The sequence below is a fragment of the Panulirus ornatus genome, chromosome 29, assembly GCF_036320965.1.
Source record: "Panulirus ornatus isolate Po-2019 chromosome 29, ASM3632096v1, whole genome shotgun sequence".
In the NCBI taxonomy this organism is placed as follows: Eukaryota; Metazoa; Arthropoda; class Malacostraca; order Decapoda; family Palinuridae; genus Panulirus; species Panulirus ornatus.
The window spans coordinates 16849612-16972111 of NC_092252.1; the positions used below are offsets into that span (position 1 = coordinate 16849612).

The 122500-nt window shown below is 41.3% G+C and overlaps 3 protein-coding genes across 8 annotated transcripts; 2 read left to right on the forward strand and 1 right to left on the reverse strand.

Annotated features, from left to right (window-relative positions):
* Positions 1-9427: 9427 nt before the first annotated feature.
* DNAlig4 (DNA ligase 4) lies at positions 9428-42365 on the forward strand. 3 transcript variants are annotated; one of them, XM_071679318.1, is made up of 19 exons: positions 9428-9557; positions 10844-11012; positions 11637-11794; positions 17735-17889; positions 19342-19517; positions 19787-19995; positions 20278-20435; positions 21418-21506; positions 21699-21805; positions 23603-23729; positions 24782-24905; positions 26036-26217; positions 29843-29980; positions 30459-30599; positions 32163-32280; positions 39373-39644; positions 40292-40393; positions 40933-41030; positions 42196-42365. In XM_071679318.1, exons 2-19 carry the CDS (start codon positions 10845-10847, stop codon positions 42329-42331), a joined length of 2658 nt encoding a protein of 885 aa, XP_071535419.1. In that variant the 5' UTR covers positions 9428-9557; position 10844; the 3' UTR covers positions 42332-42365. The 3 variants fall into 3 exon arrangements, with proteins under 3 accessions (XP_071535419.1, XP_071535420.1, XP_071535421.1); XM_071679319.1 differs by having other exon boundaries at positions 9555-9685; XM_071679320.1 differs by lacking the exon at positions 9428-9557 and adding an exon at positions 9584-9627.
* Positions 42366-43758: 1393 nt separating this feature from the next.
* LOC139758160 (carbohydrate sulfotransferase 5-like) lies at positions 43759-60310 on the reverse strand. 3 transcript variants are annotated; one of them, XM_071679322.1, is made up of 5 exons: positions 60245-60310; positions 49155-50081; positions 47870-48548; positions 45425-45529; positions 43759-44930 (listed from the first exon to the last, which is right to left on the reverse strand). In XM_071679322.1, exons 2-5 carry the CDS (start codon positions 49885-49887, stop codon positions 44672-44674), a joined length of 1776 nt encoding a protein of 591 aa, XP_071535423.1. In that variant the 5' UTR covers positions 49888-50081; positions 60245-60310; the 3' UTR covers positions 43759-44671. The 3 variants fall into 3 exon arrangements, with proteins under 3 accessions (XP_071535423.1, XP_071535424.1, XP_071535422.1); XM_071679323.1 differs by having other exon boundaries at positions 49155-49888; positions 60205-60300; XM_071679321.1 differs by having other exon boundaries at positions 60205-60300.
* On the forward strand, positions 49748-86522 carry LOC139758158 (protein argonaute-1-like). 2 transcript variants are annotated; one of them, XM_071679317.1, is made up of 16 exons: positions 49748-49903; positions 65069-65570; positions 66590-66716; positions 68441-68575; positions 69411-69606; positions 70421-70572; positions 72595-72852; positions 74317-74502; positions 74996-75183; positions 77058-77239; positions 77752-77921; positions 78453-78643; positions 80718-80927; positions 81462-81579; positions 83391-83563; positions 84722-86522. In XM_071679317.1, exons 2-16 carry the CDS (start codon positions 65197-65199, stop codon positions 84852-84854), a joined length of 2793 nt encoding a protein of 930 aa, XP_071535418.1. In that variant the 5' UTR covers positions 49748-49903; positions 65069-65196; the 3' UTR covers positions 84855-86522. The 2 variants fall into 2 exon arrangements, with proteins under 2 accessions (XP_071535418.1, XP_071535417.1); XM_071679316.1 differs by lacking the exon at positions 49748-49903 and adding an exon at positions 62092-62206.
* Positions 86523-122500: the final 35978 nt, after the last annotated feature.

The following is a 122500-nucleotide window of genomic DNA, read 5'->3' on the forward strand; positions in this document are numbered from 1 at the left end:
CCTGGGGGTATGTGGTTTCCTCCCCACTATCACAGCTATTACTTCTTTCATCACATGATCAGATGTGAGCACGAACATGATCGCTGTAACCTTAGCTTGGTAGTCAACTGGATGTCATAATGTTCCCAGAGGTGACTCGAGCACTTGATGGCGTCTCCTTCGCCAGCTGGTCCTGTGTGATTACATTCTCACAAATCTCTCTCTCTCTCTCTCTCCTCTCTCTCTCTCTCTCTCTCTCTCTCTCTCTCTCTCTCTCTCTCTCTCTCTCTCTCTCTCTCTCTCCTCGTCCGCCGGGTGAACTCAAGTGTTCTCAGGCAATTTTGTCGTAGTCAAAACCGAATGTTACCGAAACCTATCAGTCACCCGCAGGAAGGATATGCGATATTGCCTCTCGTGCCGTCCTTGTGGTGCCTCCATTACTTTCAATCATCTCTCTTGGTTCGCCTCATTTTTCGTAGGAATTATAGTAAAGTAATCAAGCACTATTCTTTTTTTTCTTCTGTTGTTAATTTCCGAAATGACTATCGTCCCTTAATATTTCCCCGAGACTATATTTTCTCGTTTGATCGAAGGGAGTCAAACGAGCGTTCCAATAATGTCTTGGAATCACGTAAGAGATATTCATATTGATCAAAACCCCCGTACAACCCCAGCGCGAATAACTCAGAGAGATCCAGGCATTAGATCTGGTCATTTTTCACGGGCAATCGGCTCCTGGTGGACGTCTTAGGGGTAAAGGTGATTATTTTGGCGTTTACACTCGACTGGAAAATGTATATTGTGCTTCAACGATGTCAGTCATGGCCATCAGTCACTCTCTCGCAGCCCCGTGACTGAACGCTGTTGAAGACTAAGTCTTTGTGGTCATTTGTAAGTCAGTTTTATTTCATAGTAGTATGAGTATTACCATCAACATCGTCATCATTCCAGTTTTCATAATTTGTCATAATTGACGGTAATATCCTCTCTCTCTCTCTCTCTCTCTCTCTCTCTCTCTCTCTCTCTCTCTCTCTCTCTCTCTCTCTCTCTCTCTCTCTCGGCTCATTTATTCACCTCACATCCTGCCGGCAGTGCGGCCAACTCTGGCCCTCCACACGGGAGACGTGAGGAGGCCAACATAAGACCCAGATTTCTTCCGCCATTATCACTGGCAAAATTAACCTTCCCAGGAATGACCCATGAATGCGAATACACACAAGCTATATATATATATATATATATATATATATATATATATATATATATATATATATATATATATATATATACATAAAGAGTCCACGGGTAAATGAAGCACAATAAGTTCCCAAGTGCACTTTCATGTAATAATCATAACCGTATTTTAGTAAATGTAAATGAGATAGGTGCTAATTAAGAGGAAATGGAACGTGTTGTAAATAGTTATAAGATAAAGAATGTGTGGTCGTGAACAACAATGAGATGGGTAGAAAACTGAAGTGTGAATCAACGCGAAAAAAAAAATAAGGTACAATAATATTGCTGTATGAGAGACAACTGAAATTATAAAGTTAAAAAAGAAAAACAAGAAGAGGATTAAGTACAAGTAACACTGGGAGACAGAGGACGTAAATGTAAGTATAACTTACATGAGTGAAAAAAAAAAGAAGTATGTGAACATAGTTTGCCGTCTGAGGACAGCCAAATGGATTTAAATGTGGCGTTTACGTTTGGGAAAAATATGTGAGAGTAATAGATGCAAGTATATGGTGTCAGGAAGGATCACTCGACTCCACATAACTCAGGCCGGAAAAAAAGAGAGAGAGAGAGGTGGAGCAAGTTTATTCGTGCGCGGAAAATATACCTGAATGCAAATTACTCCCGCAAGAAAAGATGTTTGGAGATAAAATAATTCGTGTGAGAAAAGACGGCCAACGAACGGGCGACCACAGCTCAGCGTGGGGACGATTTACGAAGGGTCCGAGGGAAACTCGAACGCCACCTCGGCTGCACCTTCCATGCGTCTGACCCGTGGAAAAATTTTCTTCTCCAGCGGAACAGAACGCATTGGGGAACCTTTCGTCTTGTGGAGTGGAAACCTGGAGAGGAAAAGAGGGAAGGTAAGTGATGGAAAGGGGTAGGAGGAGGTGGGACGCCGTAGAATGGGATAAGCGGAATGCTAGATAACTTTTACTCTCGTCTAGAGCCTTTTCACCGCCGTGTTTGGTGCCGACCCAGAAGAACGCACCTTGCGAGGGGCTATGAGACAAGACGTCAGTCGAACTCATAAGACGATGACAGTTCGAGACAGTTACTTGGTTGCTACTAGTGTCCGAGAAATTGGGGGGCAGAATTAGCCTTAGCAAACGAGATGGATAGGGAAGCGAAACTTGCCAGTAATTCTTATGATGAAGCAAAAGAACGTATCCGTCTTTAGAGTGTGATTAATCCCTTCATCTGCAGTGGAAACGGACATATCATAATGTAAGGCTCTGCCTTGTAGATACAGACATCCTCAAATACTGCTCATTCGGATCTTGCATGGCTAATGGGATCATGTTTACTACTGTACGAACGGTGAGGAAATGTCTTCTTAAATACTTCTTTTAGTGAAGACGCAAAGCCGGCTATAATTATTACCTTTTTTTGTTATAGAAACTGCTCAAGAAGTTCTGTAAACTGAATGGGTTGACCCGTATTTACCGCCAATGTATAGGAGTTGCTCTGTAAATGTCACTGGAAATACGGTCGTAAAGCCTGGGCGGTATGTTGTCGTCGTCAGCTGTTCTCGTTGCTAAGGACGAGTTCGAGATGGTGCCAGTAATATGTTGATGTGGTATTTATGGCTAACGATCATTTAGATGTAGATGTAAAACGTCCTCTGCTGTCGATGTTACAAAAGCGTCCAATAGAATTTTACAGTTGCTGTTCCCCACATAGCATGGGTAGAGAGGACGGGCTTTAAGCTACAGTGTGCATAAACTCAATGATTTATATATTCTTATAATCATTCTAACCCTTCTGGTCCCTCGAAAGGACAAAATAGATGTGTATATATATGCCTGCCTAACTGCCTCAGGTATGTACCCTCGGATCAATGAAATACTAACATGTTTCTATTAAATGAAAAACTTTGTCTGCAGGATCATATTACTTTGCTCCATCGAATAAAACTCCCTTTATATTGTCGCCAGCTGTTTCATGTTATTAAATAACATGTTATTAAATAACATGAATTTGTCCTCGGTCTCAAAATAAACTTACTCTTGTGCAACAGCTGTACTCAGTTTTAAGAGAGTTGGACTAATATTAGCAATTCAACTTGATATCCAAATAACAAATACAAAGTTCTGTACGATGTGTTAGCCCATAACATTATTACTTTGAGCTTTTAATGATTATCTTGGGTGTTCATAATTCGCTCGACTCCCTTCCCTTTGACCAAACCCCTACTATGTGACCCTGCCGTATTAAGCAAGCGTAAACCATCCCAGTGACCCGAACGTAGTGGGGGAAAACGAGTAACGCAATGCGAATCGCTTCTAGGAAGGACACTTTGACCTAGAGTAAACCAAGTATCGAAGACACAGCAATTCGCTTGTAATTTCACGGTTCTAAAAGCAATTTATTACTCTCTCTCTCTCTCTCTCTCTCTCTCTCTCTCTCTCTCTCTCTCTCTCTCTCTCTCTCTCTCTCTCTGAGCGCCGTGCGATAAGTCCGATCACATTGCAAAATCTCCCTTGTCAGATAATAGGCTATTGATTGTCATTAGTGTGTTATTTCAGTTGAAAAATCATTTTTAGAAATGTTTTACCGTAGAAAAATATTAGGTTCGTCATAACTGTGTGGGCGTCTGTGGCAATGTAAAAGCAAATCAGCTGACAGCAAACGTCAGCTGTCTGATGTACAATAATAATAACGATTGTTCGGGAGAGATTATCCATGTATGCCTTCTGAATTTAAAATCTCTATTCATTATATGTTTTTCCCTAAAGCAGTGAAACTTTTATAGACAGCTGTCCTGTATCAAAGTCCAAAATAAGAAAAGGAAAGGATTCAGACAGCTTTTTGCCAATCCACAATGGATACACATGAGGTCACTTCGTGCAATGTACCCGAGTTCTCCAAATAATTCCTTTGTAAGCAGCAATGTCACTGCGCTTTCAAATATCAGTTTCTTTCAGTTCCTCTTCTTCCCTCGCTCCTACACACAGTATTCTGCCTCAAGTACAGAGATATTAAGTGAATGAATCAGAAAGTAAAAAGGTATAGATCCAGATAGGTGGAGATAAAACTGACTTGTTTTTCTTAACCATGAAAAATAAGTTACAGCTTTAGGAACTTTTAAAGTATTTGGGAGGGATTTTAAGAGTGAGGTGATCTATAAATGGCCATAAATATAAAAGGAAAATAGGGGGTGTAATAGAACCTCTAGCTCATCCGAGGTGCTCAGTTGACCTGCCGGACTCCGCCTGCATGTGGTTGCACCACGAGTGAAAGGTCACCATCGGCAAATCTGTATCATGTCAGTGCACGAAAAGGAGGACAGTCTGGTCGAAAAGCTTTTTGCTCCGGACACATCCATCATTTCCCTGCTTCTGGATTGAGCGCAACCTTAAAGCTGCGGGAGCCTTGGAAGAGGGGTCATTGGTGTATATATATATATATATATATATATATATATATATATATATATATATATATATATATATATATATATCGGAAGAAATTACAATTAAGAGCGTGATCAACTAAATTCCTTTCTTGCCGCGGGGAAATGGAACACGATAAAGTTCCAAAGTGTACTTTCGTGTAATGATCACATCATCGGGGGAGATACAAGAAAGAAATATAACAGTTGATATACAACAAAGAGACGCAGCTAGGACGCTATTGAGTAAACGAGAGACTAAACGAATGGAGGTCAGGTGCGTTCAAGTCTGGCAACATGCTTATCGTGACAAGAAAGGGAACAATTTGCAAATTTTATCAACAATAAAGCTATCCAATTTGTATACTTCATCGATATTAATGTTACAATTCTTTGTGTATATAATAACAGAAGATTCATTGATATTTATCTTGGTACAAGAGTTGATAACTGAGATGGTATTACTTCAGTTAGTATGATGATGTTAACTTTTAACATGATTAAACAAAGATATTTGATTCTTGTCATGTTCTTAGACTACATTTATGTTGCCTAAGTCTAACAGAAAGATCCTTACCAGTCTGCCCAATATAAAACTTATCACAATTTTTACATGGTACTCCATAAACGCACCCCGCGGAACTATGTGCGCCTGTTGGGAAATAATCGGTATAGACCCCGTTGCTCACAATTGTGAGACGAAGGGTATTCGAGTACTTAGCATTCGAATAGTTGTTTCCTATTAGCCAGGCCCATAGCCTAGCGGTTAGCATGCCTGCCTCTTGCACAGGGGTCCCAGGTTCGTTCCTGGCTGTTGGAGGTTTGTATGTGATATATATATATATATATATGATTTCTTTCTTTCGCCAAGAGTAGATGCCTCCAAGAGCAACAATTTCAAGTTAACATTGACTCCGATTTAATTTTAAGCGATGGAATTTAAATTGCCTGTCAAGAGAGTATATTTAAAGAGCGATTCGAAATGGATGGATTTAAATGAGATTTAAAAGTTAAAGTTTAGAATGAGGCATCTAAATTTAAAGCATTAAATTACAGCTCAGGTGACGGACTTTGAAGAGCTGGGATTTAAACGAAGGATATTAACTGAAATGGTTTGATGTACTGAGTTTGATATACAGTAAATGTTTGCATGAATGAATGTGAAATGTTCAGATACAGTATATTAAATGAGAGGTTCCATAACCAACTGAGATTACCCAATTTATATTAAACAGTCCAGTTTGTATGACTATATCAAAGCTAATAAGTAAGCTACTGATGAGTGACTGTCTCTTTTAGAATTGGGACTTCGGCGCAATCTTAAAATTCTTATCCCAAGTCTGAAAAGAAGTACATATAATAGTAAAAAGCAAAATATTTTCATGTTTTTCATAAAGAATATGTAAAGAAATGAATTGGGAAGAGAAATGAAGGCTCCATATGGGAAAAAAAAAAAAAAGATAGATTCAGCGATGTAACAGGATTTGAATGGCTATCAACAGCTAAAGATCACCAAACATGGAACCGTTGCACGTCAAGCATATATAATACAAAAAGCACCCGGGTATGGCAGATGTTCTTGACTGACATTTTCAATTTCCTGGCCTCTGGTTTGGACTGCCATGTTTGGCTGCTTCGTCTCAATCCACGGGCCCAAGAGTTTCCTGAAGTTCGTTGATGTTGTTGTCCTACAGAATATCACTGCAGCTTCATACAGCCACATTTACGGAGAAAAAGTAGTTCGAGACCAAATCTAAAAGACGTAGTTTACAGGGCCAACAATAAGGAGTGAATTTTGAGGACACATCTCACAGGTTTAAACAGATTATTATTAGCACTAGCCTAACTAGCACTAACTTAGGAAACAGGATTGAACTAGCCCAGGAAAATCTTCGGCACTTCGGCGTCACCATTACGCCTGTAGTATGGTGCCCTCCCGCCGTCACCAGGAGCCAAGCTTCGTCGTCGCTCCTAACATGGCTTCCTAACTCCCAACGCCACCTCAGTACCCATTCTTAGCTGGATCAGGCCCATGGATCCGACAGAATCGGTTCACCTGACTGCTAAGTAATGTACGTTATCCTTAACTCCCTTGCATAGCGTACCCTACTTGTAGACCCCAGAGACAGTGAGTTTCGATATATCAACCAGAGGTCATAACATCAAATCACGCGAGAAACTTGTTAGAACAGATGTAGGGAATTATCTGCAGCTCATAAGAATACTGGACGAGTGGAGGGAAGAGAGTTATAGAACTGTGAATGCAGCAACATGCAGGAGTTAGATAAGATGTAGAAGAACTTCAGGACTTGAGTCCTCGCAAATGCAGAATCCCCTCTCAATACATTACAGATAACCAATTGCAAGCACTACCACAACACTTACGAGGTTCATCATGTTCACCGACCTCTTGGCCGAATCCTCCGACGTAACAAAGTCTGGGCTGGAAAGTGTCGACGTAAAACGTTCGTCACACACGATATCGACTCCACTGGACCAACTGAATTCGCAAGACTGCGATGTTCTTCCTGAGCATCTAAAGGTCGGAATGGTGGAATTAGAAAGATGCTAAGAGCTTGGAATCATCCTCCAAGCAGCTACCGGGCATTCCCTCTACACATGGCAATGAGTGTCATCCTTGTGATGATTACTGGGAATAAATTCAGCCTAGCTCTCCCAGACTGCTACCTTCTTTCCCATCTGTAAGGTTTTCACCCTCAGCCGTCTTGGCTCGAAACGCTTCTCCAACTTCGACTTGGTTCATGCCTTCACCTCATTCCTGTGGAACATGAAGACATTCCTAAAAAAGTTTGTCCGAATTCCGTTTCAACTATAAAACACAGCCTAGACGTTTCATCATTTCGTCAGCCAGGCACTTTGCCATGTTTCTGGATGTTGTGCTTACCTGGACTACTTTTCACTAGCAGCTATAACGAAGAACAACACTTGCTTCACCTTCATCCGGTTTCGAGAAACAGAGGTTCAAGCAACCCCGACAGGTGTGCTTCACTTCGTGTAGAAGTCCGTGGCTACATAAGTATACATCCTCCATGGTACAGCTCAAGAGGACCCTCCGACGCCATTGGTTAGGTATTTTCTATACTTTGCTCAAAATACGTCTTATGAAGGGCACTAATCTTTTATGGTGTGACGCATGCCACACCTGTAATTGTGTTAAAGTGTACTAAATACACTTTTCACCCTAACGTTACCCCTAGAAGGACTGGAGACCTCAAATTGGAAGCCCACCTGTTCTTCAACGCATCTGTCTTTCGGTCATTCGTGTCACCATCCACTGTCTACTACCATTACTGTAAACTGTTGTTTACCAACCATAGAAATTCTCATCGTGCTCAGTAGCTCTTGATAATCCCTAAGAATGCTTCACAGACATCTCTTTTCAGGCGCTGACTGGTTAGCCAAAGAAAATGGTCTCCTTCTTTAGCCTTCTCATTTCCCTTTTGGCTGTGGCAACTTGAGAACTGGACTGGTAACACTTCGTCACAGGGGCTTCTTTTTTCATGCATTACTCTCAAGTGTGACCATAAGGACGACGATCGAGACTGTCCACATTTCCATGATGGAACAAGAGTGCTCAAATTCATACTGGTTCTACTACTAAGTGATCCAGTGAGCTTGTTGTACTCCTCCAGCTTCTTTAGGCTCCTCACTCAATACAGTACTGCATGGTCACTGTGAAAAGTGAACTTAGTATTATTGCAGGTAGTGAAATTCTAGTACTACCAATCTCTAAATTTTAATGAAGTTGGGACAATTTACCTCTGGCTATCCTACTCCTGCAGTACGCACGCATGCTTCGGTGGCGTCTGTGTCCAGGATATACAGCAAGCTGGTGCCCGGGGGGACATGTCAGAATATTAGTTATTACACGTCAGGGTGTGCAGTGCTCCTGCGGTGATAGCAAATCGTTTGACGAACCTAGGATCATAAGTGCGGCAGCCCAGGGAACTCCTGGACTCGTCCACACTGGTCTTTTGAGATTTGATAACCACTTCGAGGGTGCTCTCCACATGATCAAGACAGCTTAATCACTCATAGAACAGACAGGACTTCCTGGAGTAGAGAATTAGGAGCACATAAAGGAAGTTGATGTTTTTACCATTCTTCATCTACTAGGACTTCCTCACAAAGACGATGATAAACAGATAGGTAGATGAATGTTTCATGGAATCCCAAGATGTGAAAAGAATGCGTCATTCAAATGCAAGAGCTTGAGAGGATGCTAATATTCTTGGCTATTAAACCATATAACAGCATTATTACATCTATCTCTGATTCTAATTATGGAAAGACTGTTCAAATGTAAATCTAACGACGCTCGACAACATATTACATTATCTTCTCTCCGTGGTGTAAGATTGCATGGTTATTGCCTATTGATTGCATATAAAACTAGAAATCATAAACACGTTAAGCATATAACTGCAAAAATTGTTTTTTAAACCAGGTCCACTTAGCTAGATGAAATTCGTTCAATATATTTCTTGATTTTTTTATTAAAGGGACAGGTTTTAGAAACTGTCGTATTTAGGAGGGATTTATTTGTGGCTATTTGTGAGTGCAAAGTAAGATAATGTTAGGGCCTAGTAAGAAATGTGGAAGCGTTTAAATTAGGTTCAACCCAGGCACTTCATTGTGCTCTTGTTGATTGGTTATATAGGCTTAAGCCTACATATCCCATCGATCCTGAGAGTCATTAAGACCATCAGTGTCATTTCAACCACAACTTAAGCATCTTAATCAGATCTTGAAGATAACTCTAAGGCCATACACGCTTTCTGTACGTGCATGTCCTTAACTCTATGACAGTATGTCTGTGTACGTTAACTTTGTGACTTCATGTACGACGGTCCTCAGGTCTCAACCAAAACAAACAATGCATCGGTTCAAGTTGTGTCAAGTTTGACATTAAAAAAATCTTATCAGCGTAAGGACGAAGTAGTCTCTTTTGTCAGTGTTTTGAATATCTAGTGAGCAGTTAGACAACTCTACTTCTGGTAATTGTAAAGATTGCTCTCGATTAGAGTTGCCTACTTGCATATAGGAAAATTCTGTGTAAGACCTCTAATGTTCTGTATAAGTTGGGGAACTCATACATTGAGGGGAAAAAAGACCAAAGAAAGAGATACCAAAAAGAGTAACCACAATCTAGAGACAAAATGTGTCTCGAAAACAGAAATAGTTAATGACAACGAACACAGCGGTAAAATAATGTTTGGAAAAGACTAACATAATCGTAAGCAAATAAGTTTGATCAGGATTAACGTACTTGATCGTACCAAAAACTATATCTTAAATACATGTCTTTAAATACTGTCGAGTGAACGAAAATCATACAGTAGAACTCCAGTTCAAGGCCACATCGAAACTAACTCTGGGATATCATTGACTTTGTATCGAAATTTTAATATAGAGTGTAGAGAAAATATAACAAGACTGGCGGAACGTGATTAGCATAGCTAATCTTAATTCCCCAGAATAGATAAGTTGTTAGTAGGGAGGGTTATGAAGATCTGGGAATATCCGGGGTTGAAATATAACTTGAATATTTCCTCCTGAAGATAACAGAATTAATCAACATCCAGTTTAGCAGCGCTCTGTAGCTAGCTTTGTATACTGTGTAATTTTGTTGTACTGTGATAGTGTACTATTTAGAAAACATGACAAAACCTGTGAAGTATGATTGGGAATGTTATATTGTATTCTGTACTTAAGGTGATAGTGGTGAGGGTTATGAATATCAGGAAAATTATATGATCAAGTAATGTAAAAGTAAGTTAAACACTTGTAAAGAATCAAAACTCTCCTAGGTTCCTATGTCAGCTGAGATTTGTAAGAGAAATATCTCAGCAGCAACATTTACAAGCTACACTTGTTTTGACAAGTCCAGGGTATTTATCTTTATATTAGTTATAGAAAAAACATTTCACATACATTCTCTTTTATGTTCTTTATGCCTAACTTTTTGTAAGATCAGAATATTCGGTACCTTGGGCAGTGCCTTTTGCCATTATCGTACTGTGCAAAGAATTTTTATGATAATGCTGTTGAACTGACATTCATACATTTTTTACAATGAAAGTTGTCATGGTGGGTTTTCAGTGTTTGTTTTTCTCATAAGGTTTCTATCACTTGTACATCAAATTTGTTTTAGACATATATGCATAAGAGAATTCTGTTGATAGGATGCTAAGATTAAATTTCTTTTCACAGAATGTCAGGGTCCACTTTCATAGCATCCATCATACCATGGTCTCAGGTTTGCCGAATGCTTGACAAGGTTCAGTCTGCTGTTAGAGCCTCGAAGAAGGAAATGCTTCTCAAGTTTATCAAACAGTTCCGAGAGCTTCTTAAAAAGAAACTGGAGCAAAATCCAAGTGCTGTAAGTTTATTTCCCATTTCAGAAATAAATGGGTTGAAAACGGAAAGTACTGCATCACATCACCCAAGGAAAGTTTTCTCTCTTTTTCAGCGGGTAACCTCCTTCTTTTATATAGGCTTCAGTCCAGTTGTGAAGATACTGTCTTTTCAGCTTTCAGAAAGCCAGTGTGAAAAAAGATTTCTTTAGATTCACTTTTGCCCTTTTTCTGTTTTTGCTTTGTGATGAGGCGAGAGGACATGAGTACTGTATACATCATGATAATGCCTATCTTTTGTTTAGTTTCAGCCTTTGGTAGATGGAAGCTGACTTCTAACACATTTAAGTTTACACATTCATCTTGGAGATTAGTCAAGGTTTCTAATTAGTGAAGTGAGGTGAAATTTTGGCATTTACCACACTGAAATTGTTGATTTTTAGAGTTTTACAGTGAAATCTGCAATCCAGCAGTTGCTCTATGATGAGTCTGAAGCTACTGTCATTTTCTTGACCAAATAACATTACTCTGTTCTGAAAGAAAAAATATAGTTTTGAGTTTATTTTGCAATACCCAATATTTCCGATTTGTTGCTTGTATTGTAGATTGAAAAGGTGCCTTTAAATTTACTTGTCATATTATACCAACAGCCTGACAGCTTCTTTCCTGTGCTACGGATACTGCTGCCAGCCCTGGATCGGGCAAGAGGGGCCTATGGTGTTAAAGAACGCAAATTAGCTGAATTGTACATACGCATACTGGGTCTGAAGAAGGAAGGCAATGATGCTCAGAAACTTTTACATTTCCGGTACTGATGAGAGCAGCATTTTCAGTAGAGAAACTAGATTGTTTTATTTGTAAGAAATATACTCACAGAATATTAGTTTTTCTGATTCCACCCTTTTCATGGAAGGGGCTGGAGATAGTTGTTACTCATATGCATCCTTTGGTATTAATGTGTGTACTGTACATATCCCTTGGGATAGGGGAGAAAGAATACTTCCCACGCATTCCTCACGTGTCGTAAAAGGCGACTGAAGGGGACGGGAGTGGGGGGCTGGAAACCCTCCCCTCCTTGTATTTTGACTTTCTAAAAGGGGAAACAGAAGAAGGAGTCACACGGGGAGTGCTCATCCTCCTCGAAAGGCTCAGATTGGGGTGTCTAAATGTGTGTGCATGTAACCAAGATGAGAAAATAGGAGAGGTAGGTAGTATGTTTGAGGAAAGGAACCTGGATGTTTTGGCTCTGAGTGAAACGAAGCTCAAGGGTAAAGGGGAAGAGTGGTTTGGGAATGTCTTGGGAGTAAAGTCAGGGGTTAGTGAGAGGACAAGAGCAAGGGAAGGAGTAGCACTACTCATGAAACAGGTGTGGTGGGAGTATGTGATAGAGTGTAAGAAAGTAAACTCTAGATTGATATGGGTGAAACTGAAAGTGGATGGAGAGAGATGGGTGATTATTGGTGCATATGCACCTGGGCATGAGAAGAAAGATCATGAGAGGCAAGTGTTTTGGGAGCAGCTGAGTGAGTGTGTTAGTAGTTTTGGTGCATGAGACCAGGTTATAGTGGTGGGTGATTTGAATGCAAAGGTGAGTGATGTGGCAGTTGAGGGAATAATTGGTGTACATGGGGTGTTCAGTGTTGTAAATGGAAATGGTGAAGAGCTTGTAGATTTATGTGCTGAAAAAGGACTGGTGATTGGGAATACCTGGTTTAAAAAGAGAGATATACATAAGTATACGTATGTAAGTAGTAGAGATGGCCAGAGAGCGTTATTGGATTACATGTTAATTGATAGGTGCGGGAAAGAGAAACTTTTGGATGTTAATGTTCTGAGAGGTGCAACTGGAGGGATGTCTGATCATTATCTTGTGGTGGCAAAGGTGAAGATTTGTAGAGGTTTTCAGAAAAGAAGAGAGAATGTTGGGGTGAAAAGAGTGGTGAGAGTAAGTGAGCTTGGGAAGGAGACTTGTGTGAGGAAGTACCAGGAGAGACTGAGTACAGAATGGAAAAAGGTGAGAACAAAGGACGTAAGGGGAGTGGGGGAGGATTGGGACGTGTTTAGGGAAGCAGTGATGGCTTGCAGAAAAGATTCTTGTGGCATGAGAAGCGTGGGAGGTGGGCACATTAGAAAGGTTAGTGAGTGGTGGGATGAAGAAAAAAGATTATCAGTGAAAGAGAAGAGAGAGGCATTTGGACGATTTTTGCAGGGAAATAATGCAAATGACGGGGAGATGTATAAAAGAAAGAGGCAGGAGGTCAAGAGAAAGATGCAAGAGGTGAAAAAGAGGGTAAATGTGAGTTGGGGTGAGAGAGTATCATTAAGTTTTAGGGAGGATAAAAAGATGTTTTGGAAGGAGGTAAATAAAGTGCATATGACAAGGGAGCAAATGGGAACTTCAGTGAAGGGGGCTAATGGGGAGGTGATAACAAGTAGTGGTGATGTGGGAAGGAGATGGAGTGAGTATTTTGAAGGTTTGTTGAATGTGTTTGATGATAGAGTGGCAGATATAGGATGTTTTGGTCAAGGTGTTGTGCAAAGTGAGAGGGTTAGGGAAAATGATTTGGTAAACAGGTAAGAGGTAGTAAAAGCTTTGCAGAAGATGAAAGCCAGCAAGGCAGCAGGTTTGGATGGTATTGCAGTGGAATTTATTAAAAAAGGGGGTGAATGTATTGTTGACTGGTTGGTAAGGTTATTTAATGTATGTATGACTCATGGTGAGGTGCCTGAGGATTGGTGGAATGCTTGCATAGTGGCATTGTACAAAGGCAAAGGGGATAAAAGTGAATGCTCAAATTACAGAGGTATAAGTTTGTTGAGTATTCCTGGGAAATTATATGGAAGGGTATTGATTGAGAGGGTGAAGGCATGTACAGAGCATCAGATTGGGGAAGAGCAGGGTGGTTTCAGAAGTGGTAGGGGATGTGTGGATCAGGTGTTTGCTTTGAAGAATGTATGTGAGAAATACTTAGAAAAGCAAATGGATTTGTATGTAGCATTTGTGGATCTGGAGAAGGCATATGATAGAGTTAATAGAGATGCTCTGTGGAAGGTATTAAGATTATATGGTGTGGGAGGCAAGTTGTTAGAAGAAGTGAAAAGTTTTTATCGAGGATGTAAGGCATATGTACGTGTAGGAAGAGAGGAAAGTGATTGGTTCTCAGTGAATGTAGGTTTGCAGCAGGGGTGTGTGATGTCTCCATGGTTGTTTAATGTGTTTATGGATGGGGTTGTTAGGGAGGTGAATGCAAGAGTTTTGGAAAGAGGGGCAAGTATGCAGTCTGTTGTGGATGAGAGAGCTTGGGAAGTGAGTCAGTTGTTGTTCGCTGATTCGTGTGAGAAACTGCAGAAGCTGGTGACTGAGTTTGGTAAAGTGTGTGAAAGAAGAAAGTTAAGAGTAAATGTGAATAAGAGCAAGGTTATTAGGTATAGTAGGCTTGAGGGACAAGCCAATTGGTAGGTAAGTTTGAATGGAGAAAAACTGGAGGAAGTGAAGTGTTTTAGGTATCTGGGAGTGGATTTGGCAGTGGATGGAGCCATGGAAGTGGAAGTGAATCATAGGGTGGGGGAGGGGGCGAAAGTTCTGGGAGCGTTGAAGAATATGTGGAAGTCGAGAACATTATCTTGGAAAGCAAAAATGGGTATGTTTGAAGGAATAGTGGTTCCAACAATGTTATATGGTTGCGAGGTGTGGGCTATAGATAGAATTGTGCGCAGGAGGGTGGATGTGCTGGAAATGAGATGTTTGAGGACAATAAGTGGTGTGAGGTGGTTTGATCGAGTAAGTAATAATGGGGTAAGAGAGATGTGTGGTAATAAAAAGAGTGTGGTTGAGGGAGCAGAAGAAGGTGTTTTGAAATGGTTTGGTTGCATGGAGAGAATGAGTGAGGAAAGATTGACCAAGAGGATAAATGTGTGGAGGGAACGAGAAGTGGGAGACCATATTGGAGGTGGAAAGATGGAGTGAAATAGATTTTGAGTGATCGGGGCCTGAACATGCAGGAGGGTGAAAGGCGTGCAAGGAATAGAGTGAATTGGAACGATGTGTTATACCGGGGTCGACGTGCTGTCAATGGATTGAACCAGGGTATGTGAAGCGTCTGGGGTAAACCATGGAAAGTTCCCTAGATGTGGAAAGGGAGCTGTGGTTTCGGTGCATTATTACATGACAGCTAGAGACTGAGTGAACGAATGTGGCCTTTGTTGTCTTTTCCTAGAGCTACCTCATGCACATGAGGGGCGGAGGGGGTTGTTATTTCAAGTGTTGCAGGGTGGCGATGGGAATGAATAAAGGCAGACTATGAATTATGTGCATGTGTATATATGTATGTCTGTGTGTATATATATATGTATACATTGAGATGTATAGGTATGTATATTTGCATGTGTGGAAGTGTATGTATATGCATGTGTATGTGGGTGGGTTAGGCCATTCTTTCGTCTGTTTCCTTGTGCTACCTCGCTAATGCGGGAGACAGCGACAAAGCAAAATAAAAGAAATAATAAAAAAAATACTGTACATACTTACTTGAGGACTTGAGTCGCAAAAACATTGCTAGAGTTTGAACAGGATTAGTGAGATTTTATATTATATTCATCATCTCTTGTTTAAAGATGGAGCTGAAATGCTTATCAACACATGAATATACCTATACATCCTAGGTTTTCGGCATATAGAGAGATTGAGTGAGGGAAGGTTGACAAAGAGGATATATGTGTCAGAAGTAGAGGGAATAAGAAAAACAAGGAGACCAAAGTGGAGATGGAAAGAGAGAGTGAAAGACATTTTAGGCAGTCAGGGCCTAAGATGCAGGAGGGTGAAAGGCTTGACAGGATAAAGTGAATTAAAATGATGTGGTATATTTATTGGGCTGAACTAGGAAATGTGAAATGTCCAGAGTAAACCATGTAAAAGATCTGTGGGGCCTGGATGTGGATAGGGAACTGTGGTTTCAGTGCATTGCACATGACAGCTCAAGAATGGTTGTGAGCGGATGTGGCCTTACTTCATCTGTTCTTGGTGCTACCTTGCTAATGGAGGAAATTGCAGTCAAGTATGAAAGAAAGATCACAGGTTAAAGTCTCCCTTCATTATCTGTGGTAAATTATGTTGGCTTTTGATTAACACTTGGTGACCACTAATTTTATCGATCCTTGGTTCAGGTTTAAAGGAAAAGAACTGTGCATCTTCACCTTTATTTGCACACATATTAAGAATCTAAGCCTCAAATCATAACCTTTACAAGTTGTGTTTGATTTATATAAGCTTAAGAGTACCTATGTTATTGATTATATGAAGATTAGAGTTGAATGATACATTCATGCATGTGTCATAAGGCAAGTCCATTGTTTTTGTTCCTGTTCACTTGTGTTGCAGAACTGTATTGGAATTTGAAGAAATTGGGTGATGTTATCCATCTCATTGATCACAGATAGAGCTAAATCACACCTCCATGCATCCTTCCATTTGTATCTTACAATGATTTTGTAATTGGTTTTTCTAAATTATATATTCCTCACACTTGTTGAGGTTATTGATTTCATCAGCCATGACCTCATGTTTAGAGATATAGTTACATTATATATCCATAGATCCTAGCCTTTATCATCTAATTACTGGTTTTCCTATATTGTGCTGAATTGAGAAACAAATCTTCCATCAATGTGTCTTTTTCATCTCCTGAACTTCATCGTCCAATTTAGTTCTGACTTTGTTTTTTATTCTGATGAGTCTTTCTAAGATCACTCATTTTATTGTTTTTCAGCTGAGGACTAAAATTTACAACTTAATGAATAGAAATCCTTCTTTTTTAAAGAAGCTGAGATGGCATAGTTACAGCTCTAGTGAAAGCCTTTGGTGGAGTAGACAAAGAAGCCTTGTATAAGGTTTTATATATGGGGGTAACTAGAATACTATTAAATCTTTGAGGAACTTTTCCAAGAAGAGTAGGCCAATTGTGTGAGAAGGGAAGGTGGTGTGTGTGTGTTTCTGGTTAAGGTGGGTCTGCATCATAGATGTGTGATATCACCATGGTTGTTTAATCTCTTTATGGATCAGGTGGTGATGAAGGTGAATGCAAGGGGTCATAGAGCAAGAGACGAATCAGTTGCTGTTTGCAGATGACTCGTTTTTGGAAGCAGACTCTTGTGAGAAACTCATACATTTTCATTATTTTCAGCATTTGAATGGTACCATCAGTTGTTATTGATGGTACTCAGACTCAGTTATCTGTTGATAACTGAGTCTTAGAGTAAGATCCTCACTTGGTTCTTTTCTCTGTTCCTTCTTTTGGAAATGAAATTAGAAGAGGAAGATCTCCAGCTTGTGCCCCTCTTAGTTGCCATCTGTGATTTGCAGGGGATATGTAGGCCTCAGACCACAGAAATTGAATAACAGCTCACTACCTTTCTTTGGTACAAGTCGACTTTGGTGCAGCCATATTTACAGCATAACTGTAATTGAGTAACTGAATGTAAAGGTCTCATTCCCATGCATCAGCAACTGTTATGTTTTATGTTTGTATTGTCAGTGCCATCAGCAAAGTAACCAATTCTGGAAACAAAGAGCAGATACATTGCAGATACTTTTTCAGTTTCCCTATGATATTCAAGAGTGGATGTATGCAAATAAAGCCTCTTCATTTGTTTATGATGCTGATTAGCTAAAGCATGAAAAGCCATTAAGCATTAAAAGAATTCCTGTTGTCTAAGGTAATATACCTGCCATAACATATATTTCTTTATACAGTAAGCCCAAATCAACATCAGGGGGTGATGGAGATTTTGCTGAGGTGGCATACTATGTGCTAAAGAATCGCTGTCCTGACAAAGGGGAAATGTCACTACATGATGTTGACACACAGCTTACATCAATTGCTGAGAATTATGCTGCAAAGAAGCATGGTATGTGTGTTGTTCATTTTTTTTTTTTTTTTTTTTTTTTATACTTTGTCGCTGTCTCCCGCGTTTGCGAGGTAGCGCAAGGAAGCAGACGAAAGAAATGGCCCAACCCCCCCCCCCATACACATGTACATACACACGTCCACACACGCAAATATACATACCTACACAGCTTTCCATGGTTTACCCCAGACGCTTCACATGCCTTGCTTCAATCCACTGACAGCACGTCAACCCCTGTATACCACATGACTCCAATTCACTCTATTTCTTGCCCTCCTTTCACCCTCCTGCATGTTCAGGCCCCGATCACACAAAATCTTTTTCACTCCATCTTTCCACCTCCAATTTGGTCTCCCTCTTCTCCTCGTTCCCTCCACCTCCGACACATATATCCTCTTGGTCAATCTCTCCTCACTCATTCTCTCCATGTGCCCAAACCATTTCAAAACACCCTCTTCTGCTCTCTCAACCACGCTCTTTTTATTTCCACACATCTCTCTTACCCTTACGTTACTTACTCGATCAAACCACCTCACACCACACATTGTCCTCAAACATCTCATTTCCAGCACATCCATCCTCCTGCGCACATCTCTATCCATAGCCCACGCCTCGCAACCATACAACATTGTTGGAACCACTATTCCCTCAAACATACCCATTTTTGCTTTCCGAGATAATGTTCTCGACTTCCACACATTTTTCAAGGCTCCCAAATTTTTCGCCCCCTCCCCCACCCTATGATCCACTTCCGCTTCCATGGTTCCATCCGCTGACAGATCCACTCCCAGATATCTAAAACACTTCACTTCCTCCAGTTTTTCTCCATTCAAACTCACCTCCCAATTGACTTGACCCTCACCCCTACTGTACCTAATAACCTTGCTCTTATTCACATTTACTCTCAACTTTCTTCTTCCACACACTTTACCAAACTCAGTCACCAGCTTCTGCAGTTTCTCACATGAATCAGCCACCAGCGCTGTATCATCAGCGAACAACAACTGACTCACTTCCCAAGCTCTCTCATCCCCAACAGACTTCATACATGTGTTGTTCATGTATTTTGTTTTATGCAGATAGCCCTACTGACAGTACTAAAGTCAATGATGACATGAGTTATCTAGTCTCGAAGCCCCTGTAAAGCTAGAAATTGGATGGTGCCCTGTGAATTGTCATTAGAAATAAAGAAAATTGAGTAGATTGATAACAAAAAGACTTTCTTTTATCTCTTTCCTAATCCTTTTTCTGATTTTTTGTTGATCACTGCCTTTAGAATTTGAACAAGACTATGGTATCAAGATGAGTGTATGCAAAATTTACTTATGACAGCAGAGTTATGCCTAAGATTCAAAATGAATCTCTTTGATCAAACTGAAAAATTACATTTGACATAAATGAGTTGTTTGTTTGTTCTTTGCCCATGTCATATTGATTTCCATAATTCCGTAGAGGATGTTGAACGTTCGTTGCTAACTATGCTGCGCAACATGACAGCAACTGAGCAGAAGTGGTTGATACGAGTTTTATTGAAAGATATGCGCCTTGGCATTGGTCAGAGTGCCATTTTCAATGCATGGCATCCAGATGCTAAAGATTATTATGATGTTAACAACAACCTTGAGAAGGTAATTGGTGAGACCAGTTATTTTCTATTTTCATTTGAAGGAATTGTTATCCTGATTGCTCATTTATGATGTAACAGAAAATGGTTTACCTGTCAGTATCCCACAAGCTTTAAGTATCTTTCCTGTTGTATTTGCTCAGACATAAATGTACATGTCTTTATATATTTTCATGAAATAGATAATAGTAAGGAGAAGCATTTCTCTTTAGGGTTGTATTTTGTATTTTAGGAATTTTATTAATGATTTTTACCAAATTCGCTTTCACACAGGTTTGCAAAACTCTACGAGATCCTAGCGTGCGTCTCCATGAGATTGAAGTATCATTGTTTTCTGCATTCCGTCCCATGTTGGCAGAAAGAGCAGTGCTAGAGAAAGTAGAGGCACAAATGGAACACAAGCTTTTTTATGCAGAGACAAAATTTGATGGAGAAAGGTCCCAAATCCATAAAAAAGGAAATGTTTACAAGTACTTTTCACGGTAAGTATTAGATATGAGTAATAAATGTATTCATACAACCATATCTTAAGAATTCTTGTAATGTGGAGATTTAGGTGGTATTTTGCTCTGGAAAATATATTCATACAAAGATGAAATAGCTTGTAAGTATGTTTTGAAAAGAGAGGTATTATTAGTTAGCATTGTCTTGCTCTGAGTAAGGTAGAAATTTGCAAAGAACACTGTGTTTTGTAGACAGTTTTTCATTTCATATCTTTTTTTACCCATTTGTGCATATATTAAGTAATGTTTATCTTATTTCAGAAATGGTTTTGATTTCACTAGTAATTTTGGTGGTGATAAAGATTCTGGTCTTTTCACGCCACATCTTCACCCTCTGTTCCCTCCTCATGTAAAAGAAGCCATACTGGATGGAGAAATGGTTGGCTGGAGCAAAACACATAATGCAATTGTCAGCAAAGGTAATACTGCCACTTTCGTGTATACTGATTTCTCCAACATATGGAAGGTTTCTTACCTTTTGATGGGGATAGTAACTAATATGCTGTATGGCAACTCATGGTGGTGGTGGGTGCCAGTGTCCATCTTTTGAACACCCATATGTCATCCTGACAATTTGCATAGCATTTTAAAAAGTAGAAATCCCAACTAGTACCATCTAAAGTCTATGAAAGAATGAGAAACTATATGTATACCCACAGTGAAAGGGTTAATGTAATCCATATTGCTAAGACTCACTTTTTAAGTCCACAAAAAACAGCTTGAAAAACTTTCTTTCTTTTTTCATATAATATTTACATTCCTGGGCAGGGATTGAATTAATCTCAAGTAGAGACAATTAGTATGTTTGATTGCTTTGTTTGAATGAGTCCATACTCCACTCTCTCCTCATTTTTAGGTTATAACTATCATATCTATCCCTGGGGATAGGGGAGAAAGAATGCTTCCCACGTATTCCCTGCGTGTCGTAGAAGGCGACTAAAAGGGGAGGGAGCGGGGGGCTGGAAATCCTCCCCTCTCAATTTTTTTTAATTTTCCAAAAGAAGGAACATAGAAGGGGGCCAGGTGAGGATATTCCCTCAGTGGCCCAGTTCTCTGTTCTTAACGCTACCTCGCTAACGCGGGAAATGGCGAATAGTTTGAAAAAAAAAGAAAAAAAAAAAACTATCATATCTGTTCATCTCATTAATATGAGTTTTACTCAAAGTATAGGGACTTAAAGAACTTATGAAGTGATATTTCCATACTTTGGAATTCAATGTCAGAGAACTCAAAAGATGGCTGAGATCTTGGGAAGCGTTCTAGATTATAGCATTGCTGTGTGATGTAGGTAGAAATTAAGAATTCATTTTGATATTTTTTTCCTAGAATTATAAAAAGTAATGTTATTACATCTTATCATTGAAGTATGACTGCAGAGAATAATCCTGTGTAATTCTTCAGGTGAGCATATGGATGTGAAGAATTTGAAGGAAGGTGGTGACTGGCATGTCTGCTTTTGTGTCTTTGACATAATCTATCTGAATGGAAAGGTAATCTGTTTAACTTTATGCTTAGAATCACCAACTTTTTGATCAAGTTATTAACTTTTGATTATATTCTGGCATTATTAAAAGTTATTGCATTGTCCATACCATGACAGTAGTTCTTTAACGTCAGCTGTCACACTTATGATTTATATTCTTATATACACCACAGTGAAATATATTTCTTCCTTTTTATAGGTGTTGACTAACCTGCCTTTGTCTCAACGCTTGGAGAAGCTCGAAACAGTACTCAAGCCTCAGGAAGGCCGAGTTATGTTTTCTCCAAAAGCTCAAGTCAAATCCAAGTGAGGGTCATCCATATTGTTGAGAAATTTTGTTTGTGGCCAATATACGGCATCCATTACTTGTAGTTAGGTAGAAGCGAAAATTTAGGATCATGCAAAGGCCAAAAGAAATGTGGGAAAATATTGTTTGTAGGTTAGTGTGGACTTTGGGAATATGCTGCTAGGTAAATGTAGTCAAAGAAAGAATCAACAACTGATGAACTTTACTGTATGATGATTGAGGGAAGGTACATATTCCAGGATGTCATGTTGAGGGTAAAGTAAGAGTGGCTTATATGCATGCTCAGGTTTTGTTGTTCACTTCAAGAAAAATTAGATTTGATGATTTAATTGTTTATAGAGGATGGGTAAATGCTCTGTTTAGAAAATCTGTGAGTCAGAGGGAAATGAAGTGGTAAGGCAAGCATTGAATTCCATAGATAAGAAGTAAGAGGAATGAAGGAATTAGTCAAAGATAAACTTTATCAAAATGAAACTTTTTACAGAGTAGGGAGAGGAAGAATATCCTTTTGTGAGATTGGGGATGGTAGATTTGTATCTTTGGCTAAGAGTCTATGGAAATAGATATAGAAGAGAGAAAATAGAGACATCTTTGATAATTTGGTTGGTATCAATACTGTCCATGGTTAAGTTTTAGAGCTTGTGTGAATGATGGCCGGCCTGCTTTCTTTTGTGTATATTTTATATAATGATTGTAAGGTTTGGCTTGCTTAGGTGGAGTGTTATCAGATTGGGTAAGTGGTCAGATTCGAGTTTTTGTTGTGTGCCTCATGTGTCCTTTGCTTTTGTACAGAATGTGATGTCTAGTGCAGTTGGCTGCTGGAGGTGGTGAGTTGGGAATCTGGTTGGCTGGTTGCATAGGCTGAGGCTGTTGAAAGAGTTTACTTTGTTTATAATTAGTTTGATTCTGTGATCTTGATTGTGAGTTGCACTATGCTGTTAGAGTACCTTGATTCTTGTATCTTTTGGTCATACAGTAGTCCCCTACCAATTGCTGGGTTTCATTCCTGGAGGACCCCTTGGTTGCCAAAACTGCAGTTGACAAGGTACTTGAGCTATGAGTAATTGTAGTTTAAGGGGAGTGGTTCTTGAGTGACAAGGTATATACCTTAAGTCCTATGATGAACACCTAATGGTCGAAAATAAACATGTTATACTTTAAAAAGAAATTACATTGCTCTTTATGGTTCTCACTACTGAGTCTTCAGTCAACACTAGAGTGCTTCACTTGAGACACTACACTTCCGCCCAATGCAAGGGGATCAAGTGAGTCAACTTTTTGCTTTAAACACATGACTTTCCTTGACTTCTTTAGGGTAGCATCATTATTCATATGACTAGCTTTATACTAAGAGGCCATACTGTACTATATTTATTTTCAATTAGCAGCAAAACAGTTGAAGTTACAGGTATTAGAAGTGTTTATTTAGACCACTTATGGAGTTTCTCATGTGGCAAGAGACTGTAACAAAGAACAAAGAAGACAAAGCATGGGCAACATTGTAGTAATATCCTAAGTCAGTAAGAAAGAACAAAGAAGACAGAGCATGAGCAACATTGTAGTAATATCCCAAAGTCATTGCTGTGTGCATCTTTTTGCCACCACCATCCTGGATCCCATGAGGCTTTGGGTGCTTGACACTCTGTTGCCAAAGTTGATAAGACCATGGTATGCAAGGGTCCTTAGTAAATGGAAATGTCTAGGAAAACTTATGCATACCATGCTGGATTGAATATGGGGAACTGTTTATTGTACTCAGTAGAGACTGAATATTAATGTATATTTTGGATTTTCAGAGAGGATGTGGTAAAGATTTTGAATAAAGCCATAGACAACAGGGAGGAGGGTGTTGTTCTCAAAGACCCAGACTCAGTATATCGTCCTGCTGCACGTAAAGCTGGGTGGATTAAAGTCAAGCCTGAGGTAAATTTATTAATTTCAGAGAGGATATGGTAATGATTTTGAATAAAGCCATAGACAACAGGGAGGAGGGTGTTGTGCTCAAAGACCCAGACTCGATATTTTGTCCTGCTGCGCATAAAGCTGGGTGATTAAAGTCAAGCCTGAGGTAAATTGATTCAAAGATTAACATTCTGTAAATCAACGTTTATTTTTATCCGTCTCTGAGAAATGAGATGGATCCTTGTATTGCCTTTGAAAATATGTAGGGGGACAATATTTTTTGCTTTTACCATAGTTGAAAATATGATTGAAATACCCAAGACAGGTAATGTAATTATCTCTAGGGATAGGGGAGAAAGAATACTTCCCATGTATTCCCTGCATGTCGTAGAAGGCGACTAAAAGGGAAGGGAGCGGGGGGCTGGAAATCCTCCCCTCTCATTTTTTTTTCAATTTTCCAAAAGAAGGAACTGAGAAGGGGGCCAGGTGAGGATATTCCCTCAAAGGCCCAGTCCTCTGTTCTTAACGCTACCTTGCTAATGCGGGATATGGCGAATAGTATGAAAGAAAAGAAAGAAAGAAAGGTAATGTAATGTGCTTTTCTCCAAAAGATTTTGTATAATGTAAAGTTGAAGTTTATATAGCTATTACAGGATAAGTTACTTAAAAATCTTTGATACTGATATTGATAATTCTTGGTACTGAAATGGTTCAGAATTGCAGTTAAGTGTAGAAATTATTTAGGTTCTTTGAGAAAATTAATATAGAAATAAGGAACAACAGTAGTGACTTCTTGATAAGATCTAAGTGCTAGAATGAAATACTAAGATGATTTAACCTCTTGTAAGAATAAAAGTGGGGATGAAAGTCAGAATTAGATGAAAGAACTTGTAAAGAAAAAGAATATTATGGCATGAATACTGAAGCAGGAATGACTTGATTAGACAGACCTGTATGTTGACTATTATTGTAGTAAAGATTACCAGACAATGACTTCAGAGCACATATTAGATAAACTTATCTTTCATGTCATAACTGATGACTTAAAAACCAAGTTGATAATATCATTACAGTATGTTGACTCCCTCGTGCCTGAGCTTGATCTGCTGATCATTGGGGCTTACTTTGGAAAGGGTCGACACCAAGGTGTGCTCTCTCATTTTTTGCTTGGTGTTGCTGTCCCTAGTGTGGAGCCAGGTTAGTTCAATTTTACAGTTACTGTAATTTCATTAAGTGTATTGCAACTGGAATATGTTTGGCATAATCATAACCTCTACTGTTTCCTTGAACCCTACACAATGAACATCGATTATTTTTCTTCTGAGTTGTTATTCCATATCTTCCAGGATCTGATTCAACCCATTCACTCAACTAGATTGGAATCAGATGCTTTCTGCATCATTAAGTTACTTGCTATCGCCTCTTGTCAGCCATTCCCTTTTTCTGTTCAACAAATATTGCTTCAGTCACTGATCTTGAAAGATTCAAGATATGTCTATGGCATCCCATTTCCTAAGGTCTGGACCTGTAGCATATAACTGGTTGCTTCCTCCACTAGTTTGTGTGATAGACCACTGAGAGACTGACTTATGATACCTCCTCTCCTTGCACAGTATAGCTATGGAATTACCTTTGTGCCTCTGTGTTTACCTTTCCCCATAACTTGCTCACCTTTAAAAGTCCAGTCTGCAAACTCCTGAGGTGCTGAGATTAATTCCAGTTATAGGAAATCTTTCTTTTTATGCACATGATTTTACCTTTTAGGTGACCATAATTAGGTCATGCTTATGCCTGTGCAATGTCAGCTTTTACAGAAAAGAAAAAATTATCAAATATTTCAGTCACAGCTTCCCATTTGTGAAGTGAATTGAGATTTGATCATCAAAAAGATAGAAGCTCTCCAGGAGGAATCAGCAGCAAGCTGTCAGTACATATCTGCTCTGACTTTTTTGATGCTAGAACATAAAGGCTAGAAGTTGTCAGGTGGGCACTAACAACACTGCCTCCACTTTTACTAGAAAGCCTTCTCGTGCCTCTTCTTGGCCAAAATTCAGTGCAAGAAGAGCCATTGTCCATAAAATCACTCACCACACTATCTGAGTATTAAACTGAGTAATTTGGTTTAATGATATAAACTGTGAAGCAGAGAAAGAAGCCTTATAGGAAATGAATATCTAAATAAAAGAAGCAGTTTTTGTCTTTTAGAAAATAAGGCCTGATCATCTTGTAATAACTGTGATCCATGCTCTTTTTATCTGATAAACAGTGTAAACTGCACCACATGAACCAAGAAAATGTTTTTTTATCCTAAAATTATATTCTTACAGGTGGTAAGCCATCTGAGTTCCACTCTGTCAGCCGTGTGGGATCTGGTTACACTCAGGCTGAGCTTGGAGAACTTTTGGATAAGCTTAATCCATATAAAGTTGGCCATCAACCTCGAAATGTTTTTGTGTCAAGGGAGAAACCTGAAGTGTGGTTTGACCCTCTCAAGTCATTTATTGTGCAGGTTAGATTTTACCAATTCCTTTTAATCTTAAGATATTAACTACCTTATATGCCAACACATAGATACAATATTGACTTTTTGTCTCGGTAGAAGCATTTAAAGAATATCAACGTTGATTTACTATTTGTATGTTAAGTACAACAATTAACATTACTTTATGTAGCAAGAATGGTAAAATTCAATTTTGAATAATGCACAGATTCTCCAAAAGAAGACATTTAAGTGTTTTAAGGAAAGTAATTGAAAACATTTGATGCATTGCCAGAAATGTCTCTTTGTCACACGTAGTGCTTGACAACACTTAACTCGTGTGACTCATTCTTTGTAACTCTAGATTTTCCTGTGGTGAGCACTTGGCAAGATGGTAGGAGCAATAGCTAGAAGCAGTAGGTAGGAACAATAGGTCATAGTAGTTGTTAGGAATATTAGGCAGGAACATTAGGGAGGTGTAAATAGTAGGAACACCAGGCAGGAGCGTCTTTGAACACTATGCTAGACTTGCCCTCTGCCAGTGGCCTGTTAAGAGTGAAGCACTTAAGTCTAAGAAGCGGCACTGGAGCTCACTAGTTATGGAGAGACTATCGCCATGGCCACCCCCGTAAGGGAAAAGGAGTCAGAGATATAGACAGATAGCCAGAAATGTGGAATGTCATGGAGGGTAGCATAATATGCTTGGTGTGCAAGTGAAAAAAGTATGGAATGTAAAGATAGCCTTGAACTTGTGATGACCTTGATGTTTAAGAAGATGAATTAGCTGAAGTTGGTATTCTGAAGGTGACATGGGCATAGATGAGTTATGTGTACAAGATGATTAATCACCCTGTTTATGTAAGCCCTACTGCTCATGGAAAGGATTTTTTTCCATACATATTCACCATTTCCTGCATTAGTAAGGTAGCATTCCAGAACATTTGGCTGAGCTTTAGAGGAAAACTCTTCACTTGGCCCCTTTCTCTGTCCCATCTTTTGGAAAAGAAAACTTGGGGGAGGGTATCCAGTCCCCTGCTTCTGTCCCTTTAAGTTGCCTTCTATGTTATGCAGGGAATACATGGGAAGTGCTCTTTCACCCTTATCCCCAGGAAAGGAAATGTGCACCATATTTTGACTATGAATCATTAATAGTATTATTTTCTTATGTTAGTTGTATGCCAACTTGTAGAGCTGGAGATTCCAGTTTTGTTAGGAAATTCCCACAGAATAGGCAAGCTTGTGTGCACTCACTTCACCCTATGTTAATGGGAATAGAATTAAAGATAATAGATAGAAGAATTGTTCCTAGGATAAGGGGAACAACACTACACACACACATCTACATGTAGAATGTAATAAAAAGGACAGGAGAAGGAAGCTGATAATCTTCCCATCCTTTGGTATCACTTTTAAAAGTATAAACAGAAGATAAAGTTAGGTGGAGATTTTTCTGAGAAGGTTCACTCATATGGTGAGGCAGTAGAAGGTGAGCTTTTATTGAAATATGAGAGAAGGATACTTAATTGAACTTTTCTGTGCATATTGTGCCAGCATCACATACAATCACTTTAAAATTTTTCCATGATGATTAAAGAACTTTGAAGATTTTGCTTATGAATTATGTTAAATAGATTCTTTAGTGAAAGTCTCCTTTGCCATACCTGGAGTGTTAGTATACCTTGTCATTTTGAAGCTTTTAGGGAAGAAGTGTGGACCAGTGGACCATATTCTGTTAAATTTCCTCCATACATCTGAAATTGTCTAACTTGAGCTTATCAGAGATTAAACAAATTTCCTTCACCCTGCATCAAAATTGTAATCACTTCACTAAAAGTACTGATGCCTTTCATTTACAGCCAGTCTGAGAAGGTAAGTTTTTAATCTTTTCTAGGCTTTCTTATGATTGTGGATGTGAACCAAAGAAATGCTTGCCATCACACTTGATGTATAATTTATTACTCTGCAAGATTACATTTTAGGCCCATAGGAGCATTAAATTCATTAGGTACTCACTGTATTTCCATGCCTTACTGAATTGTAACTATTAATTTCAAGAGCTACTCTCCTCAGATTACCCCACCTAGATTATAAGAATATCCACTCGAACATCAGAGCCCAGTATCAATGTTATTAATTTACTTATTATACTTGATCACCATTTCCCGCGTCAGCGAGACAGTGCCAGGAAACAGACGAAGAATGGCCCATCCACCCACATGCACATATATTCACATAAACGCCCATACATGCACATACATACACATATACATATCAGCATATACACATAGACATACACATACACTGACATATACATATATACACATGTACATATTCATACTTGCTTGCCTTCATCCATTCTTGTCACTACCCCATCCCACAGGAAACAGCATCACCACCCCCTGCTTCAGTGTGGTAGCGCCATCAAAACAGACAAAAAAAGCCACATTTGTTCACACTCAGACTCTAGCTGTCATGTGTAATACATTGAAACCACAGCTCCCTATCCACATCCAGGCCCTACAGACCTTTCCATGGTTTACCCCAGATGTTTCACATGCCCTGGTTCTGTCCATTAACAGCACATCAACCCTGATATACCACATCGTTCCAATTCACTCTATTCTTTTAACACCTCTCACCTTCCTGTATGTTCAGGCCCCAATCGCTCAAAACCTTTTTCACCACATTCTTCCACCTCCAGTTTGGTCTCCCGCTTATTGTTCCCTCCTTTTCTGACACATATATCCTCTTTGTCAACCTTTCCTCACTCATTCTCTCCTTATGTCCAAACCATTTCAACACACCCTCCTCTGCTTTCTCAACCTCTCTCTTTCTATTTCCACCCCATCCCAGAGGAAACAGCATCACCACCCTGTGCTTCAGCGTGGTAGCACCATTAAAACAGACAAAAAGCCACATTTGTTCACACTCAGTCTTTAGCTGTCATGTGTAATGCACTGAAACCACAACTCCCTATCCACATCCAGCCCCCACAGACCTTTCCATGGTTTACCCCAGATGTTTTACATCCCTGGTTCAGTCCATTAACAGCACATCAACCCTGATATACCACATCGTTCCAATTCACTCTATTCCTTGCACACCTCTCACCCTCCTGTATGTTCAGGCCCCAATTGCTCAGTCTTTTTCACTGCATCCTTCCACCTCCAATTTGGCCTCCCACTTCTTGTTCCCTCCACCTCTGACATATATCCTCTTTGTCAACCTTTCCTCTCTCATTCTCTCTGTATGTCCAGACCATTTCAACACACCCTCTTCTGCTTTCTCAACCACTCTCTGTTTCCACACATCTCTCTTACTCTTTCATTACTTAATCAAACCACCTCATACCACATGTTGTCCTCAAACATTTCATTTCCAACACATCCATCCTTCTCAATACAACCCTACCCATAGCCCATGCCTCACAACCATATGATATTGTTGGAACCACCATTCCCTCAAAGCTACCCATTTTTGCTCTCTGAGATAACGTTCTCTCCTTCCAAACATTCTTCACTGCTCCTAAAACCTTTGCCCCCTCACCTACCCTGTGACTCACCTCTTCCATGGTTCCACTCGCCACCAAGTCCACTCCCAGATATGCAAAGCACTTCTCCTCAAATGTATGATCAAATAAATCTATTTTGCACAGGTCAGGGCAGCTGAAATAGTAAAGAGTGATTTGTACCGAACAGGAGTGACATTAAGGTTCCCAAGAGTTGAGAAAGTACGCTATGATAAGCCATGGTACGACACCCTCACCACAAAAGAGTTAGATCAACTTGTACAGGTAAAACATAAAACATTACATTAATTTAGCGGTTTGAGTGAGTACTTTTGCTGAAACTTGAAAAAGAAAGTGTTTGCTAGCCCAGAAACTTAAGATGTCCATTAGGGTGATTGATTAGTCATGATGGGCAATGGCATTTTTTTTTTCCAGGCAGAGTTCATTGGGGTGATTGATTAGTCTTGACAGGTAGTGGCATTTTTTTCCAGGCAAATTCTGGATCATTTGAAAAATTTTAACAATCTTTTGGTTGTCTTAATGGTTCTGTTACTTTTGCCTTAAATGGAATGCACACAGCCTGAATTTATTCTTTGCATATATCTTGTGTGCTATGGTAAATAAGTTTTTCCATACTCCCCAAGTATTGCTTAACTTCTTTATTATTCTCAATGTCTTCAAAGTTGATTTTGAAAGCACAAGTGACAGATATGTTCACATTATCATCTTCAACAAATTTTAAAGAGCTTATCAATCTCTTTAGGAAGCTAGTGGCAAATTGGCCACAAAGCATTATATAGAAGCCAATAATGAGCCTTCAGCCAAGCGAAAGACCCCAACCAAAGCAGAGCAACCTTCACTGCCCCTACACTTCAGACCAGCAGATCTGTCAAAAGTGGTGAAGGTAAGATAGTACAATATCCATTTTTTGATAATATATGGCTTAATTTAGACTTTTTAGCCAGCTCACATATCAAGTAGTTCTCTAGTTAATCCTTCCAATTTAGTTAGCTATGTAGAGGAACCCACAATGAATAATGTCACTGTTACCTCGAATGCATGCTGAAAAATTATCTGGTTTGTCCTGGATAGCTGCATGAAGAATTCTCCTCAAAAACAATACTGTAATCATTTGCTAAACTGTTACTCCCCGCTTCCTACTCGTTCCATCATACTGACTATCACTTTATTGAACAACTGCTTGCTAATTTTTTGGCACTTGGTAGGGTAGTAGAGCTTAGGTTTATGGCAGCTTATTTATGAATGAGTTTGCCCACTTAATGGGTTGGTTTGTTACTTTCTCATTTAATATAGAAGAGTATAAGTTATCAGGGCATGTGAAGCATCTGGGGTAAATCATGGAAAGTTCTGTGGAAAGGGAGCTGTGGTTTCGGGCATTATTGCATGACAGCTAGAGACTGAGTGTGAACGAATGGAGCCTTTGTTGTCTTTTCCTAGCGCTACCTCGCACACACGAGGGGGGAGGGGGATGTTATTCCATGTGTGACAAGGTGGCGATGGGAATGAATAAAGGCAGACAGTGTGAATTGTGTACATGTGTATATATGTATGTGTCTGTGTGTATATATATATGTGTACATTGAGATGTATAGGTATGTATATTGCGTCTGTGGACGTGTATATATATACATGTGTAGGGGGGGGTGGGTTGGGCCATTTCTTTCGTCTGTTTCCTTGTGCTACCTCGCAAATGCGGGAGACAGCGACAAAGCAAAATAAAAATGATAATGATAATAAGTTATATCTGTGTTACAGTTTTTCTGAGATAGTATTAGTTACATTTCCTTACTTGTGAGCTGATGTCAACTTCTAGACCCACCATATTAGTTTTCAGAAGGATCACTTCATGCCTCTCCTGGTTGGTGAGATTGACTCTAGAAAACATGGTTTCTTGAGTGGGGGGAAATAGAATTCTTCACTACCTTTGTATTTCCTGTTTGTCATAGAAAGCAACTAAAGGGAGCATGAGTGGAGTGGGGTCTGAAATAGTCCATTTTGTGCATTTCAGTTTTTGAAAAATAGAACAGAAAAAGAAGCCAAACAAGGAGTGTTCATCCTCCTCAGAGGCTAAGACTGGGGGGTTTAAATATGAATGGATGTAACCAGAATCAGTACTTATTTCCTGGAGAGCTGTATCCAGTGCCAGTGCTTAGTGACTATTTTCTTAGTGATGTTGGAATAGTGTTTCAAGAAATTTCCTTCTCTTTATGGTACTTTATTCTATATCTAGTAACGTAAGGAAAAAGAAACTTCTTAATTATTGATATCAGACCTGTAAGTACAATTGTTTGGGAGAGTTCTTGAAAATTATCATTGGATTCTAAACAAAAATACATTGACATGAATTAGAAAGCTTTCATATGCTCCACTTTGTTTTGAATAGATAGAGAAGACTATAGAGTATTGATAATGGAATATATAATGATGAGATAGTTGTGCCTTTCAGAAAGATGAGATATTCTCTGGGCTTGAGATGTGTGTGATGGGGAATAGCGAGGACCACACAAAACAGGAACTTGAAACTCTGGTGGTGGAGCATGGAGGCTCCTTTACTCAGCACCCTGGTAAGCATTTACATAGGATATTCTAAGAATAAGTTTTTTCTCAAAAACTGATCCAACGAAGTTTAGTTGACACCGCATCTTCGTAGGGATGAAAAATAGTTGTTCAATATCAGAACTAAAACAGAAGGGTTGCTTTAAGAGAAAGAGGGCCATATTACAGTGAAAAGTCCCTGTTTGCATGGTACACTTTCACATGAAGGGCTGAGAACTGTTAGCATGACTTAGATTCTAACACATCACTCTTGCAAGAACACAGACTGAGCTAAGCCTCCTTTCTTCAAAGATTTTCGCTGAGTGGAGTCAAAGCAAAATGATATATGTTCCATATATATTGTAAACATGTTTCCAGATAATAATATCTTTGCTTTATGACATAATTATCATACAAAACTTAGCTAGCAAAATTATTTTAATGTACACTTTTGAAAGATTAGAGGCTTTGTTATGTAGGTGAACATTTTTGAAAGATTAGATGCCTTTTTATGTAGATGAATTATCCCTGGCAAGAGGGAAGACAGAAAACTACCCATATATCCTGTTTCTCATAGAAGGTGACTAAGAGGGGAAGGAGTAGGAGCTGGAAAACCTCCCTTTATGACTTTCCAAAAAAAAAAAGAACAAAGGAGCCAAGTGAGAATTTTTTTTTTTTTCATCTAAGGATGTCACCCATCCCTGGCACCACCTTGCTTATGTGGAAAATAGTAGATACATATTAGAATATTCAGTAATCTGATATTTATTGACTTTGTAGTACTATCTATCTGTATCTCTGATGCCTATTCCCATTGGAATTCCCTCAAAGGAGTGGCCATAACAAAAGGCTCTTGAAGTAAAGAACTCCAGTGCCGCTTTTTACCTTCTAGTGCCTCACCCTTAAAAAGCCACTGGCAGAGGGTAACTGTGGTGCAGTGTTTACAGAGGCTCTTACCTAATGTTCCTAGTGACTACTTATAGCTAATGCTCTTACCTACTACTTCTACCAAATGTTTCTACCTAATGCTCCTGCCTAAATGTCCCTATGTACTTCTATCAACTGCTCCTACCATTTTGCCGAAAGGCAGGGCAAGTATATAGTGCTCACCACAGGAAAATCTTGAGTTACATGGATTAAGCTGTGTGAGTTAAGTGTTGTCAAGTGTTACATATGACAAGGAGAGATTGTATGTTTGTAGACACAATGCCAATAGTCGACATGTTAGTGGGGCAGAAAGAAAAGACAGCTACGTGAGTCAAAGAAGTGCAACTCGACAACCACTAAAGTGCTGGCTCACTATTCAGATGTCACTAACCCTCCCAATACCCAGGTGGGCAGTACTGGTAATATATCTTCCTGGTCATTGTCTGCCTACCAACAGCTACCTGAAGAGTTTCTAGTACTTGTCACAGAATCTTATTGTAGCATTACAGCTTCAGTATTTTTCCATAGATTCAATTGTCAGTACATCAGCATCATTGCTGAGTATTCATTACAGAAGTTGTGTCATTGTAATAAACACACATTAGAATATGATGAACTTCCTTGAACTGCAAACAGTTCATGAGAACATCTTGGAAAGCGCTTACTCACAGGAGATTAAAACATTGTTTCATCCCTGTGAAATAGGGTGTATCTGTCTGGATATTATCTTCTTTAGGCACTGTTTTGTATGTAAAGTCAGCAGATTCTTACTCATGGAAATAATTCAACCATACAGTAACCCACTCAAATCTGTGACATTTTGGTGTGGTGGGTGAGGTAAGGCCAATTGGCCCCAACTTCTCATAACTTGTGTGCTCATGCTTAAGTTGTGCATATATGTTGACTATTGTTTTTAGCAGATTTCTCACCACATGAACTTTTCTTCTGGACCTTGAGGATATCAATTTTGTATTTCTTTTATGCATAGCTTGAATGGTCAATACTGTGCTTTGTTCATAATAAAGAACTCTTTGGTGTATAAGTGTGCAAGTACAGCAAGGCTTCTCAGTTAATCTTGTATTTAATGTGCTGATGCTGTGAACAGTACTGCTTTGCTCATGTTTCAGTTTTGCTTTTAAATGTCAATGTATGCATTTTAGATTTTTTTTTTTTTTTTTTTTTTTTTTTTTTTTTTTTTTGTATATCCAATGTGGGAAGTTTTAGTTTGACAAGCTGCAATGGTTTTTCTGGTTTGGCAGCAACCATAAGCCTCTTTTGTGGCTAGTGGTTAAGCCTACCAATTTTTATTTCATATTTTGCTTTTTTCATATTTTGTTTTTATCTTCTTTTGTCAATATTAACGAAAATTCTGTTTGTGGAGGTGCAGGTACAATCACCCACAGTTCTGGCTGGTGCAGTTAGCATTGCAAGTACTAATCTGGATTCAAAGCATCTCGAGCGTGGAGGGGTAAAGACGGGGGATAGGGCTATGGGGAGAGGAGCTGTGGTAGAAAAGTTAGGAAAGGAAGAGCCAGCAGTGTTTGATATATTATGATGACACAATGCTGTCATTTTTGTAAACAAATCATATTTGTAATTCATAAGGAAGGAGCAAGATAGAAAAATGTTAGTGAGCACATATTGTACTCTTCCTAACTTAGCTGAGATTTGTAGTATGAACATATCAATTAATAGCTATTGGTCTCTTCACTCTGTCCTGATCTTTCCTTCCAATCAAGATTAGCAGTTTGGATAAAAACAGTCAAAATCAAATTTCAAATTCTATTCCAGGTGGGAATAATGCTGGTAGTTGTGTGGCACCTCTCATACCCACCAACTGCCACCACTACCAATACTCCCACAGCAGTCTTCCATTCCCTTATGGCCTATATTATCTTGAGACAGAGCAGTTGATCATGTGTTCTTCATACAACCCTTTTCCCTCAACCACTTAGAGTGTGCTGTTCTAGCTTAAGCTACAGATATTTGAGCTTGAATATTTCAATGCTCAGCTTTCATTGTTTGCCAGTGGTAAAGAAAAGAAGTATAGGGCTATGAAGAAAAAATTATGAGAATTCAAAAGCAGTTATTGTTGGTAGATTTAGATCGACTACTCTGGCCTTATCAGAAATTTTAGTTTTTTAACTTGTTTGCTGGTAGTTAGACAAAGTATTTGGATGTTGTTGACTTTACTTTTAATTCACCTTAACTATATCAAGAATAAACCTTATTATGACCTACCATTAACCTTGAATATGGAGACTCTGCTTGACCCTGCTCTATAATGCAATGATATACCATGATTATTAGCTTAGCCATGATTATGGCTAAGATATGTTCGCATTGATGTGTGATGATGCACTTGCATGGGTAGGCCAAATACAGTATAATGGATTAGATGTCAACAGAGTAACTGGCCAAGCTTTCCACGATGTCTCCAAGGCATAGGGTAGATTCCTTTAACAAAGTTGAATTGTTATAATCTTACCACCTAATACCAACAAGGATAATTATGAATCAGCCATGACCACTCTGTTATTAATATCTGTCAAACAGTTTCACAGAGATTGATGACCTCGCAAAAATTTTTAATATCTTACTTTGTTGGATACTCAGGCCAATTGGAAAATTAATAAACACAAAGTTAGGGATGTTATTTGATAGAAGTAGTTGAGCGTTAATTATTATATAGGAGAGGGTGATGTTCTAATGGCAAATGGGATTTACTTTTCTTCAAGCTCTGATATTTTAGGAAATGCTGATTTCAAAATTTTACTTGTAGTTCCTTGAAAACTTGCCTTTCATAGGGTTAATCAGCTAGTTTCATGACTGCTATTTATTCAAAAGGAACACCTGAGTGGTTCAGTGTTAAAGCACAAATGAGCTCACCGCTACAATGAGAGAGAGACCCAAGCGGTCAACCATATCCTTTAATCTACTGAGCCCTACTGATGAGCTTGTAATTGACAGTATGGGAAGCTCATTAGTGGTATGAAGCTTTGCATAAGTTGTTGGACAAATGCAGAGGGTGCAACAGTGATGAAATAACTACTCCCTCTCCCTTGTGAATGATTCAGATCTATGAATCGATCCTCCCAGGGTTCACACCTACCAGAATGTTAGGATTGACAACACTGACAGTACCAGCCAGGACTGTAGGCAACTGTACATACAACAACATCCTGGAGTATTAAGGACCTTAACATAACCAGATTTTTTCATTCCTGTAATTCTATGTATTTTATAAATGAAAAGTGTATTGTTTATCTTGTGCATCAAATGAGCCGAACTAGGTGTGTTAGTCTAGGCCTTTAATCAATGTTTTGTGCTCTTTTTCTCTTACTGTGATCTGAATATGAATAATAAGAGCAATGCATAAAGAAAAACTTTTCCTTGAGAAAATCTTTACAAAATTTTCAAGATTTCTGACGTCTAGATTTTTGATATCGTATTGTATGAACATAGACTTTGATGGCCTTATATGTTCTGCATGCTATGCTCATAAGGGGATCGTAGTGAAAATTTTCCTAAGATTTTAGGGTGCTAGATAGAGGGGTTGAGATTTTTTTTCTCACCTTGAAATCCTCTGCATTTTTTTGCTAGTTTTTATGACACAAGTTGCTCTCAGGGTCATCTTACTACCCAGTTTTATCAGTAGGTGAGGCAAAGACTGACCTCAAGGCATAAGGTTCTCATTTCCTCAATTAGTGTGCTGATGATGCACAAGGATAATTGAGTTACTAGGTGTTTACCAAAGGGAAGTCCTTGCTATGTATCATTTGATTTATCCTTTGTAGAACCTTAGTTAGATTTTGGTTGTCAACAGTAAGGAGAACCCTATCAGTTTTAGGTGCACTACTCCATATTTTTTCAAGGTGAGACCACATTGTAAACCTGTGTCTTCAGTATAGCAAATAAAAAGACCTCAAGGCCTTGGGTTCCAATGCTCCTACTTGTGTATCAGTAATACACAAGGGAATCAAGTCAGAATGTCTACTCAGAGAGAATCCTTTCATTCCATCATGAGACTGTTCTTTCCAGAACCTTAATGAAACTTTAGTTGTATACATTCAAAAGAACCCTGTCTCACATTGTTGACCAAGGGTAACAAATCCATAACTATGATGTCTCAGGACATTTTTCAGTGTACCCTTGGTTACTCAATATCCTCTACAAACAAATCAAATGCTTCACTCTATGCTGAACCTGCTTTGTCTTCCAGTTTCTCAAAAGTGAATATAGAAAATCGATGAATCACACAAAGTAGAGCACTCAGGACAGTCACTGGCTGCGTAGTAACCACAAATACTCAACACTTACATAATGAAACTCATTTTTTTGCAACAGCACTAGACCCCTTTCATGCAAATCACCCTTATAACTAACCACCAGTCCCCAGGTAGAACAGAAATCTTACCTCTACCTCACACTTCAGCACCCTTTTCTCTCATGTCCCCCCACTGCCAGCAAACATTCACATGAAATGATGCATCAAGCACTGAGCAACTGCCCTCGCAACTCGGTCTTAAATACTATCCTGCCAGATACACCTATTGGAAACCACACCCCTCAAACAAAAAGTCACATTTTCCCATCTGTGCTTTGGACATCACCCACCCCTGTATTGCTATGAACACTCATTCAGCATATCCCAAGACCTAGAGGTTAATGGAGCATTTATCATGTGAAGGCATTTGGCACCCATATGCCACTCCTATATTCATGACCAGTGACAGAATATATCAGTCCATTTACACGTGGGTAAAGTGATTACGTAGGCTCTGATGGAGTGGTTAATGAGTTAATACAGTCCAAAAATTATATCCCTTGAAACATCATCCTTTGTGTCTTGTGTAATTACTTGAAGCATGTAAAGCAGTTTTTCTTTTCTTTTTGATCTTTTAGATTTTTTTGAGCCAAGACTGCAGTGGGTTTGCGGAGTAATTTTGAGTGGTGTCCAGCCAGCATAACCCCATCACTGTGCCTTGACATATTAGAGTCTTACAGCTTATTGTGCAATTGTTAGGCCTTTATGAACAAGCATCTTCCAAGCCAATAGATAATATGGTGATCAGAGAGAGTTATGTTCTGGCAGATGCACTATATTTGTAAGTGTAGAATGTTCTTTTTACTTTTCACAAATAAATGGATTCTTCAGTGCTCATAAGTCATTGCTTCCAGTAGAGATGTTGATACTTTAACAGCATTGTTTTGATAATGTAGACTACAATAATTAGGAATAACTTCCCCACAAAGTCATATAAAATTTTGAATTCATGAAGGTTCCCCAAAGATATGAATGTATGTGAAGGTTACAATATCAGTTGAATATTTTTTATATTCTTATTGTACTTTTAAGTATGTTATGTACATGTAAAGAGAATATTTAAGAATTTAAAGTGCTTATTGGACTTAAACCAGTTCAAACTACAACCAGCTTGCAATTCATTGTCTTAGTCTATTGCTATCATGAGACTTAAAACTGGAAACCTTAAGTGGTCAAAAATATACCAAACTGACCGAGATGTAAGGATGCTGGATTTTCAGTAAGTGCATGCAGTACATATTGCCATGCTTTAAACACATGAAGGACTGAACATATAATTAAAGTACAGTAAACTCTTGATTTAATGGACCCCAATTTAATGGATTTCAGATTTAACGGACCAGCCAAATAATAATTCTTTAATTAATAATAATTAAGAAAATTTTTTAAAAATCTAAAAATCTCAAACACCTCATCATGTGCATTTTATATCACCCTTGTTTTTGGTAGTGGGGGTATACTCGCTTTGTTTCATTCTGTCTACCTCAAGTTACTGTTTGGTCAGGTTGTATACAGAGATTTGTGACTTTATTTATTAGATAATTCTGCAATCCTTATAATTCAAAATGGCATCAAGTGATAGAAGAGTTTACAGAAAGCACATGAACTGTATATTGTATTACTGTATATTGTATTAAAAAATGGCCCATTGGTTACATTCTCAATTTAATGGACTTTCTACATTAATGGAGATCCCCTCCCCTGATTAGTTCATTAAATCAAGGGTTTACTGTATATGCAGTACTGTAATAATTCAGTTTTATGGTTATTTCAGAATATTTATTGTGTAGATTATGTTATTTGTATCAGGATTCTTAAATTCCGGTTGTCATGACTGCTTTCTTTATTTTCTTCTCCCAACATATAGGTCAGAACACTCATTGCATAGTAACAGATACCATTTCTGTCCGTGTGAAGAATTATGTTCTCTCATCAAAACACAATATTGTACGACCTTCATGGATTATATCATGTACCGAAAGTGGTTGTCTTCTGCCCTGGTGTCCATTGGATGTAATACACCTTCAAGACAAAGAACAGGAATACATGAGGGACTTATTTGATGAGTTTGGAGACAGCTACACTGAACCAACAGATGAAAAGAGTCTTAAAAGAATTATGGACAGTATGAAGAAAGAGGTCAGTATGGATTATTTTAGTGGTCAAGATTGTGTAGTTGGGACATATTCTTTATCAAACATATACCTTTACTGAACCCAACTTACTTATATCACTCATGTCCATCACCCCCTTTTGTTTTATTACTAATCCACATGATTGTAGATATTATTGTGACAGATGCTTTGTATTAATATGGATTTGCTATGTATGAATATGGATTCATGAAATCCCATCTTCCTTTAACATTATTTTCTAAATGTAAGAAAATTGGGAGGCAAAGGAGAATTTTTGCTTTTAAGGCTCAGTCATTTGTAACTGATTGCTGCCTTGCTAAGGTGGGAAAAGGCAAAGTGATATGGTGTAAAAAAAAAAGATAAAAAGATACCATGTGTATGTATCCAGTGCTAAGGAAATTATTGCTTACCAGTTACAATCATGATGATGCAAAAGCATGAATGGTAGCTGTCAAAGAAAATGATATATTTTCAGTATTAGTGGAATTATATTCTGCATAATGGGTATGAAGGTGGAATGTAAATCATTACTAATAAAAAGGCATATTGCTGTGTAATGCTGGACAGACTTACAGGATACAGATCGAATTTTTTGATTGTATTCTTAACAACAAAACATATATGTACATTGTTCAGCATGTTTATTTTCAGTCATGGTGCCCACTATCGGTTGAAAGAATGTGTGAATTGGATGAAAAGATATGTGACCCAGGTGATACTCGGGGTCTCTTCCGACGGATTAAGGCATATTTTGTGAGTATGATTTGTCTAATTTGTATAATGTATAACATTCACTTTAATCTTAGCTTTAGAGTGAAACTAATGAACATCTCTACTTATACATATTATCAAAATTCTACTTGCATGTTAAGTACCATATAGTTCATGCACTTTGATTTTAATTGGAGGGAGGGTATCATTTTTAGTTTTCTAAGGATGATTTGACATAGAACAAACTAAATGAATGTTTAGAGAGAGAATAAATTAGACACACATTTGTAAGAATGCATAAAGGTTTTTTCAGTAAGCCTTAAAACAGTAAACTGCATTTTGTTATATCTGTGTGTAAATTTGTTATATGGCTTTCGATTCATATGTGCCATTCAGTCAGATACCTCTTTATGTAATACTTCCTCCAGTCCACTTTATTTTTTCAATTAAGCAAATTCTAAGTTTTCAATGATATCTTGTATTACACATGATGATGAGCAAAAAATGATCCTGCCTTAGATTTAACTGACAGTATTAAACCTCATTATGTAAAAATAGAGATTCATTTCCATGTACTTCAGTGTGACAGTGAGGAGCAGAAGCTTGCAGCACTCACTCTACAACTCCATGGTGGCTTTGTGTGTGATTCCATGAGTAGTGCCACACACATTGTGACAGGGTGAGTTTTCCCCATGTGATTATCTTTGCCTGAATCAGCTTAACAACAGTATACCGTGCTTAGTTATTAAGCAGGGGCCCCTAGTATTCTAAAAGAATATCCCCATAAGTTTGTAATTAGGGGTAAGTAAAACATAATTTTCTAAGTAGAAGGGGTTGCAACTTTATGTAAAATTGTATATATATTCTATACACCATGCATGTTATGCTACTTCACTGCCAGATGTATGAGGTACACTAGTGGCCCTGTTTGGTATGCATAATGAAATGTGTGGTATTTTTAGAAGTGTTTTAGTTAGAAACAGTATGATTAGTAAGGGTTTTCATAAGAGATATCAGTAATTTTGTAAGAGGTTCACAACTTCACAAAAATTACATAATTAGAGGGTTATAGGGGAGAAAGAATACTTCCCATGTATTCCCTGCATGTCGTAGAAGGCGACTAGAAGGGGAGGGAGAAGGGGGCCAGGTGAGGATACTCCCTCAGAGGCCCAGTCCTCTGTTCTTAATGCTACCTTGCTAACGTGGGAAATGGCGAATAGTTTGAAAGAAGGGAAGAGGATTCAGATCTCTTATAGGTCTCCTTGACATTGTTGAACAGACTGACCTGTGCACATAAAAATCTTAGACTCTAGTGTTTGGTAACAATGCATGAAATGCCATTGCAAGCAGTAGCCATTAAACTGATCCTTGTTTTGTGACAAATCTCATAGCTGTGCTCTTGTCACTATATTATGAATTAAATCTTCCTGCTTCTATTTAAAATTAGAGCTGATGTTTGTTTCCACCAATTATCCATATATGTCACACGCGGCTTACCACCACAACATGGAATACTGTCACACATCTCAGTCACCCACAGGATTTCAGAGATTTTATAAACAGTATGTGTCATCTGGGTGGAAAGCCAGATGTTTTGAGCTCAGTCCCATTGTTAGTTTTGAAATAAAGAAATTTCAGGATAAGATTCTTAACATTTTTGGTGTAAAGAAAGTTATTTGGTCATTTATTCATGGTAATATAGAATGTTTGCATCAGTTTCATCACATTCAGAAAAGTTAACCTTGGTATTACAGTTACAGAGGAATATTCCCTGTATAAACTTGCTATTTCAAAGATTAATAAAGCAAACTTTGTAAGATACAATCTGTTGCTGTATTTTTCAGGATTGAAAGCAGTCAACGTCAAAGTGAGATGAATGGTCGACACTTGGTTACTACAGAGTGGATTTACGCATGCCTGAAGGCTGGAAAGAATTTAGAAGAAAGGTACTACATGCCAAAGATAATAGTTTTAAAGTAATAAACAACAGAACTCACAATGAGTTTCTGAGAAATGTTTTCTGTTATTATTACCTAACTTCCAAATCTGTCCAGTACACATTAATCTTAGGCACATATTTCTTTCAATTAGCTTAACAGGCTTTTTTGAACAGGAAACTTCTCAAAAGCCTCTTTTAGAAGAAACTCTGTGATGATTTACAAAACTAGTTATATGAGCAGAGCTAAGAATACAAATAGCATTTTAATGTGCATTTCTAGATGAAATGTTATCCCTGGGGATAGGGGAGAAAGAATATTTCCCATGTATTCCCTGCGTGTCATAAAAGACGACTAAAAGGGGAGGGAGCGGGGAGCTGGAAATCCTCCCCTCTCATTATCTTTTAATTTTCCAAAAGAAGGAACAAAGAAGGGGGCCAGGTGAGGATATTCCCTCAAAGGCCCAGTCCTCTGTTCTTAACGCTACCTCGCTAATGCAGGAAATGGTGAATAGTATGAAAGAAAGAAAAGATGAAATGTGGATAATTCTTTGCACTTTTGCTGCATAACCATTGCCTGCGTATGTTTAACTTAGAATAAGAGGAAACATACCCAAGTCACGGAGGCAAATTGTCTGGCAAATCATTACTCTTAGTTGAGCAGCAATTCAAATGTGTGTGAGGACACAGTGAGTGTGTCACTAATGGGTACCAGCATGTTGGCATCCTAGAATGAGATGGTACTATAATAATAAATGTGTCTTACACTTCAGATAAGATAATGTCCCTAAAACCATGCAGCTATATGGCTTATTGTATTAGTTGGAGTACTTTGAAGGCATTATTGTAATTCATTGTACCCTGAAAGCTTTCATCGTCTTTGCTAATTACTTTCCCATGCATAATGGGAATTTAGAAACTAATCCATCTTATCCTCTGGTTCTCTGGTTTAAGAAACCAACATTAGCTTAGATTTTTCAGTTTAGTGAAACTGAGTTTTGGTGATGGCTTAGATGATTACAGGTAGTACTTTCCAACTAGACTTTACTATTACATTGATTTAGAATATCCAATAAAGGTTAGAGGTTGCATTGATGCCAGATAGTTTTGAAGAAATTTAGGGATAAAACTTGAAAATTTGTGAAAAAAGTAATTATGATTTTATTAAGAAAAGAATAAGAAATCATAGTTTAGAAGCATTAGAATTAGACTACATAACTGTATCAAGAGATCCTGTCTAGGTCTGAATTGAAGGAAGTAAGGTAAGGTGAAAGATAGAAGCAAGTGAGGAAGGTTGGTATATGAATTAATAAGAATAGTGCAGATGACACATTGAAGCTATTAGCATAAAGAGAAGGAAGTTGGTTGGAAACAAAACATACTTTTATCTGTGGTTTCAAGCAGGGAAAGGATTGTTTCCTATATCTGCTCTCAACATCCACAATATATTTTAAGAGAAAAACAGAACTAATTCATTTGCATACAGTTTTATTCATTAATGTGGTTTACATACAGTATGATACTTATTATCTCCTAAGCCTGGTTTATTCATGGAAAAATAATGTTAGAGAGAAAATATAACAGTAATACAGCTTATTCAGGTAGGTAGGAGTTGGGAGGCAGTCAATGACCAGGGAGGTATATTACTAGTACTACCAGCCTGAATATCAGGAGGGTTAGTGATGGCTGTATAGTGAGCCAGCACTTCAATGTTTGTCAGGCTGCACTTTGACCCAGATAACTTTTCTCTGCCTCACCCAAACATGGACTACTGGCATTCTGTCCACAAACATTCAATTTCTCCTTGTCACAGATAACACTTAACATGTAAATCACACAGTTCATTCTATGTAACTCTAGATTTTCCTGTGGTAAGCACCTTGTGCTAGCCTTGCCTTTTGGCAAAATGGTAGGAGCAATAGATAAAAGTAGTTGGTTGGAGCATTAGGTAGAAACATCAGGTAGACATAGCTAGTAGAAACATTAGGCCGGAACATTAGTTAGAAGTAGTGGGTTAGAACATTAGGCAGGAACTTTAAGATAGACACATTAGGAAGTTGTAGTCAATAGGAACATTAGGTAGAAGCCTCTGCAAACACTATGCTAAGAGTTGCCCTTTGACAGTAGCCTTTTAAGGGTGAGGCACTAGATGCAAAGAAGCCGCACTAGAGTTCACTAGTTATGGAGACTGTTGCCGTGGCCACCCCCTTAAAGGAGTTTCAGGAGGGAACAGGCATCAGAGATATAGATAGATAGATAGACAGGGTACAGTTTATTATACAAAGTCTACATTTAACTTTCTATAAATCATTGTAATATTTCATATTTAAAAAAAGTTTGGCTAAAAAGAAGTTTGTAGTATCACTTTTTGTACTAAACGTATCTTAAGCAACCTTGTTATAAAAGAAAAACTTACTGGGTGGAGATGGTAAGTACAAAGGAACTGACAAGTTTTTGACAGTATTCAGATCATGGAAGAGGCCAAAACCAATGTCCTGGATGGTGGATGCACAAACTTGTTCTATGTCAGTTAACTGCTTCTGGGTGATAATCGTCCTCCAATTTTGTTTCATAAGATATGAATTCCTCTTAATACTGTATGGTGACCCGGAGGTATTACTTGTGATAGAAGTCTTGAGGAAGCTTCAGAGATATAAAAGTAGAATGAAATCTCATACTGTGTGTAATTAGAGAGGTACTGCACATTATTTAGTTTTGATACAAAAGTGATCAAAATGTATTGCAGAAGATGAACCATTATGCAGTTGATATATACTGAAATCAGAGCAGTATTGAAATTTATCCTCACAAGAATAATATTGTCAATGCCTCGTAGTGTAAGGAATCATTATTAATGAAACCATAGGAATAGTGAAAGAAAATTTGTGAGATCTGTGGCTTTTGGTGCATACATGGTTCCTATTGCCACAGCACCAATGCCCTACAACCCTACATCAGGGAGAGTACCTTGACTTGCAGTCAAGGCATATAGCCAAATACCCAACTTGGCCTGACCCTCAGTATTTTGGCAATCATGGACAATTTCTTTAAAAGGAAAAAGTAATACCAAATATAAACATTCTTCATTAAGATGGTGTGGAATGGTTGCATTATCATGACAGAACACTAAGTCTCACCTGATAGTGGATGATGGAAGGTCAGTATAACCCAGGTAAGAGAAGATGATGCGGGCCATACCCCAGGGATCACCGCACAGGTCCTCATACCTTACAGTCAGGTACCTGACAACAGACAGACATTATGGGGAAGTATAACTGTTACTTGTACAGTGATGATGAAACTGTTTTACCTCATTGACACTGCTGATGGCCTGTGTGGTTCACTAACTAACAAGGTCAATTATTCAATTAATTGTTTAATTTCCTCATTAACCATATTACTCTCAGTGATAACTTCCTGTCTGCCATGATGTCTTCTATCTCTTTTGCAGGTATCACTTTGGCAACTACTTTCTTGACCTGTATACATTTGATCTACATGCTAAGGCCTGGGCCTGCACATGAAGATGACTACTGCTTCCCATAGTTTCTTTGTGGAAATCAGCCACTTGAGAAATTATCATTCTGATAACTCCACATATTTCTTCCTTGTATAACAAAGCTGTGAAATTCTCTTCTGTCTATTGTCTTTCCATCTTAAAGAATCACAACTACAAACACTCATGGAGCTCAAGTTAACCTCTCTTTACATTCAATCTCCTCTGTTTATTTGTCATCATCATTCCACTCCCAGTTCCATGGGGTGGGTCCGGTACACACAGCATCAGCAGGGTCATTCATCCTGCCTTTTCATTTTCAGATTCTCCCATGTCTGATGTGTCAGAATGACAAATAAAAGCACTTCATACTTCATCACTGTACCTACAAAGCTGACTCCTTTGAAACCAAGATCTTCATTCATACTACTTTCATACACAAAATGCTATTTTATTCCATCCTCAATCGGTCCTCTAACTTCGCTTGAAATGCCTTTAACCCTAATCAAAGTTCTCACTTTATTTATCCAGACCTTTGAACCAATTACTGTAATAAAGTATATTTTCTTGACCAGTAAATCATCTGCCATATATCTTACATTACCATGCTATCTCAAAGGACTTTCATCCATGTGCCTTTCTGATGATTTATTCATACTTCATAACCTCATATGTTCATACTATACATTCTGCCAATACCAACAGTTTTACGTGTTATGAATCTCTATTCTGTGTGTGTGTGTGTGTGTGTAGAATTTCGCCAAGCTTAAGTGTGACATGGTCTCTCGTCAGTGACAGCCCGTTCCTGAATGTGCCAGTGGTAGGGTGTGTGTGTGTGTTCTTGAGGTGCCATTATTGGCACACGTTGCTTGTGTGTCCTTGGGATGCTATTACTAGAATAGGTCAAGTGTGTGTTTTGGGGGTCCCATTACTGGCATGTCAGGTGTATTTCTTCGGGGTGTCATTAGTGGCACAGGTTTAGTGTATGTCTTCCGGGTGACAGTACTGGAATAGGTTGGCTCGTGACTGAGCACATAGGCTCTTTTAAATGGATGATGTGTGTTGTGTTTGATATGCCTTAAATCAATCGGTTGCATTCCTTTACTCTATTTTGTGGGTATGACTTCCTGCAAGGAATAAACTAGATAGAACCTCAGCTTAACACACTACATAAGTACAAAAACTCAAACGAGAAAGTTTGTCGCAAGAATTTCCCATGACCGGGGAAGTGAATTATTTCATTTCCTGTAAATGTTAATGCCGAACACCACAGAAAATGAGGTGATGTCTCAGTTTACGTAAACAAAGAGAGCAGTTTCGAATCCATTTTACGAGTTAATGACTGATTACCGAGGAACATAATACACGTTTCGAACTTGTAACTTGACCATCGTTGTTGCCTTACTGTTCGCTAACTGCGTAACAGATGCATTTCATATTTCTAAGCCATGATCACTTATCCCTTGTCTGTATCGTCATGATAACAAACGGTAATGCTATGTTCATTTTACCCACATCTATATCTTCACGATACACAAATGACTGCACTTCAGTAGCTGTCCTGTTGATTTCTATTGACTGAAGCAGAGGTCAGTGATTCTGCCCTTTCTGTGCTTCGCCTTTACGACGAGCGAGATGCACCGATACAAAAATAATAAAGGTTGCTGGTGTCCATGAGCAGTTCCCTCGATTCCTATTCTGTTAAATTAAGCCCAAGATCGGTTATAATGTTTGCTGACGTTTGTCGTATCATGGTCTGACTTATTGTGTATGCATGGGCTTATGAGATTCTGTATATGTCTGTGTGTCTATAATCAAAAGATTATGAAATATACCGACCTCTTTGTGACAGCCATGTATGTTTCGAGAGCAAATTCTAAATTTTCTGTGTAGGATTTGATATTAGAACCTATGCCTATATGGAAACGAGGCATTTAATGAATCAAGGATTCTACAAAATTACTGGTGCGTGAGTTTTTTATGATGATGCGGTGTTAATTAGGGTGCTAGAGTTATCAATACTTATCATTAGGGGCCCAACTGTTGACTGACGGGTGGAGTATGACTCACAGAAGAAAATTCATACCTTTCTGGATAGAGTTTGTTGAGGTTTCTCCCGCTTTGCAAGTCTTGGCTGATCCTGGAGCAGCTCTTTTCAGGCGTGATGTCCCACTTCTCTTTCCAGGCCGAGATGAGCGACGCCCGGGGATCTCGCACCAAGTGAATCATTTTCACATTACTAGCAGGGTCTTCTAGCAGCGGCAGGAGCCAGGCTACCTGCATTCTAATCGTCTTCACCACACGGATCGGCTTGTTTCTGCAGGCACTATTCAGCAAATTGGATATGAAGCATTTTCTTTTGCAAGTCTTTATGTACTGGTTCCTTATCGTGAACCTAGATTTTCTCTTTAAAGCTTCAAGAATGAGGCCGTCTATATTACAAGTGAACAGTGCGCGTAATCCTTGCACAGCATTCTCTTCCGTCAATATCTTGCGTTTCTCAAGGTTATGCAGTGGCTCGAAGAAGTAGAACGATCCCGGCTGGGAACTAAGTAAGCTGCCAAGAAAGCTGGAGCCACTTCGTCCTATCGAACTCAGGAGAAGAACATTGGACGGAGGAGCTTTTCTGCTGATATTACCTTGATCCGGAAGGCTGATTCTCTCCTTCAGGATCTCAAGAGTTTCTTCTATACTTTGGTTCATCGATGTCGGGGAGGTAGTTCGAGGTGGTAATTGGCCCTGGCGGTTGCGGAGAGTGATGTAATCTGAAAGAATAGGGTTTTGAAAAAAAATTATATTTTATAGTTTTGGCACTCAAAATAGCAATTTACTACAATAATTTCCATCAGTGAAGAGTATGATCTTGACGTGTTTTGGAGGGGCAAGATAGATGACCATTTTAGAATCTATGTATCTTATAAGTCCCTTACTGTCATTGACAACCTTCACTTAGCAGTTATGTGTGATGAGATTTAGCTAAAGATGTTAGGCGGCAATGTAATAAAGCAGACTAGTTATGCATCATAAAGAAAATATAAAGGTAAATGTTACACTAGATAGTCATAATTGCTAGTATTATCATCAGTTTAGGTAAAGTTTTTGCAAGAATAACTTGTCAAACCAGATATAGTTGAACCCAGTTTGATAATCTCATGTATGTAAATTTAGTGTTAAGTATGAATCTAACTTATGAAGGGAAATTCTATCCTAAATGTTAATGTAGGAGTGATTAATGTGTGTTATGAATCTAACTTATGAAGGGAAATTCCATCCTAAATGTTAATGTATGAGTGATTAATGTAAACCCTCTAACAATCCTTACAGACACCTGTCATGTTTTCCTGAGCGGTTAATGTTTGCTTCACACTCACCAACAGAGGCTGTTTCAACGTCAGGTTTCTCCGTTTCGTTTTCTGTCTCCGGATTACGTTTCTCGCGCCCGTCATCTCCCTCTTCCTTATAAGTCTCCTTCTTGAAGTTTTCCTCTTCCTCGTAATCGATTATTTCACCCCTTTCTTGATATTTACCATAATTTTCTACCATACTCTCATTTGGGACAGACATCACGATATCAAATTTCACTTCTCTAACCTCCTGCCCGTCACGGCCATTTGGATCTTGTTCACTGTTTTCATTTTCATTTCCCATCACCAGTTCGAATCTTTCCTTTTGTCTTCCAGAGTCACGGCTTTCCACCGTGTCCTTATAATATTGATGATCCTGCTCTCGTCTTTCTGAAAGTTTATTACCTACATGAGACGACTCTTTATTTTCATTCATTCCGTTTGATTCATACTGTTTGATCTGAAGACGCTCGTTTCGGTGCTGCGGTCCCGCTTCGAAATCAACAGTATCACCTTCAGGTTCGAACTCCTGAACGTCGATCAATCTCACCACCTTTCTGCTCAGGATCTGAGTGTTCTTCTCGCTCCACACGTTCCTGTCCCTCTCTGTGTACATCTCGGCTTCCCTCTGGCTCCAGGAGTTGATGGTGGTGAAGTTGATGGACTGGAAAAAATTGACGGCAAAGAGAAGAGGCAGCAGCAGCAGTAACGTCATCAAACGTTTCTTACGCAATACCATCTTCCACACCCACGTCATCATCCTTGAGGCAAATAAGGTTAACTTTGATTGCTGCCAATTTTTACTCGTTTTCTATATTCCCAGGTATTTTGCGTAATCAAAATGAACTTTTATCGGAAGGATTGTTTATACATATTTTTCACTCATATGATATATTCCGAAACTTCTACGAGTATCAGTACATGGCAGGGTTCATTCCGCAATAACCACACAACCTGAAGTATAAAATATGTATGGGTAATAGTTTACATCTCATTGCAACTGAAATATCAGTCAAACGATTTTTTCTTCGAGTTGAATTTTCATCACGACCTCCTTCGGCGGAAGTATCCAAAGAACAGAATTCATATCCTTTAGTTTTTTATTGTTCTAACCACAGTAAGTAGACTTAACCATCCAAAGCAAAGGAGGTATGTTACGTTAGGTTAGATTAGATGTGCATAAGTCTAACTTAGGTTAAGTTACGGTAGATTTTTCTTAAGCTAGGTAAGGTTAAGTGTACATTACGTTAGGTTAGGTATGGGTGTGTGTTGTTAAGCGTTACCGCTCAGTCAAACTTACCCTGTTTTTTCCCTTATCTCATTATCATCTTAGTTTTTACACAATCTCTCTCTCTTTCTGCCCATCAGCCGACAGATAAATAACTATGATTAGAGCGCCACGTAACCTGGAGAAATTATAATGACGTGAACATTTTAGAGAGGAGAGGATAAAAAAAAAAAATGGAAGTAACTCCTCACTGCGAGCTAACCCCTGCCGGCGAATACACTTGGTCTTGCCATATTGTCATCACTAACCAGCAAAGGAAAGAACAATAAATTGAAATGCATGTGTCATATATTAGAGCGTGTTTAAACAACTGGTGTTTAAGAATATTAGAATACTGGTTTAGTCGGGATTTTAATGGATGGATAGTTGTTGCCTTGAAAAGATATTGCGGCATTTAGCAATTTGTTCCATTGTTCTATACTGTTAAAAAAAAGATTCCATCGTCCACGCATATATTCCCGTGTATCTCCTTCACTTGAGCTTTATAATATTTGCTTTCATATTATCACTAATGGGAGGAAATTATTGTGACTTGTATTGCTGAAAGATTCAAAATTATTAGGTTTTCATGGAGTTTGTTTCCTAGGAAAAAGTAATTATATATATATATATATATATATATATATATATATATATATATATATATATATATTTATATATATACATATATATATGTCTCTGAGTCTTTCTTTCATTATAAGGTTTATATGTGAACGACAGAATTTGCTTTGTTGCTCTTCTTTGTATTCTTTCTGGATAATCTTTGATTAAGTTTAGTGACGACGACTATGGTCAAATTTACGAAGGCATTCTACTGTGAATTGTCTTTCGTTACAAGATTTATATTTCTATGTATGAATCCTAACATTGTTTGCCATATATATATATATATATATATATGTTAGAGAGACTGTTTATAAATGATTATAATTTCAAGTTATTGTTTTTACTTCTAAGAACGGCTAACCGTACGTTTAAGATATATTGACTATTCCTAGCATCAAAGTACATTACTTTTCATTTGTCTGCGATGAAGTTTAGCGGCTATGAGATTATCTCAGTCCTCGTTGAGTCGTTTAAGAGCCATTCTATGTTTGGGCCTGATTTTCTTACTTCGTGTCATCGTCAAATAAGATGATGTTATCGGTAAAGCCCGTCTCCAACTATGTAATGTTGATAATGAAAAGTAAGGCGGTCCTAGAAGTGATCCCTGTAGTAACCCACTTGCGTTGAGCTGGTCTTTTACATTATCCGTTTCATTCTATTCGTTGCTTCGCCTCTGTAAACAGCACGTACTCTAGATTTCCAATGCTGTGTGGTTTAAATAGACCTATCGTCTATGCAGCCCTCTATCGAGAGGTTGTTGAAGGTCTAGGTATATGAGAGTACTAACTAGGCTATCCTTGAGTCCCAGATATCATAAATATAACGAAATAACTCTTGAGACCCAGATATCATAAATATAACGAAAAAAACTCTTAAGAGATTCGTTACACATGATCTTTTCTCTCAGAACCCATGTTGATTTTAGCGATATTCATGCTGGAGGTGGAAATGTGATTGTGGAGGTAGTTTTGGTGGTGGTTCTGGAGACTGGGGATGGTGATTAGGGTGGTTGGGAGTGGAGTCGTTCATGGCTGTGATTATGGTGGCAGTCGAGTCTGCCAGTGGATGGGAAGTGCCCTTCAGACTAGTCGTTAATCACGATCCACACCTGCTAAGGTTTTACGAAACTCGCAGGTGAAATCAGCAGTTGTGATTAAACGACTGATGGTGGCAGAATGGTACACGTGTGTGTGCGTGTGTGTGTGTGTGTATACGAATACAGGGCACATGAACGCGCACTTTCTTCATAGAACATATGATACCCTCCAACACCTAGGATTCGAACCCAGGAGCTTATGTGTTGTAGGCAGGAACACTATGGCTAGACTGTGATCATAGGCTTTCGATAGCGTTCCCTCCTACTACGCATAAGGTCCCTGGTTCGAATCCTGGCTGTTAGAGGATATTATATGATGTTTATGTGTGTGTGTGTGTGTGTGTGTGTGTGTGTGTGTGTGTATGTCAGTCTGGAGTCTTCTCAGGTTTGCAGTTAAAGCCTATGTTAACAAATTATATATCTATATCTAAATCTGACAAACAAGGAGTAAGAACGTAAGTTAGCGAGGAGACTAGTGTGTGTGTCTAATCAAAGCTGGCCCACCACTGCCTCTCCCACTTCCCAGTGCCAGCCCCTTGCCAGCGACGGAGAAGGGGTTTGAAATTTGCTGACATTGATTACAGAAGCTGATTACTTATGTATGTGTATGTTGTGGGGTGGGGGTGGTTGGTGTGTGATTACCTATTTACCTTGTTACGTTTATGAGGCTCAGTTCTTTTACGTTTGGTTAAACCACTTATCGATAACTCTCACAACATTTCTAACAATTGTACACATGACTGGTTCCATCGAATCACTATTGTTACTATTGATGATAGTCCCTCCATCTTCCCGTGTTCGATTCTCGTTTACCGTGTTAATCGGCTTGCCTTCGAGTAGTAACACGGTATTGATCAAATTGATCATTATCCATTGTGTCAGGTCGATTAAGAGAATCTCGAAGGCTATAATCATATGTGTCTCCCTAGTTACTCCTCTCTTCCCAGCTGCGTTGCTCTGCCAGTAACTCATGCGGTCTTTGGTGGCCTCCTTTGAATCTCCTCCAGTTGTTCTATGTCCATACGTCTCTCAGGACAAGGTGACTGAAGAGGTGATACATACCGTAATATAAGTTTGTTATATGCACGGAATAGAATGAATAGGAGCGATGGGATATACTGGGGTCGACATTTTTTTTTTTCCTAACTTGGTGTTTTAGTGAGAGGTTGAGTACTGTATCATTCTTCAGAGTCCTGTCATGAGCAATATTGCTTACATTCATTTGTAGTTAGGCTTTCTTTCACGGTGCCCCATCTTCACCACTTTGCGGCCAACTGGGCCGAACTTCATCATCCATATCTCTATCCGAAGTTGGACTGTAATTTGCTCCTGTTCGTTGGTTCTTGCAGTCCTGGACACTCCCATCTTATTTTCCTCTCGTCATTACCCGCAAACATCCCAAGGTATAATTTAGGTTCCTCTTGCAAATCATCTACATACAAGCTGTAATACTGACCTCGAGACTGAATACCAGAAGTTAGTAGTCCAATCCATTTAGAAAAGGCATCTCTGACATGGATTCTTTGTTCCCTGCCACTATGGTGATTTTTCGAGGCGTCAAAGGAATCCTTCTGTTACTGCTTAGATATTTTTGCTGTCTTTCTACACGGGAGCTCAGGAACGCACGATCCACTCACTCATCCAACCTTTCTAATGTCTATTCTGCTATAGAAGTCTATAAGAATCTTCGTGCATTTTTTGTCCTCCTCGAATCCTTGCTCTTTTGTTCTTCTTCATCGATTTTCTTTCTGATTTTATTGGAAAACCTTCCTGTCAGTCTTGGGATATGCAGAGCAGGATACCAGGATGCCATTAGAGTCACGTAATTTATGTGGACTTGGATCTTAGTATGTCTCAGCCATTGATAATGATGCTCTCCATGATCTTTATTCCATATCAGTAACACAAGCTTTGAATGCAGTCTGGAATTAAGCATATATATATATATATATATATATATATATATATATATATATATATATATATATATATATATATATATATCCTTCTCTGATTTCTTGACTCTTAGCTTCTGTTTGTATATTTTAAAATTCGTTCTATGTGTGTGTGTGTGTGTGTGTGTGTGTGTGTGTGTGTGTGTGTTACCGAATCTAATTATTAAGTTGATATAATGGTAAAATTACGATAGTCATTATGTATAACGATTATCTTTACCAGTAAATTATACGAACTTCTTCAGAACTGATATCTATATATCGCTTTACAAAGTTGAGTGTGAATTTAAGCGATCAGCTGGGAAATATAAACAAATAGTCAGCTGATTGAACAGCTGGAAAACCTAAACAAAGAGTAGTCAGCTGATTGACCAGCTGGGAAATATAAATAAACAATAGTCAGCTGATTGACCGGCTGGGAAACATTAAACAATAGTCAGCTGATTGACCAGCAGTGGAACGTAAACAAATACTTGTCAGCTGATAGATCAGCTGGAAATAATAAACAATCTTTTGGCTGTATTTAACTTAGGCTTTTAAGCCTAGTTGCTCGACCTTACCACTCTTCTTCATTCCACTTCCACAATTCTGTCTCTCCAGGAGACGAGTCTCCTCAGAACACAAAAAACAACTTGCGTGAAGTTGGTCTGTTTCTCATGGAGACAAGACGCCGCACTGATGTAAACACAAAGCTGTTGTGGTGGTGTCAGGTGGTGCAACTATAGGGGCGAGAAGTGTTGTGCATGATACCACAGGGTGGGATGTAAAATGTAGGGACAGGGGGGGGGGGATATTGAATCATTTGAATAAACACTAGCACTGTGATCGCATAGCGAATCAACACTAGCATTGTGGTCCCATAGAAAATTAACTCTGGCATTGTGATAGCGTAGTCAGTATCTCGGCTTTACGGACGCAAACACACACACTCTTCCCTCCCGCTACAGCATACCTTCCCCCACATCATCTCATTCCGTATCAACACGTCACCCTCAACTCACTGGGAATCCCAGCCTCACCCTCCCCACCGCTGTAACTGCTAGAGCCAACCTCGTCAATCTATATCGATCCTCGGGCGCAGTATTATACATTGCGTGTCGTCGAGAGTGTAGAATGCAGACACCATTTTCGTGTTCATTGTTTTGTTATACGTTACACACATTGATCGGCCGGAGCCAAATGGAACAAATAGTCGTATTATCAAAAACATGAACTGCTTAATACATCTAGCTGCAGTTCTAACAGTTTAAGGGCTCGTACTTTTGTTAATGCATTGTTTTTAGATTTTCATATCCTTTGTTGTTGACGTTAGTTTAACCTACATTTTCATGACCTGAGGCTTTGTTAGCATTGAAATACGAGTCATACATGCTGTGTTTAATAGCATTCCCAGGAATTCTTGATGATCACTGCTTAAATCATGAATTTTGAAGGATAGATTGTCGTGTCTGAGGCTCATTATATTATCTTAACTGTATTTTACGACTTCAGGCGATGAGAAGGTTGAGCCGTGTGTGTCGTGTGACCTTCAGGACGTGGTTATGGGTACGTTGCGAAGGGAAGCGACTATTTCTTTTTATGTTCCCTCTAAGGCTTAGTCCTCCGTTCTTAACGCTAACTCGCTGACGCGGGAAACGGCAGTCAAGTATAAAAGTATAATATAAGAAATATATATATATATATATATATATATATATATATATATATATATATATATATATATATATATATATATATATATATATATATATATATATATATATTCCTATGAGTCCACGGGGAAAATGAAACACGTGGACTCATAGGAATATCTTGATCACGCGCAAAATTGTGATCCTTTCCAATATATATATATATATATATATATATATATATATATATATATATATATATATATATATATAACACGGGAGGCCATAAACTTATCATACATGGTTAAGGAACGTGTTTATGGGGTACGTGGAGAAGGGACGTGAGGGCTGGGGTGCCATTAGTGACGGCACCGGAGAACATTGATATGAAAAATTAACTTGACCAACCCAGAGCAGTGTAGGCAAAATCCAGTCTTATCACTGCAACCTACTTTATCCTTCAGTGTTATCACTGCAACCCACTGTATCCCCCAACCAACTACAGTTAGTCTGAGCTGCTTTTTCTGCGTGCGAATAGCTATTCCCATTTTGACATGTTAACAAGGCTATAGCTGACCTATATAGATACAGATAGTGTATCGAGGTTGTTTTTACCCGAAAAGATAGATTTGCAGCTAAAGTTAGGCAACAGCCCGATTCCCCTCTGCAATAACGTGGGGTTTCTTGGATTAAACTTTGACCTGAGATTAGATTGGAAAAAGCCTAAGAGATTATTCGAGAGTAAATTGCAAGGAAAGGTTTTATATTCTTAAGCATCTATAGGATTCATTTTGGGGAGCTGACAGATCTTTATTAATGTTGTACAAGGCTCTTATTAAAAGTAAACTAGACTATGGCTCTCAGGTGTATGCTTCGGCGAGCGACTGTACCCTGAGGAAGTTGGATGTGTAGCTGAATGAATGCCTGTGAATGTGTGTATACCAGAGCTCCACGACTGGAAGGTGTGGCAAATGTACCTCCTCTCCGGCTGTGTCGTGAAGAATCAACATGAAAGTGTGGTATTCTCATGACCAGAAGAAACGCAACTGCCTGTCGCCTGGCACAACAACATGAACAGTTCATCAATAGATGCGTCAAAGCCCTGGCCCTCAGAATACACTTCCTTGACGAAGATTCTGGTCTGAAAGTGCAAGAAGTGGACACGCTGGTGTGAGAACTAACTAACTTCCTTCGGAGGAGTTCAGAATAAAAGTCAAGACCTAATGACTCCCATTAAGGAAAAGGAAAGCGCCAGAGTGCGAGGTACACCAGCGATTTTGTAAGGTCATTAGAGATTCATAGATCATTTATCATAAGTCCAATTCTACACAGATGGCTCCAAGACCGGTGAATGTGTGGATGCAAATGTGAGGTCGAACGAATGTTCTCTTGTGTACAGGCTACCATACTATACATCTGTTTTCTGTGAGGATATATTTTTCATTGATGAAATCGTAAATTATATAATTAATTCAATTTATACTAAATCTGTGATTTCTTTCCGATTCGTTATCAGTTCATAAAGTTATAGACTCTGGTTACTCTGAGTCGAATGAAATTCAAGGCAATATCATTGATAAATCAAACTCGTGTGATAAAGATATAATCTTGATTTGGGTGGCTGGTGGGTCATGGCAACATTTACTGCAATGAACGGACAGACCGGTTGGCTAAGTCGACCTCAGAACTCGAGGAGGTCGCTCTGATCCCTCGGGAGCTGGGGTCCTGCCTTTCCTTGGGAAAGAAATCTAAATTTCTTCTATGGCAGAGTCAGTGGATCACCCCGACCCATACATAAGATAAAACAAGCCACAAGTAGCGGACTGGACGACCTCATACAGAGGGAACAGAAGGGAGGAAGTCGTGCTAACCCATCTACGTCTCGACTCCACATACAACACTCACCTACAACCTTACATCGCATATAGCACTCATCTACAACCTTACATCACATACATCACCTACCTACAACCCTACATAGATGTCCAACATGTCTTAGAAGTCTAACAAGAGACCGCCTACTGATCCAGTGCTATAGATATAACGAACAAGGGCAACGTTAAGTGCATTAAGAAAAAGAAAATAAACTTCACCATATATAATGTCTTGGTGATAACAATCAATGTAATTAGCAAATTATCCTTCTCAAGGAAACGGAAGTAATCAAGATGATATAAGGTGGTTCGACTCTGTGCCGGGGCTGACTTCAAAGTGTGACTGCTTCTGTTCTGGGCTGATTGTGTGGTGGGTAGAGCTATTTGCTCGTTTGCTGCTAGCTTGGAGCAAATGTGGCTTTGCTTGGAGCTGGTTCCGTTATAGTGTCCAGATGACAGTGCTAATATTTCGCAATTCATATATGTGTTTCATGCTAGGTGAAGGACTATCTCTAATCTATCCTATCTTATCGCACTCCTTCTGGCAGATGCACCAGTGGATGTTGTGTCGACTAGGTGGTGTTTTTTTGCCACGTCGATACACTACCCGCTCATCAACTTTATATTCCAGGATCTAATTTTGTCTCTGATTTTGTCATTTATATGTATCTATTATTTTTTTTTCCCCTTTAGGTTTAGATAGTGCTTATAGGATCATTATATAGGGACTTTATGCAGGCGAAAATCAAACAGCATTGCAGGCCTAATGACCTTCCTCATAAGTCGCTGGTCTATAACCTAACAAATAAAGCATCATCATTGCGTTTCTATCAACTTGAGCAAACCCCCCCAAAAATGGCCCCATCACCTCTGTGATATACCTGAGTTCAAAGAACACCTCTGTGTGCAGGAATCAGCTGTCGTACGTATGATGGTGGTTGGTTTCACGGTAGGAAGGTAGAGAGGTTGATAAACATGCTCTGGGTACTGGTGTACTGTACGACACAACAGGTTAGCGTCCCATCACTAGCGCCGGTTCTCAACGCCACTAGGCTACCTTCTGTGTACCGCACGATGTAGGGAACACTGGGAATACAAGTGTCCTCACGTTTTCCTTGGTTTGCTCAGAAGCTTGTAAACCCCAGGCGCTTGTGAAGCTGTGCTTCTCCAGGAACACTGAGCAATCATGAACGCTCTGGAAACACCTTCTTGGCTGGTTATTTTGCGCCTTAGATCTACACCATCTGTGAGGGTTATTTGAGGCTGCCAACGCCCATTTATGAATGCCAGTCGATCAGAAATACTGAGCATCTTCAAATATTTTAGGAAATTCTAAGACTGTGATTATACACGATCTTGCTCTACATGTACACACCTTCCTGGCGAAGTCTGGTTGGCTGGTCATTTCGTCTTTAGGCCTTTTGTCTGCGGTGGGTCATGAAGGCCACCAATCGAGAAATCCTGAACATTTTATGCTAGTTTTTATAGTATAGTTATCGTACCACACACGCTCTCACCGTATATATATATATATATATATATATATATATATATATTGGAAAGGATCACAATTTTGCACGTGATCAAGATATTCCTATGAGTCCACGGGAAAATGAAACACGAAAAGTTCCCAAGTGCACTTTCGTGTAATAATCACATCATCAGGGGAGACACAAGAGAGAAATATAACAGTCAGTTGATAGACAATCACATGTTTACCAAATGGCGTCCTAGCTTCGTCTCTTCGATGTATATCAACTGACTTATATTTCTCTCTTGTGTCTCCCCTGATGATGTGATTATTACACGAAAGTGCACTTAGGAACTTTCCGTGTTTCATTTTCCCCGTGGACTCATAGGAATATATATATATATATATATATATATATATATATATATATATATATATATATATATATATATTATGTGTGTGTGTGTGTGTGTGTGTGTCCTTGGTTGAAGAACGTTGGTTTGTTGTTCGGGCTTTCCTTAAGCATATAATTGGCCGGCAACTCCAAATTACACCCACAACCCCCCCCCCCCCCCCCACAAAAAAAAAAAGATTAAAATCGTTCAAACCTTCTTCAGATGTAAAGGATGATTCCAACACCATATACACTCTTAATACAAATGTGTCACTTAAGGTGAATAATAAGGGCAGGTCTCCCATGTCTTGACCTCTGGAAGGGGGTGCCGTTCCTTAACCGTTATGTTTTAGGTTTAAGACGCTTGTAGGATCATTTTCTGTAGGTTGTAACATTTATAGTTTCATGTGGTATCAAAGAAAAAAAAAAAAGGATTGGTACCGTCTGATTGTTCGTAAATGAAAAGGAACATTTGTTTTCAATGCTATTTGTACTGAGAAATGTAGCCAACTGTTCATTATGTACGAGAAACACAATTAAATTAAATAATTTGTCATACGTTTAATATCATGTATGGTGTACCTTCCATTGTTATCTATTTAAGCGCTTTTTTCACAGTGTTTTTCTATTCGAAAATTGTCTTGGCTGCTGTTATTTCCATTAAATAACATATAAAAGCAATGTTCACAGCACATCGTCGTAATGTTATATCGCTTTAACATCGTCGACACGACAACTACAAACTGGTAAAGTTATCTGTACCAAAATTATATTTGCATGATGTGTGTCACTATGACATTACAGTGGGGCTTGTACACGCGCGCTGCAGTGTGTGGGGATGTTGTCCGGACCCGTGCGCTTGGAACACTAAATGTAAGGCGTCACTCTCGCCTGTCTAGTACATGCAGCCCCTCGTTGATAATTACGGTTGTCAGTAAAGTTTTCCTTCTGCGATTTATTAGTCATCTTAACAACTTGAAGTTGATCCTCGTTAAGAATATAAGTCGAAACTTTATTAATGTTAAGTGATGGCAAGTGTTACCCTCGTGTGTGAGGTGTTGCTAATGCAGGTGTTGCTCTGTGTGTGGTGGAGTTATTGCAGGGGCAGATGTCGCCGTGTGTTGGGGGTGGGGTGGTGGGGGAAATGGGACGTGTGGCCCGAGTGTGGCGGGGTGTGTGTGTGTGTTGCTGGGGCAGGTGCTGCCGCATAGGGAATATTGGTGGAGCAGATGTTTAATTGTAGGTGGATGGGTGACAGGTGTTCACGCCAAGCCACGCTCTTTCGCCTCTTAATGACCACTTCCCTCGAATAAGTTTTGACATGAACTCAAATATGCCTAAATATCGACAGAGTGATGTTCGTATATGAATATTGATACACATCACATTTTTGTACCAGAAAGTGTGCTGGCAAGGTGGAAAATCATGCCCCAACGAAGTCCTGCAAGTTGAAAAGGTAAAATGATGAAAGGGCAAGAGAAGCTGCATGGCTGTGTGTAGACCCGATTCTTACAAGTGGGAAGAAGACCATATAGACGGGAAAGAGAATACGGAGATAAGAACTCCACAGCTCCTATGAGAGACGTGAGGTAACATAACGACCAGTCGTCGTGTGGCTGGTCTCCACTCATAAACAAAGGGAAGCAGCAGCAGCAGCAGTAGCCAGTCATATGCCGGACACACTCAAGTCACTCAAAAGGGAAGGGGCTGAAATGATTGCTGTAGAGAAGGGAAAGAAGGAAACCATCATAACGGTATACAGAAAGGGTGGATGAAGGGAGGTGATTTTGGGAAAAGTTTACAAAAATGGTTCGAATCCTAGCTGTTGGAGGGCATTATGTGTTGCATGAAAGTGCGCGTTCATATGCACTATATACATATATTCTAATACAGATTTGCCATTTCCCACATTAGCGAGGTAGCGTTAAGAACAGATGACTGAAACTTAAAGGGAATAGCCTCACTTGGTCCCCCTCTCTGTTCCTTTTTTTTTTTTTTTGGAAAAGTAAAACAATGGGAGGGGAAGATTTCCAGCCATCCGCTTCCTCTCCTTTTAGTTACCTTCTACTACACGCAAGGAATATGTGGGAGGTTTTCTTTCTCCCCTATCCCCAGGGATGATATTCGTATATATATATATATATATATATATATATATATATATATATATATATATATATATATATATATATATATATATTCCCTGCGTGTCGTAGGCGATTGAAAGGGGTGGGAGTGAGTGGGTGGAAATCATTCCCTCTTTCATTATATTTAATAGAAAAAAAAAGGAACAAAGCAAAGAGCCAGGTGAGGATTTTTCCCTCAAAGGCTCTGTTATCTGTTCCTATTGCTTCCTCGCTCATGCGGGGGATGGCGAGCATGTAAAATATATCCTGGCTATTGGAGGTTTGTATGTTCTATGAAGGTGCGCGTTTATATGCACTTTATTCGTGTGTATATATATATATATATATATATATATATATATATATATATATATATATATATATATATATATATATAATTCACGCAAATATGAATAAAAATATATGCAAGAAGTACAAGCATGAGAAAAATTAATATGATATGCAAGATGCTCTACCGCTTCACTTAAAAATGTATATATCAAAACGAGATGAAAACTTTTACAAGATGTAGAGCCCCATTTCCACTAAGTTACTGATTTCGTTGAGATAAGAACTTTTATCGCTTTATCGGTAATCTACGAATTTATGTAGGTGAAATATGAGTGAAGAGAATTCAGGTAAGTTGTTTCACGTAATTAACACTAAATTATGAAGAAAATGGTATATCTTTTGCTAAAATTTGGTTACCAAGTCAAAATGATAAGTCTCTTCTTGTATACTTCTTTTCAAGAGGTCATAGGTATCCAACTGGCTGGCATTCTTTGCAGAACTCATAACAGATCAATTCTTTTCATTTTATTGTCACGATTTTCGACATTGGTGCTATATAGTATGGAGGAAAGTCCGTCACTCAGGGATTGGTCAATTGATACTAAGACTGCTTATCTTTCGTATAATCTGATGTATCTTACTACCTGCTTGGGTTACATTGTTAAGCCAGATCTTGGGCTCCGGAGGCTCCTGGTTTGAGTCAGGTGATTGATTTGTTTAACAAGCAAGTCTTGAAATATGTTTGGTGGTTGTGCTGCCTTCATAGGGGGCAGAACTTTCTGGTTAGATTACGGTGTGATAAAGGTCTATGGTTGGGCATTAGGTAAAGTTATTGTTTTTACTGTAAAGTATCATGATTTTGTCATCTTACATATCGCATGAAAGGTATGTGGTATCGTAGCAGCAACTGGTCTATTGCAACAAATTTAATGACTTGGGACTGCATACAACATTGTCCAGGTTGCGAGACTGACCTGAGAATGAACTAGGCTTTCTGACATTAGCAGTTGGACATTAGCCAACTGCCGCTTATCTTGTATCGTTTTCGACCTACTTTTTGAAAGAAAGTTTGCTGCATTCACGGAAATTCTTCCATATTTGTTGGTGAGGAAATAAACACTGCAATAACTTATTTTTGGATAGATTGGTATCGATTTGGTCGAGCTGATTTTGTTCAGGTATACGTAAAGAAAATCTAACGAATGTTATTTTGATGGAAAGACAGAAAACCAGAATAGTCATTTTCGGTAACGTATGGCCGAACTGTAATGAATTTACCAACATCTCTTCAATAACTTTCAGAATCTATCTCGACCATTTCCAAACCGACATAGCACGGTCAAAACATTCCCAAATCAAAGCCATCTTGGGTAACAGAAAAGATAAGAGAGAGACATCAGGTTGAAATTAACTAGGCTCCGTAAGTGCTTGTTGGTTCTTAGTTGTGGGAAGGTTATAGAAAAAGGTTAGTTTAAAAAGAATTTCACAACTTTCATGTTCGAGGAAAGGAGATATCAATTTTGGCGAGAAAGATGCATAGGTATTAAAGTAAGTGATGCACGAAACATGAATTTTATGCAGTTTGATTAGATAAGGAAAAAGGTTTATGTCTCATATGTTATCAAACTACTTACAGGTTAACTGTGTGGCATTTTTCCTCTGCGAGATGTTTCCAATCACATTTATCATAAACTTGTGGGCACTTCGGAACATCGGTTTATATCGAGGCTAAAATGTTTTTTCATTGGAAAACAGCCAAGTAAAATTCATCATTTTGATTATGAAAGTTAAACAACCTAGCTCACTTCTTTTGTGTATGGTCAGTTATTTTGTTTTCGTAACTTTAACTTTTGTAGTCTTATTCACCTCACTACTGGCCTTCATACCAGCCAGTTCGCTGGTTAGAATCACAGTTTATTGACATTATATTTTTTTCACATGCTCTGATATCTAGTATTTGTTAGGTAAGTTGTGTTAGGTGAAGTCATGGGGCCTGAGGGTTAGTTTAGGTTAGACCGACTGACATGGTGTTTAGGTGACAGATAGGCTAGGCTCGTGTGTCTTTCGGGTATCGTAACTTACATGACTTACGATACCATTAACTGGTTGATTCTTATTAGACCTAAATGAGGATTAAGTTCATCACTGGCCATAGAGTCCTCTTTATTCTCTTCCCATTATTATACCTTCAACCATCACTTTGATACTCTAATCTTCCTTACATTTCCTTCCATTATAATCTTCCTCATATTTGTTCTTTTCTCTTGCACGCACCGATTCCAATATTTTTCCTCCACTTTCTCGGTTGGCTATGAGATATGGATGAATTTTACCAATACGGACTCCAATGGATACAGCCTGGCTGACCCAGGGTTATGTGGCGCCTTCGTTCATGCGTCTTTTTAACTATTACACATGAATCGTACGGGCACAATACGTCTGTCTAGATATACAATAGAGGTAAATGCTCGGAAACCATTATATTCTATCTACTGCATTTATAGTTTATGTTCTTGTATGCCTTTTTCTTTTTGCACGATAAACTTTTCCACTGTTATATCTAATCATAAGTTCGATTTCCATTACATTGCAAAAGACTAAAAGGTTGTTTGTGTTTAAAAATGTCAAGATGTACGCAACAAACTGTTTGAAAATAAGACCAAATGTCTGCGGCAAACTTAGGGTATATGTTCGATACACCTAGTCCATGTGTAATGTCGCTTGCTGCAAACCTAGGAGATATGTACGATACACCTAGTGTACTGCGACAACATTGCTGTGCCACCGGAACCCCAGCTTTCCCTCCCCTACTTCTCTACACAGCCTAGGATATTTGCCTTCTCATACTTTGTCACTTTTCTTCTTGATCTGTTGAGGTAAATTGTTCTACTCTATTTCATGTATTTTCATGTTTGTCATCGTCTTTCCTTCATCTTCCTTTGTGACCCATTTTCTGATTTTGCTTGCTTCACCTCTTTTCTTGTATCTCGTGTTATCGGTGTTTGCCTTTATCGCAGTTCTCCAAACCTCTCCCTCTTAAGTCTACGTTCCTTTTTATCCCAAGTTCTCTGAATTCTCGTACCTTCCCAAACGCAAGTTTCTTTTTAACTGGGTAAATGTCTTGAGACACTAGCGTTCTCCAACACTAGCTCCATCATCCATCGTTTTCACTTTATCGTCTCACTACATAACGCCTCCTTCTCTTCCAGCGTCGTCCTCGGCTGAGAAGTTGACACCAGCCGAAGAGAAGGCCTCTGCCAAAAAGTTATCAGCTGCAAACTTGGCCTCAGACACCGTGTTGTCCATAAACAAAGATGTCCAGGCCAGATATCTGCCCATGGTGGAAGAGTTCATCACTCGTGAAGAGCTACCCGTGGTTGATGCGTGGTCCTTGCTTGAGCATGAAGGCCGAGGCAGAGACTTGTACTTGGCCAAGAGCATGTTGTCGACGTATGCATCATCGTCTTCATCCGAGGAATGTTCACCAGCCGAGGACTGGAATACACGGGTGCCCTCGTCAGTACGTTGGTCTTCAGTAGATCAGCTGATGCCGGTCGGAAAGATTAGCGAGGGTACGTTGGGCAGCCCCATCCTGCTGACCACCAACTGCTACAGTGTCTTACTCGGGGATCCAGACGTCACGTTAGTAACTTACAGGCAGACCATCACGGATGCGAATGAGGAACTAAGACTCCCATACAGTATCAGGATGTGAGTCACTTCGGTTTTTATTATCTGTTTTGTCGTATCTTGAAAAGTAAATCCGTAAATAGAGAAACTGTAGAAGCTGGTTTCTGAGTATGTGTAAGTGTACGAAAGAAGAAAGTTGAGTGTAAATATAAATAAAAGTAAGGTTAATAGGTCTAGCAAATAAGAGGGATAGGTTAGTTGGAGCGTAAGTTTGAATAAAGAGGAGTTAGGAGTGTTTCTGATACCCGGGAGTAGACATGGGAGCTGATGGGACTATGTAAGCTAAAGTAAACCTGAGGGTGGTTGAGTGGGTTACGGTCCAGTGTGTATTGAAGAAGGTATGGAAAGAGAAGTCACTGTGAGAGCAAAGATGTATGACGGGTATAGTAGTCCCGACGGTGTTTTACGGATGTCAGGCGTGAGATAATAAAGTAGAAAGGATGGATGTGCTTGAAGTGTTGGAGAACAAATTGTAGCGTGAGGAGGGTAGATAGAATAAGAAATGAGAGGCTAGAATATAGGTGTGGTAGTAAGGGATATGTATGATGAAGCTGAAATGGTTTGGAAATATTAAGAGGATAAGTGAGGAACGGATGAGTAAGAGGTAATACATGTCAGAAATAGAGCAAACAAGGAAATGGGGGAGCAAGGAGGAGGTGAAGGATGGAGTGGAAAAACGCTTCGAAATATCGGGACCCGAACATGTAGGAGGGTGTAAAGCTTGCTTGGAATAGAACGCAGTGGAGCGATGTGGTATACAGGAATCGATGTGGTGTACAGAGAACAATGTGTTGGAAGTGGACTGAACCTGGGCCGATGAAGCAGTCGAAAACAACCATGGAAAGGTCTGTGAGGCCTGGTTGTTAATTGACGGCTATGGTTATAGTGCATTATACGTCAAAGGCGGAGAGTGGATGCGAGCGAATGAGGCCGTTTCTTCGTCTGTTCCTGGCACTAACTCTCATATTCACATTAAAAACTACTGTTCTCTGTCCTCATATAGTCGCAGTGCGTATGATAAAGCATCATTCATTCCACAGAAAAATCACAGAGCGCCTGCAGAAGTACCATCCCCAAGTGTTGGGCAAGCTCCCGATCGTCTGTGGCTCGGAGCATGTTGCATACACCGTCGGCATTATTCCCGAAATGCAGGACATGAAGTTCAAGGTTAGTGTGAATCTTCAGAAAATTGGTGTAGTACTAGGTTATCTGGTTATCTACCTGTGGTCAGAGGGCAGAGCGAAGTGCTCCTATGATGAGGTCAGTTGGCTTAAGGGCAAAATCTATTGACTCCTTAATGCCTTCGGTGTAAGGGTCAAACCTTATCATAAACACTTTAATCCCTCAATAATAATGGACCTAACAACACAGTTAGATATGTTAATGGTAGCTAGAATGTGAGGTTTGATTCAAAATGTTTTAAGCAGTTAATGTCAAAGTCGATTATTCATTTCATCTCGTTGAACACAACGGTATTGTCCCTGGATTAGATGGCATAACCCTCTGGCCCGACCTTTATAAAGTTCATCATTCGAGGTTAGGCTATCATCACGCTTGAAGGGTCTGCTGCTTTTACTAGGTTAAGGTGATATTAATTCAAGGGTTTTAGTCATTTCTGATAGGTTATGGTAATCCAAGGATCGTAATGTCACATTTTTACTAGGTTTAGGATATATTAATTCAAGGGTTGTAATCATTTTTGATAGGTTATGGTAATCCAAGGATCGTAATGTCACGTTCACTGGGTTATGGTATGGCGTGATGCGCACTGTAGCTCCGCTCCCGGTCTGCTCACGGTTCGCTCTACTCCGGTCACGCGCAAGCAACGGTTATCTAAAAGATATTTTGAGTGTAGCGGAAGTGGACCGTGACCGGAGCCAAAGCGACACTGTTCAATTATCCAGCGGTCTCTCTCCGGTCGTCAGTGAGGTGGAAGGCTGTCTCTCCTTCCTTCATTACGAGCCCCAAGAAACTAGCCATGTGGGATTATGAAAGACTTTGCTCTTATCATCATCAGTCAAATGAGGATGGGGTGTGTGAAATTTCCCCTTAATTTCCCTTTCCTACGTCTCTTCTTCCTCTGTCTCTAGGGCTATGGCGATCATAGCCAACTCAGACGAGAAAAATCCATCTTCTCCCACTGCCAGATGCACTGACGCTAGACAGCCTGCGACAGGAGTGGACTGGGATGACCGCTGCTTGAGCGTGAGCGTCCCGTGAGCGTCCCATGAGCGGAGCGGGAGCGTCCCGTGAGCGGAGCGAGAGCGTCCCGTGAGCGGAGCGGGAACTTCCCGTGAGTGGAGCGGGATCGAAGTTATACAGTGTGCATCAGGCCTGTGTTGTCCATACGATGCGTGTTTATGATACTCAGTTGATGCCGTATATTGATCATTGAGTTATAGGAATTCATTCATGCATGCGGTCCACCATTTATGCCCGTTGTTTAGCTCTTAATTAGTTATTACTTGAAAAACAAAACTAAAAAAAATCACTCGCCTAAATCAGTATACTAATATCTTATAATTTCGTTAAAAGGACACTAATTGGAAACATTTAAGTGGGGATTTCTTGTACTCTTACCTAGTAAATACTTTAAAATTCACCCATGAATATAGTGCTTAGCAAACCCCATAAATTTTAGAATAAGCCCATGAATAAGATTGCTACCTCATGAGTACTTATGATAGATAACCCCATGAGCATAGTGGGTAACTCCTTGGTACCATGAATATACCCATGATTATGGAATTACGGTGACTTTACGAGTGTCACACTTGCATTATACAGAGGAACCAGCAAACAAAGATTGCTTTGATATCTTACGAGACAGGTAACAAAATGTCGATCGATGTCATAGAGCCAGGCTCCTAACACTGACTTCTCACTCGCAGGCGAAATACCGTGACAAAAGAGGAAGGATATCCTACGATGTGCGGATGGAGCGGAAGAGCCAGGCTCGAGTTAAGGACTTGTACGAGGCCTGCTGCAGATCACCTTCCTTGCTTCCTCCTCCCGACCTCATCATGGTATGGCATACCTTAAGCTGCCGCCGCATAGATGGCAGCACGGTTTTTGTTTACATATGTTAGATACGTTTTCTATTTAATGGAATATCTTCGTCCGTTACTTATATTTACAAATTCCCTGCAGATATCATCGAATCCTTTAAAGAAAGTTGACGGAAACTTCTGTATGTTTCAAGTTGTTAAGCAAGGTTAATGCTTGTTAAGTTAAACTATTAATACCCTTGAATGACAACATCAGTACTGATAAACCAGAGTTTATTTTTTTTTCCTTTAATATTGTGCCTTGTAGTCCACTCTTTCCTTCACTGCCTTTTGAAGATAATTAGCTAGTTACGTAATCTCAGGACCTTTTTTTTTTCGGAGCTCCTGAAATTTCAAAGCTGTGCTTCATTTAGTTAAAAAAAGAAAAAAAGGAAATGATGAACTTTGGAATGAGACTATCCTCGAAGTGACTTCAGTCCCTTACCTCAACTGACGATGAAGCAGCCTCAACAAGGGTGACTATATCACCTGTGGTGCAACCGAATTGATATAGTAACCCTCCGAACACTCTCCTTCCTCTCTCTAGCGGCTACCACCTTCACCATAGACATTTCCCTCCTTCATGTCGATGGTCACCTTCCTCCATCTTGAAGCATTCCGAAATCAGCTTCTTTCCCCAAAGGACACTTTCTTCCCAGTCATTCCTTTCCTTCCTTGCGCTTCCTTCTCAGGGACCCCCTTCCTCGTGCCAGAAGCCACCCTCAGCTGAAGACGCACTCATCCTCCCTTGGAGATCTCCCTCCACCCTTTTTCCTTCTATGGAGATGTATCCCCTCTACTTCGCCTCCCTCAGGTACTGAAAGCGATTTTCAAGAATCACTTGTCATTCCGATGCAAGTGGCAGAACAACTCCTACGTTCCTCGCTGTCGCAGAGAACATCTCGCAGAGCAGGACAACATCAGCCATAACTTGGAGTGCCACCACGGGTTCTTGGTTGACGTGCACCACTTCGCCGGGCGTCAAAGCCCCTTATGCCTCTCTATCAACTGTGAGTAACTAGACTGTCGCTGGCGAGTCCTGTGTCTCATTAACCTCTTTCTACTTGACGTTTTGTACTGTACTTTTTGGGCGGGGGAGTTGGTCCACTCGTGGGGACCCATCTCTTGAACATTCTCTGTCATACGACCTCTTTAATTCATGCATGCTCTCTGCCTCAACCATGTCAGTGTCTGAGTACTGTTTGTGATTATTATATGTGTGTTGTGGGGAGAGACGTTTACATTCGTTTTGCCTCGTCACTTAACCTTGTATATATGTATCATGTCTTTGCTCATTCGTATTGTCTGCACACATACGCGCCCAAGCAGCCTATGCCAGGTATTTGTGTGTGTGCGCGTGCGTATAGATGATGAGTTCCCTGGGTCGGGAAAATCTACACTTAAGATTAATTCAGACTTGTCATAGAGTGTTGGAAGAAGGCCCTTATAACGTTGGGTTGTCCAGACAGTGGTTAGTGGTCATAACTGGTCATGCCTGTCTGCCAGAAACTTAAGAGTTGGGTATGAGTAAGTTGTATGAAATTAGATTTAGAATACATTAGTTTCTCTGGAGTTTTGATAAATTTCCGATTGGTTGAATTCCTTAACCTAGTTTTTGGTATAGCTGAGCATTAACGTATAAGTAGTTTTAGGCTTAACTTAGCATAGGCATTTCCATAGGGGAGTAGGATCCGAATTTAATCTTAGTCTTTATTCAAGCCTGTTTGTTCATGTTCCATGTAGTGTTGTGGCTTCATAATGCCTTTTGCGTCTGCTTTGATGTTATCTTTTGTTTCAATTTCTCATTTCATTTCACTGTAACAGTGAAGACTTCAGTCGTGACGAGGGAACAGCCACTCCTCTGCTATCTGCGAAACGACGTGCGCACCAGAGACATCGTGAATGAGAAGAAGATGCAGAGTCTTTTAGAGACAGATGACGTGGTCTTCCTCACCTCACTCCTTACGAACCTCAAGGTAAACCACAGTCTCGGCAGGAAAGAGATATTAAGCAACGCAAAAGCGAGTCGTCCGAGGTGACTTCCTCCATTATGTAGTCTTTGGTTTCTTTGTGATTTAACTCTTGAGGTGATGCGTCCTGACCGTGTCACAAGCATGTTGACCTCCGTCTTACAAGCTTGTGTTTATGTATCATGATTTTGCTCGTGTGTTTGTGTATGTCTATACACACACACACACACACACACACACCACCACCACCACCACCAGTCCAAGCATTGCATTACAGTGTATGAATGATGTTATCAGTTTGTGCAATGGGGAGAGAGAGAGAGAGAGAGAGAGAGAGAGAGAGAGAGAGAGAGAGAGAGACAGAGAGAGAGAGAGAGAGATTGTTGCGCTCGTGGAGCCCAAACACCTGAACTCTGTGTGAAGTAATTTCTTCCTTCAGTTTAATCCAGCGACCCAACACCCATAAACTAAAGTATTTCTCTTGCCATGTCCCATCCAACAAGCGTATTACCTAGTTCCCAGTTATTACAGCGTCCAAGTCATTGTCTTTAGGTCACCATTACCTCTCTTCTTCACCTCAGTGGGCATATTTTGTAGTTCTCAGCCTCTCATTGTACCTCACCTCAGTGGGCAGATTTTGCATTTCTCATTCTCCCTTTGTACCTCACCTCAGTAGGTAGATTTTGCAATTCTCAGCCTCCCATTCTACCTCACCTCATTGGGCAGATTTTGCAGTTCTCAGTCTCTCTTTGTATCTCGCCTCACTTAATTCAGCTGTCATTCTAGTTTCCCTTCGCTAGACACTCCCGATTAGATCTATTTTGCTAGTTGAGGGTGCGTTGACCAGACCTGAGAAGCATATTCCAGTTTTGGTCAATCCTGAGAATAGTTTTACCGCATACGTCCTTATCCATGTACTTTAATACGATTCTTATATTTGCCAACAGACAGTTTGCCTCCTTGATACTTCTCCTGATGTGGGGTTCTAGGAACAGATTTGGCACAGTGTCGATCGACTCTTAGGTTTTCACGCTTCCAGACTTCTCCTCCAGCTTGCGCTCTTTACCTCCTTCCGATGCGCAGTGATGGAATCAACCCCACTATTCCTCCTTATAAAAACCAGCTTTTTAATCAACTTTTAGTGTGGAACATTGTCAAAGGAGGTAATGAGAATAATGTGGTTGATTAGAGCAGAAGAGGGAGTGCTGAAATGGTTTGGGCATATGGAGAGGATGAGTGAGGAGAGGTTGACAGTGAGGATATGTAGATCAGAAGTAAAAGAGGACAAGGAGTAAAGGGCAAGATCGAATTGGAGGTGAGAGGATGGAGTGAATAAGATTTCGAGTGCTCGGGGCTTGAACGTACAGGAGGGTGAAGGACTTGCACGGGATAAGAGTGAATAAGATTGATTTGGTTACACAGGACGACGTGCTGTCATTGGACTGCACCAGATCATGCCACGCAACCGGGAGACACCACGAAAAGGATTGTGGGTCTGATGGATTGGATGGAGGTTGTGGTTTCGGTACATAACACGTGACAGTTAGAGAATGAATGAGAGCGAATGAGGCCTTTCCTTCGTCTCTGGCACTACCTCACTAAAGCGGAAAAAGGCAAGCAAGTTAGACAGATAGAAAAGATTATATATATATATATATATATATATATATATATATATATATATATATATATATGATGGCTGCGGGAGACCCGCGGAAGGGAACTCCTGAGGCAGGAAGGTAAGGTAAATAAAGGTATTTGAACTGCATATCAAACTGACCTCGTCATATCTCCTGCATCCTACAGTCTCTCTATCATATTGTCTATAAGTTCGTCTGTCACCCTTGGATATCACTAGACCAGTGTCTCTGCCTGCGAATGTGTACATAAGGATGTCCGTCCCTCCCTGTTCGTACCCACGAAGCCAACCCAAACGTATCTCTTCCATCATCCATTACAACCATTGTCTGATGCTCGGCATGTGTCGTTTGCCTTGTGCTTCAACCACCACATCTTCTCTTCCTGTAGGTGAAGTCGATCCACTCGGAGTTCAACCGCGTCTACAGGATAGTGCGTGTGAGCTGCTGGGGTTCAAACTGCCTCACCTTCCGGATGAAGAACAGGAGAACCACCACCGAGGGAGAGGAGCATGAGTTGGATGAAGGGAAAACAGTGTGGACGGTGGAGCAGTACTTCAAGGAGTTTTACAGCTGCAACCTCTTCTATCCAAAGCTGAATTGTGTCCAAGTGGCCTCAAGGACGGAACCTATTTACCTTCCCATGGAGGTACGGTGTAATGTTTTATTCTCTTTTTCTCACAGAGTGGTTAGAGGAGAGGAAGGAGATGCGGGACAGGGAAAAGGATAGTTTGAGTTTCTGGAGACGTGTTTTGGTGCCTTATTTCTATACCTCCGGCAGACTGGAGAGTTTGTATATATTCTTGTAGAATCTCTTGCTATTTTTTTTTTTTCAAAGGAGATCCTTTAAGCTGAGCTGAACACTGTTCCTCCTGAACATCGATGGCTAACTGGAGCCTCCCTCAGTACCCTTGAGTCATCGAGGTGAATGAGGTAAATGTCTTCAAGTCTCGTCCATACGTTTTGAGCAGCTTAGGTATGAACTGACTGGTGTAGTGTATAGTCGTTCGTGCTGTTCTACAGTGTTTTCAATCCTATGAGCCACACTTATAAGATCCCATGCAAGTAGTACCTGAAAGTTGTGTCACAGAGGACTGATGCAAAGAAAAGATTTCGACACTGGATGATGGCAGGAAGTGTTCCCCGTGAACGAAGTAAAGGAATGAGAGCAGTGATTCCTCCCCTGTGCAAAGGAAAGGGAGTATAAGGGATCCTTAGACCCATCTCTTTTTAAAGGCAGATTCTTCAGTTTGCTTTCCAAATTCGAAGACTATTTTCTATCTCTCTTCCTCTAATCTCTTCTCTTTTATTTTCCTTATTTCTGTATTAGATATAAGGCCAGGTCTCGAGGAGAACGTATGCCTACGACGTGATAAAAAGCTCTGTTATGTATATATATATATATATATATATATATATATATATATATATATATATATATATATATATATATATATATATATATATATAAGCTTGAGTATAGAGCGTGGACGAAGGTTATACGAAAGAGTCCCTAACCTGATGCAATGGATGTGACACCAGAGTCCAAATAGGTCAGGATAGGTGAAAGATAAGGGCAGTAGAAACAGGTAACTTGAACAGTGTAGTTAGGACCAGGAGGGTAGAAAGAATGGAGAGTGAAGGATAGATGTTATGAAGAGGTCACTGGATAAGTCATGTGGATGGAAGTCTACCATGATGATATGGCTTTGTTTTGGCATGATTCAGGCTGTTTGAGAAGATACACAGTGATAACAGTCACTAGTTACAAGGAGGGTAGTTAGACTACAGAGGAGATGCAGAGAGGAATGATTAATACATGGTATGTCTTCGGATGTAGATTGTACAATTATCAGCATCATTAACTGTCGATTATACAGTTGTCAGCATCATTAGCTGTCGATTGTACAATTATCAGCATCATTAGCTGTCGATTGTACATTTATCAGCATCATTAGCTGTCGATTGTACAATTATTTGCATCATTAGCTGTCGATTGTACAATTATTTGCATCATTAGCTGTCGATTGTACAATTATCAGCATCATTAGCTGTCGATTTTACAATTGTCAGCATCATTAGGTGTCCATCTCATCCTGTGCTTTATCTGTAGGTGTGTATGCTGCTGAAGGATCAGGACATGGGGAACAAGTTGTCTAAGGAAGAGAGAGAGAAGGTTAACAATACCACGGTCGTCAGCCCAAGGGATTGGTCGAGTCATCTTTCCACCATCGTCCAGGACTGTGACTTCGACAGCTCGCCCGCCCTGAAGGCCATGAAGTGTACTGTGTCAAGGAAGGTAGAGGCTTTGCCAAGACCTTGTAGATTTAGAGGAGAACATAGACTTCCATTTCAACCTTCAGTGACCTTTACTTTTCACAGTTCTGCCACCATGATACTGCCATAGCTCCTCCTGATCCTCTGTACTAATCCATGGCTTCTTTCTTTATTCTGCTCGCTTCAAAAGGCTTTCACAGCTTTGCCAGTAAGCTACATGATTCCATCGCCTGGTGTCGAGACCTAATTATTTACCCTCTCTTCCTCCCACTGTCAATACACTGACCCTCTCCTTCTCTTTGTAGTCTGCTTTGCTAACCAGTGCCTTTCCATTTGAGATATATTTCTACAGTACTCTAGCCACTCTCACCTGTCCCAGGAGCATGGTACTGTGAAGTGTTGTACGTCAGACATTTGAACCATTCATGAGTCGACATTGTACCAGCGAACACTTCGCTCCCCTTCTTACCATCGTTATAATCGTCTTCAGTGTGCTTCTCCCTGTACCCCACCAGCCTCTAGGAGTTAGAGCTCGCGTGCTGCCCGCCCCTTACCTGACCACCGGCCAGATCCTGCAGCCAAAGGACGGGACGTGGGACGCCGAGGACCTCACCTTGTGCAGGCCAATCCATCTCAAGACCTGGACAGTGTTTATGTACGACGTCAGAGGCGTTTCTGGCGCGAAGTCCAACAAGTTCTATAAGTAAGATATTCTGTCTGGATTACTTTGGTTTATTGATATACCTCTTATGTCCATGTCGTGTCCACTGTGCTGGTAGGGTGGATGTGTCATTATTCTTGAGTAACTGACACTAACATCCTCAATAGGAGAGATTCTTAAGTGTAAAGGAGCCCAAATCATGGAAATGATGAAATATGGATGAGGTACTGAGTCTCTGAGCTTCCCACTTCCCATCATCTCAAGTAAAAGAGAAATCTCGAAATAGATTTTCAACATCACACGACTCCCGAGTCCCCAGACAATCCATTTGTTTCCTATGTATTCATTCATTTATTTCCCATTGCTATTCTTTATGCTGTCATTATGCACTTCCCCGTTTGTGCACACACATACACACACACACACACTATATATATATATATATATATATATATATATATATATATATATATATATATATATATATATATATATATATATATATATATATTCCTATGAGTCCACGGGGAAAATGAAACACGATAAATGTTTCATTTTCGTGTTTCATTTTCCCCGTGGACTCATAGGAATATCTTGATCACGCACAAAATTGTGATCCTTTCAAGATATATATATATATATATATATATATATATATATATATATATATATATATATATATATATATATATATATATATAATCCCTGGGGATAGGAGAGAAAGTATGCTTCCCACGTATTCCCTTCGTGTCATAGAAGGCAACTGAATGGGGTGGGAGAGGGGGCTGGAAATCCTCCCCTCCCATTTTTACTTTTCCAGATGAAGGAACAGAGAAGGGGGCCAAGTGAGAATTTTCCCTCTAAGACTCAGTCCATATATATATATATATATATATATATATATATATATATATATATATATATATATATATATATATATTTATATATATATACACTAATTCATGCTTGATCGCCGTTTCCCGCGTTAGCGAGGTAGCGCTAGGAACAGACGAAGAAAGGCCACATCTGCTCATATTTATCTAACCGTCATGTGTAATACACTGAAACCAAAGCTCTCTATCCATATTCAAGTCCAATAGACCTTTCCATGGTTTTCCTGGACACTACATGCTCTGGTTCAGTCCATTAACAGAACGTCGACCCCAGTATGCCACATCGTTCCAATTTACTCTATCCAGTGCACGCCTTTCACCCTCCTGCATATTCAGGCCCCGATCGCACAGAATCTCTTTCACGCCATCCTTCCATCTCCAATTTGGTCTCCCTCTACGGTATAAAGTCGCCTTTGGTGAGGCAGTATCATCGCTGGCTGATACAGCTAAAGAACCTATCGCTTCAAAGGAGCCCATTCTATCCCTGCTGCTGAGTCTGGTGCAGCCTTGGGCTCTCGGAGGTTCTGGAAGAGAAAGCTGACAGAGAGCGAAGGAAGACTAAGATGACCCACGTGCCAGAAGTAGGAAGCAAGGGGAAGGGAGAACAAGAAAGAGATGGAAGACTACAGTGAAGGAGGCTTACGGGTATCGGGGCCTGAACATTCAGGAGGGTGAGAGACGTGAAAAGGATAAACTGATTTGAATTGATTTGCAATACGGGGGTCAGTGTGCTGTCAGTTGGCTTGATTAAGGCATATGAAGTAGGGTGAGGCAAAGCACGTCACTGATGTTGGTAGACTCTGTGGCATTGGTACATTTTACACGACAGCCAGTGTGTGGGTGTGTGCAAATGAGGCCATTCTTCTTCTGTTCCTGGCGCTGCCTAGCTGAGGCAAAGAGCCAGTGGTGTATACAAAAAGACAAGAATATTATTATTATTATTATTATTATTATTATTTATTATTATTATCATTACTACTACTACTACTACTACTGTTATTATTAACCTAACCTCTTCACCAGGCCATTCTTAATGAGGTTGATCGAGGTCGGCCGCAAAATGGGGATGAGGATCGACGAGCCGAGGATAGACGTGATAAGGAAGAGCCCAGAGCCTCAGATGGAGTTCGAGTTGTTGGCTAGCTACTACCCTGACACACAGATCGTCCTTGTCTTCCTCAAGCCTGACGCCGAGTTGCTCTATGGTTAGTCTTGCCTGGTGTATGGGGAGGACTGATGCAGCCTCACTCTCAAACCTGTTACCGCATCAAAGCTTCGGGAAGCTGCTTTATCACGGGCTGTGATGCTTTCATGTTTGATAAGGACTAGATGGTAGATGTATTAGGCAGCCTTTGTCAGTAATGGTAGTATCAGAAGGCATCTCTCTCTGTCTCTGTCTGGTAAAGATCGTAGAGAAGATGGTAATGTATGTAGCCATTAGTCAGCATTGATTCTTGGTTATATTTTTGTTTGCGCCTAATGCTATTTCTTTCAACCTCTCTCCTCTGCTTTCATTTCTTTTAAGTCTTTTCATCACGTATTATTAAATCCTTTCTCTTATTTCTTCATTTCATTAAAGAAAAAAAAAAAAGCTCTCAATTCCCTGTTCCTCTGTTTACATCTTCATGCATACTCGTCTCTCATTCCATCATATACTCACCCATTCCCTCACTTTCCTCATTTGCCACCATCGTCTCACATATTGTCCCCCCACTAGAGAGACTGAAGGTGTTCGCCAACACCGAAGTTGAGATACTGACGCAGTGCATCCGGCCGGAGACCTACCGGGAGAACGCCAGCGAGGAAGTTCTCCGCAATTTGGTCCTCCAGCTGAACGCCAAGTGTGGAGGCACCAACGTCAACCTCCACTGGGACTCCATGCCGTCTGTGAGTTCTTGTGTATCAATACCGTCACCTGATTGATGGGTCGTCTAGACGGGACTCGATATATGTCACACACATACACACATTTAGAACAGCTTATATGAACTATATCTGACTATATGTAAAAGCTTATTTGGTCTCTTCGAAAACGAAGATTTTTCGCCAGGAGGTCTACGGCTTTGCCCGTGGAATCCGGTCACTGAAATGGACTAAATGGTCAAGATCAATTCAGCCGACTGTAATCTGTAGTGTAGTATCGTATCTAATAGTAGTTCCTCGTAAGATGTCTGATGTTAGACAGATTTAAGTAACTGACATTTCCTTTTAGTCAACTGATGTATACTGTGAAGCACACACGATTGCAAAATCCAATGTGATAATTTACGTTACACATCCTCCTAGGAACCAGATCTTATGTCGGGGGTGAAGTACCAGCTAGGCTTCTCAACCTTGGTAACATCAGTTCCTTTAAGTACTACGCCCGTCACTCAGCAGGCGTCAGCCACTGTCTTAAAATTTCTTCTTCTCCTGCAGCTGGCGGGCCTCGCGCCTCCGCGAGTGCTGCTCCTCGGGGCTGCCATCGATCATCCCCCGAGGTACGGCCACAGAACCCCGTCCATAGCGGCCGTGGTCGGGGTCACGGACATTCAGGAAGCCAGGTACACCACCCGTGTCCGCCCCCAGCCCCACAACCATGAGATACTCGAACTGAAGCAAATGGTAAGGTAAGTTGAAGAAAAGGAAAACGTTATGTCCCACCTCTTATATATTTTCGTATCCCTCTGTCTTTCTCAGGGACGATGGACGAACGGACTTGAGCTACAGACCCACAAAAGCCTATAGCTATGGACACCTGTAGCGTAATAGCTGTTCTTCTGTTTCCTAGGCTATGACCCACAATAGGCTATCGCTATGGACGCCTGTAGCGTACTTTTATTTTTGTCTTTATGCGTGTGTTAATGTAGTTACACTCGCACAGACCTTGACTGTAGCAGTATCTCGGTAAGATATTTCTTATATTATCATGAATACGAGTATTTATATCGTATTGCATCTTATCAGCTTTCGCAGGTGCTCTCTCGCAAATCCGGGACTCGAAGAAAAAGCGGTTTCCCTTAGAAAACCTGTTATTTGCGTGGATGATATCTACGGCCTGATAATCCGGGGACAGACACGTAAGAACCACTGGGCCACACGGTTCTTTAGTACTAGGAGTGGCCGCTGCAGTTGTTTGGCGCTCATAGCCCAGTGTCACATTGGCGTATTGTACCATTTTGAGACATGTGAATTGCACTTTTTTCGTAATTTTGCCCATAGTGTCGAGTGACAGTGCCTTCAGAATGACCAATAAGCAGCTTACAGTGATTTCGCGAGGGAAAGCGTACCTCAAGACGCTTGAAGACCCGGGTAGCTCAAATTGTTATGACCAGCCATCACGGTCAGCTGAAGTGAAAATGAAGGTGACTTTTTTGTTTAAAATTTCCTTGTTTCGCAAGAGGAAAAGTGACTCTCCATTTTCTTTTTTCCTCGGCTGCAGATATCTTTGCCATCTTCACTGCCACCACCACCTCCTTCACTGCATGTTCCACCATCACTGCCACCGTTTCAGCAAACACCTCCTGCTGCCGCTGCTGCTACCATCTGTGTAAGCGTCCTGGCCAACATCTCTTCTACCACCACTGCCAACACCCCTTCCACCTTCTGTACCAAGACTGCTGCCACATTTTCTTCCAAGATCACCGCCGCTGTCCATGCCACCATCACTGCCCTCACCACTGCCATCCCCTCTACAGCACCCAGTACCCGGACGTTTGCCAAAACGTCTCATACCACCATCGTCACGACCTCTGCCAACAAACCCAGCCTATACTTCTGCCACTACCCCTGCCGTAACACTGCCAACCATCCCTGCCAACACTCTTTCTGCACCCTGTGCCACCATCTTCCTTTCAACAGAGCAGCGAGGTATACATCCAGTGTAGTTAATCCTCTACAATTTCTTTTACCCCATACTGAACTCCTTCCAAACATCTTGAACAAGGGTGATAAGGCATGTGAAGCCAAAGGGCATTTTGCATTGATGTCTTTACCAGATAAAAGCTAAAATCGCCGACGTAAACATGTATCGTTATTCCCATGTCACTCTAGGGGTGGAAAGAAGGTAGATATTTCGGGAAGTAAATTACACCGATATTCAACATTCATGTATATGTACAGCATATGCTTTTGTACAAACAAAGCAAAAGAAATTGCTGTTCTGTGGTAGGTTGTGCGAAAGACTTAAATCTAGGCCTTTGAGATTCTCATGATCCTGAAATCCGGGAAAGTGTCCTAAAATGGTATTTGCTGCTGCCGTTCCTGAGGGGAGATGACAAGTCCAGAAAACTGATTGGTTGGTTGGTTGGGTTTTAGGTCGATCAACTCCCTGGGTCATTAAGTCCGTCAGCGTGAGCTACATCATCCACCAACCGAAAAATCTTTTAATACCTTCTTCGCGTATTAAAAGTAATTCTGTGAACACGTACACTCTCACTGTGCATGTGGCCCATGAACACTGTTAAGATTCTATAATCCTCTAACACCTCGAGGCCATGTGTCCTTGATAGACGAGAAAGCACCCAAATCATCTGTAAGAAACAGAACATCCCTAGACACACGATTCCGTTCCTCCATCAACATTACTGCGGTGTTATCGTTTTCTTTTCTCCTCCATCCCCAGTGTTTATTTCAAGGTTTCGTCTAACACAGGCTTTTGGGAGAACTCAGATACCACGAGATAACTGATGTGTATATTCCTAGGGACATTATGGCAGAAGACTTCAAGAAGAACCTCGGCACGTTGCCTCGTCAGATGATCGTGTACCGTCTGGGGGTGCAGGAGGACTTCCTCCAGCCGGTGTTGGAGAAGGAGCTGCGGCAGATATGGGAAGCCTTCAAACTGGTGCTGCCTCAGGGTTACCCCGAGCCAACCATAACCTACATCGCCCTCAACAAAGCTAAATCTATCAGGCCTGTATCTTGCTTTAGAACCTATCGACTTCCATGAGTAGTTGTGATGACTAGATTTCGTAGTGTTATGAGTAATGTACGTATTAGCTGGTCATGTAGAAGTTATCTTAATAGCTTTGTGTAGAAAACCGAGAGGCACTCAAACCTTTTCACCAGGTGTATGGAAATATCTAAGCCAGGTTTAATCATCATCCTAGATCCTGAGAAATTATCATGATAGGTATTTACAGGTTATCATAAAGGTTTGTGCACGTTTGTTTAATGGATGAATTGAATTTATCAGGCATGCGGGAATTGTCACATTGCCATAATACATTTGTACAAATCATTGTACCATGCATTTAGAATCTGTCATACTAGGCCCAAAAGAATTAACCTGTGTGTACAGAAATACCTTAATTCAGTGAATAGATTATTAATTGCGTGAATGATTGTAACGCATGATCGAAGAAACTATTGGCTACAGCGAGGGTAACACAGTACATGTCTCATGCCAGCACGTAAGCTTTCCTGACAGCGTTGTTCCTCTGGCAGGTTCTTCTGTAGTGACAGAGGTGATGGTGACGAAGAAAGCAGTGTTCCCCCCGGCACTGTAGTCGAGAAGTACATTACACACCCAACGCAGAGGGACTTCTATCTCTGTTCTCACTTGGTAAGTCCTCGTCTTTGTCCTCCTGGCACACACCTTTAGTCTCCTTCTTTTCTTATTCCTTACTGTTTTTCCTCTTCACCTGGTTCCTCTCACTACTGCTCTCACTTAGTATGCAAATCCTAACCCAACTTTCCTCTCTCCCTTTCTAAGTCTCCTCTCACTTAGCATCTATGTCCCTTACTACATACCCTTTCAAATGATACCCCTTCCCCCCTCACTAGGCACTGCCTTTCCATTCCTCACCCAAGTTCGACTCGTTGCAGTGGATGGATGCCTTGCAACCATAGAAAAATCCCGCATCTGCACAGTGACACTGAAACACCTCCCCTACAGCCCCACTTCATCATCCTCGGCCACCCCGTCGTCTTTCTCGAGAGGACAACCACTTCGTGACCTACCACTGGAATGTCTCAGGATGGGGAAACGGAGACCTGGTTAAATTCACTATCACTGAAACGCAGTTCGCTAACAATATCTCTTTATGAATGTCACATTTTCTTCAACCTGTTGGATTTCATATACTACAAACCTTTTCCTTTAATATGATAAATATATCGAGGACTAACCACGTCCTCCACTCTATCATGAAAAGTCCATATAAATCAACGTTGCTGAAAATGTTATCCGAATGCAAAGGATTTTGTATGTGTCGTAATAACTTATGAACACTTAGATCGCAAGGCGTCTTATTCGCCCTAGTATAGAGTACTGTTCACATATTTGGGATGGCTCTTCCTTCACCTCCTCATTAGCCAAAATGGAATCAGAAGTCTCTTGCCTCATTATTTCCTCGAGACATCACCTCTCTCCAACCACCCTTCTCTGTCCTCCTCGATGATGATGTCCTCTCCTTATCTTGCAGGCCTCATTTTAGCCACCGCTCTCGTGAGCTGCCTGCGTGTGTCCCTGACACGAAGGCTTGCACCAGTTGACTCGCGTGTGGCTCCTACTTCCCATAGTTTGTGCGAGGAGACCAACCACACGAGGGGTGACCGTTGCGGTACCACCTCCTCCTCCTCTCAAAACAGCGAAACTGTAGAGCTTTCTTTCATCTTCCTCTCATCCGACAGCCTCTCCATCTTTAACAGTCAGGTGTTTACACGTAAGAAGCTCGGATGAAATTTCTTCGTTCTCTTTCTTACCTTATTTTCCTTCCACCCGAGATGGTCACGAGTAGGTGATGCTCTGCCCGAGCCATGTCGCTCACTGCACAACAGATATCATGACTTGGGGTTGCCAGGGTATCGGGTCTTGAAATTGAGTGACCTGATGTATAAACCTCCTTTTTGAAATTATTGTGTTGTGATGGTGTGCGAAGAACGCCATGATGTTATTCTTTCTGAAACTTTGTCACATGCAGTACACACCATCGTGCAGTGGTTTAGCACCGTTAACCACGATTCACAGATGGGCCCTGGTTTGAATCGTAGACGCGCCAGTTGGCCCACAGTGAATCCTAGGTTTTTTTTTTTTCGATCGTCCTTTCGGGCCATATCGATTGATGAGTACCTGGCTTAGGCCCGGGTGTGTATGTGGGCGCGTGTATACATGAAGAGTAAGGTCATGGTACATTTTCACACTAGACGGGGCAACACGATTGTAAAATTCTCTAACACAATAATATTAATCGAATTGTGAACATAGAGCAATCAAACCAGACACTACACATAATTTCATCTGACTGTAATCAGGGGATATAGATACAGAAAGATAAAAAGATGTATACAGTATAGACACACAAGATAGATATCTTTTATTGTCATCTGATGTCATTAGCTGTTCATAGTTTGATATTTGATCTGGTGTTGCAGGGCAAGTGTGGCACGAGCAAGATAGTCCACTACACAGTGTTGTGGGACGAGAACAACCTCTCCATGGATCAGCTGCAGACGTACACCTACGCTTTGTGCCACCTTGACGCGCGAGGCTCCCACTCCGTCTCCCTGCCCATGCCCGCCATGTATGCTCAGCTGGCTGCTAAGATGTGAGTCTCTCTCTCTCTCTCTCTCTCTCTCTCTCTCTCTCTCTGTGGAAGTCAAGTAAAGTGACTTGGTATTAGACAGACGATGTTTGCCAGTGGACATTCCACGAGCTGACTTTGGAAAAGCCAGTGATTCCTTTGAAAAGCAATCACTGAAAACTGATCATTTCACCGTCATTGTAGTGTATCCACAGTGCACTGGATATTGTCATACTGTACTCTTATTGACTCCAATGACGGGGAGCGAGGACGAATGGAAACATCCAGTTTCTTTCGTCGTGGCTGTTCAGTCCCCCCCCCCCCCCCCCCCCCCCCCCCCGAGATGTGTATGGCTTCGTTCTTCTTGTAGGGAGTCAAGTCTCAGTTCTGCAGGTGGATCCACAGTGACTATATGTGAATGGCTGAGCCTTGATACCAATCCACAACTGAGGCACTGTGAACACCTGAGTCATCCTGCCTATCCACAGCTGAGCCATAATACCTGTGAACAACTGGAGGTGTTGAATGAGACTCGTGGTTCACAAGCAGCAATACCTGCTACCCCTGGCGTCTGCACACTTCCCCAGAGAAGCGTTGAGAGATGGAATGAAGCAATTGTGAGGAAGGACAGGGGCTGGAGTTGATGACGTGGTTGGACTGACATCATAAGCCAACGGTATACAGTGGTGGCGAGATGGGTCGCTGACACCTGTCCTAGTGTAGGATGGACGTTGACCACCTCACGAGCCTCTCGAGCTTGAGGGAACACTGAAGCTTTGGGTATGATGACTTGGGCTTTGACTTGACCATGAAGGGTAGGGCAGGTCAGGTCGTCTCACTGAAGGATTCTAAACGCCAAATTCAAGAGGTTAAGCACAACCTTCATCGCTGTGTTGGTCATGGGACCTTGTCGAACCCACCACCTTATTCAAATCCCGTTCTTCACTGAGGTCGGTGCATTGACTGTCGTCTGATAATCCACAACCAGATCGATATCTCAGTGGAGATGTATCGCATGTACCAGACCAGTGGAGGATGGTGCGTGGAAGTGGCCCAAAAGAAAGTGAGAGAGAGAGAGAGAGAGAGAGAGAGACCATGGGTATGATGCATTATGTTTGCCCGTGCATGTCTTGAGGGAGGAACAGTTGTCACTCATTCCTTTATCTCTTTTCGTTGCCACAGGAGCCGGACTCAGATTGCTACGTGTGAGAGGGATCACATGAAACAACCCATAGAGAACCCACTACCAGACGTCAACCGTCATTGTATCATGGGCGGGCAGAACAAAGTGCTATCCAAGTTGTACTTCTTGTAAACTCAGGCGGGGGAGCCGTAAAATGGATTAGTCAATATGGTTTAATCGATTTTCTTTATATTTCACTAGATTTTCCTTTTTTATTTATATCAGGAGATTTACATTAAAGAAAAGGATCCCACGTTGGAAAATATTTGTTAATTCAGTTAGATTTTTCCTTATCAATCCACAGTCAGAAGCATGTAATTAACTGTCCATTTGTAATACTGAAAGGAAAGTACATAGCGAGGGGACCTACGTCGCATCGTATGGGCGCAGAGGCGTTGCTTGATCTTGTGGTGCTGGAGACGGGCATTGCCAGGTCCCGTGGTTCTGCTGTAGGAGGGAGGCGGTGTTGCCTCTCACCAGAGACCCTCTCGCCTACGTTTTAATTGGCTATATGTGTTTAGTTAGTAGATTACTACAATAACAGATGGGAGGTTTACGATTAATGATTCTCAGGAAATTAACTCATGTATACAGCTATCAAAAGTTTTAATGTTTTGTTCTTACAGTAATAACGATGTGGATTATTTACTTTTAGGTTATTCGTATAACTTTGCTTTTCCGTTATCTTATTCTTTAAGGCTAATATTCTTTTGAGATTCACGTGTTACGCGGCGTCTGTTCAGGCCCCATATCTTGACTAGTGATACTAGTATGGATTACGGATCCTGATGGGTCCCATATGTGTCTCTGCTGGATGATTACCATGATCTATATCAGCCACCTAGACGAAGATGTGTAGAATGAGTATTAGAGATTTCTAACTCGCAGTTCTGATTTCAGCTAAGTAGATTTAACAGTAATTAATGGCAAGTAAAATGACTCCTACGTGCCATCTGGGACCTGAGTGTACGATGCAGACACACTGTTGACCTTACATGCTATGGAAAGCTACTTAGTATTCACTTCTTGAGGAGCAACGTGCTTTTTTTTTTTTTACGTATATACCAAAGTTGCATCATTACCATTTGCTAATGTGAGGGAAATGCCATGCGGAAGGACTGGGTAATCAAACCCCGGCGACTAGAGGTGAATCATCTACTTCATCTACTCTGTGGGGTAAACTTTAAGTAGTAATGATACATGACCCATGTTCTCAGGGATGAGTGTATACCTACCGCCCGTCTGTCATTTGGCAACTGACTGATTGGGCCCATTGAACTATGGATACGATTGTGTATATAAAAGACAGCGAGATATATGGAAACTATAATTAAACATGTACGATTTTGCTATAGATTAACAAATGGACAATGTGTTACATGATTCTCAAAGTCGATTACGAATTTGTATAGAGAGATTAACTGAAATCCTAGTTCTGAATATTGGTTTATAGTCAAATTATTATTAAGTTATTGAAAGGTTATTGTATAACGGTGAAAAATGTTATGTACATGTTATTCATAGATTGATTAAATGTAAAATGAAAGAGTTTTCGAAGTCATTTTCCTTTACATGAGGTAAGTACGAAACAATCTTGATATTGGTTACACTCCAGACATGTATTACAGCAATTTTTTAATAGTTACAATAATTAAAGCAATGCTTACTATTAGTTAGCAGCACTGGGGAGGCGAAACAAATCTCAAGAATATACCCGAAATTAAGTGTGTAGGAATATGAATATAAGGCGAGTAGGAAGGGAGGAAGGTAAATGGTACCCGGTGAGGATGGGGTTGCGTTGGGGATGTGCAATGTCACCATGGTTGGGGGAAGAAGCGGGTCTGCAGTGGGTTGGCGGAAGGAGAGCAAGGGAGGTGAGTAACATGAACATTCAGGAAGATGAGAGGCGTATGTTTGTCAGAACGAATTGGAGCGATGTAATGTATGAGGGCAGAAGTAGTGTGTTTTAGCTAAACCAAGGCATATGAAGTGAAGGTAAAACATGGAGTAATCTGTAAGGATTGTTCACTGTTGGTAAGTTCTGGTTCCAGTGCACTATACAGGACAGAGAAAGAGAGAAGACGTGTGCTAATGATGCCATTTTGCTTTTGTTCCCGACGCTGACTCACCAAAGAAGGAAAGGCAATTAGATCCAATACAAATGATAAGCAAATGTTCACAAATCTACAGGAGAAAATTTTCCAATATAGTAAGTATATCTACCAATACTAAAACATTTACTTCGAATAGCGAAAAAAAAAAAGGCAACAGTTCATTTAGACTTGCAACAAGCCAGCGGGCCACACACCTAGGTAGAATCCAAATAGCACAAAGCCAATACGCATACAGATCCAACACCAGTGTACGATATCAGTTATCCAGACCAAACAGTTCTGGCTGCAGCTGCCCCCCCTCTCTCTCTCTCTCTCTCTCTCTCTCTCTCTCTCTCTCTCTCTCTCTCTCTCAGCATTTAATTGTGTATCGACTCCATCAACTAAGATCAGAAGTCTCTATATCTAGAAGACTAATTGTCTACACTTTTTAGTAATACTCTCCCAGCCGAGAAGTTAGAACGTCAAACGCACAAAGAGAAAGGCGAGTATGGCACGAAACGAAAATATCAAAGTAAAACGAAAACAACCGAAATCATCACATAAGCAAAACTATTAGATGCAAGTTCAGTTCAGTTCCGCAATGTTATTATCTCTGGACGCTCAGTGATATCGCTCTACAATGCCAGTGTAGTGTTTACAATATACAGTAACACTTGCGGAGCATAATTTGGAGCATTGTATTTTAGCAAACGATACCAAATAAAGCGTTAGTAGGGAGGGTTATGTATATCAGGGAAAATTATTGGGTTATAGAGTGGAAAAGTATTTAGCGGGTATTATGGTTGGGGGTTGTTGGAGTAATATAACTGAGAGGGAGGCACAAACACACGTAAAAGAACAATGCCTTATTGGTTAAGGTCCATAAAGTGAGAGAGCCTAGGAACAACTATCTACTCCAGACGCAGGATTGTAGCGAAGACGAGGTAAAGTAAGGTAGGTTGAGCAGTACGAAGGTAGGCTTGGCAGGGCGTCCTGTGATGCCGGCGAGGGTGTCGGGAGGAGGACACGTGGGAGAAGTGCATGGCTTGCCGAGTCGACGTGCAGCTCCTGTAGGAGGAGGTGGGTGTGGCACGGATCGCGGCTCAGGGTGTGTGAGACGGCTGCCAGTTTGTTGCTTGGGTTGCAGGAGTGCTGCGGGCGTGGCCGTAGGGGCCCTTGTTGTTACACCTGCCGCTCGTGACGGGCGGAGGCGATGTCTCACGCGACTCCTGCCGAAGGTGAACGTCGGAGATGAGGCACCGCAATGAAACGTGCCAGGAAGATGAAACATCAGGAATCACGTTGGGACTTCTACTGGTGCTCTAAGGGCGGCTTGAATCTGGTGTTACGTCGCCAAGACTTCAGGTACCAGAGTAGTATACTTGTCTATAACGAGTCAACTACCTGACTGCCTTCCTGAGGTGATATCCGGGTATATAAGAGGCAGGGAGGTCAGGTAGTCGGAGCGGAATGTCGCAAGCTCTGACCTCTCTCTCCATGCTGGTGGACCGAGAGCTGCTCCTCCTATGGAAGGGGTCAGGTCATCTGTAATTGCTTCAGTATCTTCTGATCTGCCACTGCCGATGGATGTCACGGGGTTACATCACAGGGGGTCATCAAACTCATGTTTCTGGGGATTATGATGGTCAGGTGAGGTCACCCACTGTGACCTGCCACTTAGTCTGGGCGTCGCCATTAGTATAACATTTTGTGAAGCGACAATGGGTCGCTACAAGTAGATAAAGCACTTGTAAGTTGTCAACAGAACCAATAAAAATCTCACCCAACTCAACATAGTAGCCAAAATGTAAGGCAGAAATATACCAATATTAAAGTGATTATCTGTTGCTGGGGATTACATTGTCGCTCTGTCTGTCGTCTGTTTGTTGTCATTTGCGTGATGCTGCAACATGGTATGAAAAATATCTAAAGCAGAATATTGAACAATAATATATATATCTCGAATTTTGGAGAGGCTACGCGAGATTTTTATAGGTTCTCTTGATTTTTTGAATGTCTTATCTATCCTAACATCATTTGACGCCACATTTTCCCTGATATACATATCTCTTAACACTATCACTTAGTACATTATCATGCAATAATGAGAATTTGCTCCAAATTATACATTCTTTAAACAGTACACTTGCATTGCAAAACGAAAATTCACATTAGCCGAAGCTTGAAGCAATACTGAGCTAACACACTTCTATCAACTATTGTCATCAGAATATAATGTGCAAACGGGGTACAAGTAAAACTCCAAACTGTGTGAAATATTAAGAAATTCCGGGTCACGAATAGTAAAATAAATTATAGTCCCCCCTTACATTACATTTTCTGAAATGAGAAATACACCATTTTCTATAGGTATTTAGCTGGATAACTTAACATGAAAATGCTTATCAGCTTTTCTTGCAAATACAATGCAAATGTAATATAGTTCCTTTTCCTAACTTGCTTAGGGTACAACTGTTTACGTTATAATGTATCAAACAATAAAGAACGAACGGGAAAATTAATATTTTTCTAACCTTACTTGCCTTAGTTTCTTTCGTCTCACATACATCGGCTGGGTATCAGCATTATTACATAAAGTGAGACCGATTATGGTCTTAGACTAAATCATGAACACCTGAATATGTTAAAGACCTTTCGTCTGGTGGATGTAGCTAGACGTGGCAGCCATAATGACCTTGGCAGTTGAAAGGCCTAAAGACCAACCACTCAGTTAATCAACCGCAATGAGACTGACCCCGAATTCACATATTACTAAACCTTTTCACTCTTAAAACCAGTTTTAGACGGAGAGATCCTGTAGTGAAGCTTTGAACAATGATTCAATGATTAATTTTGTGAAAATTACGATTTTTGTATAATCTATCATGATATTCACCCTTACATCTATTTTCTTAAAGTTTATACCCTAAACAAGGGAACGGTACCCCTCTCTCTCTCTCTCTCTCTCTCTCTCTCTCTATATATATATATATATATATATATATATATATATATATATATATATATATATATATATTGTCCCTGGGGATAGGGGAGAAAGAATACTTCCCACGTATTCCCTGCGTGTCGTAGAAGGCGACTAAAAGGGAAGGGAGCGGGGGGCTGGAAATCCTCCCCTCTCAATTTTTTTTAATTTTCCAAAAGAAGGAACAGAGAAGGGGGCCAGGTGAGGATATTCCCTCAATGGCCCAGCTCTCTGTTCTTAACGCTACCTCGCTAACGCGGGAAATGGCGAATAGTTTGAAAAAAAAAAAAAAAAAATATATATATATATATATATATATATATATATATATATATATATATATATATATATATATATATATATCAACGAGATAGAACTTGAGTGACAAAGTACCAGTATATACGGACTTAAAGTGATCAGCTGGTGGTTTGTGGTCATCAGCTTCCACAAGACACCTGGCTTATTCTTATGAATTTTGCACCGACAAATATGAAGAAAAAATATTGTGTGGAGAAGATTACAAACGTGAGAGCAGTGGACCCTCCAGGTGTGTAAGAGCAGTGGATCCTGCAGGTGTGTTAGACCACTGGACCCTCCAGGTGTGTAAGAGGTGCGTTAGGCCACTGGACCCTGCAGGTGTGTGAGAGCACTGGACCCTCCAGGTGTGTAAGAGGTGCGTTAGGCCACTGGACCCTGCAGGTGTGTGAGAGCACTGGACCCTTCAGGTGTCAGACATGCAGGTGGTGTTGCCTCAACACAACACATGAAAGACAAACATCTTATACATTGTCTTCTGTTTTATTGTCTTGTTTTGTAGTGATCGTGGCCACCACCACACACGGTCCAGCCCTTACTGGTCCTACAGTGATCGTGGCCACACTCACTGCAACACCAACAAGACATTAAACAGAAGACAATGTTTTTAAGATGTTTATCTTCCATGTGTTGTGTTGAGGTAGCACCACCTGCATGTCTGACACCTGGGGGGTCCAGTGCTCTCACACACCTGCAGGGTCCAGTGGTCTAACGCACCTCTTACACATCTGGAGGGTCTAAAGCTCTTACACACCTGGAGTGTCTAGTGCTCTCACACACCTGGAAGGCTCAATGCTCTCATGCTTTGAGAATCTAGTGCTCTGACACACCTGGAGGGTCTACAGCTCAAACACACCTGGAGGGTCCAGTGCTCTCACACACCTGCAAGGTCAAGTGGTCTAACACACCTAGAGGGTCCACAGCTCGTACACACCTGAAGAGTAATATTTACCAAAATATGTTTATCTTCATATTTGTAAGTACAAAAACTTTCAGAATAAATCAAGTATCTTGTGGAACACTACCACTACAAGCCACCAGCTGAACAGAGAGGAGTTCAGACATATTGGTTCATTCTGTTACTGATGTTTCACACACACACACATATATATATATATATATATATATATATATATATATATATATATATATATATATATATATATATATATTGTGTGTGTGTGTGTGTGTGTATACACACAGTTACAGTATCAATCTTGCTTGATAAACACAACACTGACCTGAAGATGAACTCAACTCCTCCTTACATCAACCTTACCTATATATGCTTCAGCATATCATCAGATATCATATCTGTACCAACTCTATATAACCATTATAACAACTATTGTCGTTACAACCATAACAATTTACAACATCTGATAATCTATCATTACAATAATTTGAATTTATGTAATCATTATTTCATAATTGCTGGTTTAGGATTTTCCTGAATTGATAACAATACTGTACGACAGAATGACACACGTAAATGCACACGAACATATTACTCCCTCAGTCATTACATGTGTGAGCATATTGTCTACAGTAATGATCTACCTTAACTACTTGCACCTTACGTAACTGTGGCTATCATAATAGTTCCCTAATTCCTCATTACGTATCCGAGTCATTGTTGTCGAGTGTTTTTGAATCGTTCAACTCACTGCGTCCCTTGATAACCCATACACCGTTGCCCAGTCCATGTGAACAGTTCATTTATATCAATACATTCAGTGGTGCCCCGTCCACTGGCTCTCTCGCGCCCTCTGTGTAACCCTTAGTGAGCCACCGTCCACAGGATGGACAAGAAGAGCACAATGAGAGTTCACCGCTCTGGTGACAGCCCGAGACATCCAATGAATACGTTACGTTCGGCTGCTGGGGCAAGTTAAGCGAGGTTTTCATTGGTTCCCTCGACTTCTAGACTTATTTCACCCACTTTTTTTGAAACATTAATTAAAACCAGATTTTTTCGTTCACCTTATCCCTCTCAGCCATGCATTACCGTGGGATGAAATGAAAATATACCAGCCACTACCTCTGGAAAACAAAGAGTTGTGACCCATAGCTGAAGTCAGACTTATTTCACCTGACACGTTGGCACTTGAGCGCGACGGTGTGTGAACCTTGAGGACGACGGTTCGAACTTCATGCACGAAGATTCGACACTTGAGAACGAAGTTACGAACGTTAAGCGCGACGTAATGAATCTCGAGGAGGACGAACGACACTTCGAACATCAATGTACTACGAGCCCTGAGCACGACGGTACGACCCATGAATAGCGACCTTTCATTTATACGCTAGGTCGAAGCCATGTGACGTCATAACCAAGGGGGTTAATAGGTCATTACTGATCACATAGTTGATTCGTTGGGCTTAACGACCAGCGACCTGTGAGGCAGGTATTTGGGCCTGCAACCCTTTTTTACAATCTATATTGTTGACTGACAATCCCTGTACCCTAAGATCTTATACATCCTAATGTGCAATTAATGAAATACACACTGAAACACACAGGCCAGATATATCCCTGATGGAAAGAAACTAAATGTGGTAGAATGTGGTCAAAACTTCCAGCCAGTCTGTACAGCACCTACTGATGCAGTTGTGCGAAGGAATTGCAAAAAGATAAGAAAGATAAGAGACTGACCTATGCCATGTAATGCACATACTATATATATGCCGTTTCCCGCTTTAGCAAAGGAGTGCCAAGAATCAGAAGAAAGACATGTCCACACACACACACACACACACACACACACATTTTCACCACCTCTTCTCTAAACCACTCTTCATGATTCTCTCACTTTGCATACCACCCCGACGATAACACCTTACATCTGCCACTCTATCATCAAATACATTCAACAATCCTTCAAAATACTCGCCCCATCTCCTCACTCTATCGCTACCTGTTATCACTTCCTGTTTTGCCTCCTTCACCGATGTTCCCACTTGTTCTTTAGTCTTTCGCACGTTATTTACCTTCATCCAAAACATCTTTTTAGTTTCCCTAAAGTATGATGATACTCTCAACCTCAATTCTCATGTGCCTTCTTTTCCAACCCCTGAACCTTCCTCTTGATCTTCTGCCGCTTTCTCTTTTACATCTCCCAGTCATGTTCACTTCTTCCTTGTAAGTACCACCCAAGCTCGTCTCCTCTCTCTTTCACTTGAAAATTTACCTCTTCATCCCACCACTCACTACCCTTTCTAATCTGCCCACCTTCAAACTTTTGCATGCTCCGTGCATCTCTTGCACAAGCCAGTACTGCTTCCTTACACACATCCATCTCCTCACTCACCCCTCCCCCCTTCATTTGCTCTCACCTTTTGCCATTCTACAATCGGTTTCAACTGGTATTTCTTCACATAAGTCTCGTTTCCAAGGTCACTCATTCTCACCACACTCTTCTTTCCGACATGGTTTCCTCTTTTTCGAAAACCTCTACAAATCTTTACCCTGGTCTCCACGGGATAGTAATCAGACATCCCACCAGCTGTTCCTCTCAGCACATTTACATCCAAAATTTTCTCTTTTTACACGCTTATTAATTGATATGTAACCTAATAATGCCCATTGACCATCACTCCTACTCACATATGTATACTTGTGTTTATCCCTCTTTTTAAACTGGGTGTTTCCAATTGCCAGTCTTTTTTCAACACACAACTCCACAAGCTCTTCACCATTTCTATTCATAATACTGAATAACCCATGCACCATAATCATACCCTCAACTGCCACACTACTTACCTTCGCATTTAAATCACTCAATTGCTCCCAAAACACTTGCCTCTTATGATCTTCCGTCTCTTGACCAGGTGCATAAGCACCAATACTCACCCACATCTCGCCATCCACTTTCAGTTATATCCTCATCATTATAGAGATTACACTCTATAACGCACTCCCACAACCCCTGCTTCAGGAGTAGTGCTAATCCTTCCTTAGTTCTTATCCTCTCACCTATCACAGACTTTACTCTCAAGACATTTCCAAATCACTCTTCCCCTTTACCCTTGAACTTCGTTTCACTCAGAGTTAGAACATCCAGGTTTCTTTCCTCAAACATACTAACTATCTCTCCTTTTTTCTCATCTTGGTTACATCCACACACATTCAGACACCCCAATCTGAACCTTCGAGGTGGATAAGCACTCCCCGCGTAACTCCTGTTTCTTCTTTTCGAAATTGAAATACAAGAAGGGGAGGCTTTCCAGCCCTACTCTCCCACCCCTTTTAGTCGCCTGCGACACACAGAGAATACGGAGGTAGAATATATGTACATATATCAGCAACAATATACAAGTAGCGATTGTATATAAATTGCAGGTAGAACCACAAGGAAACTGAAATATATATAGAGGGTGTGTAGATCAGGTGTTTGCTTTGAAGAATGTATGTGAGAAATACTTAGAAAACAGATGGATTTGTATTTAGCATTTATGGATTTGGAGAAGGCATATGATAGGGTATTAAGGGTATATGGTGTGGGGGGGTATGTTCCTAGAAGCAGTGAAAAGTTTTTACCAAGGAGGTAAGGCATGTGTACGAGTAGGAAGAGAGGAAAGTGATTGGTTTCCAGTGAATGTCGGTTTGCACATGGTTTGTTTAATTCGTTTATGGATGGCGTGGTTAGGAAGGTGAATGCAAGAGTTTTGGAGAGAGGGGCAAGTATGCAGTCTGTTGTGGATGAGAGGGCTTGGGAAGTGAGTCAGTTGTTGTTCGATGATGTTACAGTGCTGGTGGCTGATTCGTGTGAGAAACTGCAGATGTTGGTGACTGAGTTTGGTAAAGCGTGTGAAAGAAGAAAGCTGAGAGTAAACGAGAATAAGAGCAAGGTTATTGGGTACAGTCAATTACAAGTCAATTGAGAGGTAAGTTTGAATGGAGAAAACTGGAGAACTTGAAGTGCTCTAGATATCTGGGAGTGGAAATAGCAGCGGATGGAACCATGGAAGCGGAAGTGAGTCACAGGGTGGGGGAGGGGGCGAAGGTTCTGGGAGTGTTGAAGAATGTGTGGAAGGCGAGAACGTTATCTCGGTTAGCAAAAATGGGTATGTTTGAAGGAACAGTGGTTCCAACAATGTTATATGCTTGCGGGGTATGGGCTATAGATAGGGTTGTGCGGAGGAGGGTGAATGTGTTGGAAATGAAATGTTTGAGGACAATATGTGGTGTGAGGTGGTTTGACTGAGTAAGTAATGAAAGGGTAAGAGAGATGTGTGGTAATAAAAAGAGTGTGGTTGAGAGAGCAGAAGAGGGTGTATTGAAATGGTTTGGTCACATGGAGAGAATGAGTGAGGAAAGATTGACAGAGGGGATATATCTGTCAGAGGTAGAGGGAACGAAGAGAAGTGGGAGACCAAATTGGAGGTGGAAAGATTTTGACAGAGGGGATATATCTGTCAGAGGTAGAGGGAACGAAGAGAAGTGGGAGACCAAATTGGAGGTGGAAAGATTTTGAGCGATCGGGGCCTGAATATACGGAAGGGTAAAAGGTTTGCAAGGAATAGAGTGAATTATAACGATTTAGTATACCGGGGTGGACGTGCTGTCAATGGATTGAACCAGGGCATGTGAAGCGTCTGCGGTAAACCATGGAAAGTTTTGTCGTTTTGGTGCATTACACATGACAGCTAGAGGTTGAATGTGAACGAATGTGGCTTTTGTTGTCTTTTCCTAACGCTACCTCGCGCGCGCCCGGTGGGAGGGGAATACTAGTTCATGTGTGGCGGGATGGCGACAGGATTAGGGCAGCAAGTATGAATACCTACATGTGTATATACGTATATGTCTGTGTATGTATATCTATGTATACATTGAAATGTATAGGTATGTATATGTACGTGTGTGGGCGTTTATGTATATACATGTGTATGTGGGTGGGTTGGGCCATTCTTTCGTCTGTTTCCTTGCGCTACCTCGCTAACGCGGGACACAGCGACCAAGTATAATAAATGAATAAAATATATATATATATATATATATATATATATATATATATATATATATATATATATATATATATATATATATACGTAAATAGTGCATATGAACGCACACTACCGTAAAACATACTAACCTCCAACAGCCAAGATCGAACCCGGGACCCCTGATCATAGCCTAGCAGTAGCGCTCCCGCCTCCTAGGCAGGGGTCCCGGGTTCGATCCTGGCTGTTGAAGGTTAGTATGTTATATATATATATATATATATATATATATATATATATATATATATATATATATATATATATATATATATATGGTGAAATCACACATCAGTAGTGCATACAATTTATATAACGTAATCTTTCTCTACTTGTGGCATGACATGTTTCGTGGAGACAATCCACCTCATCAGGTGCCAGTACTAACAAAGTTATTCAAATCCCAACATCACACTTGATTCCCGCCGTCCAGCACCAGTCCATACAGACCAAGCAAGCACTGTGCGCTTCGTCTGGCAGTTACTATTGTAAGGGAGAGTGATTAAGGGGGGGGGGGTCACGTGACGGAGGTTGACCTGGGTAGCTGGGTGTGTCATGAACAACTTTTTTTTTTATGTTTTCGTGTTTGGTCATTTCTCTCATAAAGATTTGGTTAATGTTAGGGTGGGCTTTGAAATTGCCTGGGGACAAATTAAACTTCTTAGTATTAAGAATTAAGACAGATTCAATGACGTTGCGTGTGGCATAATCATAAATTTTCAAGATCTATTGGGTGATTATTTCCATGTTGGGATTCAAACAACTTTGTTAAGTACTGGCACCTGATGAGGTGGATTGTCTCCACGAAACACGTCGTGCCACATGTATAGAAAAATTACACGTTGAATAAGATTGTATGAACTACTGAAGTGCGATTTCACCTTCATACTATCATCACGGACAAGTACACACACACACACACACACACACACACACTCACTCAAACAGAGTGGTTCATCAGCCCAACGCCATAGAGACCAGCCCCCAGTGAACAACAGTTCCCACCTCGGAACCTGTGATATGTTGAACATAATCACATACATCAGCTGATCCTACCCTTGTACACACGTGAATGATCTTGGAATAGCTTGCACGAACCACATGACACACAGCTTTATATCGGACCTCTCCTTCATGAGCAGTTTACGAGGTTTACAGTGTACTACACTGGTATACACACACACACAAGACTCCGCAGAACGTGTTGTCTATATGGCAACTGCTAGTTCTGGGTCGCTGGAGGTTCCATGTTAGCTTACACGTACAGTGGTTCGACCCAAACGAAACAGCGTCGAACGTCTCACAGACAAAGAGTGAACCCCGTGCTACCCAAATGAGCTGTGAAGCATCGTAAAGTCATTGATATATTTGAATGATATATTGCTAGTTTATCTATTTCTGTATTAGACTTTTCTACGATAAAGGGATAAACATATGTGCGTCCGAAAATCAGATGAATAGATGATATGTTCTCCATTACTGCCGTTTTTCGTTGAAGGAAAACAAACAATAACGATCCATGTTTCACTTAGATGTTTCAGGATTCAGTTTTATGACCATCCACGCTTCAGAAACCCAACGACTCACATATACGAAAAGAGATATGTTTCATGATTACGTTTCTGATTAAGAAAAACACAACTTTCAAAAAATGCCTTAGAAAAATCATGATTTTCATAAATATTTTTGCTAATTCTTACGTCCACATTTTCTATCAAGTCTTGGGGGTTTATAGACCGGGTCACTGAATCTCTTGTGTCCATAATGAGGGGCCAGTGAGCAGCAGCTCCTGCAGCAGTGCCAGATGGCCACCACCACCCAACAACCTGTTCCAACTTGTCCTCCGGGGCTCGAACAGGATGACTCGAGGTCTTATAAAGATCACCAACTTCAAAACCTTATCTAGTTCTCATGTGTTACCAATTGATTAACTTGTCATGAATGAGGCTGTAAGTTACGTGAATACATATATGTATCTCGTTACACATGTACATGGGATCAGCCCAACAAGACACAAAAGCCAATTACAGAGGGAACAGCATCATATTGTTCGTGGTAAAACATCTGAAATTCTGAGCATGTATCCACTTTTCGCCTCCTGTATGAAAAGACTGCAAGGTTATGCAATGAACCAGCTTTGTACCCTTATTTATCTGAAGAATGAATTGGAGCGATGTGGTATACAGGGGGTGACGTGCTGTCAATGGACTGAACCAAGGCATAATGAAGCAGCCGTGGGAAACCCATGGAAAGGTCTGTGGGGCCTGGATTTGGATAGGGAGCTGTGGTTTCGGTGCATTACACAGGAATGAGGTTTGACAAAGGCTCCATAACTCATGTAATTCTTTGGCGCTACCGCTCATAGGCTGAGCAAGGCCACCATGATGGAATTACACTCTGATGTCGTCAAAGAACTGAAGCCAAAAGACCGAGGCGTATGCCCAAAAAAATACTGATAGTCACCTGACTCAAAAATCACCAATACATTTGATTCTCACCTGGCGACACGCAAGAATGCTTTCGTGTCCCAACGCGCATGACCTGACCAGCGACAGGGAAGACGTCTGAGCCTCGTCGTACGTTCCGTCTCTCCTCCAGAGAGGTTCTGGCGTCTTCGCGAAGTACCAGAGTAACGTAACCCTCTCAGGGGCTCGTCTCGCTCACACACCCGCGCGATGTTCACTTTTGTTGTCTTCGATGATGTGGTTGACGATGGTGTGGGGGCTGGTGAGGTGCAAGAGGCTCCTAGCTTCTCTGGAGAGGCAATATACAGGCCGCTCAGGCGCATAATCCTGGGAGAGGGATGGCGAAGTTTACACAGAGAGAAGAAAGAGATAATAGAGACATAATTCAGGAGACACACACACACACACACACACACACACACACACACACATATGGGCCTCCGTGGAGCAGTGGTTAGCTTTGACGACCATGAATTAACACAGTCTCGCCTAGGATCAGGCCCTACGTGTGTTCGGATCAACTCACACGTAGATGTAGCAGTAGGCCCACACTCAACCCAGGTGTTCCTCACCAGCCTAAGGGCTGGGTGATAAATGGGTATTTGCCTTAGGCTCTTTTTTCTTGTGTGTGTGTGTGTGTGTGTGTGTGTGTACACGCATGAGTAAAGACATGGTACATACATACAAAGTTAAGAGACAGGGTAACACACAAATAATGATCAGACATAATGACACGTACACAGAGATTTACCGTACGAAAAAATATTACCGTTTCTGCGTCTGGTGAATGAGTAGAGTAGTGCTTTGATGAAAACTCTACAGAATTTACAGTAATATTCCATGATGGGTGGGAACGAGAGAGAGATAGATAGATAGATAGATATATATATATATATATATATATATATATAGAGAGAGAGAGAGAGAGAGAGAGAGAGAGAGAGAGAGAGAGAGAGAGAGAGAGAGAGAGAGAGAGAGGACGAAGGAGGCAAGAATTAATGAATGGTTTAACAGTAGTGCACAGAACAGGGACGAGGCAGACGCAGGCTGGAGATATAGGAGACCCAGGAGCGAGGCGGCCGCCGGAGAGGACGAGAAAATGCTTAGCCCAAGACGAGAGAGGAAGGAAAATAAGAAAATAGACACGATAGAAATCACCAGAGACATTTTTAAAGAACCGTTCTCTATAAATCCATAAGGATAAAATTTATCAAAGGAAAGGGAGGTCGTTCCCAAAGGGGAAGTCATCGATAAAGGAGACATTCTGGAGAAACCCAGCGTAAAGATTGGGAGCAAATTTAACCCCGCCAGTGAGGGAGAGGCTACAGCCACCCGCGGGAGGGAGTGAGGGAGGTGTCCAGGTCGCCTGCCGTCGTCCTCCTCCTCCTCCCCACACATCTCCCAGAACCCTGCAGTGAGGTGCGGCAGTTCGACGCGGCTTCAACAATACTCCTCCAAACGACTTTCTGGTTGGAATTTAGTGGCCAGTCAGCCATGGCCTGGACCAGCCGGCGGGTAAAATATCACCTCGTCCCAAGGCAGCTGAGCGTGGGGCCTCCTGCCTCACGGGAGCAGCACCACGCTGCCCTGGTGCCATCAGGAGGCTGCAGGAATACACTTCCGGAACCATCAGGAGGCAGCAAGGGCACTCCTGCTGAGCCATCATGAGGTTGCAGGAGCACCTCCAGAGCCATCAGGAAGCTGCAAGAGCACTCCTGCCGAGCCATCAGGAGGCTGCAGGAACACCTCCAGAGCCATCAGGTGGCTGCAAGGGCACTCCTGCCGAGCCATTAGGAGGTAGCAAGAACACTCCTGTCGAGCCATCAGGAGGCAGCAAGAACACTCCTGTCGAGCCATCAAGAGGCTGCAGGAACACCTCCAGAGCCATCAGGTGGCTGCAAGGGCACTCCTGCCGAGCCATCAGGAGGCAGCAAGAGCACTCCTGCCGAGCCATCAGGTGGCTGCAGGAACATCTCCAGAGCCATCAGGAAGCTGCAAAAGCACTCCTGCCGAGCCATCAGGAGGCAGCAAGGGCACTCCTGTCGAGCCATCATGAGGCTGCAGGAACACCTCCAGAGCCATCAGGAAGCTGCAAGAGCACTCCTGCCGAGCCATCAGGTGGCTGCGGGAACATCTCTAGAGCCATCAGGTGGCTCCTGGAACACCCCCAGAGCCATCAGGTGGCTGCAAGGGCGCTCCTGTCGAGCCATCAGGTGGCTGCAGGAGCACCTCCAGAGCCATCAGGAGGATCCTGGAACATACGTGGACGGCGCTCTGGTGACAGATGTCAAGTGCTCGCTAGAAATTCCTAGCACGAAAAGAAACGAAGCAAAAGAAAGTGAAATAAACAGATGTCAATTTCCCCAACAGAATACCTGTAATTCTGAAATAGTCTCAAAATGAATGATCTCTTGCCTTCTCGTGTACCGTCTCCTCTCTTCATGTTAGTCTCTCATATGAACGTCCAAGTGTCTAGCTCAGAAACAAACCTTTACTTGGAGAACGCGAGAGTAATGATCGAACTAAAGTTAAACATTTCCTTGAAGCATTATAAGTCTCGTCCCTCACAGTTCTAAATAGTTTAACTAACAATGCTAACTGTGAGCATCAGTTAGCTCTGGGAAGGTCGTATGGCAGTCCCTCCAAACCAACGTTAAACATAACACATTCATCCCTCCAAACCAACGTCAAGTATTGACACAGACGGTGCAGACTTCTGCAAGAACATCCTCATCCCAACCATTGTGAACATCATCAGGAATCCGTAGACTGCCAGCGAAATACCTTTGTTACAAACTGTCTTGTTTCACCTCCATTTTCTGTACCTGTGTTACAAACTGTCTTGTTTCACCTCCATTTTCTGTACCTGTGTTACAAACTGTCTGTTTCACTTCCATTTTCTGTACCTGTGTTACAAACTGCCTGTTTCACTTCCATTTTCTGTACCTGTGTTACAGACTGTCTGTTTAACCTCCATTTTCTGTGCCCGTGTTACAGACTATCTGTCTAACCTCCATTTTCTTTTTCATGGCCCACTGCTTACATCTTCTTTACTTTCTCCGCTTAACTTCAGCATTTAATGGCGGTCATATTAAACAAACTGTTCTTGATCATTTTCATCATTTCATTTAATATAATTGACAAGTTACTTCTTTCCCTCGTGGATGTGGACACTCTAGACAAGCGCTTGTCAGAAGCACATTCCAGAATAATACAATGACTCAAATTATAATACAACTCCAAGTTTTTAGCTGTTAGCAGCTAGGAAAGCTAAGAGAGATGAAGGCAGCTAACCTCCCTGTGCGACATGAGACGTGGGTAATTTTGACTAGCTGGTGTGCAAGGCCGACACAACAGTATTGTTAAGAGCTTCTGTGAATAGACGAAGTGCTTGTCTCTGGCTATGGGAATGTCTCAAGGCTACGTGATAATGTCACTAGGGTTATTTATTCTACTAATGGATGAGGTATTGCGTGAAATGAGGAGGAGGTAGGGTGTGTCGCGTGTCATGTATCACGGAGAAAGAAAGTAGGCGTTGCCACAGCTGCTGTTTGCAGATGACGCTCTGCTGGTAGGTAATTCAGAAGAGGAGGTGGCTAGAACGATGGGCTGGCTAGATGAGACAGTAGGGGAAGATTGCTGAAAACGAACGCGAAATAAAAGTTTAAACGTAAGACCTTTCAGAAAGGGCTGGAAGGTCAGAGTGTCTGGGCAACGTAAAGTAACGAGGGAGCGGGCATTGTGGCTGAGTTCAGTTAGCTTAGTAGTAATAAAGGTTAGTCAGGATGGTAATGAAAGAGTGTAAGATGAGAGATACGGTCATATAAAGGAGGGGAAAACTGGACTGTACGTTGAGAACTTTGGTAAATGGGGAAATGAAGAGAAACCTTGGCAGAATGTGCAAGAGGCTGAGTAATGACTGTGAAAGCTCAAGTGTGTAAAGGTCAGCAAAGGTAAGGCTTTTAGAAAACGTCAGTCACTGCCATTTAGATACACAACTTCAGACAAAGCCATTTAAATGCATTGAAATAAATAGAAATATAAAATGCTTTTATCATTAGTTAATGTAGAAGTACGTCGATATATGTATGTGTATTCCTATGAGTCTACGGGGAAAAATGAAACACGATCATCAGGGGAGACACAAGATGTGAGCCCTGTGTATATCAAAAGGAAGTTAGTTGATCACGCACTCTGTTGCTATCTTTGCCAATATATATATATATATATATATATATATATATATATATATATATATATATATATATATATATATATATATATATATTTTTTTTTTTTTTTTTTTTTTTTTTTTCGCTGTCTCCCGCGTTTGCGAGGTAGCGCAAGGAAACAGACGAAAGAAATGGCCCAACCCCCCCCCCCCCATACACATGTATATCCATACATCCACACACGCAAATATACATACCTACACAGCTTTCCATGGTTTACCCCAGACGCTTCACATGCCTTGATTCAATCCACTGACAGCACGTCAACCCCGGTATACCACATCGCTCCAATTCACTCTATTCCTTGCCCTCCTTTCACCCTCCTGCATGTTCAGGCCCCGATCACACAAAATCTTTTTCACTCCATCTTTCCACCTCCAATTTGGTCTCCCTCTTCTCCTCGTTCCCTCCACCTCCGACACATATATCCTCTTGGTCAATCTTTCCTCACTCATTCTCTCCATGTGCCTGAACCACTTCAAAACACCCTCTTCTGCTCTCTCAACCACGCTCTTTTTATTTCCACACATCTCTCTTACCCTTACGTTACTCACTCGATCAAACCACCTCACACCACACATTGTCCTCAAACATCTCATTTCCAGCACATCCATCCTCCTGCGCACAACTCTATCCATAGCCCACGCCTCGCAACCATACAACATTGTTGGAACCACTATTCCTTCAAACATACCCATTTTTGCTTTCCGAGATAATGTTCTCGACTTCCACACATTCTTCAAGGCCCCCAGAATTTTCGCCCCCTCCCCCACCCTATGATCCACTTCCGCTTCCATGGTTCCATCCGCTGCCAGATCCACTCCCAGATATCTAAAACACTTCACTTCCTCCAGTTTTTCTCCATTTAAACTCACCTCCCAATTGACTTGACCCTCAACCCGACTGTACCTAATAACCTTGCTCTTATTCACATTTACTCTTAACTTTCTTCTTCCACACACTTTACCAAACTCAGTCACCAGCTTCTGCAGTTTCTCACATGAATCAGCCACCAGCGCTGTATCATCAGCGAACAACAACTGACTCACTTCCCAAGCTCTCTCATCCCCAACAGACTTCATACTTGCCCCTCTTTCCAAAACTCTTGCATTTACCTCCCTAACAACCCCATCCATAAACAAATTAAACAACCATGGAGACATCACACACCCCTGCCGCAAACCTACATTCACTGAGAACCAATCACTTTCCTCTCTTCCTACACGTACACATGCCTTACATCCTCGATAAAAACTTTTCACTGCTTCTAACAACTTTCCTCCCACACCATATATTCTTAATACCTTCCACAGAGCATCTCTATCAACTCTATCATATGCCTTCTCCAGATCCATAAATGCTACATACAAATCCATTTGCTTTTCTAAGTATTTCTCACATACATTCTTCAAAGCAAACACCTGATCCACACATCCTCTACCACTTCTGAAACCACACTGCTCTTCCCCAATCTGATGCTCTGTACATGCCTTCACCCTCTCAATCAATACCCTCCCATATAATTTACCAGGAATACTCAACAAACTTATACCTCTGTAATTTGAGCACTCACTCTTATCCCCTTTGCCTTTGTACAATGGCACTATGCACGCATTCCGCCAATCCTCAGGCACCTCACCATGAGTCATACATACATTAAATAACCTTACCAACCAGTCATCAATACAGTCACCCCCTTTTTTAATAAATTCCACTGCAATACCATCCAAACCTGCTGCCTTGCCGGCTTTCATCTTCCGCAAAGCTTTCACTACCTCTTCTCTGTTTACCAAATCATTTTCCCTAACCCTCTCACTTTGCACACCACCTCGACCAAAACACCCTATATCTGCCACTCTATCATCAAACACATTCAACATATATATATATATATATATATATATATATATATATATATATATATATATATATATATATATATATATATATATATATATATATATATATCACGAATTTCACGATCTATACATTGAAATGGAGTTTCCTTAACGAGTCTGCTGTACCAGTGGAGTAAATGACACTGATAAAAGACAGATGAAAAGAAAGATAATGATTCACGAAAAACGGGGATGAGGAGGTGTGGCACCTGCCATCAAATAAATACCACCTTGATTGCTGTGGTGAGCCACAGCCACTTAAACGAAGCCACACGAAACAGATGCCACGTCGCAAAGAACACGCACGAATGACGACGACTAATAAATTCGTGCAGGGTAACGGAGCCAATGTTAGGAGTCCCAGGATATCAGGGACGTTGGAAACAAGGCTAGGGATGATATCCCAAGATCCCAGAAGCTGTAAGTCCCATCCTGTTCATTCTTACCTTTCACTTGTCATAATTATTTCGAACCAGCTTCGGTCTCTCGTAATTCAAAAGTGAAAAAAAAGGAAATGTGAAAAGGAGGGAATGAATTCACTCGAAAAGTTGTTTCAGTCAAGTCTTGTCTCTGAATGGCCAGGTAATAAGTCTGTGTAATGCGCTTCCTTGAAGAGAAAAGTTCCTGGACGAAGAGAAGAGACATAAACCATTTTCTAAGTGTGCTGGTAGACTTAAAACCCCCCCTACCGAGAAGATGTGTGTGTGTGTGTGTGTGTGTGTTAGGGGGGGGGGGGGCTGCGTCGGGAGTAGGTGGAGAGGAAAGAAATGAATGGCGTCCCCCCCCCCCCCACACCATTACTTGGTCGTGACGCAAACTTATTTAATTGTAATCCTAAAGAGATGAGAAGCCTTCTTCTTAAGGATCGTCTGTCGTGACGCAAGTGGTTCATGAAAGAATAAAATGCTTTTCAGAAGCTGGATCACTTTTGATCATGAGAATATACGGAGTAAATGATAAACAAAGTCTTCTTATTTATTTTACAGAGAGAATTCTTGAGTTCCAGGCACAGGACCCGTTTTAAAGTGAAGCCATTATCCGGACTGTCTGCTGGAAATGAACACATATGAACCAAAGTCCCAGCGGGTGAAGTCCACTGGTTCGATCCGTCTCGAAGCCTTGTGAACAAATCCCCGAAGCACTGAGCGATGAAATCATTTTAGAAATGTACGTATAAGAAATCGAACTGGTCTTTGCTGCAATATTTCATAGGTGTTGATGGTCTTAAAGACAAATAATGTGAGACATTACTATCAGACCTTTTAACACATCGTTAATAGACGAAATGAAAAAGAAAATGAAAAAAAAAGATCCGATCGCATTGGTCTGTCTCGCTTCACTTCCCAGAAGCGTCGACACCAGAGCCCTCCCTTTCTCCTCCCCTTTTACCTCCTCCCCTCTCTCTCTTCCCCTTGCCCCCATCCCAAGGAATACTCATTACGGGATGACTGACAGCGCTGCATTTATTCTCCGCGTATGTTCCAGCTCATTATAAGCCATGCAAGTCCTCGATAGAAGTCGAGGGCTGGGGGTCCGACGACGTGATATGGCTGAGGATGACACAGCTGTTCGTCTCCCCCCCCACACACACACACCCCCACACCCCCAGGCCGGCTACATGAGCAGCTAACGCTACATTAGACCCCCCAGTCCTGCAGGAGGATTAGGTCATTAAATTCTGGAATGACCTCGTGCGCCCCTGATATGAACGACCCGTTCGCCCCCGTTATGAACGGCCTTTCAGACACTTGTCCATGGCTGCTGTTTCGATAGATTGACTACTGTTGCCAGGGAAGTGTCGAGAGAGGAACCATCATGGAAAACAGGCAATGTATTTTTCCCCTTTCTTATTCATCTATTCGCCCGTCAGGTATGAGTCAGGTTTGGTGTAGAATTTCACGATTTTGTCATGAGCGCTGAGCCCCAGGGGGCGAGGTAGATTGTGTGGGAAAACCTTCACTGTGTTCGACGTTCGACGTTCGACGCGTACAGCAAGAGAGGCGCCTCGCCCTTGTCCGCCACACCAGAGCTCACTGGCGAGGGTTGGTGTAGCCAGACGTCGTCAACGATGGTGTGTGTGTGTGTGTGTGTGTGTGTGGGAGGCTCAGCCACTGACCAAGGGAGGCTCAGACACCGACCATGGAAGAGGCTCAGCCACCGGTCATGGGAGGATGAGGCACCGACCATGGGAGAGGCTCAGGCACTGACCATAGGAGGCTCAGGCAGCGACCATGGGAGGCTCAGGCACTGACCATGGAAGGCTCAGCCACCGGCCATGGGAGGATGAGGCACCGACCATGGGAGACTCAGGCAGCGACCATGGGAGGCTCAGCCACTGACCAAGGGAGGCTCAGACACCGACCATGGAAGAGGCTCAGCCACCGGTCATGGGAGGATGAGGCACCGACCATGGGAGAGGCTCAGGCACTGACCATAGGAGGCTCAGGCAGCGACCATGGGAGGCTCAGGCACTGACCATGGAAGGCTCAGCCACCGGCCATGGGAGGATGAGGCACCGACCATGGGAGACTCAGGCAGCGACCATGGGAGGCTCAGCCACTGACCAAGGGAGGCTCAGACACCGACCATGGAAGAGGCTCAGCCACCGGTCATGGGAGGATGAGGAACCGACCATGGGAGAGGCTCAGGCACTGACCATGGGAGACTCAGCCACCGGCCATGGGAGAGGCTCAGGCACCGACCATGGGAGACTCAGGCAGCGAGCCTGGTGCTGGGAACTGACGAGGACGGACGTGTTCCTGGGAGGCCAATGGACGCTCACAGCTCGTTGGTCGCAGTCTAATGACCGCCCACACTTACTCTCCCTCCTGATGGTCGCTGGCTGCCTGGGGACGGTGGGAGAGAGAGAGAGAGAGAGAGAGAGAGAGAGAGAGAGAGAGAGAGAGAGAGAGAGAGAGAGAGAGAGAGAGAGAGAGAGAGAGATGGGAAAAGGGAATTGCCAAAAATACCATCACTTACATTTGTGAGATTTAGATGAAGGGATGGGAGAGAGAGAGAGAGAGAGAGAGAGAGAGAGAGAGAGAGAGAGAGAGAGAGAGAGAGAGAGAGAGAGAGAGAGAGAGAGAGAGGCACAGTGGAAGCGTCGAGAACTGAAGAGGGAAGAAAAAACGGGACCGGATGGCAAAACTTCCCTGAGGACCGATGACTCGCGCGCCGGAGAAACACAGGATTAATTGTTTTCCAAGGGACGAGTGATCTCGCCCAGTGAACACTATCAGAAAGGTAAGGTTACGATTTGGTAAAAGAGTTGGAAAAAGAGGGCAAATAAGAGGAAATGTCAAATAGTGTGAGGAGAACAAATAGGACGACAGTAAAGGGACACCACATGGGGGAGTGGTGTAGGGCAAAGATTTGAAGAAGAGATTGAGTGAGAGCATTGTGAAGGACTGTTGAATGTGATCAGATAACACTGATTTTTTTGCCGCAATTGCAGAAATTCATTGAGCGCTTCTACTCGTATTGTGGGCGGTGTCGCAAAAGAGGATACAAAAGTGAACGCAAGGTCAAGGGACTAGGCTTCAGTGACTGAAATAGATAACAGGGAAGTGGATATGGTGTTCATAGGAGTCGTGGTGTCATGGAAAGCGAAAGAGTCAGTGTGACTGCTTAGGTAAGCGGATGGGGTAACAAATAGCCGTCTTTCTAGGTAAGGAGGACGTATTCTGATAAGAAATTAAGCGAGAGACGAAACAGAAAATGTTAAGACGTAATTTTTATGGTATGAGATAGACGGATGAATGGAATAGACTGAACGATGGAATGATGAATGTGGACAGCACCCAGAAGTTTAAAAAGTTGTATGGTGAAGAAAGTTCAAACGATGATGGCCCCATTTGAGTGAAGAACTCCCTTTGCGTACAGTATGAATTGGTAATAGGTTGTTATATGGCACATCAGCCCAGCACTAGTACAAAGAAGCTAGACATATAAAAAAGTACCAAAAATATGACTTAATCACAAGGCATGCTGATGAATTAGTAGTAAAAGATTAGATAGATCATAAATGGGGAAACCAAGCCAGATATCGTTGGATAAGTAGAAATGAAACATGCTCCAGAGACAAGGTTCAACCAATTGTCACCAGGTTGTAAGAAGGGAAAGATAAGGACAAAAGAGGAATGGAATTGGTCATCATGGCAAGGAAAGAAACGTCTTTAGAAATCCTGATTCCTTACCATTGCGAACAGTACATAATGGGGAAAGTAACCACAGGAAATAGGCTTGCATAAAAGTGATGATAAATGACATGCATGATAGTAGCGATGATTTACGCCCCTTCAAGGAACTCTGCTGAACCAGAACAGACATCTGACGAAGATGATAACTTTGTAGTCAGAACAGTGAACGGGGACATTGGGTAGACTTGACTACAGCTAACAAGTTTCTAAACCAATTTTGACCAGATGGAAAGTGTACAGTCCCATGAAAGATGCAGAGAAAGAGCAACAGAGAAAGGGATAGTTTGGAATGGAAAAGAAGATTGAGGTATGTTCAGGTGTATGGTGCATTCTTTTTATACATACTCTCTCTCTCTCTCTCTCTCTCTCTCTCTCTCTCTCTCTCTCTCTCTCTCTCTCTCTCTCTCTCTCTCTCTCTCTCTCTCTCCCCCCCCAATGCCGCACCTCTTCCCTCATACCTCGTTACGGAATGGAATCAAAGGGGCCACGTGGGGGAGGGAGGAGAGGAGGTGAAGAACTCCCCCACCAGGAAACCTCAAATCCTACAAAATCCTGCATCCCTGGCGGAGGGTCTCTGAAGACCAGAGACACCAGGAAGCCTCCTTAACTCGATCAAGGACGTGGGGAATGGGAGGAGGGGGTCTTTTTATTCGACAACAGCACCAACACCAGTGCCAGCAACAGCACCAGCACCAGCGACGGCAGCAGCAGCTCCACCAGCAGCAGCAGTAGTCGGGGAGTGGTAGAAAACGCTTGAGAGACATGCTGTTCTTCAGTCTTCAACGACCCTTTTTTATTCAGCAGTCATGGACGACCCTCTCTACTCTTCAGCAGTCATGGACGACCCTCTCTACTCTTCAGCAGTCATGGACGACCCTCTCTACTCTCAACAGCCATGGACGACCCTCTCTACTCTTCAGCAGTCATGGACGGCCCTCTCTACTCTTCAGCAGTCATGGACGACCCTCTCTACTCTTCAGCAGTCATGGATGACCCTCTCTACTCTTCAGCAGTCATGGACGACCCTCTCTACTCTTCAGCGGTCATGGACGACCCTCTCTACTTTTCAACAGTCATGGACGACCCTCTCTACTCTCAACAGTCATGTACGACGCTCTACAAACCTCCTTCCTCTTTTAACAACCCTTCTCTTCAATTGCATCATGGGCCACCCTCTCTTCGATGGTCATGTACGACTCCCTTGTCAACAGACATGAACGACCCTCCCTCTTTTTTTTCAACAGACGGATGACCCTTCCCTTTTCCTCTCGTCTCTCCAGCAGGTATGAACAACCCTCTCCTCTCCTCCACATTTAAGAACGATCCTTCTTCTCTCTCTCTCCAACATTCGTGTATGATCCTCCCATCTTTCTAGACAGATAGGGACGACATTCACTCTAAGTGTATATATATATATATATATATATATATATATATATATATATATATATATATATATATATATATATATATATATATATATATATATATATATATATATATATATATATATATATATATATATATATATATATATATATATATATATATGCAGGTTTCTGACGCGTCAGTCTAATAATGAGCTTCCTGAAAAGGAAAGACAGCCTAGGAAATTACCCTTTCACAGAACGTAAACATTCCTTGACGTATACTCATTACTTCATTTAATGAAAGAAGCCGAGGTTTAATGATTTCTTCCCTTCTTTAGGAGAGGCTTACTTCTTTCATAAAGGAAGAAGATAAGCTTATAAAAGTTTTGTGCTTGCATCATCTAGGTGACTCAGGATGTTTGCCAGCGAAAGAAAGAGTCGGGTTTACCAGCAACAGAAGCACAGTCAAGTTTACCAGCAACAGAAGCACAGTCAAGTTTACCAGCAACAGAAGCACAGTCAAGTTTACCAGCAACAGAAGCACAGTCAAGTTTACCAGCAACAGAAGCACAGTCAAGTTTACCAGCAACAGAAGCACAGTCAAGTTTACCAGCAACAGAAGCACAGTCAAGTTTACCAGCAACAGAAGCACAGCCAAGTTTACCAGCAACAGAAGCACAGTCAAGTTTACCAGCAACAGAAGCACAGTCAAGTTTACCAGCAACAGAAGCACAGTCAAGTTTACCAGCAACAGAAGCACAGTCAAGTTTACCAGCAACAGAAGCACAGTCAAGTTTACCAGCAACAGAAGCACAGTCAAGTTTACCAGCAACAGAAGCACAGTCAAGTTTACCAGCAACAGAAGCACAGTCAAGTTTACCAGCAACAGAAGCACAGCCAAGTTTACCAGCAACAGAAGCACAGTCAAGTTTACCTGCAACAGAAGCACAGTCAAGTTTACCAGCAACAGAAGCACAGCCAAGTTTACCAGCAACAGAAGCACAGTCAAGTTTATTAGCAACAGAAGCACAGTCAAGTTTACCAGCAACAGAAGCACAGCCAAGTTTACCAGCAACAGAAGCACAGTCAAGTTTACCAGCAACAAAAGCACAGTCAAGTTTACCAGCAACAGAAGCACAGTCAAGTTTACCAGCAACAGAAGCACAGCCAAGTTTACCAGCAACAGAAGCACAGTCAAGTTTACCAGCAACAGAAGCACAGTCAAGTTTACCAGCAACAGAAGCACAGCCAAGTTTACCAGCAACAGAAGCACAGTCAAGTTTATTAGCAACAGAAGCACAGTCAAGTTTACCAGCAACAGAAGCACAGCCAAGTTTACCAGCAACAGAAGCACAGTCAAGTTTACCAGCAACAAAAGCACAGTCAAGTTTACCAGCAACAGAAGCACAGTCAAGTTTACCAGCAACAGAAGCACAGTCAAGTTTACCTGCAACAGAAGCACAGTCAAGTTTACCAGCAACAGAAGCACAGTCAAGTTTACCAGCAACAAAAGCACAGTCAAGTTTACCAGCAACAGAAGCACAGTCAAGTTTACCAGCAACAGAAGCACAGCCAAGTTTACCAGCAACAGAAGCACAGTCAAGTTTACCAGCAACAGAAGCACAGTCAAGTTTACCTGCAACAGAAGCACAGTCAAGTTTACCAGCAACAAAAGCACAGTCAAGTTTACCAGCAACAGAAGCACAGTCAAGTTTACCAGCAACAGAAGCACAGTCAAGTTTACCTGCAACAGAAGCACAGTCAAGTTTACCAGCAACAGAAGCACAGTCAAGTTTACCAGCAACAAAAGCACAGTCAAGTTTACCAGCAACAGAAGCACAGTCAAGTTTACCAGCAACAGAAGCACAGTCAAGTTTACCAGCAACAAAAGCACAGTCAAGTTTACCAGCAACAGAAGCACAGTCAAGTTTACCTGCAACAGAAGCACAGTCAAGTTCACCTGCAACAGAAGCACAGCCAAGTTTACCAGCAACAGAAGCACAGCCAAGTTTACCAGCAACAGAAGCACAGCCAAGTTTACCAGCAACAGAAGCACAGTCAAGTTTACCAGCAACAGAAGCACAGCCAAGTTTACCAGCAACAAAAGCACAGCCAAGTTTACCAGCAACAGAAGCACAGTCAAGTTTACCAGCAACAGAAGCACAGCCAAGTTTACCAGCAACAGAAGCACAGTCAAGTTTACCAGCAACAGAAGCACAGTCAAGTTTACCAGCAACAGAAGCACAGCCAAGTTTACCAGCAACAGAAGCACAGTCAAGTTTACCAGCAACAGAAGCACAGCCAAGTTTACCAGCAACAGAAGCACAGTCAAGTTTACCAGCAACAGAAGCACAGCCAAGTTTACCTGCAACAGATGCACAGTCAAGTTTACCAGCAACAGAAACAACTATATCCGCCAGCAACAGAGTCAGCTAAGCTTACCAGCAATATAATCAACCAGGCTTCTGGACCTGGCATATGCCAGGCGAGCTCATTTCAAAAAGCGTGGCATAGAGCGTAAGCTGTCATATGCCAAGGTAGCTCATATGAGTCACAGTGTGTGAGCTGTCATATGCCAAGGTAGCTCATATGAGTCACAGTGTGTGAGCTGTCATATGCCAAGGTAGCTCATATGTGTCACAGTGTGTGAGCTGTCATATGCCAAGGTAGCTCATATGAATCACAGTGTGTGAGCTGTCATATGCCAAGGTAGCTCATATGTGTCACAGTGTGTGAGCTGTCATATGCCAAGGTAGCTCATATGTGTCACAGTGTGTGAGCTGTCATATGCCAAGGTAGCTCATATGAGTCACAGTGTGTGAGCTGTCATATGCCAAGGTAGCTCATATGTGTCACAGTGTGTGAGCTGTCATATGCCAAGGTAGCTCATATGAGTCACAGTGTGTGAGCTGTCATATGCCAAGGTAGCTCATATGAGTCACAGTGTGTGAGCTGTCATATGCCAAGGTAGCTCATATGAGTCACAGTGTGTGAGCTGTCATATGCCACCTTCCCTCATTCCTGCAAAGTGTCATAATCTGAACTGTTCATCATCATCATCACTACAGCTGCCTCGTCGTGTCATCATCATCACTATCATCATCATCATCACTATCATCATCATCATCACTACAGCTGCCTCGTCGTGTCATCATCATCACTATCATCATCATCATCACTACAGCTGCCTCGTGTATGCGGGTGAGTGTGTGTGTCTGTGTGTGTGTGTGTGTGTGTGTGTGTGTGTGTGTGTGTGTGATATTTACCCTCATTAAAAATGTCTTAATCAGTGAAAGTGAATTGAGACCATGATATTAGAAAATGACGTTCTGGGAGAGGGAGAGAGGGAGAGAGAGAGAAAGAGAGAGAGAGAGAGAGAGAGAGAGAGAGAGAGAGAGAGAGAGAGAGAGAGAGAGAGAGAGAGAGAGAGAGTTCGGTCTAATACTTTTTAATTCCAAAGCTTATTAAAGTTGTCCATAGATCAGTAAAATTTCTAATTTGCTGCAGTCAGGCATCATCCGCTTAGCGAATCACAATCTATGATCGAATCGTATATAAAATGAGATGGCTTTATAGCTTCGTTGAACACCATAGCTTCGTTGAACACCATAGCTTCGTTGAACACCATATTCCCCGATAAAGGCTACGAAATGGTTCCTTCGTTAAACAACACTCGTTGAACGTAAAGACAAAAATCGTTAATCATACCCAAAGGAATGATAAACGCCTCTGTTAATGATAATCAAACGAGAAAAAGTTTAGTCCAAATTGCCTGCGGAAACGCCCAAAAGGCTCTCGTAAATGGTAACGGCCCAAAAAAAAGAGAAAAAAAAAAAGGCTTTTAACTTTTCATGGTCGCGAAGGCATTCAGTCTGTGATTATATCCCCGGGAGCACTTTGTTAAGGATAAACCAGTTCTGCGAAATGAGAGCATATGTACAGGGTGTGTGTGTGTGTGTGTGTGTGTGTGTGTGTGGTGCTGAAAAGGCTCGCCCCTTGGGTGCTCAGATCTCGATGATTTTAACGTCGGTCGAGCTTGCAGAAAAAGAATTGTAATTGCCACGTTAGATAGAGAAACGTTAACGACTTTCTAAAGGTGGGTTGGTGGGTTAGTTCGTTGGTTGGTGAGTTGGTTTGGCAGGTTGGTTGGCTGGGTGGTTGGCTGGTTGTTTGGTTGGTTGGTTGGTTAGCTAGTTGGTTGCTTGGTTGGTTGGTTGGTTGGTTGGTTGGTTGGTTGGCTGGTTGGTTGGTTGGCTGGTTGGCTGGTTGGTTGGTTGGTTGGTTGGCTAGTTGGTTGGTTGGTTGGCTAGTTGGTTGGTTGGCTAATTGGTTGGCTGGTTGGTCGATTGGTTGGCTGGCTGGTTGATTAGCTGGTTGGTTGGTTGGCTGGCTTGTTGGTTAGCTAGTTGATTGGCTGGTTGGTTGGTTGGTTCATTGGTTGGCTGGCTGTTTGGTTAGCTGGTTGGTTGGTTAGCTGGCTGGTTGGTTAGCTGTTTGGTTGGTTAGCTGCCTGGTTGGTTAGCTGGTTGGTTGGTTGGTTGGTTGGTTGGCTGTTAGCTGGTTGGTTGGTTAGCTGGTTGGTTGGTTGGGTGCTCAGCTGGTTGGTTAGCTGGCTGGTTGGTTGGGTGCTCAGCTAATCAATTACTAAGGTTATTCAGGTAGTCAATGTTGAACATTTCCATCAGGTGTTAAGGATGTAAGTCTAAGATCACAAGCTCTCCCACTATATATGTGGCCATTGAACGCAACGCCTGGAAAAGGTCTGTCAGTTCTTTCTTTTCTAATATACTGACAACTTTGCACTATACAACAACAGGTTATGATACAGTGTGTGGAACATGACGTACGAAATGTTTAGAGAATCATGAATTCGGGAATACAATGTCAGTGGGACAAGTCACTCTCGTAACATGACGAAGATCCGATTGGAAATACCTTTCGAACTTGGTAACTCGACTCGGTTGTCCAGTGGTACGCTCTTCGCCTGCCACTCTCTGTGGCCCGGTTTCGATTCTCGGTAGCAGTGGAGAAAATACTCTCTCTCTACATATGTATATATATGTACATATATTTCTATATACAAATGTATATCCATCAGGAGCAAATCGCAAACTGTCAAAATTGTTTCGAAATTCTTTATCCATAAGTTTCGCTTCACAGTAACACTTGGATCGAGACATGACACTGGGAATTGAATCAGTTTCATGGATACGAACCCGGTGTCAGCACTGCAGTCGTCTGCTGTGTGTCATTATGGGTGGGGACGATACTTACAATGGTAAGACGACCAGAAAACCATGAGTCGAAGCTCCGAACATCAAAGTCGATCGACAAACGAACATCGGCAAATGAACAGCCCCTTTCAACTATATTGCAACACACTTATAAGTTAGACAACTAAAGGTGCAATTCAGTTGTTAAGGTATTGGTTAGTTATATTAAACCTGTGAGGTTAGCTAAGTTCCCGGAATAACCAACTGACCAACCTACCATAACCACTGGGGCCTTACGAAGCTTCGAAGGAGGACTCACTGGTGCTTCGAAGCTTCGGAGAAGAACTCATTCGATATGAGTGTGATCTTTAATGATGCAATTTTAATACTTATTGGACTCATGGTAAAGCGAGAATCTTACTTCGAATCCAGACTTTTGATACATATTATATCACAGAACCTGGTATCAAACACTCGTCATCTATTCATACATATATATATTCCTTGTTGTTCGCTGATGATACAGCGCTGGTGGCGGATTCATGTGAGAAACTGCAGAAGCTGGTGACGGAGTTTGGTAAAGTGTGTGGAAGAAGAAAGTTAAGAGTAAATGTGAATAAGAGCAAGGTTATTAGGTACAGTAGGGTTGAGGGTCAAGTCATTTGGGAGGTGAGTTTGAATGGAGAAAAACTGGAGGAAGTGAAGTGTTTTAGATATCTGGGAGTGGATCTGTCAGCGGATGGAACCATGGAAGCGGAAGTGGATCATAGGGTGGGGGAGGGGGCGAAAATTTTGGGAGCCTTGAAGAATGTGTGGAAGTCGAGAACATTATCCCGGAAAGCAAAAATGGGTATGTTTGAAGGAATAGTGGTTCCAACAATGTTGTATGGTTGCGAGGCGTGGGCTATGGATAGAGTTGTGCGCAGGAGGATGGATGTGCTGGAAATGAGATGTTTGAGGACAATGTGTGGTGTGAGGTGGTTTGATCGAGTAAGTAACGTAAGGGTAAGAGAGATGTGTGGAAATAAAAAGAGCGTGGTTGAGAGAGCAGAAGAGGGTGTTTTGAAATGGTTTGGGCACATGGAGAGAATGAGTGAGGAAAGATTGACCAAGAGGATATATGTGTCGGAGGTGGAGGGAACGAGGAGAAGAGGGAGACCAAATTGGAGGTGGAAAGATGGAGTGAAAAGGATTTTGTGTGATCGGGGCCTGAACATGCAGGAGGGTGAAAGGAGGGCAAGAAATAGAGTGAATTGGAACGATGTGGTATACAGGGGTTGACGTGCTGTCAGTGGATTGAATCAAGGCATGTGAAGCGTCCGGGGTAAACCATGGAAAGCTGTGTAGGTATGTATATTTGCGTGTGTGGACGTGTGTATGTACATGTGTATGGGGGGGGGGGGGGGTTGGGCCATTTCTTTCGTCTGTTTCCTTGCGCTACCTCGCAGACGCGGGAGACAGCGACAAGGTATAAAAAAAAAAAAAAAAAAAAAATATATTCCTTTCATAAATCGTTCTTTCTTTAATCCCAGACACGTTCTTTACTCTTAGTTCATCATAACCTCATCTGGGTATTTTTGACGACTAGTAAGTTCTTTTGGTGTTAGGTTGTATATCGCTTTTGCCTCTGAAAGAAAGAAATAGACATCCGTAATCAAATCCTCAATAGATTATCTATCAAACTGACCTGACCATGATAGCTGTGACCTCAATAGATTATTTGACTGACCTGGTAATGAAAATTCAGATTTGAATAGATTATCTGTTTATATCGGTTTGATGGTAATTGTAATCAATTATGTAAATGAACTAATGATGATAAGATTACCATGTTAACATCATAACATGTATATGTGTTCCTTTCCAGTTTTGCGTAGATATAGATATATATAATATTTCCACTTTTGCTTTTGCTGTCTTCTTTTTTCTCTGAAATTTTCCCGCCATTTCTAGAAAGATTTTTCATGTAACAGCAGTGGTAGAAGGGAAATTTATGGGAAACAGAAAAGATATATATATATATATATATATATATATATATATATATATATATATATATATATATATATATATATATATATTATGGAGTCATAAGTTTGTTGAAGATTCCTGGGAAATTATACGGGAGGGTATTGATTGAGAGGGTGAAGGAATGTACAGAGCATCAGATTGGGGAAGAGCAGTGTGGTTTCAGAAGTGGTAGAAGACGTGTGGATCAGATGTTTGCTTTGAAGAATGTATATGAGAAATACTTAGAAAAGCAAATGGATTTGTATGTGGCATTTATGGATATGGAGGAGGAATATATATATGTATACGTTGAGATGTATAGGTATGTATATGTGCGTGTGTGGACGTGTATGTATATACATGTGTATGTGGGTGGGTTGGGCCATTCTTTCGTCTGTTTCCTTGCGCTACGTCGCTAACGCGGTAGACAGCGGCAAAGTATGATAAATATATTATATATATATATATATATATATATATATATATATATATATATATATATATATATATATATATATATTTATATATATATATATATATATATATATATAATCTGTTAGGAGGGGAGAGAAAGAATACTTCCTACGTGTCGTAAAAAGCGATTACGAGGGGTGGGAGCGGGGGGCTGAAAATCCTCCCCTCCTGTATCACTTTCCAAAAGAAGGAACAGAGGAAGAAGCTAAGCGAGGATTGTCTTTCTTTTTTATCTCCTCTCTGGCTTAGTCAACTCTTTTTAACGCTCCCTCGTTCAGGTGGGAAATGGCGAACACGTATTAGAGAAGGCTGTGAAACTGATCAACCACTCTATTGTTTTCTTTTGGTTATCATTGTGGAAGGTTTTGTAACATATATTACCTGGGAACGGTGTCAAATGCTTTCCTGATATCTCTTTCCACCAAAACTGTGCACTGGGTTAGTGGTTAGTTGAGGCCAGTCAGTATCTCTAAGCCAATCTCTGAGCGATGAAATATAAGAGGTGGCAGTTCGGGCACGAAGGGAAATATGACAAAAAAAAGAAAGCTCTGGGATAGAGGACTCAAAATGACCCCCAAAAGAATCGAAAAGTTAGAGAAAAAAAATGAGCATTTATGACTCGTTTTTCCAAAGAGTGTCTTTGACGTGGAGTTCATCACAGTCGGAGGAGTGGCAATACTTCCCGACGATACAGTATTGCTCGGCCGTACAGAGAGAGAGAGAGAGAGAGAGAGAGAGAGAGAGAGAGAGAGAGAGAGAGAGAGAGAGAGAGAGAGAGAGAGAGAGAGATTCATATCTAATACGGAGCAGTATTATACTCCCTAGTTTTACGCAGCGCCGCGAAATAATCGTATATCCTCTTTGATACCAGGAAAAGAATAGGGGGGTCGGTGGTAGCAGAGAGGGTTATGAGAGGTCACTGCAATACCCTCGTCTCGTCAAATGCTGTCATCATTTTTCAGTAATTATGGAGCTGTAGTGGGTGTTTCGTTGGGGAGGGAGGGAGGTCGGAGGAGGAGGGAGGGAGGGAGGGCGACGCGCGCACCCTGTCGGAAAAGGAGTTGCCCTAGAGACGGAATAGTGATCCGGGGGCACAAAGAGAGAGAGAGAGAGAGAGAGAGAGAGAGAGAGAGAGAGAGAGAGAGAGGTGGGGAGTGATCGCAGTGGACAAGATTATATGAAGTCGCGGCCGAACTTCCAGGAGCGACCCATCGTTCTCCCAGATTCCCTTCTACCCCGTCAGGCAGGTTCTGGACACAGGCGGGCAAAGGGGAACATCCAACAGTATCTCCTCACGTTACAAGAGACAATAAGAGATAGACAAATATATATTGATAATTCCTGAAGAGCATGAGGGTTAGCAGTAGTAAACCTATGGGTAACTGAATCAAAACTGTGGTTCTGTTCCAGTTTTTTTCCAGGTTTCTATAAATGAATTATCTAATCGAGACAACGCCACGTTATCCCTACCGTTAAAACGGTATCAATCTTAGATTAATATAATCAAGGTTAAAGAAAATAGTGTTTTTTTTCATTACGTGAAGATTTGTTTCAAATATATATGAAAAAAATTATCGAAGAAAAAAAATGTATGCCTTCGTTTACCTTGATAATACAGAGTCAACTTAGCTGTTATGATAATTCGTATCACCAGGCCATCACCAACACACAGTACCTAAGTTCGAGCCCAACAACTTTTTTTTTAAGTCGTCCAAAACTTTCTCTCGCTCACCTGCAACCGCAGGAGGAACCTTCCAGCACACTCCTCTCAAAGTCCTCAGCTCCCGGAAGTCCTTCCCTCCAGTCATCTCTCCCAAAAACCATCTAACAACAAGAACTTCCCTCCAGCATTACTCAGTACTCAGAAGCCCGCTTTCCCCTAGCCAACAACAGTCAAGACAGATACTCATATCTTAACCTCCAGCCCACCTGGACCTGGGTGCAAACCTGGACTTTGGACCTGAACCTGGACCTGAACCTGGACCTGTATCTGGACCTGGACCATCTGAAGTGTCTTTTTAAGATGCCTGACGTCAACGATAGTGTATCTAGTTATGTTTGATCCAACCAGAACTAATCAAGGCTGAATGTACAAGGCTTTTCCAGCGTTTCCATCCTGGGGCAACCACTCCATAGAGGCAGCAATGACATAACTGTATCATGTTCCCTGAAGCTTTTAATTGGCTGAGCCAAGCCACGCTCACTGGCATATTCCAGGCCACTGGAAACTCAACCTTTATAGAGTCGGTGAAGTAATGGGCTGGGTCGAACTAGGCTTGCTTGTTGAAACTGAATCGTCGGAAAATGATACTTTACGCTTAACGGTAAAAGAAAACGGGAAAGAATGACTACTGCAAGAAGGACTGATAGTACTGTTGTCACTTATGGCGAAGTTGTGTAATCTAGTGTAGGCATAAATAAGACACGATACGTTCCAAGGTACACTTTCATGTGATGATGATGTCCCCCGACGATGTGATCATTACACGAAAGTGCACTTGGGAACTTATTGTGTTTCATTTTTCTCGTTATATATATATATATATATATATATATATATATATATATATATATATATATATATATATATTTAAATAATTGTGAAAGTAAACATGGAAAAAGAAGTCTGAGTGTACAGAGTCCAAGATAATTGAGCTTATACTGGCATAAGGTCAGCTTATTTGCATAAGCCAGTTTCCCCAGCACACATAATCACCTGCTTTGGGTTTTGCTCACTATGAACGGATGGCAAAACCTCTAACACAATGTTAAATTCATTGTCAAAGTACTAATGGTAACTATTTATCCTTACGTGCACTAATAACAAAGAAAAGAAAAGCACATCGTAGATTGAATGTGGTGCAGATGGGAGTTTCAATAACACTACTGACACTATGATACAAATGCCCAGTGTCTTCAGATGTAGACTATAACCCGTCCTCTACCATGCATTACGACATCTAACTCACTTACTACATATCGTTGGCCTTCTGTGGTATTAACAGACGCTTCCAACCACCTCGTTTGGGTCTTATGCTTGTCGCCCTTACTTCCTAGTGATGTACAGTGTGTGTGTGAGCAGGTGTTCCCAAGACACCATAAGATCTCTCGACTCCACTCTGCTACCTCCTACCACCACAATCGTATGTACACGCGAATGCCATATTCCTCAGCGATCACAGCTCCTAGCGCTCAATTCCTCAGCGATCACACCTCCTAGCGCTCAATTCCTCAGCGATCACAGCTCCTAGCGCTCAATTCCTCAGCGATCACAGCTCCTAGCGCTCAATTCCTCAGCGATCACAGCTCCTAGCGCTCAATTCCTCAGCGATCACAGCTCCTAGCGCTCAATTCCTCAGCGATCACAGCTCCTAGCGCTCAATTCCTCAGCGATCACAGCTCCTAGCGCTCAATTCCTCAGCGATCACAGCTCCTAGCGCTCAATTCCTCAGCGATCACAGCTCCTAGCGCTCAATTCCTCAGCGATCACAGCTCCTAGCGCTCAATTCCTCAGCGATCACAGCTCCTAGCGCTCAATTCCTCAGCGATCACAGCTCCTAGCGCTCAATTCCTCAGCGATCACAGCTCCTAGCGCTCAATTCCTCAGCGATCACAGCTCCTAGCGCTCAATTCCTCAGCGATCACAGCTCCTAGCGCTCAATTCCTCAGCGATCACAGCTCCTAGCGCTCAATTCCTCAGCGATCACAGCTCCTAGCGCTCAATTCCTCAGCGATCACAGCTCCTAGCGCTCAATTCCTCAGCGATCACAGCTCCTAGCGCTCAATTCCTCAGCGATCACAGCTCCTAGCGCTCAATTCCTCAGCGATCACAGCTCCTAGCGCTCAATTCCTCAGCGATCACAGCTCCTAGCGCTCAATTCCTCAGCGATCACAGCTCCTAGCGCTCAATTCCTCAGCGATCACAGCTCCTAGCGCTCAATTCCTCAGCGATCACAGCTCCTAGCGCTCAATTCCTCAGCGATCACACCTCCTAGCGCTCAATTCCTCAGCGATCACAGCTCCTAGCGCTCAATTCCTCAGCGATCACAGCTCCTAGCGCTCAATTCCTCAGCGATCACAGCTCCTAGCGCTCAATTCCTCAGCGATCACAGCTCCTAGCGCTCAATTCCTCAGCGATCACAGCTCCTAGCGCTCAATTCCTCAGCGATCACAGCTCCTAGCGCTCAATTCCTCAGCGATCACAGCTCCTAGCGCTCAATTCCTCAGCGATCACAGCTCCTAGCGCTCAATTCCTCAGCGATCACAGCTCCTAGCGCTCAATTCCTCAGCGATCACAGCTCCTAGCGCTCAATTCCTCAGCGATCACAGCTCCTAGCGCTCAATTCCTCAGCGATCACAGCTCCTAGCGCTCAATTCCTCAGCGATCACAGCTCCTAGCGCTCAATTCCTCAGCGATCACAGCTCCTAGCGCTCAATTCCTCAGCGATCACAGCTCCTAGCGCTCAATTCCTCAGCGATCACAGCTCCTAGCGCTCAATTCCTCAGCGATCACAGCTCCTAGC

Coding starts and splice junctions, on each gene's coding strand:
- LOC139758158 (XM_071679316.1), top strand. Junction 66,717..68,440: donor TGCAGGACATGAAGTTCAAG/GTTAGTGTGAAT, acceptor TCTCACTCGCAG/GCGAAATACCGTGACAAAAG. Junction 72,853..74,316: donor CTATTTACCTTCCCATGGAG/GTACGGTGTAAT, acceptor CTTTATCTGTAG/GTGTGTATGCTGCTGAAGGA.
- LOC139758160 (XM_071679322.1), bottom strand. CDS start 49,887: ATGATGACGTGGGTGTGGAAGATGGTATTGCGTAAGAAACGTTTGATG. Junction 48,549..49,154: donor CGTTGAAACAGCCTCTGTTG/GTGAGTGTGAAG, acceptor CTATTCTTTCAG/ATTACATCACTCTCCGCAAC. Junction 44,931..45,424: donor CTTCCATCATCCACTATCAG/GTGAGACTTAGT, acceptor ATATCTCTGAAG/CTTCCTCAAGACTTCTATCA.
- DNAlig4 (XM_071679318.1), top strand. CDS start 10,845: ATGTCAGGGTCCACTTTCATAGCATCCATCATACCATGGTCTCAGGTT. Junction 11,795..17,734: donor CAGAAACTTTTACATTTCCG/GTACTGATGAGA, acceptor TTCTTTATACAG/TAAGCCCAAATCAACATCAG. Junction 19,518..19,786: donor TTAACAACAACCTTGAGAAG/GTAATTGGTGAG, acceptor GCTTTCACACAG/GTTTGCAAAACTCTACGAGA.